The sequence below is a fragment of the Homalodisca vitripennis genome, chromosome 3, assembly GCF_021130785.1.
Source record: "Homalodisca vitripennis isolate AUS2020 chromosome 3, UT_GWSS_2.1, whole genome shotgun sequence".
Classification (NCBI taxonomy): domain Eukaryota; kingdom Metazoa; phylum Arthropoda; class Insecta; order Hemiptera; family Cicadellidae; genus Homalodisca; species Homalodisca vitripennis.
In genome coordinates, this window is record NC_060209.1 from 22,856,601 (window position 1) to 23,000,779 (window position 144,179).

The window sequence follows — 144,179 nt, forward strand, 5'->3', positions numbered from 1 at the left end:
TCCTACTTTGTACGAGTATGTTTGAACAGATTCAAATTTTATTTCATTTTATAAGATATATTTAGCGGTTTAACAATTTATAATTGTTCTTAGCAAAAAATTTTTTAAGCAGAAGGATAGTAAAAACTGTGTCAAAACATACAATTTTAAAATATCAGAAAAAAATTGAAATCGGAAAGAAAACATTGCCTTCTACGGTATCTGTCTACCTTAAATACTTAAAAATTTCAACATATAAAAAACAATTATATAATGAACAAACGAATATTTAATTACTAACAAATATAGACTACTATGCCACAGTAAAGTATTATTTTCAATGTTAGTAAAAATCACTAACCACATTGATAAAACAAATTAAATTTAAAAACCAACATTACAAGAAACGATAAAACAGATGATATAATTAACCAAATTTAACATATCAAATATGCTGTTTACAATAAATTTACTATGCAAGTTGTTATTTTTTTTAAATCAGGATCCTTAATAAGGAAAAGCTAAACAGCAATGTTTCTACAAAATACATTTACCTTATTAGTTATCTTTATATCCGCAGGTAATTGATTAAAATACATGGGTCCCAGATAAAAAAAAAGGAGCGGCGGAAAGGTGATCTATTTACTTTTGGCAGACGACATTGTTCATTGGTATTAATACGAGTATTATAGTTCTAATCGCTTCTGATATTTCCACTCCTTACTTTTTTTTTAATTGATGATGGAGTTGTAATATTTCCATCTGTATAAATAGATGGAAATAACTCTTACGCTTTAAAAAAATATTTTACGTAAAAAATAATTGTGTAATTCTGTGTTTTTTCAAGAATTTAGTACAAGCATGCGTAAAGTCTTGCAAAGAACGTTTCAAGATATAGATTTAACATCAAAATTGCCAAACAGATTTATAAACTTACGTACAGAATACAGTAGCTTTAAATTAAGTTTTAAGTATTTATATTGATTTTGAATAATAAATTGGTTTTATAAATGTTGCTTTAACGTCAACTGGGCTAAGTGGCATCTTTGAAAACAAGGTCGTTTGAGGAAAATAAACAAGATAAAGTGAGGACGGAGTGGTATCGAACGTCTGGATATATGGCAGTCTGGGTCTCTCTGACAGTAGTAATGGGATTGGAATAACCGCCATATGTATCTTATGTGACCAAAACTAAATATTTCATCTTGCTATACCGTCAGATATTGAAAAGTTTCACATATTCTTCAGCTAAAACAACATGTTTAAACTACATAATTGTAACTAACATATTGGCTTAATAACAAATGAAAAGGGTTATTTAAGATATATAAGATATCGCTATAAGATATAACTGCGTCTAGTCCAACTAGAGAAGCATTAAGGAATCTCAGCCGAATCTCATTGAGTGAATACACCATCAATTAACTCAGTGTTTCTTATATAAAAATTAAACATCATACACAATTTGTAGTTTATAGGTAAGTTCATTTTCAAAGCAGACAGAGATAAAAAAAATCCAGCCATTGTATATTTGTGTATAAGATTAAATTTCCTTGCTATACTTTTCTATCCTTTTTCTCCTCCACTGGTCAAAATACTCTCTGTGTATAAGAGAGTTACACTTTCCTCCCTTATTTAGGAAATAATTAACTTTCATATTTTGGACTCTCCTATTGTAACTCAAAACTTAACATTCCTATGGAATTAACAGGTACTTAATGACATACTTAATAATGCTCTCATATAAAGAAAATAGTTCTTAATATAAATCTAAATATACATAACACAAAATATACCATACCTAAAATGTACAACGTTAATGTATGTATAGTACAAACAGCACAAAGCGATAACATAAAATAGATGTTTCATTCATGAGATGAATTTCAAACATGAATGCACTTAAACCATATGTGGATAATTATAACGCATTTTACAGTTAGACTGAGAAAATACTTCTAAAAGCTTGCGGTTTGGTGGATGATAATATAAAATAAAAAAATAGCAGTGGTTCACAATTAATTATGCTCTGAGTATTAATTCTCCCTTCGGTAACCAATAAGTATTTATATTGGGAACTAGCTGACCCGACAGACTTCGTCCTGTGAAAAAGATTTGTAATGTGGCAGTTTTTTGTTCCTACCTATTTTATAGTCGGGGCAAAAATTTCTCCTGAACAGAACCGTCACACTGGTGATAGAGCATTGTGCATAAAAAATAATTAAATAAAACATACATAAGCATTTAAAAGTAAGTAATCGCTTTATTGTTAATCATGAGAATCATAATATTATTAACAAAAATCAGTTTTATTTTCTTTGTAGTGCTGTGTGATACACGATGTTTTTTGTTTGATTACCTGGCGCATAGACAAACAAATCTGATGGTTTTCCAACACGGGAACAGGCAACGTACAATTGACCATGTGAGAAACATGGGTTTTCTAGATTAATACCACAAATAATTAATTATTGCCCCTGGGACTTGTTTATGGTCATAGTAAAAGGAAGCCGCGCTGCAAACTGTAGTCGTTTAAAACTCAAATGGCACATCAGCCGGAATAATTGGGATGCGCGGTATGAGAACCATTTTCTCCTTTATACTTTCCTTTCAGTATAGTTGCTACTATCACGTTGTTTAGTAATTTTTTTTTATCGCTAACCGTGTGCCGTTGCAAAGACACGGTTGGTTGATATTTCGCAACTTTATAACTACCGATCCAACCTTTAATTGAAAATTGTGAGGTTGCAATCCTGGCAAATCCAGCGAATTCAAAAATTCCGGTGGATAGTTGACTACATCATTTTGGTTAGTAGCCGAATAAACTTATTTATATACCCTCGATTCGCCTGTAATTTGTTCTTGAATATTGAAATTTAATTCATTTACATCTCTGTTTTTTTCAGCCAATATAGCTCGTTCGCTCAACCAACCATGGTTTCTGTAATTTTGAAAAACATCTGGAAACACCTGAATAAGTTCATCGTTTGATCTAGTTAACTGACAGAGACTTTGAGGAAAGTTAATGCAGCCAATCAACATGTCTATAGGAAATTGGCCATTACCAATGTCAATAAGTTGTTTAGAGAATATGTTTCCAGATTGGTCATTTTGCAACTCGACACGCATATTCTTGCTTAAATGAAGTACTTTGACATGTTTCAAGTTGGAGGACTTGCATTGAGTTCATCAGCTGGCCTTGATCGTGGAATCACTGGCAATGTTTGACGAAAATCTTCTGCTAATAAAATAATTGCACCACCAAATCGGTTATGATTGCTCCGTAGATCTTTTAAGGTTCTGTCTAAAGCCTCCAAAGATCGTTTATGTGCCATCGTGCATTCATCCCAAACAATCAATTTACATTGTTGCAAAAACCTTTGCCATTGCAGAGTTCTTCGAAATGTTGCAGGTTGGAGTTTCATTGCTTTGCATATTTAATGCAAATTGTAGTGTATGGAAAATGGGCTGTTCGACCACCTCGAAGCAAAGTTGCTGCGATTCCCGACGAAGCGAGTGCAAGTGCAATTGTATTTTGTGAGCGAATTGTTGCTAATATTACTTAAATCCAAAAATGTATTTCCTGTACCACCATGTGCATCTAAGAAGTAAATCCCTCCAGTTTCATCATTTGTTACTTTCATAAGAGCATCAAATACATACTTCTGTTGTTAATTCAACAGTGGAAGGTTTGTTTGAATTAATTCTATCAAAGTGTTGAGATCATACAGTGTTGGTTTTGGCAACTCTTGGTTAAAAGCATCATGCATTGGACGATTGGGCGCGGCCAGGCCTAATTGAATTAATAGTTTGTTTGACATCATCAAGCACATGTCCTCAATTGAAATCAATGCTTCGTTGTAAATTTCTTCACTGATTTGTATATTTGGATTTTCTATTCTAATCCGTATTTTATACAAAATATCATCACACATATAATCTTGATCCACAAATCAATTGGGTTTGATGGGAAGCATGTAGATATGATTATAGAAAACAATGTTCGTATTTGATGAGCGTGTGATAACATAAGTCTTGTTTTTTGGACTGTAGTTCGATTATACAGTTCTTGGAAATCTACTTTGGTCAAAATCATGTACTATGGGCTTCTGTAATATACTTTCTGTCTCAAATATTTCGAGAGACATAGTTAGATTTGCCTTTTTGTCCTGATGAAGAAAATATACACATGAGTAGGACTGAGAAGCCTATTACGGCCTAGGGAGAAGTCCTACCCATTTCCTACGTACTTTCGGTATAAGATAGAAATCCTTATTATGGTTACGCAACATTCCAAAATAAAAGTTTTTTTGTTACGTTGAGGCATGTTAGTATTAATTTCTCTGTTTTCCCATAACCCACTGTTAAAATCACAATGTCAAGGAAGCCCACCAGTTTAAAGTAACGTATGTGAAAACATTCCTAACTTTGTTCATTAAGGTTGGTTTTATAACAGTGTTTAAATAATAATTAAATAAAATGCATTAGATTATTTAAATTCATCAGTAACGCGATCTGGAGTAAAATGTTGATATTAACCTTTTATTTACTATCTGCATTACGCTAATGATTAAGCACTGTTTACGTAATATTTGATCAAATTTAAATGTAAACATATATTTCAGCCAATTTGTCGACATAAACCTGAAGGTGTGAACAGCTGTTTAGCGCCGATTTAATTTGGATTATGAAACGTAAAAACTACATTTTTTCTGAATTTCAAAATATTCCAGGTAACATTTCTTATATTTTGCTTCATAAAAACCTTGCTCGGATTTCAATGGACATTTTACAAAAAGAATTAACCGAACTGGTCCAGCCGTTCTTGAGATTAGCGCTTACCAACACATTTAACGATTCATTTTTATTTATAAGATAAGTAATTATTTACCGATACATTAAAATGTATAATTAATCAAGTATGATGTTTTCAAATCCGTTCCTATTTTTATTACTATAACCAGATGGCCAGGTCATATCTGAATTTTTTTCTTTGAAAGCTCATGGAAAGTTTTCAACAACTCTCCATGGACATATCAAAATCGCGGCTCTTCTTCAGGTCTGTCCTGCGGTTAGACATATACTCGTACGGAAACGATAATTTCACATTCGCTCAATGGCACTCAGCCAAATCGAGTAGACATGTTCCAGCATAAAACTCATTATTCCCCTCATGTTAAAATTCAGTTTCATTCAGAATTAAAGTCTAGGGATGAAATCTTTGTCGAGATAACCATAGTAGGCTACAGGTGATTTAATAAACAGTTTAAAAACTGTACATTAAGCCCTAATTCGCAAAGAACGATGTGAACATTTACTCTAACGCTCAGCCAAATGTATAGTGACATACACCACCATCGAACTGATGTTAGGTCATTGTCAGGTTTAATGTGAATAGACTAACAAACGGAAATTACATTTTTCCAACCCATCGAGTGATAGGCTTCAGTAACGCTCAGCCAGTTACAATACAATAAGTTAGGAATACAACACTAACGATACAGCCTTGAACAAAAACCTTCCAAAGTCTAATATAAATCTTTACGTGAATGTTTGAATTAATCTTAAGATATTAATTAGCACCATTCACCATTTCTCTAACGCTCAGCCAAAAGTATAGAGTGACTTACACCACCATCGAACTTCATGTTGCTTATATTTAAAAAGGAAATTTAGGTCGTTCTCGGAAGTCATGCGGATAGGCTGACAAGCGGAAGTGACATTTTTCCAGCCCCCCGCTGAAACCCCGGTGGTATGCTGCAGTAACGCTCAGCCAGCTACAATACAATAAGTGAGGAATAGAACACTAACGATACAGCCTTGAACAAAATTCTTCCGAAGTCTAATATAAATCTTTACGTGAATGTTTTAATTAATCTTAAAATATTAATGAGCTCCATTCATCAGGTTTGTGAAACGGTTTAAGATGAGTAATTACCTCCTCTCTCCTCTGAGCCTGGGAGCTTTGTTGAGAAGAGAAATTTGCAAAGGTGATTTTTCATAATCCTATATACATAGATTCATTTTTGAACCAATGCTATTGAAATTTAAGTATTTCACTTTATCATTCGTATAAAATAACATACCTTAATCAGTTTTATATACTAACTAAAAAAATCCATATTTTTCTTCAATTAAATATATAAAAAGGGAATCAGTTTTAATAACATCCATAATAAATCAAACACAGTTATAATGGTGTTTCAGAAAGATCCGGTTTAGAAAATGAACAAATTTCTTTGATTTCTATGTATATTATATTTTAAGAATTAAGAACTGTTATTTGTTTGAGACAAATTTTATACCGTTACTTTAATTTTTAGCACAGAACAGATTTGCCTGATACTTTGTCATAGTCAAATATCATAATCAGGAATTAAATCTTAAATAAAACACTTCTAAATTTATTACAGTTAATATAAAACTTTTTCACACTGATTTCAAAATAACTTACTGAGCAGACAGAAGAAAGTGTTATCCTATGAAAATCGGTGTTCATATTTTTCAAATATACAGTATAATTTGGTACTGTTGTAATTAAATTGTAAACAGATATGCTTAACTTCATACAGACTGATTTTGGTATTTTTATAATTATACTGAAAGGAAACATGATGCAACATTATATCGGAACAATGAGTAACAAAAAGCCCCAAAACAGCGACTTAAGTAGGAGCTCATGAGGCATGACAATGTTCGGGCAAGTTTTAGAATACTCTTGGCACGGGTAAAAGGTTACATCCATTTTCTTAAAAGGCTCCTAAGTATGTGATATTATCTTAGGCACGTTCACTCGTTTTCTTGCCAAGCTTGCGTGCTAGATGTCTTCTCTCTTCACTTTATCTTTTAGTTTCGGCTAAATACCTTTTATCAAAGTCCAGTCATAAAAGTATGAAACACTGACGTGATTTAATTGTTTTATAGATGTAAATACTGATAGTTTTTAATAGTATTTAGATTAATGTGTATGTAATTAAATTCATTTAATAACGACAAATCACTAAAAATATCGTTCCAAATATTGATTGTTTTTTGTTCCATAATTATATCATCGCTTGAAAAGGTGGTGTAAAATATTGTTATTTCAGTACCTGAGATGTTGTAATGTTGTATAGTCAACACACACGAGAGTAACTTACAGTCGGCTGGACACGTTATAACATGTTGTTACATGTTGCCGAGAACTGTTTACACCGTCGGCCCCAATTATCGGCGATGTTTAGTGCTCTTTCACACGATCCGGCGCGCGCGAGGCTGATGCGGCGTTGGGCTATGGGAGTAGATGAGTCTTTCCACACGACATCAGGCGCTCGCCGCACGGCGCAGACGCCGCGCGGCGCACAAATTCCCGCCGGACTCCCCTACGTCGGACACGCGGCGTCCACGCCGGACTACTCTGCGAAGGGCTATTGTATCATATTGGGGGTTTCACACGGTCCGGCGCGCGCCGCACGGCTCAACCTCTAGTCTTGGGTTTGCCACTGGAGAGTGAAGACGTACGTATACTTCGGTATTGTTTTTGTTCAAGTGAAATACAAAGAACCGCTATGCTCAGGCTTGACAACTCTGAGGTGTTTTCCGTCCACAGCCCCAACGCAATGGGGAAATTGTGTTTTATTACAAAATCCTTCTGATATTTCCTTCAGATTCTCTGCCGTCAGTTCTGGAAAACACTCCGAACGCAAGACGTCCCATAAACTGCTGCATACGTTTTCTACAATTTTACTTATTGTAGAGATTCCAAGTTTGTAGTAGAAGTGTAGGTCAGTAAACGTGTTGCCAGAAGCCAAGTACCTAGAACAAAGAACAACAGATGTTTATAACTGTCTTTGTTCGAGTTTTCATAGTTAGTTATCATAGTTTGTTAAATATGTGTACCTAAATATGAAAAAACTAACTTGTACAATTAAAGTTTTCACAAGGTTTTTTTACTCTTAAAACCAACTAGGTACTTTCATCTTTAATGTCTTTTCCTTTCCTTTTCAGTAACCTTTTTTTGTCTTCTTTTGCTTTTTTATCTCTCTTGGAGTCGATTCTCTTTAGTCCTAAAATAAAACTGTCCAGGTTGAATGCCTAGCCTATCCAAAACATTTAGCTTTCCTACTGCTCCTTCATTGAAACCAAATTATACTGAACTTTCGTTCTGGGTCTGGATTTTCCCATGAAGGCAGCGTTTGATTTTTCTTTTGGACGAATACAATATAAATATATTACAGCTGTCACCAGTTGCTGAAAATAGACACTGAACAGTAGGGCAGCCAACAAACCTAAAGTAAAACAAACTATATTTCAAGTAACATGGTATTACGTAAAAAAGATTGTTATATTTGTTTATCCCTAAAAGATATCGCCTCCCCTTAAACTGTCAATTTATTTCCAACTGCCATGCTCAATAGATAATCAAATAATTAATGCGGGGTTTTATTTCAGGGGACAACTTGCTGAAGAAATGGTGAAATATAAGGGATAGGTGGATGAAGCACATTCGACAAGATAAGGATTCAAAAAGATCAGGAGCTGGAGCTAGTAAAATAAAAAAATACATATATCACGACCAACTTCAATTTTTGAAGAAAATAGCCTCACCAACATGACACAGAGTCATCCATCAACGTACCCGAAGGCAATAATCCTGTATCACCGACGGAAGATATAATAGACAATACAGGAACTCGTATTCCAGCGCAGCCAAACAAACCAAAAGTAACAAGAAAAAGGAAGAGAAACGAAGACGAGTTCGAACTGAAGATGATGAAAATCTTAGAACAGCCGTATGACGAAGAAGAAACTTACTTTGGCTTCTTCAGAAGTATGGTTCCAACTTTAAAGACCTTTACTACTGACCAGTTTGTTGAATTTCAGCTAGGCGTTCTCGGGGTTTTAAAAAACGTCAAGGCCCAAGGACAGGGTCAAGGAACCAGCCAGGTCCCTACTTCGCAATACCAGCAAGTCCACTACCCATATCCCGGGAGTCAGCCTCAAAACGTGTATTGTCCTCAACAACAACCGCAGTTTGCTCCGCAATTTTCAAACCAGACCTACATCAACCCATACATTCGTCCGATTCACCCACATACCTCAACCAGCAGTGAACAGTACTATCCAATGAACCAACAAACCAGTCAAGAAGCAAGCAACCAGCAGCCAACGCCACCATCACGGACACCAACCCCGCATCGTGCTACAGCTACTCCAGCATCAAGTGTCTTGTCCTTGGATTTCGAAGGAGATTCAAATGATTTTAATATTTGATAAAAGTAAAAATATAAAATTTCTTATGTAGCAGTATTACTCTTTTGTATATTTCTTATACAATAAATGTTATCCACGTACATATTTGTAATGTTTTTGTATAAACTAACCTTAAATGACATATCGACTATATTTACAAATACAAATTACTAACACATTTATAAACTTACCTTATTGTAACGGCAAGCATTTCCATAGGTTGGATGGAGTTTCCTCATGTTTGTATCTTTGTTTTTGCAGCTTAGCTTTCAGTTTGTCATAAAGTTCATCATATGATTTGATTGACATACGAAAGTAAGAAAAGAATCTTTCCTCACTGTTCCGCAATGAATTGAATAAAACTTTGAAGGACCCAGAAGTATGTCGATTTTGAAGCAATGGGTGAATCCAATACCGCCTATTTCTTCTTCTTCGCCGTCTCCACAGTAAGTACATGGCTAGCACTTTAATTCTTCCGCGGTGTTAACATTTCAATAGTTGAGCATGTACTGAACAGTCAAAACATGGGAGCGCCGCACGGCACGCGCCGGACGGAAACCGACCTCGTGTGAAAACATTCAGCTTCCCAGGCGAGCGCCGCGCGGCGGGCGCCGGATCGTGTGAAAGAGCACTTACTCTGCAAACAACACAATTAAGTGTCCCACTGATCAATACACGAGTGGCTGCTCCAGAGTCCGGCATGTGTCGCTAACAATAAATACCGATCGTTTGTACATGACAAGAATATTATTTTATTTGGTACTACCAGCATTAATAATTGTACAAAACGTAACATTAATTTTTAAACTCTATTTTTATCGTAAACAGAATTGAGAACAATAAATTTTACTGTATAATAACGTTCTACAGAGTACAGAAAACATCGTTTATATTACATTTGGACAACCCCATTGAGCGGCACATCGCCAAACTCAAGTGTTCTAATTTACTTCGCTAAACAGTTCAATTTCATATTATAGCATGGGTTTAGAAAGACGATACCCATTAACAATTTCATTAGTAATCTATTCACTTCAACTAAGTAATTTTACTATAAAGAAAACTACTAGTGATACTTATGAAAAATCCAAATAAAATTATTAAACACTATGACTTTATCCTCTGAAACCCTGACACCAATTTATTAACTAGACTAAAAGGGTTTTGTTTATTGTTCTTATTCCATGGACACAAACAATAAATCAAAGTTCAAAATAATTATTGAAAAATGTTAATGATTAATTTAAAATGTAAATTATTACATGTATTATTAAACAATATACGATGGTGCTACACCACGTGTCGAATAACCGGCTTCGCTGAGGTTCCATCCAAAATTTACATACAAAATGCATAATCAAAATGTTTACATCGCTCATGCAGACAAAATAGGAAATATGTTGGCCTCCTGAGTGCAAAATTTGAAATCCTGTAGCTTATTTCATTCTCGAGAATAATCTATAAAATATGAATGAATGAATGAATGTTTATTCCATCAACTGTACATGAAATACACTTAAAATTAATGACAATAGTAAAGCACTAAACAGAATTGTTTTGAAAAACAATAGTTTACTAGTTATCTAGCTAATATATTACTTAAATAATTGATAAGGAATAAAGCCTGCATGGGCATTCAGCCTGTGCGCAGGCTTCAGTTGATCGTCCGCCACGATACCTTAACATGAAGAACTTGATATCTTTAATAGCATTTAATAAATATAATGTGCTAGAATTTTGAACATAAAATTTATAATTTAAAATAAAAAGAAAAAAACATGATTTAATATGAGAAGTGGCTTTTTACTTTTAGTAAAAAAAATAATTCAGTGTTAGTTTATCTATAATAATGCAACGGCATCATATCATTGTGTTTGGCCCAGGGGAGATCAAGTCAGCATGGTTCTATGTAATAATAGTGTAGTAGTGTGGTGTGTACTAATGTAGCGTCTAGTAGGAATGGTAGTGTAGTGTAGTGTAGTAGCAGTAGTAGTATGGTTTAGTAGTAGTATAGTGGTCTAGTGGTCGGGTGTAATATTATAAAGTGCCTGAGGATGGGTGGTGCAGGTCAGGCCGCTCGGTAATCTGCAGATATAATTGACTCTGCTTATGTGATACCTAATTGAAGTAGCCATTGTTTAACTCTATTTTGAAAACAGGCAAGGAGGGTGATTCAAAGAGACTGCATCTATTATGATGAACACGAATATTTCTATATAGAATGTTAGATATATAAAAGGGGTTTTTTGTAGAATACTCTTTACGTAACTGTAAAGTAACAGTCCTAACATTATGCGCATATATATATATATATATATATATATATATATATATATGTTAGTTCGTTTCAAGACATAGTGAGAAAACATATAGACATATATACAGACAGAAATAAAATTCTTCCTGTCCAACGAGATTGAGTGGTTAGCGATAAGAGCTAAGCTAATAAGACATTGGCGTACAAAAATGTTAATTGCTGTTTATTAGTATGCTATATTGTCACGTTTTCCATATAATACATTATATCACTTCATAATAAAGCTTAATCTCGTTCTAGTACTCAAACCCTACTCACATTCGTTCTAAAACAAGAATAAGCATTGTAAGTAGTTTTGCGACATTTCAAAATTATAACTGAACAGTGTTTATTATAAGAGACTACCACTCACTTCTACACTTAACTGTCCTCGCACTAGCCAGACTACCGACCAGTAGAACTTAGGGCTTACTTTAAACAATCACATCACAAGATCAAAGTATTTCTTAGCTTACCAACAAAAAATAGTTTAATCCTACAGGTTCGTTGAAAAATGTTTGAGTTGAAATTTTAGAGGTGATTTCTGCTGACCCTTCAGATTAGTTGCTGTACTTTATAACTTTTCTCCGTTGTTTTCAGGAAAAGGTACGCTCTAAGTCGCGCAACTCCACAATTATAAGTCCTACTACCGAAATATTTGGATCTATAAATAGTTGTTATGATCGTGTCAGTATTCTAGATCAATAAAATACTCGATTAAAATGTTTTTTACCGTAGTACGTCCACAACAGGGCTATTTAAGAAACTTAGATTATTATATATTCAATTTAAATAGTTACATACCTTTTTTTAGCTAAATATTTTATTATTTATACTCCCTCCACTACCTTACACAGTTCAGAGCAGACCTGCAACCCATTCTCATTCGTATTATTCATTTTGTAAATTTTACAATACAAAAGCTTACCTGTTTGGTGTGTGTGTGTGTGTGTGTGTGTTTCAGAACATTTATTCAAGTCATAATACATTTTTTAGATATTTCAATTTTACAGATCGAAATGCAATGACAAAACAAACTCATTTCTAACATTAAAGCCATCATAAATACTTTACATTTAAAATGAAAATATATTTGAATAAAATATATGATAAATTGCAAGATATTATTCCAACTTCAGACGTACTTCCAAAGGAAATATCAGATTCCAAAACTTACAACAGGACTAACTGTCATTTTTCCCACGTCTATTCACAGTTTTCAACTTTGAGACATGTTTGAGAAGAAAGTTAGCTAAAGTTTCCAGGAATAAGTCTGCAATACGACTTGGCTCTCAGATCTACATTATTTTACTCTTTGAATGCATGCTACTGAAATTGTTCTCACCATTCCAAGCACGTAGTAAAAAAGACACTCAGTGCAGTCAGTTGCAAAGTTTATCAATTGTAAGAGCGAAACTTTGAAATGTGTGTTATCCCACAGCTCGTTATTGGTGTCTACACTTGTGAATATTGGGAGAAAATACCACTACACTAAATAAATACTAACATTCGTGTTATTAGTAACTGGACCATTTTCAAGATATGGCAATAGCCAATAACAAATCTCATGATGTTATTCAGAAACAATCGAATACAAGTCAAATTCATCGTGTTTCATGTAGTAAGTTTACTTGGCAACCGGTATAAAGAAAAAAATTCTATCCTCACTGGATCACCCTTTTTGTGTTAATCGGTATAATTATTTGTCGTTTAAAAAATATTATTTTAATTCCACTTGTTTTAAAGAAGATAGAATAATAACGTAAATCAAATATAATGGAACAGATAACATTAGGTTAGTATTAAAATAATTGAGAATTGTAATTACAAGTAAAATAAATGTCTAAGAATAACATAAAAGTAAAGATGTATATTTTCCACTATAATTAAATGTTTTCTCTACAAAATAAAAGTTCTACAATAATATGATATAAATTTAATTTTTATTTTTCAATATAAGAGTGAAACCAATCATTATTTTTTCAATCGAAGGGCTTATTTACATTTTGCTTGAGATCCGTATAGGTCAGAATGAAGTATTGAATAAAATTGACCAATCCCACTAGCTTAGATATAATCATGTAAGTAATATTTAGCATAAAATTTGCTTGTAATTTAATCAGTTCATGAACGTGCATAGCAGCCGTCGTTTTTTCTACCCGAACACTAAATCTTTGCGTTCAATTGCAAAGATTGTCGATCTCAAGCAACACACTCGTACTATTCCACCGTATGAAAACCAACTTATAGAATAGAGCTTATAGAGCTATTACGAATTTGATTCTTAATAGAATCTGTTAAAATGGAATACATGTACATACAATGACCTCTATGTGTCTAAGGTCGGCACATTATGCAGTAACACTAATATTGATGTTGATGTCCTTTTCAGAGTTAGTTCAAGGATTGCAGCCGGCAACAACTTGCTGGAAAAACATACAAAGTTCTGAGTCAAGCCACGTCCTTTATTGAAGGACAACATATTGACTCCACCGGCTGTCCTGTCAAAACAGCTCCGGAATACGAAATCAAACCTTTTTGTACAAAAACTTGCTTTCACAACAACGCAGTAAAACATTACCAACCTGTTATTAAAAACCTATAACTTGTTTATTAACCTTTAACACAAAATAACTAATTGTAGTTCTATGTATTATTTATTTTGAAGGGAAAAACTGTTACTCTGGCCATTATTTTCACCATTGACTAAGACGTATAATCAGATGTCCTTTTAATTATGTGTGAGAAACTTCGTCGGTGTGTGTGTGTGTGTGTGTGTGTGTGTGTGTGTGTGTGTGTGTGCGCGCGCGCGTGTGTAGAAACATGAATGCTTTGTTAGTGCTATATTGCAGCTGCAATAATGTGTATATAACAATATAACAATGCTCTAATGACATCATATCCGGCTTTTATATGCCACTCATACCGTTAACTAGAGTTATTAAAATTGTGCATGCACCGATGTTCACTGTAATGCCATTGTGAAGTACAATGAACAATACTAATGACGGTAGTTTTCAGTAGAGAGTTTCTAATAAATCATTAGTGTAATACGCCGAGACACCAATTACAACAGACTACATGCTAACTATGATAAACAAGGACTGAAGAGGGTGTTGTGTGACTGTTATAATTAGTAATATGTATTGTCAAATTTATAAATTATAATTGTCTGCAGAAATCATATTGACAAATATTTTAAGACAAAACATGTTATAAAACGTGTATATACAGTAAAAAAAACTAAATAACATTTCAAGTACTTGCACCTGACTCCTTCTTTAGGAATCAAAATATAAAATATAATGTTACTAATGCAAAAGAGATTTTCAATGAATATGATATAATTAAATTTGTTAAAAAATAATTTTAACATCAAAAGAAACTAAAACACAACCGAAATATAGAAGCAAGTACAGAATAAACAAGGGAGATACACATCGGAGCAGCGAGACTGTCGGAAGCAGCGAGACTGTGAAGTAGCTAATCTTACGGACAATAGCTTGTGTTTCGGTTAAACATTTGCTTATATAGCGTACAACTTTTTACTGTATCTGTCTGTCTTCCCGCACATATCTAAAGATCAAATTAACCTATAGACATAAAAATTTTGCATGAATCTTCATTTCTGCATAAGCAACTCTGAAATTAATGATCATGCATGTCGCTTCATAAGATGTACGGGATTAAGTTAAGCTTCAGCAAACATTTTTTTACTATGGGTAAACACGATCGCAATGAGAAAACACAATAAATATATTTGTAAAATGTCAAACTGAGTAAAATCGTAAGAGTATTTTAACATACAACAAAATAAGTCATGTTGCCTGAAAGATATTTACTATAGACTAAGTCACTCTATCACAGAAAGTAACCCACGTTTCTGGTTATATTTCTCTTGTAGATCGTATGCGTTGTTTCTATCGCAACTCCATTTTTCTATACAAATCAGCATATAACGTGAAAAAGTCACATCAAGATCACAATATCTTTCGTAAACTTTTACCACTCATCACATCTGGTTTTTCATGCTATGAGTGTGGTGTTTTAGCTGGTCTCATGATGTTTCAACAAAATATTTTCGCCCTGCCGGTAACATTGAACAGAAATAAAACTGTGCACAGGGATAAGTAGGACAGGAACAACAGGATGATAGTACAAACTTCATTGACGGTTAGATTCCGTTGCATGCCCCCAACGCTTAAAACTTTTTTTCAATGAACTTAGAACGTTATAAAGCGATGTAGTTGAGTAACAGAACTAACATTCCATCAATCAACAAGCATTTACAGATATTTATCTTTCTCAAGAATCCCGATTACTGCAGGCCGCGCGGCATTACATGATTATTTAAGTGTTTTACCACTGTACATAATTACCTTTCCATTACAATTCAATTTAATATTTCTGATCAGCTCCTCTAGAATTTGATATTTTACTGATAGGGTACTATCTCGAGGGATGTTTTTCTTTCGCTGACATCAGCGCGGGCTTCGGCCGGAGGCACTCGCATTTTGGCTGGCGGAGTGTGATCAAGAATAAAAACAAGTGTTTGTGTGTGTTTTTTCAATAAAGAGTTTAGTTTTTGTTTGGTAATGTTTGTTATGTTGAATTTTTGTGTTTGGAGAAATGAAGGGGTGTGGTTGATATAATACGTAAGTACCCCCTTTTCTTAGCTATTAACCAATTATAATTCATTATAATCATCCGTATAATGAAAAATTAGCGTTGAGGGCATAATTGTTAGTTCTGATACTCAACTCCATCGTTTTATAACGTTCTAAGTTCATTGAAAAGAGTTTAAGCGTTGGTGCATATAAAGGAATCTGACCTCATTGTACTATGGAGGACTTCTATTGCGATCATAGCAATGGAAAATTAGGCCCAAACTCGGTGAAAATGTGTTCTGAGAGGATAAAAGTACTGTGTTTTTTCTCTGGATATATACTCAGATTGCTATCAATAAAATTATGATATGAATGTTTGTAGTACTTAAGACTTCCTGAATTGAACATATTTACTTACTTTTCATTCGAAACTGTTCTCGCGTATTTAAGACTTTTCAAGAACTATGTAATCTTAATAGACGTTTAGTTTTTATTATTGTATTTTTATGTATATGTCTCCATTTAGCCACATCGTTTTATTGCAATATTCCTTCGGAGTTCTTATGTGAATAAATTTGTTTTTAATTTTTAGGAGTATTAAAGTTATTTGTCTTTAAAGTGTCGTCTTAATATTTAAAATAGCTGTTATAGCACTCAAATTTAGGTTTTAGCTTTGTACATATTTTTATATATCTATCTCGAACAAGGTTTAGTATACAAAAGAGTACATTTTGCAACTAGTTAGCAATACTTAAAATTAGCATTAAATTCTTTATCTTCAATAATTTTACATTTCTAATTAAAAAGATAGTGTGAGTGGACCGAATGGATTATTTCCTTCCGCGTGCAAGGACATTTTAAAATATTAAAACCATTAATATGGGTCAAATAAAGTCAGGAAATATCCTGATCAAGTCTATTTTTTAACTCAGGGTAGAATAATATCTCAATGTATTCTTCTAAAAACATGTTTTGCTATCATTATAATATATTAAGCACATCAGAGGACAAGTTCCCTGTTAACAGGATCTGATGTATTCTCCCTTGGGAGCAAAGCAGGACAACTCGAGAGGAAATGGAAAGTCGTTTAACAGTTTGTCACAGTCACTGTAACTCTTCTTTATTTATCCACTTCGATACTACTAACGGAACTTGGTTTGGATCTACGAGCACACTTCAGAGAGAATAGAGTTTGTTTGTGTTTGTTTCTCAATTAATATACTGTTGTATAGTTATATAACTAGCGATAAATCTCAAGAATTAATGAAGGAGTGTTAAACTTAATTTTCTTGAACCGTAATAATTGTTAAGGACACGACAGGTCCTTCCTCAAATCGCGTCATTGTCTGTCTGTCCGTATGTGCAAATACTGTGTAATAGAAAGATCGTAAATACTTGAAACGTGGTATACAGACTCCCTCTTAATTGAAGGAAGAATTTATTTTGGGATTTAAAGGGTCAAAGTTCATCAGAGTTACCGGCTAGGAGTCACTAAACCGGGAAAAAGTTACAGTCAGTTCGGTAGAGAAAGACCTTCACTACGTTCTATCGCATCCTTGATACTCCTTTTTAACGATTTATAAATGATTCAACAGCCTTACGCCGGTAGATAACTGGTGTTCGCATTAATACTGTATTATTTTCAAAAAATTATCTGTTTCTCTCTTTTAAGAAAATATTTACTTAAAAGTAGAATATCTTCTAATAACATTTATAAATCTTCATCACAAATTTTTTGAGAGAAATATCTTTATTTTTCTAATCTTGACAGATCCCAAAAACCACATTCCACTAAAGTATTTTTGCGGAATGCACTGTAATGAGATATGTGCATTTGACTTTTGTTTTTGTTTACTTATTCCTTCATCCACCGTTATCTTACCCAATCCATAATAAAAGTACAAAAACATGTTCGTGAACAAAGTTCACAAAGTGCTGTTTTTAGGGGTTAAAACAACTGTTATTATAAAATTGCATAATAGTTTATTTTAGTTTGGTTATTTTCCGTATAATAAGGAGTTGAATTTAACCAACTGTTCATTCATTTAAAATAAGTAAAATAATAAAGTGCAATTTAGATATTATATTTTTGTTCCTCCTATTCACAATTATTTAGCATTAACAAGTTGCAATTTACCAGCACTTGTTATCTTGTCATTGTCTGTCTGTCCGTACGTGCAAACACTATGTAAATAGAAAGGTCCTAAATATTTGAAAATTGGTATGCAGTTTCTCTCAGTCTAAAAATGGATTTTGATTTTGGGATTTTAAACGTTAAAGTACAATCAAAGTTACTGATCAAGAAAGTCACTAAACCGAGAATATATAATATTAAATATTAGAAAATGTTAAATTATTGTATTGTCCTTAAGTGCTTGAATCAGTATTATAACGAAGATTTCAAAGACTAAGTTATTATTTAATTCTAAATTTAGATTGCACCAATGATCAAAAGACCATGTTATGTAGTGCATTTGAAATCCTATTTAAACGTTGTTATAAAAACTACCTTATATTAAAAGCTGTGATAAGGTAATCGAATCTAGGTCATTGAACCAGCATAATTTAATTGGGGAAATAAATAAATTAGACCGGAAGTGAATTTAAACGACCGGAACAGACTTCATATTGGCCACAGTAACCTTTTAGTTTGTACGATATACTTTCGTATTTGGGACAAAAAGGCAAACTCTGACTATAACAATTGAAATTTATAAGTGCTGTTAGTTGACAATTTTTTTTTTATTTTTTGATATCTTGAAAAACAACATATGTATATATTGTATAGATACATCAAGCAAATAAATTAGACCGAAAGTTAATTTAATCAGCCACTGACTATTTTTGCCTCCAGTAACTTCTAAGTCATACACAAGTTATATATTCTCTTCATCTCAACAAAGAGGCAAACCATAGCTATGCCACGAAAAATATTAAATCAAAAGTAAATTTTAAAAAGCAGAAATAAGACACTTTATGATTGAAAATGGTTTTCGTTGGTATATATTTCTTTGATCATGGTACAAGCAAACTCTATATTAGTACCTACTTGAAATATCTTAGACAAAAAGTTAATTTAAACAGGCGGAATTTGATTCTTGTTTGTAAACCAAATTAGTTTGTGAAGACTTATCTACATAAAGAAAGACGTGTTCTAAATTATTTATCAACACCTAGCAAAAACCATGAAATCTATATTTGGTACATACCTTCATATTGCGCCCTAGAGGCTCACGAAGGAATGACTTTTCTTCTACGACAACAGGACTGGTAATAAAGTTGTGACAACTTCCATAAGACTAGATCAACTGTTCTATGTAAACATTATAATATTACAACACAGTCATATGTTTAGTTAAATGTATTTAAGTAACCATTTTAAATGTATTGACACTATAGTCTTGAAAGCATAAAAAAAACATGACATCTTATTACAATATTTTCTGTAGTGACTTTTGGAACTAAAAGCTGTGTGTGAACTAAAAACGTGTGTGTGTGTGTGTGTTGTGTGTGTGTGTGTGTGTGTGTGTGTGTGTGTGTGTGTGTGTGTGTGTGTGTGTGTGTAAACGGGAAAACAAGAATAACTCAACAATGGTATTAGAAGTACCTTTGACTGCATTAAATTACAATAGTTATAAGTATACACTTGTTGACATATTTTCTTGATCCTAGCAGCATGGCAAACCCAACTATGGCATAAAAAATACAGTTCTTTCAAATCAGAAGTAGTCATCTACACACTGAGCCTAAAATAAGAGCCATTAGGTATTTAGCTTATAATTTGAAGCTGTTAATAATGGAAAAGAATATGATATATATATAAAATATAACAATATTGGACTGTCTATCGGTATATCATTGTCCTTTAATAATTTCGCGCTTTCGCCTTTTTGAAAAAGGTATACCATATAAAAAAATAACACAGCAAAACAATGTCCACCACAAGTTAAATAAATAAATAGATGTATAATAAATATAAATAAACAAGGAATTTTTTGAACATGTTGATTAACATCCCAGAAGAGAAATATGAACAGAAAAAAGGATTTTAGAAAAAATAATACATAAGTAAAATAAAACACATATTATCATTTCATTCTTTTATTTTTTATTTTTTGTCAGTTAGGCGTCCAGCCACAAAATTATGTAGGCCTACTTTTTGCTGTTAAGTGGCAGATTTTCAAAAATTATCTAGAAAAACATTTGAAATGCGCATTTGTCCAAAGGAAAATATCCTTCAAATAATTTATAAATAATCTCAAAATTAAACACTCTAATGTTCATAAAATCCATTAAATATTGGTGATCGTAAAAATTTTATAAACTTAATATATTTTCCTGGTTTGAGGGGGTAGTGTGCTATATAAAAACAAAATAATATTACTAAGAACGGCAACACATAATAATTCTTGACATCTTCACCGAATTACTAAAGAGCTTAATTGTTACAAAATACCACCCAGGCTAAGTGTTTCAGTAAGAAATACCTAACCTGATAAAAAATCTTTTGGTACGACCCCCAAAATTGCCACCTACTGACATTCAAAAATTTCAAGAAAAGAAGAAATAGTTTTAAGTGTCAACCCTGTTTTAAAAACAAACGATTTGTAACACTTGCAAAATTATAAAATCCGTCCCTGATTATTTGAAATATTTTTGTATTAATCAGAGTGAGAATAACATCTCACATCCTGAAGGTACGAGGGTTGTTCAATAACAGACGGAGACTGTGGCCCTGGGATTTTCTCCCATACTCGCTCTGATAAGACATGATGCCAGGGTTATTTACAATACCGTTTGATGACCCTCAATTGGTTTTAGCCAACAGGACATTGAATTGGCTTTATCTCTATCACAAAGCCATCAGTTGCTCATTTGAACAAGATCAACTTAGGTTAAGTTTGCCTAGTAGCTACTCCAACGTTTTATCATGTCCAATTGATTTGGGCATGTTGAAACAAACGAAATTACCGCGTATGTATAAGTAATTTGTGTTATGACTCAATAATAAACGGGCGGTACCTAACACTTATGAAGACATAAAGCAACCGGCTTTTGGGGATGACGCTCAATTGTCTCGTCGCTTCCTGGATTGTTCGCTGGGTTTCAAAGATTTTAAGGAGGGAAAGAGAGAGGACCCAGAGTTGCAGGGAGGAGATGGTGCCCCAGTTACCTGCTGGCTCACCTTGAGGAAATCATCATATACACGCCAGGCGGTGGTCAATGAATTCAAAAACCGGACCGCGGGAAGTCTGACACCGGTCGTCAGAGCAGATTGCTGAACTCCTTGACCATACTCGGGTAGGTAGTTGGGCTCAGCAACCCACAATATATTTAAAAAAGGACAATCTTAAACATGTTCTAGAGTTTGTGTGCTCGTTGGATTCTCTCGGTTTACTCACACCTGAAACAAATAAACAAAAACCGTGTGTCGAATGGTTTAGCCTTGAGTGGAAAGGCGGTTGGCGTTGAAGAAGATAAGGGATTGGGAGTGGAAGAGTAGTAATCACTACCACGACCACTTGCTGATGAGTCCTGGGTTTTATCAGTTTCATGGACCATCCTGCTAATAGAAAAATCTCAAAGCACTGAGTGGGTAGTAGAAAATACGAACACGTGGTCCCGCAGTGTAGGAGGACTGTTTTAAAAATATTAAAACCATTAATATAGGTAAAATAGAAGTCAGGAAAATATATTCTTAATTCAACGTTTTTTATAACTCAGGAGTAGAATAACATCTCAAATGGTATTCTTCCAGAAAACATGTTTATTTGGCTATCATTATAATTTATTGAGCACATCAGAGGACAAGTTCCCTCTTAACAAAATCTGATGTATTCTCCCTGGGGAGCAAAGCAGGACAACTCGAGAGGAAATGGAAAGTCGTTTAACAGTTTTGTCACAGTCACTGTAAACTCTTCTTTATTTATCCACTTCGATACTACTGCAGATCTTGGTTTGGATCTACGAGCACACTTCAGAGAGAATAGAGTTTGTTTGTGTTTATTTCCCAACTAATTTACTGTTGTATAGTTATATAACTAACGATAAATCTCGAGAATTAATAAAGGACTGTTAAATTTTTACTTTCTTGAAGTGTTATATTTATAAGGACCCTACAGGCCATTGTTAAAATCATATCTTTGTCCTATCCATCTGTCTGTCCGTATGTGCAAATGCTGTGTAATAGAAATATCCTAAATACTTGAACTTGGAACACAGGTTTGGGACAGAGAAAATCAGCTGACATAGCAACAAAGGAAACCGTAAGTCGCATATCTCTGCTGTATTGGAAATTAACCATTATAATACAGAGTGATTAAAAGTTCATTTTTATTGATTTTAAGTGCTCTGCGTATGTAAATTAATAGGTACTAATTTTTTTATTGTATTGGTTCATTTAAACTATTGGCGCAAGAGACATACAAGGAAAATGAAACAAAAACTTCAAAACTATTGGGGTGAATACTTTTAAATGTTATTTCCTTTTTTGTTTCCTTAAATTTTTTATTACAAATTCTTTACAATACTTTGTTTAGTAGAGATCAAATATCAGTATCACCGTTACTATCATTACGGTTGTCACTTCCACCATGCAAAAATATAATTCCATTATCTGCAGTATAAAAATTTTAAGGAAGGAATATCGGTAACTTTGTTTAGGAATATCTACTATAAACTATTGATATTTGCCAAAGTCGTAAACTCTAAACCTAGACCTACTCAGAGTAGTCCACAGTACAGTAAGTAGTGACCTTTCAGCTCTTAGTTCCGAACTGTGAGACCGTTAAATTCCTTGCTGTTTCCTTGTGTCTCTTGCCCCCAAACTAATCTAACTTTGTGTAGATAAACGTCTCTGGTTTACCCCAATTTTGGAAATATATGGAGACCACTGTGAATTTATAGTCTTACATATATCGCTAACTTGCTGGCAGAAAGACGCAACTAAAGATATTTAAACTTAAGTGGAGTATGAAACAATGAGTTTAAAGTAGTCTACTACCTGCTGAGATAAGTGTGGCATTATTTTATTTTCACAGGTATTGTACTGAAAGTTCCGGATCAGTATTAGACAGATATCCAAACTTGATCCTAAATCCATAAATCAATAGCCCACCTACAGGAGTAGTCCATCCTAATATTATTATAAATGGGAATGTGAGTAGGATGGATTTTTTTTCTTTCTTGCGTAAACTATTCAATGATTGGCATGCATTTTTATAACTTTACGGACTCGGAGATATAGCTCTATTCTGTTTTTTTGTTCCTCTTGGCTACGCCCCTGTTTACTCAACCAGTGAAGAATCCCATCTTTTTCTCTAAAGTTGTAAAATATTAATTGAGAGCCTGTCAGATGTAATCTAGTGTTCTGTGTAAACATTGATTTATTACAGCACAACCATATGTGTAATTAATTAAACAACTATTTTAGATTATAGATATAAAAGTATTAGTTCGGTCTATTAGATATAAAAGGAAAAGTTACTATACAACTTTTACTATATTTTTAAAGACTATTATATAACCCCTCTTGAATGTCTTTTACAAGAAGTAGGCTTTTCTGAACTGTGATGTATATATTATATATATATTTTATATAGATATATATATACATATATTATATATATATTAACATATATATATATATATATATATTTTTATGGTGGGAAGCAAGGAAAATCAACTATTGGTAAAAATACTAAGAGCAAAGTAAATTACAATGGGCATAGATACACAATTTTTGACTATTTTCTTGATAGTTTCAACAAGGCAAACTCAACATTAAAATCAGAAATATAATTTATTCGAACCAAGTAGTCATATATGTGCAACGCCTAATAAATTGCGTGCAAAGAATCTGGTAACTACTGGTAGTGCAGATATTAACAGACAAAGTAGTCTACTTTTACTATACATTTAAATAGTATGAAACCTTTTAGTCGTCGTTTTTAGGCTTCTGATAGCTGTGTATGATTTTTTATCAGGGAAAGGGCCAAATCAACTACGGAAAAAATACTAAAATCTGAGTTAAGTAGTTACCGTGTGTTACAATGTTTAGTAAAAAAATCACTAACCAACCATTCGATAAAACAAATTAAATTTTAAAAAAACAAAACCAACATTACAAGAAACGATAAAAACAGATTGATATAAATAACCAAAATTGTAACATATCAACTATGCTGTTTAGCAATAAATTTACTATGCAAGTTGTTTATTTTTTTTAATCATGGATCCCTTAATAGGGAAAAAGCTAAACAGCATAATGTTTCTACAAAATACCATTTACTCTTAATTTGAGTTATCTTTATATCCGCAGGTAATTGATTAAGGAACACTTGAGTCCTAGATAAAAAAAAGGAACGGCCAGGAAAAATTGATCTATTTAATTTTGGCAGACGACATTTTTCATTGGTATTAATACGAGTACTATAGTTCTAATCGCTTCTGATATTTCCACTCCTTACTTTTTTTTAATTGATGATTGGAATTGTAATATTTCCATCTGTATAAATAGATGAAAATAACTCTTACGCTTTAAAAAAATGTTTTACGTAAAAAATAATTGTGTAATTCTGTGTTTTTCAAGAATTTAGTACAAGCATGCGTACAGTCTCGCAAAGAACGTTTCAAGATATAGATTTAACATCAAAATTGCCAAACAGATTTATAAACTTACGTACAGAATACAGTAGCTTTAAATTCAGTTTTAAGTATTTATATTGATTTTGAATAATAAATTGGTTTTATAAATGTTGCTTTAACGTCAACTGAGCTAAGTGGCATCTTTGAAAACAAGGTCGTTTGAGGAAAATAAACAAGATAAAGTGAGGACGGAGTGGTATCGAACGTCTGGATATATGGCAGTCAGGGTCTCTCTGACAGTAGTAATGGGATTGGAATAACCGCCATATGTATCTTATGTGACCGAAAATAAATATTTCATCTTACAATACCCGTCAGATATTGAAAAGTTTCACATATTCTTCAGCTAAAATAACATGTTTAAACTACATCATAGTAACTAACATATTGGCTTAATAACAAAATGAAAAGGGTTATTTAAGATATATAAGATATTCGAGCTATCAGATATAACTGCGTCTAGTCCAACTAGAGAAGCATTAAGGAATCTCAGCCGAATCTCATTCACTGACTACACCATCAATTAACTCAGTGTTCCTTATATAAAAATTAAACATCATACACAATTTGTAGTTTTGTTGTTTGTAAGTTCATTTTCAAAGCAGAACGAGATAAAAAAAATCCAGCCACTGTATATTTGTGTATAAGATTAAATTCCCTTGCTATACTTTTCTACCCTTTTTCTCCTCCACTGGTCAAAATACTCTCTGTGAGTAAGAGAGTTAAACTTTCCTCCCTTAATTAGGAAATAACTAACTTTCATATCTTGGACTTTCCGATGGTAACTCAAAACTTAACATTCCTATGGAATTAACAGGTACTTAATGACATACTTAATAATGCTCTCATTTTGATATAAAGAAAATAGTTCTTAATATAAATCTAAATATAACATAACACAAAATATACCATACCTAAAATGTAACAACGTTCATTTATAGCACAAACAGCACAAACCGATAACATAAAACAAATGTTTCATTCATGAGATGAATTTCAAACATGAATGCACTTAAACCATATGTGGTTAATTATAACGCATTTTACAGTTAGACTGAGAAAATACTTCTAAAAGCTTGCGGTTTGGTGGATAATAATACAAAATGTAACATTAGCAGTGGTTCACAATTAATTATGGTCTGACTATTAATTCTCTCTTTGATAACCACTAAGTAATTATATTGGTTATTTTTAGTGTAATTGAGTAACACATTAAAATGTTTAAGAAACCAATAAAAGTTAAAATGTTTTCCCAATCCGTTCGCTATTTTCCTTGCTATAAACCAAACTGCCCAGGACACATCTTGTGATTTTTTTTCTGTTAAAAGCTCATTGAGTCCGAACACGTGAACTTGATCTTCGGATATGTCCGGCTGACATAGACAGACGATTGTACGGAAACTACAATTTTACATTCTTCCGGAAACAAAACAGAAATTCTACCAACCCCTACTGGCTTCAATTGGCGCTCAGTCAAGATCTCATGGATAGACATGCACCCGATCATAAAAACTCATTCTTCTCTTGGCCCATGTATAAATTTCAGTTTTCATGCACAATTTGAAGTCTGGGATGAAATACGTTGTCCGAGATATATTAGAGGACACGAGCGAGGATCTAGATGTGATGATAATAAGCAAATAATTAAAACGAAGAAATAGCCACTAGGCTCTAATTCACATATTGTTTTCTATACGCTCCCACCCCAAGCCAAATGGTATAAGAGTGTCCATACGAACCACCATCTAATTTTGGAATGTTGCTTATTAATGAAATGAAGGTTAGACGAAGCTATTCTCAGGGTATCATGCAACTAGGCTAACAAACGGAATTTAAATGTATTTTTACAACCCCTTCTGAGTGATTAGGCTTCAAGTAACGGCTTCAGCCAGTCTACAATACAATAAGTTATGGAATAAAACACTACGCGTACTCCTCGATCCCTAAGTTTTTTTCAGTAATTCTATTAAAACACGATTAAATTTCTGAAAACAATGGCTATCTGACATAAATGTTGATTTTACTTTAAACAGTTCATAGAAGGGGCAGCTTGACCTACCTTTATAAATGTGTAGATACTAATTTATAATATCCTTGGTTTCTTTTCAATAAAACGGGGTAAAGAGAGAAATCACACCAGTTTAATTTCCATAAGAAAAAATATACACCAGTTATACATGGTTCTTCCATAAAGATATGTTTTAGAAAAAAAACACAATTGTTTTTATTTTTATAACCTGATTTTTTATCCTAGATTTCAGTATATTATATTTTTAAAAGAAATTAACTAAAATTGAATTTGTTTGAAACAAACCTATTATCAACGTTATCTTTTCAATGTATCACAAAATAAAAAAGATTGCCTTAAAACTTCATATCGAAATTAATCATAAATGAAGAATGAAAATCTTGAAGAGATACGTTTTCTAAATGTATTACAGTTCATGGTATATAACTCCTGTTCACGTTTGATCTTCAAAATAAAATACTAATATCATGAAATGGGTTTTCATATCAATTTAAATAACATAATTATAAATTTGGTACTTCGTTGGTTTAACCTTTTAAACACATAATACTTTTAAACTTCATAGAGCAGAATGATTAACGATATTGGAATAATTAATAACTTGAAAGGGCAAACATAGTGATACAGACATTATATCGGAACAAATTGAGTAACACAACCCCCACCCCCCCCCCCCCCCACCCCCCCCCCCCCCCACCCCCCCCCCCCCCCACCCCCCCCCCCCCCCACCCCCCCCCCCCCCCACCCCCCCCCCCCCCAAAATATTTTAAATAAAAATATGAATGATGCAGTTCTTTATTTGTATAATTTTAAATGTAATTGTACAAATTATATGAATAAAGTTGTTATGAATTTGAATATGAGTATTTTTATGGAAACAAAAGTTCTCTGTTATCCGATCCATATTTTGTATGTAAATTGGATCACACTATCAACAAGAATTTCTACGAAACTCTTATTATATATAAATTATATATACTTATATATATATATATATATATATATAATATAACATAAATTACCTTTATTAACAAATGGTGGATCTGAAATCCAGTGGCATATTTATGATTTGAGTTAAGAAGGATCCAGCAGCTGTCCGTCCGTAAGAGATGTTTTGTTTTATGAATCTGCAGACGTTGAATGTGGCAGACCACCTTAGGAGTGTTGTTACTCATTACAGTCTCAAGATCATTCAGTGTAAACCAGCAGTGAAATGTTACTAAGATTTGTTAAGATCATGAAGCAATGTTAATGTTTTAATGTTCATTTCAGTTTAGAAGTATAAACTGTGAATCTGCTTTGTTTACAGTGAGCACCACTCCAAGCGGAACATAGTGTGGAACGACAACAGCACCATCACATTCTTGAATCGCAACGAGTGGCATTTCATGCCAAATATGTCGTCTGGCTCTCTTTCTGACATTGTTACCAACCTCAACACTGTTGCCATGGTATGTCAGAGTAAGTCCGTAGACCGTACATCTATGTGAAAAACTTACAACATGCATACTGAGAATGCCAATACTTGGAAGATAAGATTGAATTTTATTCAATCTCGTTAAATGTTTAGTTGAAACACATTGAGGTTTCACGGAAGGCTTTAAGGTAGAAATAACAGGTATAAGTATTGTGACAATGTTAAGAATTTGAGAAAGTTATACCCAACAAAATTGGCAGCTATCAGTAAATTTATTTGTCCAAATCATTTAGCACATTTTAAAATTGATGAATGAAAAATTTTTTTGAATGTGATTAGTTAACATATTTACAACGGATTTACAAAGGTGTTGGTAAGACACATCAAGTTAAAATAATTTTTGTGTTTTATAATTTACAATTCAAAGTTTTTTAATTAAGCACAAACAACTTGTAGAATAGGTAAGGATTTGCTGCTTTCAATTTATTTTATTTTTTTGCACGCTTTTTTAAATAGTGTTCTTCACTTTATATCAAACATTAAGTACTTTTTTATGGCAAGATTTTTGTGTGTGTTTTTTAGAATGCTCCAGATATCATTTGTCTTATATAAAATTTCTTGCCCTTAAAATTAAGTCATACTTCATTTTGATTATGTGTCATATTTAATGATTTTGAGTTGGTCTCACATCTCCCTTGATACCTCATGACCTAAAATGGTAAAAAGTGATAAAAAGCAAAGCCCTGTAATAGATACATTAAGTTTAATTTCCTCTAATTATGATAATGTTGAAAATGGAGGAACACTCTATACATTCTTCAATATTAAGTCAACCTTTGGTCAATTCCGACTCAAACATAGCCATTTGCAGATTCTTGGCTCAAGATGTCACAATCTGGGAAACCTTACAGAATCTGTGGACGAAATATTCAAGAAGGAAGGGAGTCTTATTGTCTCCAAGAGTGTGGAAGATCTCATCTTTAATGGTTACAGCGATGCTCTCTTGCAGAACGCTGACTTGCGAAAGTATCTCCCAGACTTCCCTGACTATGACAGATTTGGATGGTACTATCAGGTACTGGCATTGTAGTTTTATTGTATCCAAGAGCGAGAAAGATCTCATCTTTAATGGCTACAGCGATGCTCTCTTGCAGAATACTGACTTGCGCAAAGTATCTCCCAGACTTCACTTCCCTGACTATGACAGATTCGGATGGTACTATTAGGTACTGGAATTGTAGTTTTATTGTGTCCAAGAGTGAGAAAGATCTCATCTTTAATGGCTACAGCTATGCTCTCTTGCAGAACGCTGACTTATTGTACACAAAAGTATCGGACAGATTTCCCTGACTATGATAGTTTTGGATGATACTAATAGGTGCTGGCATTGTAGTTTAAAAAAAGGAATTTTAGGAGTAAAATGTGGTAGAATTAAGTGTTCTAATTAAGTAAATAATAATATGTATTTCAGATATGTATGTACTCTACAAAAATTATTAAGAGGCTAAAAATTGCCTTCCTGAAAAATTGTTTGGAAGTTAAAACTAAGTTAACTTATTTATATGTAAGAATATTAAAGTGTTATTAAACTTTTATCTGAGTGTCTTAAAATATTTAACATGCAATTTATTTTACAACTGTCATCCTAAGTGATGTTTTTCATGAATTTATGGCTTCATTTTAATAAAAATTGTTTTTAGAAAGCACATTTTTCTGAAAGATTGAACAATCTTGTGCTTTGTTACAAGTAACATGTACTTGTGTAGCGCGCACGCACACTACTATTTTAATATAGTAATTTTTAGATGGTATTTTAGTAATTACACAGTGTGTAAATTAACTGGACTAACCCAAGTCCCTTTAACCGCGTGATGTGAGGTGACTGGCCGTGCTGAGGAAATGCAAGGGGTCAGCACTCGTCAGCACGGGTCGGCAGTCGAGTTGAGGGCTCGGAGGTAGGCGGAGGGATTGGCAATGTAGAGTGTGTGAAGTAAGTCTATTTTGGTGGAGTGAGATGCGAACACACCGGTACACATATAGTAGTTTGGGTGCGCCTACGAGTGTTTTAGTGCATTTTGAATATAGATTGGACTCAAACAAAGGAGAAACGTGAGTAATCATTTCAAGACCCTTCTCAACCACTATTCTAAATTTCCCTACGAGCTAGGGTGGTGGCAGCAAAACGCTATCCCTTTTATTAACCATGAGCCTCTCTGGCTAATATCGGAGGGCTTACAGTGGTGACCAGCGGTGGGATACGATAATTAAACCAGCAAATTATTTCAAAATGATTTCAAAACTTTAAAAGAACTCTAAAAGAAATAAAGAAGTGTACCACGTGGTTGAGAAAATTATTAGAACATTTCAGTTTACACTCCATTATCCAAATAACTACTATTCTAAATTCATTTACAAATCAATTGCAATGTTATATTTCTAAATTTCGAGTAAATTCAACTTATATGAACGAAGATGGACTTGGATTAGTTCTGTGTGCTTATTACACCATGTGCAACGCCATTACACTATGAAGCGGAAGTTGGACGCCATCATCATACGTCATCATAGAACATAGAAAGGAACAAGGAGGGCATACGTCACCGGACATCCAGTGATCCAGACCGGAACTACCAACTGCCGACCACTGTCTACGCAGATGTTGTCATCTCCGTCAACGCAGTCACGATCATCCACAGCCTTCGAGATGGCAGCCCTGTCACTATTTGGTTGAGCAGTGGGAACTTTGTTAAATTAAAATTAAATTAAATCATTGGCGAAACCTAAGATTAGACTACGTATTATTAGTAAATAGTTGGTTAAATAATATGGTTCAAAATGCTTTGGAAATAAATGGTGAATGCAGCATTGAGGCCAGGCTTTAAGCAATTAAACTTCTTTATTGACAAACAGATTCAGAATTATTTGAATAAGAGAAATTAAAAGGATAACATCCTAGTATTTTATTTTGCCAAAGCCTCCATGTCAGGTCGTCACCTCCAGGGCATTCAGTCCATCATGTTTTCAGCGTAAATATAAGCAGAATAACGTGTTGATTAAAATCATTTGCTTGGAAATAGGGATATGCCAATGATTCTATATTAGCTTACTGTTCAATTTGATTGATAATTCATTAATATCAGTATACAAAAAGAGACCCGTAGAAATTTTAATATAAGTGTAAAAGAGTTATAATAGCAATAATTGTTGGAAGTAACTTGTTGCTGACTTATAAAAAAGGGTAAATTTCGAATTATACTGAAAAACAAAGTGATATACAGTTAATGTGATTAAACTATTAGAGTATATAAGTAATAGCACATAGTATATCATATAACAAATACGATTATTTAATATTATTGCAGCTGTATTGAGTCACATTACAGTATTGATATACTTGTATATCGAGGCATTGTTAGACTATTGATCCATTGATAACTCAATACTACCGATTAGTGATTGGTATTATTTGGAAATCGAAAAAACTTTATTGTTTGATTGATCCATTATCGAAAATTGAAAAAAAAAGGGGAAAAGTTATTTTACTGAAAAATAGGGAAACTAGTTATTCAACATTGTTGCTGTCAACGTCTTTTAGGGATTTCATTTAGAGCGTTTAAGTTTAACTATTGAATATCACTGATAACCTAGAGAATTGTATAGCTACTGTATTCCAAAGAGGAAAACCAAATTTTTTTAAATTATTAACGATGGGCACTGTACACCTAGAAGGGAAGACCGTTGAGGTCCAAGACGCCTTTGATGCCATATCGAATAAAGTGAGGTCGCTTCAAGTAACACTAGATGAAACGTTAGCCAACGCTTCTACCTCCGCGGTGAACAAAACTGAAACATCTCCGTACCCGATGGACATGACCCTTGCAGACAGCAAGCCGTCATTTGAGCTTGTCTCAAGTATAGCCCATTACGATGGAGAGAAAGCAGATCTAGTCGCCCCCTTCTTTGACAACATCGAAGGAATTGGAGAGCTCAGCAATTGGAGTGAAGCTCAAAAACTTCAAGTTTTAAAACTTAAACTAACAGGCAGTGCTCTACAGTTTGCAAAGTCAGACGAAAAATGTAAAAACTCAACAACTTTAGAAGAAATAAAAGCTGCTTTTATGGAAAGATTCGGCGATAGCCTACCAGATCATTACTACTTCGAGCAATTGGCTAGCATACGACAAAACAGAGGAGAAACTATTGAGCAGTTCTCTGACCGAGTAAAAAGGGTCAGTGATAAAACTCTAAGAGTTACAAACAACGCTGAAGCAAACCAAATTCTGAGAGAAGAGGCCGATAGAAGAGCCATGGATGCCTTTGTAAGAGGATTAAATGGTGAAATAGGACGACAGACCAGGATCAAGTTCCCTAAAACATTCAGAGAAGCTGTAACCACGGCGATAGCTCTAAACAACTTAGAGAAAAGACCATCCGAATTTGAGGAGAAGACAAGGCGAGTTTTTGGAACGATCACCGATACTACGTGTTACACTTGTGGGAAACCAGGCCATAAAGCCAGAGAATGCCAATCCAGGCGAGTAGATATTGTATGTTATACATGTAAGAAGAAAGGTCACAAAGAGAGGGATTGTAGAAGTAAAAGTGAAACAACTACCTATTATTGTGAAAATTGCCGAAAACCTGGACACACAGCAAACAATTGTTGGGGTATGAGAAATACAGCATTAGGAAGAGGCGCAGCTAGAGGAGGAACCTTCAGGAGCAGAGGGTATCAGCATGGAGGACGTGGATCAGCTTCGAACACGTTAAACCACAACGAGGGACCCAGGCACGCCGCTGGGAACCTCAGAAATCATTAAATCTGAACCACACGGGACTCAGACAGGCGAAGTTGAATTTCAAAGCTGTTGCCACCTTGACACAAGAAAATGTGAGTGAATTAATTGTACAAGGGTGCATAGGAGGAGTGAACGGTCTCATTGTAATCGATACAGGAGCACAAGTATCACTGATCGATAGGACAATGGCTCAGAACAAGCTAACTCCAACTGAAATCCAAATACGAGGTATCACTGGTGCTGTTATGAACGTTTACGGCACTGTAACAGAGACCTTGCAACTGGAGTTACTTGATTTAAAATGTGACTTCGTAGCAACAGATCTCCCTGAAGATTATATTGCTATCCTAGGATACGATGTTTTGAAACGAAAAAAGGCTGTGATTGACCTTGAGAATAAGTCTCTGAGTATTGGAAACAAGATAGCATGCAGTTTCCATGAAAGAGAATCCCCTGTAACTCGAAGCAGGAGAAGTGGCATTGGCATTGTTCAATGTTCCCACGAAACAAGTTCAACAAACCTTAATCCACCAAAACAAATCCTGAAGGAAGAAATACCTGACATTTTAGCGTATAGTCGCACAAACATCAACGTGCCTGCCCGTTCAGAAATGCTTATTCAAGTAAAATTAAGCAAAAACAAAAAGGATCAAATGGAACAAATGGAAGGAAAACAGTAATTACAGAACCAGCGTTAGTAAAAGTTCATGGCATCAATGTCGCTAGAAGCCTTTCAAAAGTGAATAAAGGAATGTGTTGGACCAAAATCATAAATATCACCTCTGAAAATTTAGTGATATACAAGAATACGCTGCTCTGCAAAATAGAAGAGCCACACAGTGAAGCAAATAAAGGAGCATGGAAACGAGTAAATCTAACACAAAATAGGACAGAGGAATTCAATGGAAAACTTGAAGAAAAATTAAAGCACCTCCCAACTGAAGACCAAAATAAATTAAAAAATGTTCTCCAACGCTACAAGCGTCTATTTAGCTTAGGAGGAATAGAGAATTTGGGGTGTACTTCTTTAGTTACTCACAAAATCAACACGAGCCAACATCCTCCGATCAATAAGAAACCTTACAGAGTGCCACAATCACAGAGAGGTACTCTACAAAATTTGATACAAGAAACAATTAGATAAAGGTGTAATTGTACCCAGTACTTCCCCATGGTCAGCACCGGTAATCATTGTCCCCAAGAAAGCAGGCTCTGATGGTACCATCAGTTATCGTCTATGTGTAGACTATCGGGAAACTCAATAAAATTACAGTTCCGGAAATATATCCCCTTCCAGATATACATGAAACTTTAGACATGTTAGGAGGCAGTCAGTACTTCTCGGCACTGGATCTGAATTCAGGTTTCTATCAGGTAAAAATGCACCCTGAAAGTCAAGAGAAGACGGCCTTCAGTACTCCTGATGGTCATTATGAATATACACGCATGCCAATGGGATTGATCAATTCTCCTTCTGTATTTCAACGATTGGTTGATACTACTCTCACAGGTCTGAAAGGAAAAGCATGTTTGCCCTACATGGATGATATCCTAATCTTCAGTTCGAGTATTGATCAGCACGCTAAAGATCTTAGTGAAGTTCTAGAGAGATTTCAAGAGGTAAATTTGAGTATCCAGTTGAAGAAATGCCAAATAGCAAAGTCTGAAAATTAACTTCCTAGGCCATGTTGTATCGAGAGATGGAATCAAACCATGTCAGAATAAGATTGAAGCTGTCAAAAATTTTCCAAGACCCAAGAATGAAAAGGAACTTCGTGGATTTATAGGACTATGTAGTTACTATAGGAGGCATGTACCGAAATTTGCCGACATCGCTAAACCTCTGACAAAATTAACCAAAAAAGACCAAAAGTTTGAGTGGAACGAAGAAGCGGAAACATCATTTGAAAAATTGAAGACCATCCTTGTAACTGAACCTTTATTAGTGTATCCAAATTTCTCCAAGGAATTCGTCTTAAGCACTGATGCAAGTAATGTTGCACTTGGCGCAGTATTAGGACAAGTGATTAATGGAATAGAACACCCTATCGCCTATGCGTCAAGACAGTTAAACTCTGCTGAGCAGAATTATACAGTAACAGAAAAAAGAACTTTTTAGCAGTTGTATGGGCAGTAAAGTATTTCCGATGCTACCTGTACGGACGATCATTCTCCTTGTATACTGATCACAGCGCAATCAGATGGCTGCTGTCGCTAAAAGATCCTTCGAGTAGACTCACTAGATGGGCACTGAAATTGGCTGAATATGACTACAAGGTATTCCATAAACCAGGGATAAAAAATCAAAACGCTGATTGTCTGAGCAGAATTGTGTGCAAGAATACTGTGGAAAGTCTACCTATATTGGATGTGGACAGCATTAAAGAAAATCAATGTAAGGATGAAGAGTGCCAGAGATTGAAAAAATACCCTCAGTTCAAAAACAAGTCCACAAGGAGTCATCTATATAAAGAGGCAGGACAGACAACTGATAGTCGTTCCAAGACGGTTAAGAGAGAAGGTTATTCGTTTACACCATGATATCCCGACAGCAGGTCATGGAGGTATCAAGAAGACGATGTTAAGAATCCAAGAAAAGTTTTTATTGGCCGAAAATGAAATTAGATGTTGTCTCCTTTATCAGAGCATGTGATCCATGCAATAAAAGAATGGATTACGGAAAAACTAAAGCACCTTTAGGTAAATTTCAAGAAAGTACAGAATTTGGATACCGGATTTCGTGTGACATTGTTGGCCCATTACCCCTAACAAGCTCCAAAAACAAATACATACTGACAAGTTATAGATCATTTTACAAGGTACGGAGAGTTTATTGCATTGCCAGACCAAACTGCAGAAACAATAGCCCGAGCACTTGTGCAGAGAGTCATTACGAAGATGGGAGTACCCTGTGAATTAATTACTGATCAAGGCTCAAATTTCACATCCGAAATAATGAAAAGCATGTGTGCTCTACTAAGAATAAAGAAACTTCAAACCACCGCATATCATCCCATGAGCAATGGTAGAACAGAAAGAGTTCATAGATCCATACCCAAGATGCTAAGTCATTATGTCAACCGAAATCAAACAGACTGGGACGAGCTCCTACCGATGGTAAATATGGCTTATAACTCTCAAGTGCATGATTCAACAGGATTTTTCTCCTTTTGAGCTAGTCTTTGGAAGAGAGATGAAGACTCCCTTAGAAGATGATCTATTGATCACAGAAGAAGATGATGGGTTACCCTGATTATGTCGAAGATCTTAAGATGAAGTTGAATGCCGTAAGGAATTTGTCTCAACAATGCCAAGACCATGCAAGAACCCAGCAAAAGAGAGACAATACGACAAGAATTCTAAGCTAAATAAATTTGAAGAGGGCCAACGAGTATACCTTCACGTGCCCCAAGTGAAAAAAGGAAGAGTGAGGAAGTTGTCTAGACCATGGAAAGGTCCATACACAATTGTCAAGGTTATATCAGATTTGAATGTCGTACTCCGAATTAAAAGGAAGAATGTAACTGTACATGTGAATCGAGTAAAACCTGTCACCGAGTTTAAGTTGCAAGAACAAGGAAGTAGCCAAAATGATCCAAAAGCTGCTCAGGTAGCAGAAGAAGAAGAACAGGAAGAAATCATTGAAGAGACCGAAGACCATGAAGAGGCATTCAATAGAGTAGCCGGACAAAATGAAGAACAAGACAGGAGAGAACCAAGCCCAGGAACCGCAGAAGAGCGACCAGGCCCTTTTAGATCCATAAGAGATAGAAGAAAAACCGTGTAGATTCAAAGACTATGAAGTTTATTAAATAATAGGAATGTATATACATATTGTTATGACAGTGAACGCGTATTGCATCGTTTATTTAGTAGTTAAAAGTAAACGCAATGTATTGAATAATTATGTATTGTTTGTTATTTGAGGATGTTATATGATACACTAAAAATATTCCTCGTTAGTATGTTATGCTTCTTGTCTGATGTGTAAGTAAAAGATGTTTTAGAGTACCACGTACAAAGTAGAATGCAATAGTTACTCCGAATTGAATGGGTTGTATGCGTGAGTATGAATGTTGTATGACTGTGAAACGAATGTTGATGAATGGGTATGCAAGGTGTGTGAATAAAAGCCAAATTAAAGGATCCAAACAATTCAAATGTGTGATTGAGTACACTATAAGGAAAGAAGTTTATATCTACGCAGGGTTAAGATAAGAAACATAAGATCAAGCTGTACGTAATAAAATAAATTCGAATAAGTCAGGATATTCATGAAGTAAACAATTATTAGGATCTAAATGATGATTTCAGGAATACTTGTACTCTTTGTCGAGACAGGAATGGCAGAGAATGAAATGACACAGGGAATCGTTTTCAAGAAACTTCATGACACAATTATTTCCGAGGATGAATGGAAGATTGTATTAGATTTTAATATGATAGAAATAAGAGACGAACTTGAGTCACTTAAGACATTGTGCACAGACTTAGTTTATTATACGAACACTAGTGTAAATGTGTGGGATGAGGACTTTGCTTTCGAATATAGTAGAATTAAGACCGGGATAGACCAGTATGAATCCGATGTGAGTGACTTATTTAGGCTTCTACCTACAGAACGCTCCAAGCGAGGACTAGTTTGATGCAGGAGGATATGCATTGAAATGGTTGTTTGGTGTGCCCACTAGCGAAGATATGGAACAAGTTAATAGTAAAGTTGAAGAGATAAAAAAGATTAGCGGATCACTGTTGAGTTCTAGAGAAAACCAAATCACCTTAATGAAAGACATGAATGAAAAGATGGTAACAAATACTAAAGCCATATCAGAGATAATGACTAAACTTACTCATTCAAATAGCATGTTAATCACTTCACTCCAAGGATTCGAACAAGAAAACATTATGCTACATCGTTCATTAACAAAACATTTAAAATCCGTCAGTCTAGCACGTCATTTAGGTCAAACCATAGATGAAGCAAAGTTAAGAATTGTTGAGTTTAGGCAAGCTTTAGAATTAGTAAACACAGGTAGAATAAGCAGCAAATTACTACCACCCCATGAGTTTGTAAACATATTGCTTGACATAGGAAAAGTCATACCTCGTCATTTGAAACTAATTATACCAGTTTAATGAAGAGGACGTATTTATGTATTACACCTTTTGCACTGCTCATGCTTTAGCCACCAAGACAGGAATTAGATTGATCGTAACTGTACCTTTAAGTTCGCAAGACAGACGTCTTGAACTTTATAAAGTAGAAGTTATTCCATTGTACCAAACAAACCTTCAACATTGGTTTAAAATGGAATGTACAAGTTGATTATTTGTTGATCTCCAAAGAGAGGACAGTATTATGCACCTATCGATTTTAACACACTAAGTCAGTGTAGACTAAGTCATTTTTATTTGTGTCCTAACTCTATAAATGTATTGCATCATAGCGTTAATGATTGTATATTCGCTCTATTCATGGGATCTAACCTAGTCACAGAAAAATGTTCACGAACCTTAACCATAAATGTAACTTCACCTGTATGGATCCAAAACGGCAATGATTGGATCTATAGCCTAAAGGAACCATATAAAGTCATACTTAACTGTATGAGGAGTTCTGATGGAGAAAACTCAGTTATCTCTCCACCACATCTAGGTTATTTAGAATTAACTTTAAACAAGTCTGGAATATTAAAACAGGCTTCAAGTTGCGCTATCTTTGGTAAATATAATAAGTTATTCTCGAGGACTCAAGGAAATATAAAATATAAATTTGACATTAACCATTTGCACATCCCAAAGATTAATCTGTTGCTATCTCACGAAGAAAATCTAATCTTTAAAAACAGTAGCTTGTTATTTGAAACAATGCAAAAAGTCAAGGACAATCTTAAAGATAATCACATAGAACTAGACCTTAACAAGCTTTTAAATGATACACATGTTTTGTACCCTAGTATCAAAAGAAAGTATAGAAACCCCACTGAACTATTTCTACATTATCATAGTTTCAATGTTTATTTTGTTCATTTTGAATAGTGTACTTTGCGTAGTTTTTGTTTTGTCACAGGAAAATGCCAACCTGTGCGAGGATGTCCTCAGTTGCTGAGCGGCAAGCCCCAACCATTCGAGTAGAACATGGAACTCCGCTCGCAGAAATTATTCAGGAGTCTTCCTTTGTTCAATTCAATACACCAAGCCCGCCTTGAAGTACGGTATTGTGAAATTCATTGTAGTGCTGAACCAGTCAGGTCAGTGTTGCAAAGACTATATTTGTTATAAATATGTGGGGACTTGCCAAGCTCAAGAAATGTAATGTATTTAGGAGGACATATATCTTAAGTGATTGTCAATGTCAAGTAGAATTAAATTGTAGATTATAAGAACTTACGCAGCCTAAAATACTATTTTGTCCTTTTAAGTTGTGAGAAAATGATGTAATGTAAAATGTTATCCTATACATTTTTTTTTTTTGAAGTATTGTAAATGTTTGTTATATTCTGAGAATCTAAGATGTATCACCATGAAAATTCTGTATGATCCATCTTTCCTGAAAGGGAGAGTGATGTAGCGCGCACGCACACTACTATTTTAATATAGTAATTTTTAGATGGTATTTTAGTAATTACACAGTGTGTAAATTAACTGGACTAACCCAAGTCCCTTTAACCGCGTGATGTGAGGTGACTGGCCGTGCTGAGGAAATGCAAGGGTCAGCACTCGTCAGCACGGGTCGGCAGTCGAGTTGAGGGCTCGGAGGTAGGCGGAGGGATTGGCAATGTAGAGTGTGTGAAGTAAGTCTATTTTGGTGGAGTGAGATGCGAACACACCGGTACACATATAGTAGTTTGGGTGCGCCTACGAGTGTTTTAGTGCATTTTGAATATAGATTGGACTCAAACAAAGGAGAAACGTGAGTAATCATTTCAAAGACCCTTCTCAACCACTATTCTAAATTTCCCTACGAGCTAGGGTGGTGGCAGCAAAACGCTATCCCTTTTATTAACCATGAGCCTCTCTGGCTAATATCGGAGGGCTTACACTTGTACTGCACTGTTCAAACATTTTTAGACAGTAGTGTCAGATTTTTCAATAAAAAGCAATGTTTAATATTTCATCAATAAAGAAAACATACCACCATTTGCAAGTAATATATTTCTACTATGAATTCAAATTTCACTTGTGTGTACTAAACTTGTTTTTCTTAAATATTCAAGATTCAATCATTATTCATTCATAGAAATACACAACTTTATAAGGAATAACAACTATTACTGCTTACTGTATTCTGTTGTAATCATGAATCCAACCTAACTATGTGTGTTTGTGGAACAAGTAACTTTTTGTATTGTTTCATGGTGACCGTATTCTAATACTAACTTAGTATTCTGTAGCATATAGTGTTCTTGCCTGCCAGATGCTGAGATGTGCTGTGAAACAGATAACAAATTAATCGTAATAGTGTCACACACATTTCTCTACTGTGTGGAGCTCACAAGTGGAGCATTGGGAAGAATGCACCCTTCGCCAGTCAATCACTTTTCATGCTTTTCTAAAAACATTGGGTGTGCTACAAAATGAATAATTTTACTTAAGTTTCAGAATAAAATAACATTATGTATTTAATTTGTAATTACAATAAATAATTTGACTATATTTTTTCTTTAATTAGAAAAATTTTGTTTAGATAATATTATTAATCATACTGTTTTGATTGTTGTTATTGTTGTATTTTTGTCTATTATTGAAAAAAAATCATTGGTTAGTAATTCTAATTTTTGTTATTATTTAAATATGATCTTAACATTATTTAGTATTAATAATTATATTGATACTTTTGTAGTTATCAATTTATTATTTAAACCACACGCATTAAAAAAGCATTGATAAACACAAATACAAAAGAGTCGGCCGCCTTGTAATAGTTACCACAAATTTGGAAATTTTAATAATAAGTATATTCTTAAATAGGCACAATACATGTTAAACATACAAGAACTATCAATAAATTTCGTTGTTTCCTAAATTACGAGTACGGTACTATTAAATAATGCACTATGTTAACTATACTATAAATGACTAAAATGACAGTCTTAAGTTGAATAAGGCACATGTACACAATTCGCATAATGAGGTGACATTGGAGTGGGCAGACACTATGGTAGAGGGGTGGGGAAAATATAATGGTATATTTTTGGAATTCGCTAGAATCTCCCGTATCTCTCGCTACACCACATGTGAGCTCTCTACATTACAAGTAACTCATAGAAAAATGTAACAATCAGAAAATGTGAGATCTACACTGCTTTTAAATTAAAACAATAAAAAAAGACCAACAAGTTCAGTGTTTCTTTCTATTTCTCAATCACCTAATTGTCCCTCTACCTATTTTATTAGTCAATATTATTCACTATCCATTATGAGTACATACTGTAAATTTCACCTCACCAAATTTCACCTTATCAAATTTTATCTCACCAAATTTCACCACACCAAATTTTACCTTGCCATAGAATATGTGGAATGTACAATCCTTACAATTGTTTATTTTTAAATCTATTACTTGATTTGTTCATGTAACTTCAATAAAGTACACGTATCTTTATTCGGCCAAAGTGTAGAGTGAATAAATTTATAAGTAAAATTGAATTACCCTGATTTCATAGCCTGTGAGCTATTCTTATATCCATCCTTTGCGTATACAAAAGAATATTGTATAGTGATTTCTCCAGTCCAGGTATTCTACCTATTGTTAGTTCGCTCACTACATTTGATATTATCTCTGTTTTTAAAATTTCCTGTAAGTGATTAAATCCATTACTAGTACATTTAAACAGAAAACTTTCTTAAACGGTCACTTATCATAACTACATAACATATAATAGTCATTCTCTACCTGCAAACACAGAACAACCCATTTTAACATCTTTCTCTAACAACAGTTAGCATTTTTTAATAATTTGCTACTACCTTTAGCATGGAGGGAGATTCCTACATTAAAGGATTAAAAAAAAATATATTATAGAATAAATGCCTCAAACTGGAATTTATACTTTTTTATGATTTTTCTCCAAATTTACCAGAAAATAAGATCTGAAAATCATACTTCACCTAGCTTTTAGCTTATTGAAATTAAAACTTACTAGTTCTTTGTTTGAAGGTTATTTTTGTTTTTGACGATGGAAGGATTGTGAAGGAAACAGGATTTTTCCGGACATTTGCCATCGTTAAGTGAAACAAGAAAACAGTAACACTACGTTTCGAGATCTGCAATCTGATCTCTTCTTCAGGTAAAGAACTAACCTAATACATAATTACAAACTAGGTTAAAATAAACAAATCTTACTAAAGCGTTGTGGCACGCCTGAGTCAGGAATCACAACCTACATGTTGTATGTCAACTTCACTAACACTAAAGACATGCACTTAATGAAAAAACTATACAAAACACCAATCATTAAACTAAACTACGGAATACAGGTCACAATATGTCTTCACTCGTCTACTAACCATTTACGACTGACCAGAGGGGGTAGCCAATGGTAATCGTGACGGCCGGCTAAAACAAGATGGCGGAAATACAAGGGAAGGGGAACAGGAATGGGCCCTTTCGTTATTATTGGTTCATGCGAGATGAACTTCTTAAAACCATATTGTGACTCCGCATTGGTTTATTGCAAATATCCGATCCGTTTGATACTTTTGGTATTCTCTTTAGTTCATTTTTTAGAATTGGCAACCAAAGCGGCCTAATCTCGACTGATGGTTGACTGATTGGTTGGTCTGCCAATTTAATGTATGTTGCCTCAATTAATTTCCTTTTGAAGAAATGTGGTTTCCCGATGTATTATGTGGGCTTCATCCCAATTCATATGATGGTCTTCGGACCAACAATGGTGTGCAATTTTTGACTTTTCTGTGAAAACCCTTTCTCGTGTTTTCTTTGTGTTCTTTTATCCTTATGTTTAGTGGTCTTTTTGTCTCGCCTATGTATTCCCTATTGCAGCTACATTTTATACTGTAAACACAGTTTTTTGGAATCCTGTGTGCCATTTTTTGGTTTTGTTTTTACGAGACTTTGTCTAAGAGTGTTGTATGTTTTAAACGCGGTTCTAATGTTGTACTTTCTACCTACTCTTCTAATTTTCTCCGATAATCCCGGCACATAAGGGATTGACATAAACGCAAATTTATCACAATTCTGTTTTTCTGACTCAGGAATGATTCTTCTGGTTCGTTTGCACTTATTAATTACTAATTGAGGGTATCCATTGCTTCTGAGATCCGATTCAATTTTTCTTAAATTCTTCTTTTAGTCCATCTTTATCTGAGCACAAGCTCTTTGCTGCTCTATCAAACAACGAGAGTAGGCTACTCCTTCTTTGACAGATTTTTGATGGTTGGATTGATAATTTAAATATTTTCCTGTGTGTGTTATCTTTCGAAAAACAGTTGTCTTAAGGACATCCCTATCTCTTAATACACACACATCCAAAAAGGGAAGCTTGTTTTGGACTTCCACTTCCATTGTGAGGCGGATGGAAGGAGAAATACTATTAATGTGATTCAAAAAATTATTTAATTCAATGTCTCCATGAGAAAAAATAACAAAGGTATCATCCACATACCTCCACCAAATCTTCGGTTTGAACTGAGCTGAAGCCAAAGCTTTTCGCTCGAATTCCTCCATAAAGATATTGGCGAAAATAGGAGACAGTGGAGAACCCATTGCCATCCCTCATCTTGACGGTAAATTTTACCCTCTAACTCAAAATAATTGCATTGAGTGCATAGTTCTAACAGTTCCATAATTACTGGCACGGGAAGTTTAGTTCTATCCTTTAATGTTTGGTCTTCTTTGAGACGTGATTTAATAATTCCGAGAGTTTCTGGAACTGGTACATTTGTAAATAGACTTTCGACATCAAAACTTACCAGTTTGTCAGTTTCAGTCAACTTTAGGGATTTTGACTTCTCTACGAAATCCCTGGAATTTTTGATGAAAGAGTCAGTTTTTCCTACCAATGGTGTTAAGATGTCCAAGAGGACTTTAGACAATTCCCTGCAAGGTGAATCACGAGAACTAATGATGGGCCGGGAGAGAGGGATGGTAGGTTTGTGGATTTTGGGAAGGCCATACATATGGGGGATTTTGGAGTGGTGAGGAGTTAATTTAGATCTAAATTTATCTGAAAAAAATTCTTTATGTTTTCTTAAGGTGTTTGCTACTTTGCGTTCAAATGAATCAGTCGGGGTCTTTATTTAAAACTGTATATTTGCCAGTATTTAAAGTTTCCGCAATCTTTTCTTTATACGCTACTGAGTCAAGTACCACAGTAGCGTTGCCTTTGTCGGCAGGTAAAATTTTGACCGTGTCATCTTTCCCAAGGATCGACCTGGCCTTTTTCTCCTCTATTGTTAAATTGGGTTTTGTGGGAGGAATTTTTCTGAGTAAAAGACTGGCCTCGCAGCGGAAGCGGTCACCCTGTTCCTCAGGTAACTGTGAAACAGCCGACTCAATTCCAGTTACGAAATCCAGTGCCTTTACCGATTTTTGTGCCACAGAAAAGTTTAAACCCTTGGATAATACTGATATTTCCGCTTCATTCAGGATTTTCGAAGAGACTTTAGTGTTAGTGAAGTTGACATACAACATGTAGGTTGTGATTCCTGACTCAGGCGTGCCACAACGCTTTAGTAAGATTTGTTTATTTTAACCTAGTTTGTAATTATGTATTAGGTTAGTTCTTTACCTGAAGAAGAGATCAGATTGCAGATCTCGAAACGTAGTGTTACTGTTTTCTTGTTTCACTTAACGATGGCAAATGTCCGGAAAAATCCTGTTTCCTTCAACTTACTAGTGTTTTAATTTTAACAAACATTGAATCACAAAAAGTACTTGCTCCGCCAGGACTCAAACCCGGATCTCTCACTTGTTGGGTGAGTGTGCTACCACTACACCACAGAGCCCTTACAATTTACGATTCAATTATATTGTACTTGGCCATTTCTGTCACATATGCGTTTTTAAATAACCAAACTAACATATGGTCGGAAGATCAAGTACCTGTCAAACGACTTTTATTTACATTCATTAAATTTATATAAATGGCAATAGCCGAATTTAATTTCAATAGTGTTTAAGTTAGTTTTTGAATTGTTATTTAGTATTTATTGTTTTTATAACTTGACAAGCACTATGACAGTCTAATGTTTTATTGGTATAATACATCATTTAATTTAGAGAATTTTCCTAGTTGTTGGAAAAATATTATAAAATCCTCTGACAAGTGTGTAATTATCATTGGCTGTAAGCAGATCAAATCCTTACTCACCTATACATTTTCTAACTTTAACATTATTAGTTATTGATACAGCAGTTTTAAATTTGTTCTATTTTGAACTTCACACACCTGAGTAAATTTGCACAACTGTCCACAGAGTACAGTTCGAGGACTTTACCTGCGCATGTGGCCTTGAGTGTGTGATGATTGGTGGGGGGTTGCTTCCCGAAAACATTTCCTATAACTGAACGACGACAGCCTGCTTTCTCTGAATCGTACTGAAAAACTAAACTCATCTCACTCGCTAAAAATCAGTCTGTTTTGTGATGGTGCTGAGTGTGGTGGTTACTGGAAATTTGTGTTTACTGATAATGGCTGAGTTAAAGTCAAAATTTAAAGGGAGAGTAATGCTTATAAATTTATAAAGGAAACAGACCATCAAACCGTTAATATTCTGTTGTCGAAGGCTTGTCAAAGAACTGCTCCAGCAGCGAGTTGTGACTGAAATAAACGGTGAGCTTAAAAACTGATGGTTAGTAATGAGTGCAAGGCAAGTTTTGCTACACAAAAATGCCGACAATGTAAAACAGTTACTTAATTAGATGACTCGATAAGTGTGTAATAGGATTAAAGAACTCCAATAAAAAAACGTTGTAGGTTACATTTGTTGTTATAAAATTATACTTATTCCAGTATTTTAATTAACTAAATATTATTGAATTCATTAAAAATTAAATAATATTATAGAAATTCAAATAATAGCAATAATAAGGACATATACTTTTTTTGACTAAATTGTTATAGTCTTGTTATCGTGTTTTTAAAAATAACTTATTTGTTGATGCTAATCGACAAATTGAAAACGTGAGTTTAAACTGATGTTAAAAAATATTATTGCGCCTTCATCTCAGCGGCTAGCACGTAAACGCAACCCGTCACACAGATAGCGCTTGTTTGTTGAAAGGGTAGTATTTGGGTTCCGCGCGTAGCTAAATTCCTCCATCTGTAGATATATGGTAGGCTCAGCAGTGTTTTAAGTTTTGTATATGTAGAACATATTTTAAGTTAGGTCATCAACACTGAAATAAAAATATATCATTAAGTACAATAATTTAGTATAAAAACTGTTGTAAACAATAACATTTAAATTATATTTCAGCGTAATATGTCGGCTACATTTGATGGAGTGATCACCATGTACACTGGGCAGAAAGACATCGAGAGCCTTGGTCTACTTACTAGTTGGAACTATGAAACAAGGTATTGTTTAATATGCTAGCAATATAGATGTTTATATGTTAAGATTAGGTGTTAAAACCTTAACTGGTTTAAAAAACGCGTGAAGGATTGGTTACTATCGTTAGATGGCGAAGAAGTAGATAGACTTATTGTCCCTTGTTATCGCTGAACTTCTAACCCTCCCTCACTTATAATTAATTAATAATTGATACGACAGTGCAACAAAACTAGATTTACACTCGGTTGTATGTATGTATATCATTATCAATGTGACTCATCAATTGCCTGTGTGCTCACCGTTGTCATTGCCACCCAGTCAGGTTAAAAATAAATTCTATAACCCTTTAATAATCTCAAAAATTATAAAACTACTGTTTTTTTTCTTTTACTTATAATAACATCTGGCCTATTATAAATTTAGAGTTCCAATACTCACGACCAGAGCATATGCACAGGCCCTCGGCCCATGCAGGCTCTTCCCAATTATATTACTGTCATCCCTGTTTTTATCAGAAAATTGTAATGGAATTATATGTAATTACTACAAGGTTAATATAATAAAAAATAACTATGTATTATTACCGTATTGTTTCGCTCTGATACATGATTTCAGACATTGTATGTATGTGTACGAGTATACGTTTGTTGCAATACGTGTTTAGGTATATAGTAAAGTGAAGCTGATAGCATTTGATGTAGAACATTCATCGAGCAACTCATTAAAAGCCTAATTAAGATTTACTGTTAAACAAACTGTATGAATATACTGTATGATGTTATATGAATATATATAACATCAATTAATACTGTTTGTAAGTTATAATTTGCTCTGGGTGTATAGACAACCACTATTACTTACATCACTAATCAGTGTACCACAAAATTATGTTTCTAGTACAGGCTGTTACCCGGGAGATTGTGGACAGGTCAAGTCAACGATTGGTAATGTGTTGCCTCTCTCCACATTCAAACAGCCCCAGTTCACACTCTTCAACACTGACATTTGTGGGTTAGTATGGACTTAGTTTGGTACGTTAGATTTACAAATTGTAATTTGTTGTCCCTATTCAATCTAGCTGTTCAAATAGATGTAGTTCACACTCTTCAATATCAACATGAGTGGGTTAGTATAGGCTTAGATATTTTAGATTTACAAATGGTCATTGGTTGCACCTATCCCCATTCGAACAGATCTAGTTCACACTCTTCAATACTGACATTTGTGAATTAGTTTGGACATAGTTTTATAAGTTAGATTTACAAAATATGGTAAGTGGTTGCACCTATCTACTTTCAACAGATCCAGTTAAAACTCTTCAATACCTACATTTATGGGTTAGTATGGACTTAGTTTGATAAGTTAGATTTACAAATGGTAATTGGTTGCATCTATCCACATTAAATGGATCTAGTTCACACTCTTCAATGCCGCATTTGTAGGTTAGTATGGACTTAGCTTAATAAGTTAGATTTGCAAACTACATACACTACATTGCATTAAGTTATTCTGTTCCAGAGTATACACCCTTGATTACGAAAAACTTGTGGAACTAAACAACATACCTGGGGTCCAGTACCGAGCCACCGAGTCCATGTTCAGCAACAATGAGACTTGTTATTGTCCTCGCCAAACATGTCCTGCTTCTGGTAAATGACTGATTTCCTTACATTAATCTCTAACTCTATCTCTTTATTTATAATGCTTTAAGTCCGGATTTGAATTATGAAATTTTGCTGTTTAAGATGATGGACCTTATCAAGTTATAAAACTCTGATTGATACTCATATCTTCATTGTTACCATTGTTACCACTTGAGAGCATACGACTTATCCTCTCCAATGTACAAAAATATGAACATGTGATAAAGCAGATATGTCACCCTTGCTGTAAGTTACTCTGTGGTTGAAATCACTTTTACATTTTCTCAGTGAACTTTTGTTCCGTTTATTAATTCATTATTCAAGTATATCTTAAAATAAGTGCTATTATATGTATTATTGTCATGTTTGAATCTAGAAGTTATAGGGGTTCTTAATTTAGCTGCTAGATATAGGCCTACTGTGTTTTGTTATTTCTCTTAGGACAAGAAGTTTATAAATTGCACTTAGTCCTGTAAGACCTTTGCACTGCTTCCGTAGTGACAGGATATTCAGGATGGGTAAGGTTAAGAGTAGGGGTCGCTTCCTTTGGAGTTCCATGAGGAAGAATTAAGGAACTAAATCTCAAAGTCATGTCTCCCCAGAAGAAGGGAATGCCAGCTTTGAACCAGCCTCTCCAGTCAAAGTAGGCAGGGGGTGGCACACTCTTTTTGAGGCTATCAAAAACCTCTGAGGTTAGGGAACAAAACCCACCAACTCCAACAGTCATCTCCCACAGTAGACTAGACCTATCGAATTGACCATGAACCCCAGAATCTCGACATTTGTGGTTAGTGATGTGCTGCTCCTGGACATCCATAAGGTTGTCCAGATTTAAGTGACACGTCGGTTTTGGCTGTGCCCAGTGGTGGTCTCATCTGGTAAGTATAAACCAGCCAGAAGTGATCCCTGCTGGGTATACTGTGTATATTAGTGTTAGTGTTATAAAATATAAAAGTATGATTGTAGATAATAAAGCAGTCCACAAATATCCAACCAGTGAGAAGTGGTGTTGCTGTGTCTATAGGTGTGCGGGATATATCGGCCTGTAAACGAGCCCCCTTGTTTATCTCCCTGCCCCACTTCCTCCATGCAGATCCCAGTTACTTGGAAGCAATCAGTGGACTGGAACCTAACGCTAGTAAACACTCGTTCTTCATGTCACTTGCTAATGTGAGTACAAATAGCCCAGTGAGTACAAACAATATAAATAAAAACTTTTAAAATCTGTAATAATCAAATAAAAGAATACCAAGCATATCTAAACATTTTTTAAAAGTATAATTCTAGCACTTGGATCTTAAAATGTACTAATTCACATCAAATGAACATTGAAAGTTGCTAAATAATAACATACAGAATAGTTTTATTGGATGGCCATAAGAAATGCCTATTTGTAGATCATTCCATTTCAAATCTACAATCTGTGATTCCATTAACTGCCTAAAGCAATATATGCATTGTATTTTTATGAAAAAATGCATTCCCAATGTTGATAATTGAATATTATAAATCAATAATAATATGCCAAAATATATTAAATCAAAGAGTTTATATTATGCCCATGTTCATAGCCATAGTTCTTACTGCACTATTGTATGGGGGCACCACTCGTGAAATCTCACACGTATTTTTGCTGCAGAAAAGAGCTTTACGAATCATGTCTGGAGCCAGGAATTATGAACACTGTTCACCACTATTTTTAAAGCATAGAATTCCAACAGTTTTTCTACTTATATCTTGCAGTGTTTGACATTGTGAACAGGAATAGACAGGGAATTAAGGATTATTCAAAAGTACACAGCTATGAAACCAGAAATCGCTTCAAACTAATTAGTCTTAATCACGTTTTTATGGTAGCAGTATTATATTTTTTTAACTTTTTGCATACAAAAATAAAAGAACTCCCTCTTCATTCGTTTAAAAGATACGTTAAAAATAATTACAGAATACTGTTCATACTCCATAGAAGACTTTTTTACATTAAGTTTTAATTGTTATTGGTTATTTTTTTTTAATTATTTTGCTTTTACCAATGTTAGTGCAATATATATATATTTATTTATTTATTTATATTTTTTCTGTATATATATATATATATATATATATATATATATATATATATATATATATATATATATATAGTTTTTTCCATATTACAGAAAATGATTCATTTGTAAAAACTTTAGTATTATTATTGATTAGTATTTAGTGTAAAATGATAGTTTTGGTACAATAACTGTAACTATTAAAAAAAATAACATGATGGATGCCTGCACTGAAAAGTTGTTTGGCAATACATGATTTGATTTGATTCATTATAACATCCCATGCCATTATATTCATTAGATGTTACAATAATGATTTGTTTTATATTAACTTAAAAAACCTAACGTAAGTGCAATTTTGCAGCTTACGTCTGTACCACTGGTTGTACGAGTTAGGTTACAAACAAACTTGCTCATGGAACCGATACCAAACATGACGTAAGTGTTAATAAGATACGTTTTTTATGAATATTTCAGAAGTAATTAAATGAGAATAGAAAATGTTCTTTATTCTCATTTCTCTATAAGGAATATGCTTCTTAACTGCATTTCGTTAATTATTTTCTATATTGTGTATTGTTTATAGTCACTTAATTTGTAACAGTAACTTAATAATATCGAGTTCATTTTCACACCTTCAGTGTTTTTTTAGAGCAGTTCTCTTTTTTTATTACAGAGACCGTAAGTTCCACATGTTTTTGACCAACTAGTTTTACTTGTATTAGTAATGTATAATATGGAGGTAATTTATAGTTATGCCCGTAACATAACTATGGTGGGAATGGTTGGCTTATGTATACATGTTGAGTTTAGCTCCATTTAATCTTCCACTTAGTACAATGTTTGAAATCTGACGCTGTCAGAGACTTCACATCTAGAATCTCCTCTAAAGAGATACAATAAGGTTAGTGATGAAGAAGTTCAAAACAAACTCTTTGCATCGTTTTGACATGAGAGACACCTAAACTACAAAAGAGCTCTGTCTGGTTTACCCATCAGCTATCCAGTGTAATCTAGATGAAGATCGAGGTATTCTCATTTTATCACCAGCTGTACAATTGAGTGCACTACAATATTTTAGATATGCTTTAATCCCAAAGCATGACAGAGCAACCGAATTTTCTACAAATAACGTAGCTACGGTGGGAAGGGTTGATTAAATGCAAATGTTGAGTGTAGCTCCATTTCACCTCCCGCTTCTGGAATCTGACGTAGGTATAGGTATAGATACGATTTGCTTCAAGTCAAATATACAAGCCTCATTTACAAGTATTTTGCTATTTGAAGACCAAATTCATCAATATACATAATTACTTCTACTTATAGCGAAGAGTAATGGTAGGAAGAGTTGATTCAATGCAAATGTTGAGTTTAACTCCATTTCACCTTCCACTTGGTTCGTTTTGAGCTTCGTCACCAACTGTTTTTGGTCTCTTCAGATGGATGTTGACTCCAGATTCCAGGAGTCAAGTCTGTCATAGTGTTAAGACTTCAGAGGCTGCACTAAGTGGAAGGTTAAATAGAGCTGAACTTAACATCCGTACTTCTACTTATATAAGTATATAGAATGTAGAATGGAGATTGAAGACACAATAATAACATCTTCTTTCCACCTTTGTACACAGTTAAACACTATTACACACACACACACACACACACACACACACACACACACACACACACACACAAAATGCTGTATTTACAGAGTACGTCAGCCATTTCACCCATTTGTTAATATCATATTAGCTCTGCTTTTGTAAAAAATTGTTATATTAAATTTACAAGAATAAGCTTTTACATCGATTCATAACATTGGCACAATATGAGTGTTGAGTTTAACTCCAGTTCACCTTCCTCTTAGTGCAGCATCTGGAATCTGGCGCTGTCACAGAACTGATGAGATACTATATCTCATGATCTATACTGAAGCTAACCTAAACATTCAAACTGGATCAATCAACCCTTCCCACTATATCTACGTTATGTGCACAGTGTTGTACTTAATAACCAACAAACAATGTAGAGTAATTACTGCAAGCAGCACCAGTACAGTTGTAGTTGAAGTGTGACAGGGGAAAGAACATGCCACGGCCTTTCTACACATTTTAAAATTATATTTTACAGTTATAATGTAATTTTAACAATCATTTATAGTATTTTGAACTTTTAGTGTATTCCTTGTCAGTGGCCTACCAAGACTACAAGAGATACGAAAATTGTGCTGAATACTTTACTATAACTGTTTATAACGCTAGAGAATAATCGTAAGTGTGATAGGGATTAGTGAGCATCAGTGGTGTATTGGCTTTGGAAGATGAATGTGATTGAAGAGCACACCACACTGGGGCTATGGAATGAATCTGAATAAATATAAATTTAAATTAATTAGATAGGCCTAATTCATAAGCAGTAAAACATTTAACTGATGTATATCAAGCAAGTTGGATTGGTGTTATAAATATGCTTTTTTAATATTTATGACTATTGAGGGGATTCTATCACTATCATCCTCCCTTAGTTACACAACTGGTGAGCATAAATGAAATGAACACGTATTAACATGTAAACATGAACGTGTCACCAGAATATCAACAGCATATCGTGTTTGTAATGTTCTTCAAACTTTATCATGGTCTGCCAAAGATCGATTGTCACCTTCTTGACAATATCTTCATAATACATATCAATAACACTGTTATTTACGTATTATTAACTTAACATAAAAAGATTGTCTTAGTTGTTGTAGCACTAGATTTGATAACAAACTTAAGTTGAATAAAGGACTGATTCTACTCTTGTCATGGTCAGTTTTTTCAGTAACTTAAGCAGAATCTATATGCCGATGTACTGGTTGGATCAGTATGCTATCCTGACTCCTGACTTGGCAGCTCTGATGCATCCTCTCTACCCCTTCTCAAAGTGGGGAGGCTGGGGCATCCTCTTGCTTAGCGGAGGCTTGGGAGCTATCCTGCTTCTCCTGGGGATAGTTCTACGCTGTCAAGACACTTCAGAATCTGTTTCCTTGCTTGAATGAGGACTGTAGAATATGTATTTCTTGTAAACCTTATATAATTAAATTTTTAAATTAATATAGGTATCAATCTTTTCCTGGAATAAACCTTTCTACAAAGTTCATCCCTATTGTGTATATTCTTCAATATAAAATAATAACTGGATACTCTGTGTGATGCAAATGGTCCAATTTTGCTGATGCTGGTTGGACAGTTTTATTTTAAGGTGTATGGTATGAGCGATTTTCCAGCAATCCAATTGATCCTCAACTTTTTCTACATTTGGGTTGACAATTATCCAAAGCATAGGCTGCCTGGCAATCACTGGAGCTTTTTAAGTGGTATGTCTGGTTGCAGTCAGGGACAGAGGTAGGAGGTGGACAAGTAGGGTCAGCTTGCGGCAAGTGGCACTATAGATTTGAATTTGGCGCGTAATATATTAGTAGCCGCGAACACGATAGCCAGCTGGATAGCCTTTAGGTCATAGATTTAACAATGGAAGCCTCCTACTATCTGGAATTCTCGTGGATATTTCTGGTAGGAGGATTCCTGCCTAGGATAGTAAGCGGAGAGCGGAGGTTGTGTCGGAGTCGTTGTGCGGCTGTCGTGTAGAGTAGGCCGGATAGAAGTGTGTAGCTCGTTTATGCGTAGGTGTTATAGTTACGGAACTTTTGGAACTGTATCTAAATTATTAGTTACCAAGACCTAGCTGTAAAAATAAGAAAAATATGTCCTGGCTGGGGAGCTATTGAACTCCACATTAAGTGTCAGAGAGGGTTTCTAGAGAGGCTAATTTCACCCAATGAAATAAGACATTCTGTACCTAGCTGTATCAAAGTTTAAAAATACTCTTTTATAATATATAATATTGAGGAAAAAGTAATACTAAGATAAATCCATTTTATAACCATATGCTACGACTGTAACTATTGATTAATATTGCAAGCGTTTGGTGAAACAACCAATCTTAATACTTACTGAAATGTGTACTTATGTTGTGGACGATGTGACGGGTCAAATCACCATCTGTGATATGCCACTGCTGAATAAAAATAGCAGGAAGCGTGAGAAGGAGAGAGATTATACATAGTATACATAAAATTTGTTTGTAGCTTTAAAAGTGCATTTTGAGGTACATAGAAATCGATTCAGAATTTTCTTAAATAATTTCTGGCAGTGTTTGCCACACTAGCCAAGAGGTATTATTGTTGAAACTTGTGTTTTGCTCAAATATTAATTATTTTCTTTGTTACAGTTAACGATTGCAAAAACTGTACCGGTATTGTAAAAGTAAATATTTGAACATAATTAAATTTAGCTTTTGTGCTTTCTATTTAGCCTGTGTAAAATTATTCAAACATACAGTTTTATATATATATAATTTATTTCAATAAGCATTGAATCGCAAAAAGTACTTGCTCCGCCGGGACTCGAACCCGATCTCTCACTTGCCGGGTGAATGTGCTACCATTACACCACAGAGCCCTCACTTTTTACGATTCAATTATTTTGTATTTGGCCGTTTCTTTCACATATGTGTTTAAATAACCAAACTAACATATGATCGGAAGACCAAATACCTGTCAAATGACTTCTATTTACATTCATTAAATTTGTATAAATGGCAATAGCCGAATTTAATTTATTTCAATAAACATTGAATCGCAAAAATTACTTGCTCTGCCGGGACTCGAACCCGGATCTCTCACTTGCCGGTGAATGTGCTACCATTACACCACAGAGCCCTCACTTTTTACGATTCAATTATTTTGTATTTGGCCGTTTCTTTCACATATGTGTTTAAATAACCAAACTAACATATGATCGCAAAGACCAAATACTGTACCTGTCAAATGACTTCTATTTACATTCATTAAATTTGTATAAATGGCAATAGCCGAATTTAATTTATTTCAATAAACATTGAATCGCAAAAAAGTACTTGCTCCGCCGGGACTCGAACCCGGATCTCTCACTTGCCGGGTGAATGTGCTACCATTACACCACAGAGCCCTCACTTTTTTACGATTCAATTATTTTGTATTTGGCCGTTTCTTTCACATATGTGTTTTAAATAACCAAACTAAACATATGATCGGAAGACCAAATACCTGTCAAATGACTTCTATTTACATTCATTAAATTTGTATAAATGGCAATAGCCGAATTTAATTTATTTCAATAAACAATGTTATACAAACCATTTATACAAATTTAATGAATGTAAATAGAAGTCATTTGACAGGTATTTGGTCTTCCGATCATATGTTAGTTTTGGTTATTTAAACACATATGTGAAAGAAACGGCCAAATACAAAATAATTGAATCGTAAAAAGTGAGGGCTCTGTGGTGTAATGGTAGCACATTCACCCGGCAAGTGAGAGATCCGGGTTCGAGTCCCGGCGGAGCAAGTACTTTTTGCGATTCAATGTTATTGAAATAAATTAAATTCGGCCATTGCCATTTATACAAATTTAATGAATGTAAATAGAAGTCATTTGACAGGTATTTGGTCTTCCGATCATATGTTAGTTTGGTTATTTAAAACACATATGTGAAAGAAACGGCCAAATACAAAATAATTGAATCGTAAAAAGTGAGGGCTCTGTGGTGTAATGGTAGCACATTCACCCGGCAAGTGAGAGATCCGGGTTCGAGTCCCGGCGGAGCAAGTACTTTTTGCGATTTCAATGTTTATTGAAATAAATTAAATTCGGCTATTGCCATTTATACAAATTTAATGAATGTAAATAGAAGTCATTTGACAGGTATTTGGTCTTCCGATCATATGTTAGTTTGGTTATTTAAACACATAATGTGAAAGAAACGGCCAAATACAAAAAATAATTGAATCGTAAAAAGTGAGGGCTCTGTGGTGTAATGGTAGCACATTCACCCGGCAAGTGAGAGATCCGGGTTCGAGTCCCGGCGGAGCAAGTACTTTTTTGCGATTCAATGTTTTATTGAAATAAATTAAATTCGGCTATTGCCATTGATACAAATTTAATGAATGTAAATAGAAGTCATTTGACAGGTATTTGGTCTTCCGATCATATGTTAGTTTGGTTATTTAAACACATATGTGAAAGAAACGGCCAATACAAAATAAATTGAATCGTAAAAAGGTGAGGGCTCTGTGGTGTAATGGTAGCACATTCACCCGGCAAGTGAGAGATTCCGGGTTCGAGTCCCGGCGGAAGCAAGTACTTTTTGCGATTCAATGTTTATTGAAATAAATTAAATTCGGCTATTGCCATTTATACAAATTTAATGAATATATATATATATATATATATATATATATATATATATATATATATATATATATATATATATATATATATATATATATATATATCCCGCTGTCTGGCTGCCGCCCTGTAATGTACCAAGAACCCCCAAACGCTGTAAAACGCTTGAGAAACTTAAAACAATTTTAAGCGGAACTTAAATGAGAAGGGCACTTGAGCACTTGTAAAATATATCGGAAGAGAATTTATTTATAATCGGAAGCCTGCCTAAAAAGGCAAATTTGAGTATACTTCTGACCTTTGTTAACCAATACGATAGTTATCCCTGCCTCTGGTTTTGTGGTCCATGTCTCAACCTCGAATAAGGATGAATTTAGTCATTCAGTAGATCATTGTTTCCACAATGCAAAGGCAATGTCGTGCAACTTACAAGAGATAAACATAGTAAATATATAGCAACTACAAATAACCTTTATCCCAATAAACTTGTTCTAGCCTCAGGTGAATCCTCAGTGACTTAATACTCTACAACAGTATTAAAAACATTGGCATTGCATGCCAAAGAAACTGAACTAAATATCCTACTCATACAAAAAGTGTCTGGCTTCGGTGAAACCACCTTTATACTGAATATGTGTCAAACTGAAGATTTTATTCTATTCCTAATATGGGAGTCCTCCCATGATTTTAGGCTAACACTCAAAAATCTCAACCCAGAGCAGGACAAGAACACACTCAAGGACACTTTCAGAACAGTCCACTTCTTTCTCATAAATTCATCTAACCATATTCATAGGATGCTTCCTATATTGTTTAATTATTTATAGGAATATTTATATTTTATTAAGAGAATTGTAAATTTATATAATAAGTGAATTGTAAGATTGTGATCCTTCCAGCAGTACTGAATTTCTTGTTGATTCGGGTTCGAGGAATGCCTAGAAGCTTCCTTTTGTCTCTAGGTATTGAGCATAAGTTACAGGTCTGGGTTGGATAGATACCATCCAGTTCAGACATTGTCTTTGCTCAATTTTGATTGGCCAATGTTTGGTTGATTAGATGGTGGAAGGCACTTCTAGATCCTTCCGGTGGATTCAAGCAGGTTTTCAGGGGAGTCGTTGCTGTGTGCTCAGAGAGAGAAGTTCGTGTGGAAGTGATTAGCCTACTCTGGCCGTATAGATTTTTCGGTAGGAAGGTTGAGTATTAAGATTAAAATTCTTTTCAAAATTTAAAGTTTGTGTTTTCAATTAATTAATCTATAACAGTTATTTTTGTTAGTTGATGGAGTCTTCTGGAAATTGTAAGGTACTGAGAAAAGTTAGAATTTAACATTTAAATAGACAATTGCTTGACGATATTTTCCTGTTCAAGTTGGTTAAATCAGGAATAGCCTCCTGATAAAGAAAATTTATTTTATACTTTGAGATTCTATATATATTTTACAAGTTCCTAAATTTAATATTCAAAGCCAAGCAGATTATTCTGGATAGTTCAACAATCTTGTAAATTGGAAAATTACAGGAAATAAGTACTTTGTAATTGATACAACTTTGAGTTTAACTGGTTGGACATTGTCTTTGTTCATATATTAATTATTAATATTACCTTAATTTGTTTGATTTTTATTTTGAGAAGAAGTCTTATTTAATTATGTGTTTCATTTTATATTTGAAGAAGATTATTTTAGTTTGAAATTTAATGAAGATTTTTATTTTGAGTTTGTGTTGAAAATATTAGCACTGAGAACTTGAAGGACACAATTATTGAATGATTTGATTCATTGTTAATTTTAAGGCTGGACATGTGAACATTTGATGGCTTATAAATACTAAATAGTGAGAATAAATTAAATGTAAAAAAGATAGCTTGGCGTTGATCTATTATTGGTGTTGATTTTTATTAAAATTTCTATTAATTGATACTGAGTTTAATTATTGGATTCCATTGGAACTTGTGCATTTTTAAAATAAACGGTTATTAGTTTACCACCCAATTGATCGCTCTTATACTAAAACAAAAATAGTTGTAATTGGTTTATAGAAATTAACCTTGCTATAGACACGTTACAATATTAAACAAGGACACTGCTACAAACGTTTATAATTGACGAAGCACTAATAACGCAAGCAGGACAAATTCTATTCACATCAAATATCTCCAAGACTAAAGATATCTTGCTTATTGGTGACAGAAACCAGATACCGCACATAAACAGAATCGAGGACCTGGCGTGAGCTTCCAAAAAATTACAGAATTTGCTGAAACAAAGCAAGTATTGAGCACCTCTTACATATATACAAAAATCACCTTAGCCATTATATTTACATATTACTCATAAGGAATGTAGAGAAAAAACAAAACGGAAAACGACCCTAAGACCTCTACTTGACGCCCTAAACAATCTTAATAAAATCATTGATAAAAGTAGACACCCTTGCTTGTATTCAACCAAGAAGCCCTATGGTATGTGACATGAACAATCCAAGAATTTCAAGGTCGGCAAGCAGTAGACGCTGTTGTGTAGACGAACTACCACCAAACCTCAACACATCTACAGATGCACTCCCTACTGTCTTGTGGGTATCTCAAGGCATAAAAATTCCTTTGTGTACATCACCAATACTTTAGAAGACACTATTATCAAGTGGATCCAATAAGTGTTCAACATGTCTGTCTTGGGTCTGATGAATTTGCTAGATAATATGTAAATACAAATCCAAAATATAAACCTCCCTTTAACAACTCTACTGTGGATAATGGGGAAACAACCCAGAAGAATACCCTAAAATAACTATAGGGACAAACTTTTAGTCAAAAACCGGCTTCCCAAGTAAATACACAAGCAGAAATCAACAAATTTAAGGAACTCACTCCTCAAGAAATACAGAAAAAACAGAATAAAGTCAATGCTAGCAGAGCAGAGGGCCCAAGAATACAAACTCAATATTGCTTATCAAAGTATAAAGTGGCAGGCAAAACAGACTGACAAGCTAGCACACTTTTTTAGTAAGACGCAACCAGACTAAATCATAAACTCTGAGCACGGCTTAGCACAAGGAACGCTGGAAAACACAAGAATAGAAGGCTATTCGCTGGAAGGCGGTTTTGTGCTAAAGAACCACGTAAAATAAAATGTTGTAGAGTGCGCAAAAAGATTTCTTGGAGAGACAAATACATTTTTAAACAAGTGGAGATGAAAATGAACCGATATGCAAAACTGCTCCATTTGAAATAAACATAAAGACTATGACCTAAGTAATGGTGCAAACCTAGAACAAGCAATAGGCGTCTTACATAACTAACTAGACGATACTCTAGGTAGTATGAATCCAACTATCATAATGTAAGACATAAACGTGAACAATCTTGAAGTCGATAATGACAATAGATAGAGATTTTAAAGTCTTCGAGTGAGCATCAGCAGTCTTAAGGTTATCCTTGAGAAATTGCATAGAACTTCCAAAGAATCGCACTGGCTTTTAAACATAACTTTCAGTGGCCAGTTCTTGGTTGAATTTACTTTTCCAAGACGAGCTGTTATGAATTTGTAAGAGGTAAGTCCGTGAGAGATTAGTTTAATAATTATTTTCACTCATCATATAACGGAAACATTGATGCTTCATAATATTGTTCGTAGAAGTAATTGAAAACAATTTTTGTTAGGATTTGTTGACGATAAATGCAATACCGCCAAAAATCACACAGCATGGCACTATGGAATTATAACTTCTTATTGGTATAGAACATCTATACCAGTTCGCTTATAGATAAGGAAACTCTTTGCATACCAGAAGTGTACTACTTGCTGCTTCTGCGTTATTTCTTTTTTGTTAAGTCTTCTTCTCCTCTCCTAACGAAACGTCTCATTCTCTCTCATAACGTTTGTCTGCCGTGTTAAAGTTGGATTTGTTGTGCAGCGTTTTTATGTTGTATTGTAAATCAAATTAAAATTTGATACACTGTATTATCGAGTGGTGTTTTTTACTGAGTGGTGTGATACGTATCTTAAGAGCTAATTTATAAATTAAGTTATCGATAATTGTTTATTGTATCTGTCAGTCCAATCCTAGCCTACAATGGGCTCACATAAAAAGCACAAGAAAGATTCGAAGAAACGTAAACATCGCGAGCGTGATCGTAGTAGATCGGGTTCAGTTGAAGAAGTAGAAAAGGAAAAGCGTCGTCATAAGAAACATCACAAGGAGAGGAAGAAAGAAAAACGTCCTAAACCTAGAAGTGATGAATCATATGAAAGTGAAGGTAGGTTTCATTTTCAACTTTATGTATGTAACTTAGGCAATTAAGTAGGCTAGCCTATAAAAAATAGGTTTCGATGTTGTTTCTACATCTATATCTTTATTGTACACAATGGCAATCCAGAATGAGCATATACAGGATAGCCTAGAAGCCTAAGGTAGTGCCTAAATTGTCAGATTATTTTACCTGTATTGCTGGTAGGCTATGCCATAGTGTTTTTATGTCCAGTAAACTCCAGAAGATAGTTTAGACTGTGTAGTATGCCAAATGGAATGGGTTATAAAGTTCAGCAAGTGATATAGGCCTAAGTGAAGGTATTGGTTTGGCGTTGCCAATTATAATTTCAATGCTATTAATGTTGGCTATTCTACTCCTCCTGAACAAATATATTTCAATGGTTTTAGAAGGAGCTGATAAAAATTAATAGAATGTTTTTTAATATTGAAAATGGAAATGTCATATTTTGTTGTTCTATTTATGAGGCTTCTCGGTATTCGCTTTTCAGCATTAGCCTATCTGCACACCAGATTACCTGAGCACTCCGTGGAAATTTCATCAATTCAAAATGTTCAAACCAAATAGTCCAATGTATCTAAGGAGCCTTGTCATGTTTTGTAGTCCATGACTATAATTTAACAAACATGTTGTGGTTTAAATTTAGACTTTTTGTGTGTTTATTGTACTGTCGTGATCGGGTGATTCTACTATTGCATTTTTTAAAGGTAAACATAACAACTTTAAGGCCTAGTAGCCTAACTGATAATGTTAATTGTGCTCGTATTCTGGAGGCAATTAGGGAAGTTTTGTTTGATACTAGTCTACTTATTCTACAGATTGTGTATGTATTAACTGCATTTCGGTAACTTCCGTAGCAGATAACTTTATGATGCATTCTTCTTATATTGGCCAACAGTGGGATATATTTGGAGTCACGATGCATTCACCGGGCTGGATTATGTATTTATTTCAGGCTTCGGGAAAACATGCGTGGGTTATGCGTGAATTTTCATAATGTCACTGGAATTTTTACTAGGAATGTATCGATTCTGATAGCAGCAGAAGTGCTGAAGGTATGCTTGAAAAATCTTGATTGTACAATATTACATAAAGTGACGTGTGGAAGCTGAATCTTGAATCCTTCTAAGTCTACTTGGGAATGTTGGCTGACTGGCAGTACGCTAATTACCGATTGGTAGAATGTGTTTTTGTAGTTCTTTGTGTATAAAAACTATTTAGAAAAGTAAAGTAACAAAATAATATGACTGTTAAGTTGGTGAATATTTTAATTGTAATTTGTATTTATACGTGAATGTCTGTGTGTCCGCTGGTCCTATACGTGGCCGTTAGTTGCTTGGTGGCAAACCTACGATCGCTAATTTTTATTTTATCCATATGTCGTACTTAGTTTATTTGTACATAAATAGATTCTCTATAAATATAAGTCCATAAATTGTTATGTTAATGAAATATATTCCAGGTAAGCTCATTTTGTAAGCTACTATTTCTATTATTTAAAAGCAGAAGATATAATGATTTGGTAGGTTTTAAAATATATTCATTTCCCTGAATCTCTACACATTCTTTTCAAGTAGCTTGGTATTCTTAGGCTCGGTTTTCCCAAAAAAGGTTAAACAAAGTTGTACCGAACCGACCTTGAATACCAGCAAAATCTTGGTCTTGTACCTAAAGTTTATGAATCACAGACCTCTCACCTGCAATTTTAGACTGTAGTACTGCCCTGTGTTGCTAATTATTTGTTCTCTTTATTTTTACAAATTATAAATAAATAAATGTATTTATTTTCTCTTTCTGCCACAAAACATACATAAAATATATGAAGAACTTACATGATTAAAAATCATAAACAATATAGTTATACTTGCCAAGACTGACTATATGTACTAAATGAACATGTCTTAGATTAAAAAAAAAAAAAAATAACATAACGTAACTTAAAAAATAACTTAACATAATTTTTTTCAGTCTCCTTACATATAATATTGTTATAAAAAAACTTGTAAATATACTAGATTATATAAATATCAGAAGAGAAAATTTAGGGCCTCCAAGGCACGTGGCCTGTTCGGAGGTTCCAAATATTAAACATTAAACTTGTTTTACAGCGTCCAGATTGTGAAAGAATGAATATTTTATTTAAACTTTTTCGGCCAATTTTCTTCTTACTATCAGTGCTTCTTTTCTTTGTTGCATGATAAATTATTGAAACAAAAATAATAGAAAATATGTCATATAGAAAATATATAAATATATATATATATATATATATATATATATATATATATATATATATATATACATTTAGTTTACTGTATGTAACAGAGCATCTAAGCGAAAAAGATGGAAAATATTTATGGTATACAAACATAAATGTTATTGCTGAATTTGAATCAGAAAGTCAATGTGTTCCAAAGTTAGCAGCCACTCTCTAAGTCTTTTCAAAAATGTGTCAATATTCAATAATTCTTTAATATTGCTTGGTAATTTGTTAAAAATTCTTGGTGCTATAAAATTTAATGTTCTTGTAAAAAATGTAGAATTTGGTTTAGGAACTGTAAATTGATTCCCGGATCTTAATTTTTGCTTATATTCTATATTTTTTTGTGGCATATTACCACTCTTGCAAAAGAAAATTTTCAGAACTTTATAAACAAAAATATATTTCAATGGTAAAATTTTTAAATCCAAAAAAAGCGGACGCGAATGGACTGTCTTTCCTTTATTTAATATTAACCTTACTGCATGTTTTTGTTGAACATATATTGCATTCAGATAAGTATCGTATGTACTGCCCCAAAAGATAATTCCATAATCAATTCTGCTCTGTATCAATGAAAAATATAGCATACGCATAACTCTTTCATTACATAACTTCCTAAGAAAATAAAAATACCTTAAAATATTATTTATTTTGTTTTTTAAATGATTTATGTGAATTTTCCAATTAACCTCGCTATCAACAAAAATTCCTAAATACTTTATATGCGTTACTCTATCAACTACAGCACAACTATTCCCAATACATACAGTTTGAACACCTAGACACTTAGCACATTTGTAATAAACTTGATTTTCGAAGTTAATATCTTTTTTGAGGCTGAAATTTATATATTTAGTTTTTTCTACACTCAGCAGCATGTGATTCATAGTAAACCACCACTGAAGTGCTTCCAAATCATTTTCCATACTGGACCTTATACTGTTCCAACTAGATTCTGAATAGCAGAGAGCTGTGTCGTCAGCAAAAGAAGTTATTTTTCCTCGTAAACTACCATTGCATAAGTCATTTATGTAGACAATGAATAATATTGCTCCCAGGACAGATCCTTGGGGTACACCTTGCTTTATTATTCCAGAGTCACTTAATACAGAATTAACTCTTACACATTGCTTCCTATCTTCCAAGTAACTCTGAAACCATTTGTATGCAATTCCACGCACTCCACATTGATGTAATTTATCCAATAAAATTTTATGATTCACAGTGTCAAAAGCTTTTGTTATATCGAGGAAAAGACCACTAATACATTTACCCTCATTCAAACCATCATTCACATCTGTCATGAAATGCAACAGTGCATTCTCTGTATTCATACCAGATCTAAATCCAAATTGATTATTACTAAAAAAATCAGTCATTTCAAAAAATTTTAACAATTTTTGTTTCATTAGTTTTTCAAAAATCTTTGAGAAGCATGAAAGCAAAGATATAGGACGATAATTACTGCTGTTCAAATCAGAACCTTTTTTAAATATTGGTATTACTACTGCATTTTTTAACTGCGTTGGAAAGACTCCACTGTTGAAACTCAAATTAATTATGTACAACAAGACATCCATGATTTTGGGATAGATATTCTTAATCGTGAAGGAACTAATTCCATCCAGACCCGGTGAAGTATTATTTTTAAGTGATTTAATAACGCTCACCAGCTCATGTGGTAGAACTGAATCAATAAAAATTGAATTTACTTGGTATACTTTTGTAAAGGAATTTTTATAATGCAGTAGAGGAAAATTTTTTAATTGAGGATCGTAAGTTTAGTTTACTCACTATATTTAAAAAGTAATCATTAAAATAGTTTGCAACAGAAAATGGATCAGAAATCAATGTGTGATTTATGTCTAGTGTTATAGTCTGTTTGATTTGTTTAGCTTGACCAGTCACTTCTTTCAAAACTTTCCAAGTGCCCTTGGAATTTCTATTGCAATTTTCAAACTTTCGTTTATAAAAATTATTTTTTTGTTCTTTTATGTATGTATGAAGTCTATTTCTAAATTTTAAGTAATATAGTTTCAATTTGGTATTGTTTGGGTGATTCTTAACCAGTTTAAAAATATGGTTCCTTCTCTTAATTTTTGAACAAATAAAATTAGTAATCCACGGTTTCTTTAATTTATATTGATTTATCTGTCGTAATTCCACTCTACTTTGTATTAAGAAACTTTGTAAAGTTCCCACAAACTCATCAAACGCCAAAGACGCATTTGCCTGATTATAGACAAGAGACCAGTCTGCGCTATCCAACAGCTGATCGAGCCGAGCGTAATCAGTGCGGTAGCGGGGCGAGGACAGCAAAGGCTTGCCACCCTCTCCCCGCGCACCGCACACCTGCACGCTCACACAGACCATGGAGTGGTCTGTGATGTCCGCGTGCATCACAGACGCGTCTACAATAATCCTGTTTTTACTGGATACTCTCATATAAGCATGATCGATGCAACTTTCAGACTGTTCTGTAATTCGTGTTGGCTCCCGTATTAAACTCTCAAACCCGTTTACAGCCATCAGAGTTTTATAACTATCTACAGACGCACAGACATTGTCCAATAAATTTATATTAATGTCTCCAATAAGTAAAAAGTTTGCCATATTTTTAAAATTACAATTTGACTTATTAAATTGGTTCCTCAACTCATCGATGAAAATATCAGCTGCATTAAACACAAACCTATATACAGCAAGTAAATAAAATGTTTCTTTACAAAAAACAAAAGATATCAATAACGCATCTGCCGATTGTAACTCAAATTGGATACAATTTACATTGTTGATTAAATCGTTAATATAAACCGCCACACCTCCAGCTCTATAATTATCATTACATTGAGTTATTAAATTATAATTTGGTATTTTATAAAATTCAACTTCGTTTGTACTTATCCATGTTTCTGATAAGATGATAATATCAGGAAAGATACAATTTGCCTGCAATTCAGAAATGAAAATATCAAAATTCTGTCTCATACTTCTAACATTTTGATGAACAACTAAAATTTTATCGTTCATTAACTGAAGAAACAATAAAAAAAATACATTTTTATCTATACATTTTAAGAAAAATTAAATTAAAACAAAACTCATGGTTATAATTGTTACATAAAATCTATAAAGTAATAATTAAGTATTTCACAAACACTTATCTATAACTGTATCAAAATATACATGTCATAAATCCTGGCACATTATCATACTGTTAAATTAAGCAGTTAAATGAAAATTTTATTATTTATTTACAAAAATCTACACAATCTTTTAATATGATTGCATTATACTTTATTATAAGATAAAAATAATTCATATTTCTATATAAAATATTTGTTAAGTGTTATGCAAATACATATGAATAAATATATAGCCAAAATAAATATTTGTTCCACATATAGTAATGTAAAAATATATATAAACAAAGAATTATATACAAAGAATAAATAAAAATTATAAATATACTTCTTTCGTTTTTAGGCAAATAAAAATTACAGTTTACTTAAGTCAGCTTGGCAAGTCACCTGAATTACATTGGTTCCATCGTCTTTCCTTAAGAAGATTTTGCCGCCCCTCACCCAGAGGTGCTTGAAGTTCTTTTCCTTCTTGATCTGCCGCGCCGCCCCCAGTAGCCGCCTCCTCGCCGGTGTCAGGGACTCATTGACGTACACCATTTGGTCCATGGGCATGTTCATGTGTCTGGTAGATAGGTTTCGCTTGACACGACGCTTCCTCATGAACTCCTCCTTGTCCATGCGCCTAACAAACTTGACAATGATGCCAGGCGGGGGGCCGCTGTGACCGACTTTGCTACCAAGACGATGACAGGCGTCAATCATGGAGTCCGTAACGGTTAAGTCCAGAGCTTTTCCCACTTCCTTCACAACGCTGACGACGTCTTCGTTTGGCTGCACCGGAATTCCCTGTATTTCTATGGTATTTGCCCTGGAGTATTGTTCCATATCATCAATCCTCTGTTCAAGATCAGCGACCTTCTTATTTAAACTTTTGTTTTCTTGCATCAATTCATCAATTATTTTTAAGCATTTTTCCATAGACAAATTTTGCTGCTTCATAGTTTTTGTATTTTCTTCAATTTTTTCAGTTAAGAATTCATAGGATTTGTTAAAATTTTTTTCTTGGGTTTTTTGGCCTTCAGCTATTTCCTCGATTTTTTTCATTATATCTTCGAGTGAAAGTTTCCCTTCCTGAGCTGCGGAGTCAAACCTCAAGCTCTTTCTTCGTGTTTCACTACACGGCTGACACCTCCAAGTTAGTCCATCGGCGGTGATGCAGTCGAGATCAGCCTTGTTCATCCGCATGCAGGTTCCATGAAACTCTTTGGAACAATCATTACATACAAGCTTGAGTTGTTTCGAAGTGATAGACTTTGTACAAACATCACAATTGGCCATTTTTAATATATAGAAAAGGTATTTTAAATTTGAAATAAGTAAAATTTAGATTGACCAAACTGCCAAGATAAAAACCCACAAAACACAAAACAGAAGCACAAATTTATAATGAAAAACACACGAGCTCAACGCGAACTTAAAACGCTGTATAGATTAGGCCGGAGCACTATCGCTTGTCGATCCGTCTTATCTGAGCGCTGACTCATTACTGAAATTGTGTACAATGTATTTTCCAAACATCACAGGAAGGAAAGTGTTGTTAGGTAGGCCTATATATATAATGTTTGTGACATTGAAAGGCACAGATATATAAAATGGAGCTTAAAAGAGGTGGTAGCGGTGATTTCTAACCGAATTTCTTGCGTATCATTAGTGATGAAATTCGCTAGACAACCACAGCTTCATTGCATTTCCCGCGAATAGCCTACATGTAAATCGCCATTGGAAATTTTGGACCGGGAAACCCGAGAAAAAACCGGGAAATTGAAAAGATGGGGTTTGAGTGGCCACTCTGATTGAGTATTATAATTATATTTTAAAATAATTAATTTCACTACCCTGGACTAGAAGAACTTAATATTAAGTTAAGGCCTAGATCGTTGTAAAATATAAATATTTTTAAATATGGCTTTTCCCGCTTGTCACAAACTTGTTCAGAACTCCTAGTAAGAGTTTGTTGATTTATTCAAATATTTGACATAAACCATGATAATGATTAGCTGATTACCGTTGATATTGAAAGTTTGTATACAAATGTACAGTTTCTACACATTTTTATTAAATCTTGTTTAAAATCTATCAATTTAGAGTAAAGAACGGTACTAAACTTCCTAGACCAGAAAATTAATATAACGCAATTTTATCTAAAAGATCGAACTTACCATTAAGATGGAGGAATGGCAAAATGGTTTATTGTGAAAGTATTCTTTTAATGGCGCTTTCATGGAATAATTTAAGCACAAATTTATACGAATTAAATTTATTATTAATATCTGCCTACCTTTTGCCTGTACCTTTTGCAATAAACTGTACTTCTGTGAACAAACTTAAGAAAGAGGATCTCTGGATCAGCTACAAGTCGGGAAATCCAGCTAAGGCTAATGAAGAAGTCACACAGTTTATTGGAGAACCCCAGCAGAAGAATGTCGTCTTCAAAAAAAAAAAGAAGCTAGTTTTGAGATTATGGTAATCAAAGATAGTGCCTCAGTTTAATCTTAGCAAGATAGGTTTAAATGCTGTAGATGGAGCTTATATTGGTCACTGTTAAATTACATTAAAAACATAAAACCAATATTTAATACATTTTATTGTTTTGTGATGCCTTTCGATATCCAAGATATCGAAAGGCCTCACAAAACAATAAAATGTATTAAATATTGGTTTTATGTTTTTAATGTAATTTAAGATAGGTTTACTTCAAAGATCACAAAAGTAATGGACAGTAATGATGGAAAACTGACCTGTTCCTTTTCCTGGGAAAGGACCCACCTAAAGGAACCATTGCTCTCTGTCCAAATGAAAAAGGGTGAAACAGCTCGCAAGCTAAGTAAGAAGGGTGACAAAAGCATGGGTGCAGAATATGACAGATTGAGTTCTTCGAAAATTTGAAAGAATGGAAAAACTTAGCTAAAACAAAAATTATGACACTAAATACAACAAAAAATGTAAAATATAAGTAAGTCTGAATTTCACCAAATAACCTAGAGCTTTGTAATGTAATATACAGTTTTTTTATAAAAAAATCTTTATTTATAAAACAATATAGTATAATAAGGAAATATGTTTATTTAACCCAGGTACTGGTGAAGATTGCTGCAGTGACGGTCAAACACAGTAGCGAAAAAGCCATTTTATAAAGTAACTACAATGCTTTTCGACGAAGTAATGGTAGCATTCGATAGTGGATAAATCAATGTATCAATTAATATGAAGTTCAGTACTTTTCGATCTTTGATACAAGTCGGAGAGAAGAAGAATATAATTTTTAATTTTCATTCTTGTCATTTCTTTTGCTGTTGTTTACGTATTGTTAGTTTGTTTGTTTATTCCTTTTGTTACAAGTATGTAATATTATTTGAAGTTATTATTTAGTCAAGTGGTATTAACATGTTTTGAAAAGTATTCCTCTTTCACAGGAGTGATGTAGTGAAACAAATAATTAGTGCTTTGTTTCTAAATATCCTAAGTTTTGTAATCTATGTAGGCCTAGGTTGAGTGTCAGGTTTTTTATTTTAGCCAGTTTGATTTATTTGATATGTTTAATTTTACCATCATTATATGCATTTGAAATGGATGGGAACCATTTAGATCAATCTAGTGATATAAGAGAGTTGTTAGAAAGTGAACCAATAGACCATGACAGCGGTGGTGAATCTGATTAGGCCTAATGTAAGATCTCAGTGCTGCAACTGAAACTTGGTTTTTAATTGTACATGTTTGTAAATACATTTTTTTTTAATTAGGGATTTTTGTCACAATACAGAATGTGTTAGTAGATAAATTACCATTTTATTTTTTTAAATGAGAAGAAATTTGAGCATTGATTCTAAATTTGAAGATATAAAGATTGACATGTAAGAAAGTGTATGCTTTGCTGATTAATAAATGTGATGAGTTATGTTATATAATTTTTTACTTGTACTTGTTATTGATAAATTATATGTTATTGCCATCTCCTGATATAATATACTGTTTCATCTTCAAACTATTATTTTTGTAATGTAGTATGTTACCAGGGTAATGTAAATTTTCATAAAAAAAATGCTCTGTTGCAAGTTTTACCAATATAAAAATATAAATTTATGAAATAAGTCCACTAAACTATATATTTTATAACTACTATATATTTTCTGAAACTTGAGAAATATGTAAATGATTTTTATATTTTGGAATTTTGATTTAGTACAAATATACACTTCTGTAGGTATAAAAGTTTTTAAAAACTGTATTTTCTAAAGTATGCATCGTAAAAAATACAGATTTTATTGAAAAATGGTATATGACAATGCATAATAAAATAACTTAGTATACCTTAGTTTTTTTATTGTGTGTGTGTGTGTGTGTGTGTGTGTGCGCGTGTGCGTGTACGCGTGCGCTTTTTGTGATTCAATGTTTATTGAAATTATTTTTATATAATATATATATATATACATATATATATATACACGTATATCAGCAGGATACATAATCCACAGGTTTGTTTGTGAAGGAATAGAAGGAACATACTTGAATAGTCAAGAGGACAGCTGAGAACAAATTGCAAATTTTATATTCTTTGGATGTATACAACTCTTTTTTTCTTCAAGATTTATGTAAACATAATGTAACTTGTGAGTTTTGAGATGGGTGATGAAGATATTGAAAATTATGCTTAAGTATAAGTAATTGACTCTGGAGAGAGAGATTTTCCTCTCACAGATAGTTGTCAGATGTTGACACGTTTGTCTGTAATTGTTATACAACAGATTTTATAGACATTGGACAATTTTTGAGTGGTAAATACCGATTGGAGATTTGCATTTTGAACATATGGTGTACACAATCAATTGAAGCTGGTGGATACTGTAGTTTTAGTAGTACACGTACACTGCTTCATACTTTTGGACATCAAATTAATCAACTACATCATAATCAGTATTGCATTGTTGTGTAATGCGGACTACTCAAAGCTAAGCTAAAAAATATATTTTTATTTGCTATTGAATGTTTTTTTAAATGTAATAATGTATTGAAATTGTGTTCTTCGGTCTGAAGGGATAATATTGTGAAACGTAAATAATTTCATATGGTGGGATTTTAAAATTGATTAGTTTCTGTTTTACTTATTGTTTGAAAAATCTTTCAGCATTTCATTTACACTCTAATAAGCTTTTTCTATGACGAGGTTATTAATACTATTTTGAAAATTATTATTTTTAAGCTTTTAGTGATAAAGGTAAATAATTATATAAGCAAATTCCCATATATAGTGGACTATTTTCAAAAAGAAATTCTCAATTCAAGAAGTTTTATGAATCAGAAAGGGAAGAAGTTTTTTGTGTTTAGTATTATGTTATGCTGATTTTTGTATTGGTTTAAATGTGTTCAGATTGTATGGACTAAATTCAACAATTCAAAAATATATAAACCTGGTAGTGTGAGTATTTTAGATTTTTTAAATAGCGGTCAGCAGCTCTCTCTAAAGTTTGCACCAACCATTGCTCTCAGAACAGCTTTTTGGGCTATGAAAACTTTTTCAAAATCAGGAGATACAATACCGTATTTCAGAATCGATGTACATAGGCATTGTATACAAGTAGAAATAGATACTGAATCTGGTAATATTTTCATTGGAAAGCAAAAAGAGCTTAGTTTGTTTACTAGATAATTAACATGAAATATCTAGTTTAAATTTTTATCAATGTTCAGTCCTAAAAACTTATGTGAATCAACTAGGTTTAATCTGCCACATTTCAAGACATTGTTACTAAAATATTTTGGGTTAATTTGATTATATGTGGTAAAAATCTCTTGGTAGTTTATTTGTATTTAGTGATGAAAGTGGTTGTTAATGTATTTAACAAAATGTTTGTCCACACTAACAAAATATGAAGTAACATTTAATAATTTCATGATGATTACAAACATTTTTTGAAATGACCCAATACATCTACTACCTAATTCAAAAGTGCATTAAATACAAGCATATATTTCTTTGTTTAATAGTAACCAACCATTCAATTGGTTATTCCTAACAGCAAAATATTTTTTTACTTTTTTTAATGTGTATCGGAGACTATGAGACTTAGTTAATTTTCTTTCAGCGCACTAATACCCTGGATATTTTAAATCTATAATTAACTGAAATGAGGTAATGGTGTTATATGAGTAGTTATTGTCTGTAAGTCTTGAAAACAGTAATATTGGCTGCGGTTTGTCCGTTTTTCAGAGTGATCGTAAGAGGCGACGGCTGCCTAGCCATGGGTCCAAACAGGTACAGTAACCAGTGTTCAGTAATAATGTCATTCTTCTGTATAGTAGCTGTAAGAAAGGAAGACAAGTTGATTGTGAAATATCTTGTTTGTGATACTGATACAGAGAGAATGTTTAGTACAATTAAACCATAAATAATGTTATCCTGGCATTTTATTTATTTCTTTAAAGTTTTTTTAAGAAAAAGGCAAAAATTGGACCTAAAATATTAAAAAGACTTAATATACAGGGTGTCTCAGAACTGTCTACCAACCTTTTCAGGTATTATTCCTGTACCAAAAACAAACTAAAATATCATATTCAAACTTTAAGAAACTCAATGATTACCCTAACAGCCACCATTTTGTATTTTCAACCTACCTATTTTTATTGTGACAACTAGTTGTCAAAATTTGTTATACAACTTTATAACCTTCTTAAGGTCTAATTAGAGAAAACATTAAAAAAAATGTTTTAGCTTTATTTTAAAAAAAATTGCAGCTTCTTAAAAACAGAATACAAAATAATTAATTTTAAATGAAACGAATTTCTACTTCTGAATAATTTTTGTCCTGCATTAAGTAAGCTGCATTTAATATTCCCACTGCCAGCCAGCCAGCTTGATTGCACATTTTGAACTGTGTTACCATAGTTAGCAAAAAATTTCCAAATTCGATGTTGTACACTTTTTTTCATTAAGAAAATTTAAGTTAAATTTATTAGCACTGCTATCTAAATAAAGTTGTTATTTTTTTCTAGATTATACACATTTTTATCTTAATATTTTCTGATAAAAAAAACTTAAATTATACAAAAAGTACAATTATTATGGTTACCATCCAACAATGTAATGTTGTTATAGTCAGCTGATTAGAGCAGCTAAGATTAAAACAGCGGATTGTTGTGGCTCACTAGCAGTTGTTACATAGTAAAACTTGTAACAGCACAACAACAACAACACTCAATATTGTTTAGCACGTGGCTGTTTAAAAGCATATTATCACCCTAATTATTGGTCAACTGATTTTTGTAAACTTGTTATCACTGGATTTGTAATTAAATTGTCAAAATAAAATGTAATAACATTTTTATCAATCCTGGTTTTTAAGATATTTACGTTCTAAGTTTTTTAAAGCCACCATTTTGAAAATGAAGTTTGTAACAAATCTTTATTTTTTTTTGTAATTAGGCCTAAGTTCTATAGTTGTACACCAAATTTCAAAACAAGCCGTTCTCATTTTTGAGTTTTCAAAAGTTTGAATATGATATTTTGGTTTGTTTTAGGTTCCTGAAAAGTTTGATAGAGTTTTGTAACATTATACTAATTATTGGTTAAATTAAAGTCAGCTGTTGAAAATAGAACTATCGCTATTTGTTTTTTGTAATTGTACATTTTCAAAAAATAAACATTTAGAGAAGTCAACTTTAAATAGCTTTAATTTTGAGCTATTACAATTGTATTATTGAGTGTTTCAATGGTAATATTGTCTAAGCTCTAAAAATTCGCATTAATGTATGTATATATATATATATATATATATATATATATATATATATATATATATATATATATATATATAAACTCGTTATTGGTGACATTTGTGGCTGAATTGATTTGATAAGTTTAAAATTTTATTTAATAGTCCACTAGTGATCTGATTTATAAAATAGTTTAATATTAATTTCTTAATCATTTGAATATTTGTTTCTAATAATCCTGTCTGATATGATTTAATTTTGAAATAATGTGTAAATTGAAAGATGTTCTCAATATTTTTGTAATAGGGGAAAAATTAAAGTTGTTGGATTATTTTATTTTTATTGCATTAGCGTACCTCTCACTGCTAATCACATCTTATTAATAACAAAAATGTATATATATATACATGTATTGTTGTGTCAGGAAGTTTTACATTTTTATATAATTCGCCTTCTTTTTCATGACACTTAACTTGTGATAATATATTCACGTTTGTCATGAATATATTTGTAACTTTGAGCCTATACACTGAGCTCGAGATAAACGCCAAAAGAGTTATTTGTGTGGTACCGGTACTCTGTATGAGTAAACTCTTAATAAAGTAGTAAACTCCAAGGCAGGTTGTGTTTGGCAACCTGCAACTAGAAAGGGAACTGTTAAAAAAACTAGTTTTTATGACACTGTCATCTGAGGATTTGTAGCTAGATTGAGTGGGGATCTTGGTTAACTCTTTGACACGGTTGGACGTTATAGGTGACTTACAACCTCAATATGTTGTTAACTAAATTATACTACTATGAGTACGTTGTTTACAAAGTGAGGGACACATGTTTGTAAACTATTGTTTTTCATTCTGGTGGTTTTATGTTTCTGTTTGTTAGTTATTTACATTAGTAAAATTGATTTTTATCTAGACAGTGTTTGATATTGTGTAATGTTATCTCAAAGCTATGATAAGTTGCCAAAGTGGCAGCTCTCAAAAGCAATCACTGATTAGACAATGTCTTTTTTGTTGTCTGAAAGTAATAATTTAATTTTTAGCATTCAAAAATAGTTAAATGATGCGATTATTTTGTTGGATTTGTTGTGTCATTAAAAATATTTTACTGAAAAAAATTATTAACATAGTACCAAAATTATCTAGGATATTGAGGCTTTTCTAAATCTTAGTGTATTTATGATAGCTTTGTTTAATAAAGTCCTGCCATAGCGGACGTTGCCTACTCTGAAACAACGTGTTAAAGGGTTAATCATGAAGTTTGTAGGTATTGTTGATAGCACGGAGAGACTTGTTAGTATCTTTACTGTTGTATCAGGTTGGAACAGGAGAAAGTAACGACATCCTTAGGATTATGGCGAGGGGTTTTCACATTCTGAAGGAGTAACTCATTGACAAATACAGCTTTTACTATAATGTAACGTCTCTAGATCGTGTATCTAAAGAATGGGACATGCACAAAGGCAATACATATGAAACTGTTTGTTGAAGATGGAGCTTGTATTAGCTACTATTACACAAATAAAAGTTTTAAGTAATGGTTTATGTATTTTGAATGCAGTTAAAAAAATCTATTTATTTGTATTAGGTAAGAAGATATGTCTGACAGAGAGAGTTAGACTAAAAATATATTAAAGAAGATTTACTATTGTTATTAAACTCACTAACACTTAAATTATTATTAATAACATGATGTTATCAAATAATGAGCTAGTTGTTATAAAATCTATGTTCTTATGGTAGTAGAAATTTATTTTTACAAGTTGGTTTAATAATTTGATGTTGGAAAATGAATTGTATGAGGGCCGTACTGAAAGTAATCTCTGTTCTTTTAGTAATAAAACACAAAATTTGATAAAAGCATTTTATTATATTTATATTGAAACCACAATCTTCCTTTGCTTATTGTTTTATATTGAAACATATTAGTTTCGATTCAGAACTTATCATATCTACTCGCTAATTTAGAAATTCCTTCTGAAAAAACCCATACCTTAAGCCATCAGTTACATCTTTGAGCTCAAATTGCTGGAAACCGAGCGAGTTCTTCATGTTGATGACAAGGTGGAAGTCTTTGGAAGTCACATGTGGGCTTTAAAGGTGGTGTCTAAAACCATCCAAAGTTCCCTAGAGGGCTTTGTTTTTCTTAGCAGCATTGAGATGAGTTTTGGTGCACATAAAAATGATAATAGATATAAGCAGACAATGTTTATTTTGAATGTGCTGTCATAGGTTTTTTATTGTTGCAGTGCATTTTATACATTGATAGTTATCCCACATTCTTTGAATTCCCAGCAACAGTACCACTTTTCAATCCCAAAAACTATTTCTATACACTTTTTGCCAGAACAATCTTGCTGGGCTTTAGTTTCTTTGTGTAGCTATGCTATGTTCTTTAGTAAGGATGTTTCTTACGTAATTCACTCGTTAAAAATAATTTTTCCTGTTGATAACTCATAAGACACCTAGAGCCGAAGTTATTTGTTGTGTAATCTAATCACTACCTCATATTATTAGAATAGAATTACTATCTTCTATTATTAGAGTATAATTATTACATTTTATCAACCAAAAACTTTGAGATGGTGAAGGATTGTGAATTTTCAAGTTAATTTTCTCAACAAATTCATCAATGACCACAGACTTGTCTGTTACTTCTCTCTTCATCATGGTGATTTGTTCAGCCACTTTAAAATTAGCGAACCCATTCCCTAACAATTCCTTCCCTTGTTACCTGTGGTCTACACAAAGCAACAAACTTTTCTGTGTGTTTCTGTCGCTGAAAAAGGAATTGAATGACAGCACGCACTTCACACAACAGGTTTTTCTACTGCAAAAAACTTTGTTGCAAGTGATGGAAGAAATTAGTGCTTGAACGATCTTCACTGTACCATTGCTGAATGTCCACTTCCCTAACATGCACATTGATGTGAGAATTACAATGCTATCTCCTCCACTTCCCATACAATGTGCAAACGGACGTTACTTTCCAAACGGTCATCATAATTTATTTCGCCACACCTGAGATAGATTGGAGGTCTATAGGATATATTAGATGTACGTACTTGATCTTACAGGGAATTTCAATATATATATATATATATATATAATTATATAAATGGCAATAGGCTTATTTAATTTCAATAAACATTGAATCACAAAAAGTACTTGCTCCGCCGGGAGTCGAACCCGGATCTCTCACTTGCCGGGTGAATGTGCTACCATTACACCACAGAGCGCTTTTTTTTTTCGATTCAATTATTTTGTATTTGGCCGTATTTGTCACATATGTGTTTAAATAAGTAAGCTAACATATGATCGGAAGACCAAATACCTGTCAAACGACTTTTATTTACATTAAATTGTATAAATGGCAATAGCCTTATTTAATTTCAATAAACATTTAGTTACAAAAAGTACTTGCTCTGCCGGGAGTCGAACCCGGATCTCTCACTTGCCGGGTGAATGTGCTACCATTACACCACAGAGCGCTTACTTTTTCCGATTCAATTATTTTGTATTTGGCCGTATCTGTCACATATGCGTTTAAATAAGTAAACTAACAACATATGATCGGAAGATGTTGACTTATACAATTATCGAGTTGGGTAAAGAATATCCTACAAGATTCAACAAATGATATCTCTATCTATGTTACTTTATACTAACTTGATTACTGGCTATGACTATAAATCTTTGACCTGATATTTTAGTATAAAGTAAAATAACTAATGTGTATATTTAATTTTAATTAAAAAATTCAGTGGCGAAGTACTTGAAATTCATAAGATTTCAATGAAATTTCGAACATAGACAAGTTGCAAGAAGATATTGCTTTAGATGTAAATCATTGTTACCATTGAGGCAGTGCTGTGGAAATGGATAGTATAACATGGTCTTAGTGAACACTTATTAGGTAATATGAATATCTAAGCCAACATTCTCAGACATCACCATTAAAAGGCTTGTCATGGGTTTCATTAGATCCGTTGATAGTATTTTATAATTATATTTTATAATACTATGGCATTTTATGGATTTTATTGTGCAATAGTTCTAACTCTAGATGTGTGTTTTGTTTAAGGTTCAACTTGGTCATGCTCCTTTCTCACTGAATGAGCTTTTTTCTTAAAAAAAAATAACTAAAAATATTTTATTGCTTAAAAAGTAAGTAAGTTTTTCTTGTAAAGAAATTTAAATTCTACTAATACAAAACAAATCTAACACAACCAAGTTTTCAATTAAAACATACCTTTTGTGTATTTTTTAATGAAAAAATTCTCACTTCCATTCCCTGTTAAAAACACAGCATTTTAAACATATCCTAGATATACAACTAAACAATCAAAATGTAAAGGGCTACTCTATTCAGGATTATATACTTCAATTTCTGGAATGTGTGTGGAACCTTTTGCTTTGGAACTGATTATTTTTTGGAAAAACCAACAAACTTCAAAAATTACAAAAGTAAGGTAAAAATAATGTTTTGCTGAGATATTATTTGTAAGCTATAACACCAAAAATGTGCTATACGATAGTAGATTCTATTATTATTCAGACTGTTGGTTTTTACATGATGAATAAAACCTATAATTTCAATGGAAAACAAAATTTATTATATCACAAAATTTGAAATCAAACCTAAAAATCAATAAATGTTACTTTTTCTAGTTGAATGAGGGTTTATCAAAAGTCCTTAGAAAATCGTAGAAAAATCATTTGTTGGACAGAGTTTTTTTTTATTTTTCAACCTCAACCTAATCTCCTTCTAGCTCTATACATTGACCTAAGCTTTCTTTCCAATTTTTTTAGCCATCTAAAAGGTAGGATTTGAAAGCTCCTCGAAATAGGCATTTTTTTTTGGGCAATTACATCCTCGTTAGACGTAAACCTATGTTTCCTAAACCATTTCTTCACATCTGGAAATAAGAAATAGTCACTGGGGACCATGTCTGGTGAATACGGTGACATCGCTGATGTGCGGCTGTATATTGTCTTGATGAAACAAAATCTTGACATCGAATGAGGAAGCTTTTCCTTGATTTCTTTGTTGCTCAGCTGTTCCTAATAATGATGCATAATACTCTCCTGTTATCATTGTTCCCTTTTTATATAGTCAATGTAGATTATTCTGTGAGCATCCCAAAAGGCCGTGGCCAAAACTTCACCGGCCGACTTCACTGTCTTCACCATCTTCGGAGCCATTTCATTTTTAAAAATCCACTGTTTTTACTGCTCTTTTGTCTCTGAAAGGTACAGGACATATCCATGTTTCGTCAAAAGCTGTATATTGACACAGGTATTCATCAGGCTTGAGATAGAAAAGCACCAAAACAGCCCCAGAGTGGTCCGCATGATTACATTTATTTTCCACTGTAAGTAAACGTGGCACCCATTTTGCCCAGATATTTTTTCACACCACCCCCAATTTTTCGTGCAGAATTGAAGTCAGTGTACCTTGCGATAAGCCTGTAGCCTCAACTATTTCGCGTACTTTTGATTCATCGATCGTTTTAAATCATATCGTGAATTTTGTCGATCATTTTGGAGGTAGACACTTCCACAAGGTGTCATTCATCTTTTGTGGATGTACGACCACTTTTAAACTCATTCAAGCGATTGTAAACAGTTGCAAACACAGGGGCAGATGCGGCATGAACTTTGTCCAACCCAGCTTTGATTTCTTTCGGTGTTAACCCTTTCAAATACAAGTTATTGACGAATTAAAGTAGTTTACTTCAATCGACAACAAAGTAAACTATGAAACTACAGGATACAGCTGACTAGTTAAGAGTGCTACTTAGTGGCAAAAACTTATTTTTCAAACTACTATTGCCATCTCTTGGATTTTCTAAGGACTTATTGAACAACCCTCATATATCATTGCTATGTTATATGAGCTGTCTGTCAGATTTACCAAAATATTAAAAAAAGTAGAAATTGTATTTGTGAGTGTAAATTTAACAAATTTTCTTATTTTAAATGTTAAACTTTAACAACATTTTTGGCCATTTTTTCTTATAAATTTTTAGTAAAGTTCACAAAGAAAAAGTATGTGTAAATATATGGTTAAATTGGGCAGGAAATAGTAAAATGGAAACAAAGAGTTAAAAGTCATATGTATAATTAATTTTGGTCATTACAAATCAATAATACAAGCATTAAAGTAATGTTTTTTTATAATATCTATAGAGGTTACCATTTATTAGAGCATTTCATTACGAAACAAATTTTACTTACTCCAGTACCATTTCTGTGAAAACCTCATTTGCCAATTCAAGAAACAAAATAACTATTTGAATTACATCAAAATTTTCAGTGTATCTTTGGCAAAATAGTGATTTTTCCAAGCTGATTGATCAATAAATAACTTTTAAGCTAAATAATACATAAATCATGTTATGACCAATGAATTTTGTGAATATTTGAGATATTCTTCAAATGATATAATGTGAACGTGAATATTATTTGTTTGTAAACTTTTAATAATGACAGTCATTTGAAGGCATTCATGCATACAAAACTCCTCTTTCGATTCATACTAAAAACTTAATTAATTAATCTTTTAATGCTTTTTAACTGCTGTTTTAGTGATTGTGTATTATTGACTATATGTACTTGTACCAGATCTAGAATTAAGAAAATGATTTTTCAAAGTAACCAAAATAATATTAAGAGTATATTAACGTTTAAGTGGCAAAGTAAAAAGTGGGGATACAGTTTTTGGCAAAAAGTAACCACTTTTTCAAAGATTTATAAAAATATTTGTTACTGAAATGTAGACTTATAATCCTATGGTTAGTTGACTGAAAAGACAAAATATGAGAGCTAATTTGTATTTTGTATTTAATGTTTTTCATATATTAAGAAAACTACCATTGAAATAACTTGAGTATTATAGTAAATTAAATTTTGAAATAGTCAGATTATTGACCCAGAGCGTCTGTCTTTGACTCAGAGAACTGAATGAGTAGTGTGTGAGACTAGTAGCTAGGCATTCTGAATAAATTTTGCTGCTGACATAATCTGTTTTTACAATAAGAACTATTTTCTGCAGTATAATTTTTATTTCACTTTTTGTTACTCTTTAAGCAATATTCTTTTTTTTTACAGTTTTAAGTTTATGTCATTTTTGGTTTAAGGCCGTTTCACACCGCGGTCACACTATGTCACGTTACGGAACGTGACAGATTTTTCAAAAGATCTGTTTCCATAGTTTTAAATGGTGTAATTCACACTGACCTCGCAGAACCTCTGCGGAATCGCTCCGAGAGCGATCTTTTCAAAACATCTGTCAACGTCTGTGGCCTTGCGCATGCGCACTGGCTCGCTACCTGTCGCGCAGTTTTGTGCCGTAACTCTTTACAAGAAGCTGGATTGCTATTTTTGTTATTTATTATGGAACAGTTAACTGAAGCCATCAGAACGTGTCCACTGCTGTGGAATACAGATTTGGAGGAGTATAGAGACAGCAATTTAAAGGACACAGCATGGGGTAAAATACCAGAGCAACTGGAACAAAATAGTAAGTAGTTCTAGTGGTTGAAGGGGTGCACCCAGTGCGTTCGGTTTGTAACCGAATACAACAGCATGAGTTCCTCTTCACTACTCGAACTACTATCACCATCATCCAACCGAGGCACATTTTTAGTAAAAGCCCTATCGCACTACGAACCACTTGCCATGTTACCTGCTTCAACTAAGCCGACTGACAGAGCAGAAACACTGTCCCAGTATCTGACAGACGTCGGTGGCGGTGTGAACTGTACGTCTGTCACGCGACATCTGTCACTTTAAGTAACGTGACATAGTGTGACCGCGGTTTGAAACGGCCTTTAAACCTCATAATTTTTCTCATGTTTACTGGGAATACAATATTATTATGAAATTGATAGAATTAAATTGTGTCATTAGTTTATGCATTTTGGCACACTTTGGGCATTTTCACTTTTTCTAAACACCTCAATATTTTAGTTTTCTTTTGAACTATGGGCGACCCATACATTAGCAAGGATAAGAGGAAATATGCAAATAAATCCAATAGCTGACACAATATGTCAGTTGTAAAGGAGATGAAAAATAACATAAAATTTTACAGCACAAACAGATTGACTGTCTTCAAACATGTGCATCAGTGGATGGTTCAACAAAGTCTTTTCACATTTCAGGGAAGTACACTATCACAGTCGTGAAAAACCCCCATTGTGGTTTTATTCCATTTGTCTGTAGAATATGTGGAAACTTGGTAACAAAATATTTTGTCACGTGCAGTATTTGAATAGTTATGACTTTTTAGGTTTATAATTGTTATTTCAGTTTGTCGTATTTATTTGTTATTGTTTCTATTGGGTGTAGATGTTAACGTTAATTGTAGGATATTAAGTTTTAAGCTTCAGTCACACAATTGCACAAGTTTTGTGTCCAACATTAGAAATTGCTTGTCAAAACCAGTACAAGAGCTCTCGCGTGTAGTGTCTCACTGTTGTACATGGAATTGAAGAGCATTGTCGGACATTACAAATGTCCAGTAAAAGATATATACCGTGAGCGGTGTCACGAGGTTTTATTATATATTCAATTTACTATTCAACTCTATTTTAGCTATTTGTAGTATTTCAAACTATGCCACTTGCTCTTATTTGTTTGTTATATGTCTTAATATTATTATCATATCTCCTATAATATATTTATATTTTGTTAATTATATAATTAGTATCTTTTATTATAAAGATTGTAATCACAATCATATTCGTTCAAAACACCATAACCTAGGGCATATTGTAGGTATAATTGCACAAAATCTTGTAATTATAATATAAGTTGAGTGTTGTAGTAAAATGTTTTATGGGTTGTAAAACTTTAGGACGAAGTCAAGCAATAATCTGTTTAAAGTACTTTCAAACTAGACATAAGATAAGACAAGAAACTGTTAATGCATTGATCTAAATAGTGCAATTGATGTGTTGCAGATGATGATGTTATCTTGGTACCACCCCCACCTCCACCGAAGATATCGCGGCCAGACACACCTCCTGTACCTCCACCACCTGTCATCTCAGCCTTGTCATCACCACCGCAAGCTCCGTCACCTCCTCGCATCTCGTCCTCCTCTGACCAGAGTCTCAGCATCGAGGAGACAAACCGTCTGCGAGCCAAACTGGGGCTCAAACCACTGGAGGTGGCTCAACCGACGGCTATTAAGGGGGAGGAGAAATCTGAGAAAACACTTGAGGGTGGGATGGACATGGGCGAGTTTGTACATAAACCCGCTGGTTAGTTACGACTTTGTTTTTGGAAAAACTTATTTAGTATATTTAATAAAATTTTGATTTATTTGAAGTCTTTTTCGTTAAAAAAATTCATGTTTACTTTTGTAATGTAATATTTGATTTCTCTCTAGTTTAATTTATTTTGTATTATTGATTCAATTAAATTTTTTTATTTTATTCGTATCAACTCTTTGTTGAAAAATATTATTTCTTACTTTAAAATTTGATATGCCATGAACATTTAATCTTAGTGCATATTTAGACTATGAAATTTACTTGAACATAATATTAACATAATGTTTAAATATTTTTATTTTCACTAACTGAAAGCCAACACCAGACCTATCCATGTTTTTTTTAATCAGTGAACTTAGAAACTGTCTGTGAGTGTTCTTAAAAATTTTATTGAGATTATATACATTGAATTAAATTGAAAATCTCTTTATTAATTAAATATACATTTTGTTTACATTGAATACCGTCATAAAAATTACTTAACTATTATAGTTATAAACTAAGAGGTTGTAATGTGATAAAATACTCTAATCTTTTAGTCAATCTAATCGCAGATGCCCTAATAATGCAGCTTTAGCCATAACACAGATTAATTTTTTAAAATACAGAAAAAGTTCACAATATTATAAATAATTAAAAAGAAAAATTTTTAAACTACGGAACTAAAACAATAACAATAATAATATATTTCAGTAATCAACAATAAGTTAGGAACAATAATTATAATAAATACACAAAACCATCCAAATAAATACAAAAACACAAACTGATACGTTGCAGTTGTAAAAAAAACTCAGCTCGTAAAATACGTATAAAGATAAAGAAACTTAAATTTTTCTTTAATGTTGCATTATTTTTCTTTGCCGTTATTGTTAATGGTGTTTTAGTTCAAAAAGTTTTCCCAATGTAATTAGTGTTTTTTCTCATAAGACTGCAGTAATAATTCATTTAATATTTATTTATTCAGCTACTAAATTACAATGCATATTTTATATATATATATATATATATATATATATATATATATATACATATATTTCAAGAAATCTTTGTATATTTTTCTAAAGTGCTGATTTAATGATTAAATTCGTTTTTAATGTTATCTGAAATACACTATCTTCTACTAAAAATTTATTCTAATTTTGCATTAATTTTTAATTAACACTCAAACAAAAAATTTTTTATTGAAAACATTACATATTAAATAAACGTATACCTCTGTTTAAACAATCAAAACATATTAAATATGCTTGTTAAAGTCAATTACCATACTTTAAAAGTAGCAACACCTCTTGTCTCTGATTTTAATCTAGTTAACTCATATTACTTCTTTTCTTGTATATGTTTCGAAGAGGATTAATTAATTATATTGTTTTAACTACTGATACTTATTCTTTTTTAACATAGATAACATTGCTGCCAAGTTGAAGTCTGAGAAACTGAAAGCAAAATTGGCTGAGCGCAAGGAAAAACGGGCTCTTGAAGCGAAGTTGGCAAAAGTGAAGCGACTAGCTGATGACAGTGATGACGAGAGTGCGTCTGCTTGGGTAGTGAAAAACCGGAAAATAACAGAAGAACGACTTAAAGCAGAAAAGAAAGTAAGTTTTAAATATTTTTTTTTAAGGTGCAGCTACAATTTTTTAAAAGAATTAATGATTTTGAAGTAATATTCTGTCAAACTGAAATGTATTTATTAATTGACTAACAGTTATTTGTGGCTTTGTATGTGACTTCCAATTGAATAGGTACGTCACAGGCATTTAAATGTCGTAATTAAAACTCCTGAAAACAGGTTATGGTCACTGTAATAAATTCTGATCTCTTGATCCATTTCAAAACAATTGGTGTTAAGTTTAAAGAGCAATGTTTTGAAGTCCATAGTAATCTTAGTAAAAGCACTAATGATGTAATATGATAGAGCCCTATGATAATTTTAAATCAAAATTAGACATGTTTAAGGTAATTATTATTTCAGTGTTCATTTTTAAAAAGTTCAAATATTGCATTGTTGTATTTAGATTTAATGCTTGAAGAAGAATTTCTGGTTTAAATCAGTTATATTTCACACACTGCTATTGTTTGCCTTGTTGCCTAGATAACAAAAAATGTGTATTTAAACTTGGTCTGAGAAGCCTACTGTAAACAAAAAGTTTCTACTTTCAGATCTTATAATCTTCTTCCTCTAAATCATTTCCCATGCTCTATACAAGGAACCACCAGAGAGTGCAGTTGGCGGCGACCAATAGAATGGACTGGCCTGCACGACATTGCCACACAACTTCCGCTGCCGGCCGGCACGGCTGGCGCATTGTGGCTGATAAACCGCTGCGCTGTCACAACTAACACTGATACTGAACATTTAAAACTTATCAGTATAATTGAAAAACAATATTTAAAATGTGTTGACAGCTATATTATATTTAAATTACTTGTATAGTTTATTAATGTTATTACAAACTAACTATTGATTAAAACAAACAAATCGTCCCGTCAGTTAGTCAGAGTAAAGTACTTGCTTATTTCCATACGATACAACAATCTTTTCAGTGATTTTAAACGATTACTAAACACACACAAAATTAATATACATGTTGCTTATATTGGACACTGCATTACGTGTTGCTTGATTAAAAATAATTAAAAAAATATAACAATATAATCAATTTTAAAATTAATGGAACAATTATATTTTTAAAATTTGAAATAATCCAATTTTCCACTAAATAGCTTTTAGGGCCTACTATTTTAAAATGAAATACGTAAAAAGCATGATTGACTTAATAATATTCTTACCTTTGCACTTGTATATTATTTATTCGCTCTCAGGCGGCAATATCGTAGCCAAAACCTCGGAGTCTTCTTCATTTTCACGGAATATTAACGGGAAATTAACGTTTTTTGTGGTATTTTTATGTTTTCTTTTTAATTTATATTTCGGCTAAAGATTTTAATCCTACGATCTTCGTATATGAGTAATATAATACAATAATTTATTTCAATCCATTTAACTCAACATGGAAATAAGCTACAGAGATGTACTTTTTTTAAATGACCGTAAAATTACATTTTGTAATACGTAGTTAATTAATTCAAGACAGCTCTAATATTTCTTTCGAGCGTAACGGTTAAGTATTTTAAGAACGCTGGACTCGCGCGGCTTGTGGTTACAGCGGGGAAACAAGTTTGGCAACGTCGCTCAGTTCTCGTTGGCCGCGCTCCAAGGTCACGGGCAAAATAGGCTCCTCCCTCAATTGCACTCTCTTGTGGTTTTTTGTATAGTAGTGTTTTTATTATTGCCCTCCATCAAGTAAAAGTATACAGGGTGATTCATGAAGTTTTCCCCCCACTTCTACAGCACATTTTACTAGTAAAAAATAATGAAAAAATGTTATATAAACATAGGTCCGAAAACGCTTTGTTAGCAAGTTACAGCTAGCGAAAGATTTCGCCTGAATTCCTGGGTAAAGAGTAAAATAAAGCCATACTGAACTTTTGGACAAGGTTAATTAAGTAAGAAAATATCGTGGATTCTTATGTATTTTACCTGATAAAGCTAATAAAATAGGTTTCAGAAGTGTACCTGTAGTAGTTTTTTTGAGGGATTCAGGGTTAAATGCAAAAAATTGGGGCACGAAACAATGTTTTTTTAAGTTTGATGTAAAATAACTGTGTTAAATTTGGTAATAAATACATAAAATCAACAAACATTAATTGTAGAGAATTTAATTCTGAGAAAATTGATTTAATCAAAGTCTAAAATAAAACAGAAATAAGTACCAAAAAATCGATTTTATTCAGTATAATACATTACTAGCTGTAAAGAAATACCGTACGTATTTAGTTAAAATAAAACAAAATTTTTGTTCCTTAATGATGAGATAAATTGAGAAAACAAGATTAACTGTTAAATAAATTTGTTTGTAAATAAAAATATCATGTTTTATTACGTTGTATTTTTTTTATAAAAATTTACATCAAATGTTCGAAAATAAATGAAGCAAACATTTTCCCATTAATTGTTATACTAATCATTGAAATGCAGTTTTTTGTTTTATTTAATTTCTAAGTTGGTAACCGCACGAATAACAGCTGATCAACAATGGTATTCTGTACTGTTACGTTAGAACTGTGTATTAGTGGTGTTTTGCAAGCTACAGCAGGAGATCGGGTTCTGTGAATCGTGTTATTAAATGCAATTTTTCTGTGAGTTATAATTCGATTGTTTATTCAGCGAAAAAAAATGCCTTACTTATTTACATCAGAGGAATACGCTGATATGGTTTTTATTTTGGGTTACTGTAATGGTAATGCTAGAGCTGCTGTAGAAGAATATGAACTACATTACCCTAATAGGAGGATTCCAGATACCAAAACAATTTCAGGAACTTTTCGTACTCTTCGGGAAACAGGATCACTACCAAGTACTAGAACCAATTATGAACGAGCTGTCCAACTTGATGATGATATTGTTATTAATGCTGTTCATCGCAGTCCAGGTGTAAGTACACGACGTATTTCTAGGCGGATAGGAGTTTCGCAGTCAACGGTGTGGAGGTCACTTAATCGAAACAAATTTTATCCGTTTTCATAAACAAAAAGGTTCAACATCTACAGCTAGGGGATGGTCCCGCTTCGCTTGGAGTTTTGTAACTTTTTGAATATTAATAATCAACTCTACAAGCGTATCAATGGGGATGGTGTCAATAACTTGCACAATGAACACTCATGGGCAGAAGAAAATCCACATGAGGTAGTGGAACAGAACTTTCAACACCGATTTAGCGTCAATGTCTGGTGTGGCCTTTTGAACAATCGGCTGATTGGACCTTTCATATTACCTGGACGCCTAAATGCTGAGTTCTATTTGCATTTCCTTCAAGAAGAGTTGCCGCAGCTGTTAGAGAATGTTCCTTTACATCTCAGACAAAAATTTGTACTTCCAGCATGACGGAGCACCTCCCCCACTTTTCACGTGCCGTTTCTGCTTACTTAAATCATCAATTTCCTGGACACTGGATTGGTCGTGGAGGGCCTCACCCTTGGCCACCAAGATCACCAGATCTATCTCCATTTGATTATTGCATCTGGGGATGGATGAAAGACATTGTATACAAGACAAAAGTGAATTCTCGTGATGAATTAATTGCCCGTATTATGGATTCGGCTGTGCAGATACAGGGAAGTCCTGAAAAATTAAGAAACGCAACAAAAGCAATACACAAACGTGCCGCAAAATGGATTGATAATGATGGCCTCATTTTCGAACATCTATTATAAAAAGGTGCGTACGGTTGGCCCAACCTGATTAAATTTTGCTTAAAAACTAGTAATGTATTATACTGAATAAAATCGATTTTTTGGTACTTATTTCTGTTTTATTTTTAGACTTTGATTAAATCAATTTTCTCAGAATTAAATTCTCTACAATTAATGTTTGTTGATTTTATGTATTTATTACCAACTTAACAAAGTTATTATACATCAAACTTAAAAAAACATTGTTTCGTGCCCCAATTTTTTGCATTTAATTAACCCTGAATCCCTCAAAAACTACTACAGGTACAGTTCTGAAACCTATTTTATTAGCTTTATCAGGTTAAAAATACACAAGAATCCACGATATTTCTTACTTAATTAACCTTTCCAAAAGTTCAGTATGGCTTTATTTTACTCTTTACCCAGGAATTCAGGCGAAATATCTTTTTGCTAGCTGTAACTCGCTAACGAAGCGTTTTCGGACCTATGTTTATATAACATTTTTTCATTATTTTTACTAGTACAATGTGCTGTAGAAGTGGGGGGAGAACTTCATGAATCACCCTGTATATACACAGGTCTGGAAAGTCTTCTTTGTTAAAAAAGAGGAAAAAGCGTCTCTTTCCAGCTATTCAAGAACGCACTGATTGAACACAGTCAGTATACCAAACTGAATAAAGAGTGGTGGGCAGTGTTACTGTGGTTCCTTGTAAACAGTAATACATAAGGCCTTTTTTAAGTAAAATGTTAAAGTTAAACCCAGAGCATGCATGTCCCCACAAAAGTGTATATGCTCTGGATTGTAAAATCATTTCACTTTTACAAAAAAAAAGACCTTTTGTATTACAGGCTCAGTGTAGACCTCTCTTTATAAAAACAACGATTTTAACTATTCTAAATTTGTATTTATTTAATGTTTTGGCTTTAGTTACGATAAATGTTTGTAAATACTTTTTAATTAAGAAATATGGCACATAGTCATGATACTAAAAATAGTAATAAATTAGAATTACTATGGTATACACTTATGAAAAGTATGGTTTACCATAAAATGTAGGTTAAAGTTGTATCTTTCTGTTTAACGGCAAAATGTGACAGACAAAGAATTTGCTGAAGTTGTTCATAACTAGCTGTCTAGAAAGCTTTTCTTTAAATTGGAAGAATATTATAGAAGCATAAAGGATGTAAAATTATAATTTGTAAACTAAAAATAATTGTATGCGTATCTTTTTGTATATTAAATGTGGTATTGAAAGAATCATTTAAGTGTGTGCGTGTGTACATGCACACCTGACCAAGTAAGCCAAAATTATTTTAAAAAACTGTGTTCATGTTTTAATTTTAAAGTTCCCAGAACCCTTCATCATGACACTGATTTAATAAAACAGAGAAATAGAACCCAAACCAAGAATTATAAACATAACCAAAAAAATAATTTAACAAATAAATACAGTACCGTAAACAACAAGAATCAGCTGTATGTAGAATATTTGTAAATGTTTACATAGAACTAAAAATGTATATAAGAAGGAAAACAGAATCACCTTAGGTTCAACCCATCTGGTTGCCTTCATTTAAAAAATTTATTGATGTGCGATTTAAACATTTCTTAAATTTATTAAATTAATATTTTGATTGGGATTTGGCTTAAATGGTAAATTCATTTTAGGGTGAAGCAATTTTCTAATTTATTTTGATTATGTTGAATTGTTTAAGCAGATAATGGTCTCATAATTTTGACGAACATCAAACTGATAATTGGTTATTCTCACTCTTAATAGAGTGATGGTTTTTTCCAATATAATCTTTGGGACAGAATTTACAGATTAGTTGATACAACATGACAATGTCCATTGCAATGTATGTAACATGCTGAAGGATTAATAAACTGTCTTACTGTAAATTGCCAGCCACTCTACATATTACTTTGGTAAGTAATCATGGTACTCAAAGGGTTGCTATTCAACTTCTGTAGACATTGTAAACTAATTACAGATTTTGTTTTACACTCTTGGTTGTTTCCTCCAGTATCATTGATTCAATGTTTTGATGTGATTCTTTATTGTCAGGCTAAAGAACTGGATGATATGGATGCGGTGTTTGGTGTGGGCGAACTGGTGGAGGAAGAGTTGAGATCATCACGCAAAGAAGCCTACACTGCCCGAGACCTGAGGGGCTTGCGGGTCGAACATGATGTTGTAAGTCTCATTATTATACATAAGGTCCATAGGGATTATATTAACACTTTCACTGCTGACAACGCCATTTGACGTCGCGTATGGAATTCTTTAGACTGCCGACAACATATTTAATTATATTGTATAATATTCATAACATCTTTTGACGGCGCAGACTTTTACAGTAATGAAAATGCATTTAAATGTATGTAGACTTCGGCATTGATAGTCATTCGCTATTTCCATGTTTTTATTTCTTACTCTATGGATTATGATCTATGAAATGTTGTTGACAGTCACCAGGAATATCGGAAAAAAGTGGTTTGTTATGAACTCCTCGATGTGTCAAGGTTGCGGCGGCCAGGCGGTGGGGGGGAGGGGCAATGCAAACTAATTCATCGTTTGCATTGTTATTGATTTGCTTGCTATTACTTTAGTTTCCACAATAGTTTGGGAGTAAATACAGTGAATCGAGACAGTATTGAAGACAATCAAGTGCTAGATGAGTTACCTACTCATCAGAGAAATCTTGCCATTTCTCCGATATTAGTTATCTGAATGACTTCCCCGTAGAATTAGAACTGTTCAAACCAAATTGTCCAACGAATCGTTTATGTAAGGAGCCTTACATCGTGTTGTTTCATACTCTATTATTACAATTTAACAAACAACCTTGTGACTTGAACCACAGCCTTCTTTGCATTTATTTATTGTGTAGAAGTCGTGTTTTCATGATGGTGTGATTCTATTCTTGTATTGTATTAAGACAGACACAAAATAATTAATAGCCAGTAATTGGTTACATTAGTTATGTTCTTATTCTGGGACCAAATATGGAAGGTACTGTTCGGTACTGGATATTGTTCTACAGATAAGTGAATTAATGGCACTTGGGTAAATTTCCAATTTTTACTAAGGATGGATCGATTCTGATACTCGATACCATGGCTCTTTTAACTCAATTCCGATACCAACAGATATTCCTAAAATGACACTTGGACGGTAATGGTGAATCGTCACCGAATTTCTCGCATATACCGCTAGTGACAAAATTTGATAAGAAACCGTCCCTTTGCTTTTGGTGTAAGGGTTAGCCACAGTATTACAGTTGTTTATACTGTATTTGGTTTTTAAAATGGACTAGAGAATCAAAAATCTTTCGTAATCGGAAAAAACCCTGGAATATAAAAAAGGTTTTGAGCAGTCACCCTGAATAATGATTGATTTTTTAATTTGTTATATTTAACTTGAGTATTTATGTTATGTGTGATCTTAATAGTTTTATTTGTATTCTAGTGAAGTAAATATGTTATTATTTTTTAGTATATACAGTAATAATGTGTAGTTTCATTATAAGTCTTAATTATGTTATTTATTTTGGATTGTGTTTATACATTGAGCTTGTTTATACAAACAATTGCATCAGTTATCAACTCTAGATTTTTGTTGTAAGACATTTGTGTGGGAATTTAAATATAACTGAGGTAATCAAATGTTGGCAGGTTTTTTTTAAGATAAATTGTTAATTAACAGCCAATAGTTTGTAAACAAAATGCTTTCTTCAAATTACATATTTAATTAAAATGTTTCACTTTGATTTTATAGGATGGATTCACTGAAGGGAAAGAAATTATCTTGACACTGAAGGACAAAGGTGTATTAGATGAAGAAGACGATGCTTTGGTCAATGTCAATTTGATGGATGATGAACGCTACAAGAAGGTAACAAAAACATCACAATTTGGTATTTGAATATTTTAAAGTGGCTCCTAGAAGTTCTGAATGAATTATAACTTAGGTGTTTAGCTTTTGTCTTATAAGTTGGTAGATAGTATTTTATGTATAGTATTTGTGATCGAAGAAATGCTGATCAGCTTTTAACTCTGCAACTGGCTTTAAGCAATTATCGATGCATTGACTTCATTTTCAAATGGCACTGAGCTATTTTTGACGCAATATGATCTCTCACAGCAAGTCTATTTTTACTTTGTTTGAACTAAAACGTACGTAAATTTGAAGATAAAGATCCAAGGTTTTATATTGTACTGTACAAGATTTTATAGTTACGTTATATTTTTCATTAGAAAATTTTAAACGTGTACGTTCACACATCCGATTGCGATTTGTCACGTTATTTCTGAACACGCACAAATTACTGCATTTTTTAACTTAAAAAATGAATTAAAACAATTTATGTTTGTCAAAATTCATGTCTGTTGAGAGTTCTATGTCCTACACCATCGTGAGTGTCGTTACTGAAAAGAGTGTATTCTTGGCTTTAGAAACATCGCTTCAATAGCAAGTAAGCAAATAAATATTTATACAATAGTTGTTTGAAAAGGTTTGATTTTGTGAATCTCAAATTGGCTAATATGTCAAAAATAGCTTCATTAAATTTTATGTTTCTTTTACTTTATTGTTGTCTGGAAGTAGTGAAAATTATATCAAAACAAAGAAGAACTGCTCTTCTTCTTAGCTCTTAGCAACAGTATCATGAATCTAGCGTGTTATTTTTGTACTGTGGCGCAATCACAGACTCAGCTAAGAACTATGCTTTGTCTGTCATATTGATTTCTCAGTTGTTATTAACATTATTGTCAATACTAGTGTGTTATTTGCTATTTATTTGGATCTTTCCTTTTTTATTGGGTACAAATAAATGTTTGTGTAGTGTTTTATAAATTAGTAAAGTGTAAAATGTAGAAGAATTTTTGTGAAACTGTAGGTAGGCGTATGTTTTATATGGGTTCAATATTTTTTATTTGGAGCAAATAATTATTGTACATTTCACAATGAGTGTTAATTTTAACAGTAGTGGCAATCTGAATGAACTGAGTAGTGAACCAGAAGATAATGATAGTTTAGTGATATGGATTAACCGTTGTCTAATAAATGTATTGTGCCTGATCGTACTGGCTTGGAAAAAGTAATAAATATAATAATACGTTGTTTTAGATTTTTTAAACTTCTATAAATGTGCTTTCTATATAAATAATTTTGTTGTTGGAAACAAATTTTACTTACAAGGATTAGGTCTGTTTCCCACTTTTTAATTTTGTAAAAATAATAAAATGTTGCCATAGAAATAATCTCATATAACGTACACTTATATACATTTTTTCTTCTAAATATATTTGCCCTTTAGAAAAAGTTAACTCATCCAATAGAATCCAAATTCATAACTGTCGTAATTGCATGCTAAACATTGCAATATGAGATATTTGTATATGTTTTGGTGTTTATAGATATATTATTCAAAAGTGCTAATAAACTTCTTTTACTGAAATTTTTTTATAATTTGTGAGCAATATATTACAAAACTTTTGTATATTTTAGATTTATTTAAATATATTTAACAGTGTCTGTGAGGGTGATATACATAGGAGAAATATTTTACTAATTTGTTGTGTTAATCAGTTTTTTAAATAGTAAAATTCAAATGATTTAATATTTAATTAATTTTTTAGTAAATTACTTGTATTTCTGAAGATACTGCTGATATGTAAAAAATGTCTTCATCTTGAAAAATAGATAAACAGTGATCAAAAATTTAAAAACAACTTACAAAATCGCAAAAAGTACCTGTTGAATAAATTACTTATAAATTTACTCACCTAATTCCTATTATTATCTTTATCATCGATAGACAGTTAACCCTAGAAAGCTAAGGTTCGTAAAAAACATGTTACAGCTAAACATTCGTCAGGGAGACTACCATTAATAAAAACATTTTTATTTTACATAAAAAGGGTTTTAATGAGAAAAAATTAATATTAAAGCTTACTTACATTAAATATAATAGTTTTTTTTTCAATTGAAAACTTAACAAGTGCAGTCCACACACCACTTCCCTTGGTGTTCGCCACACATTGCCTTTGAGCAGCGCCGGCAGAAATGGGATGTCATTCGTCGTTTTTTTGAAGGACAAAATGCACAAATCTTTCTTCCCTGGACAAGTTGAGGATCTATTTGGGCAGCAGGAATATCAACTTCCAGGATGCTGGCGATAGATTCGCGTAGACGCTTTGGCAAAGTTGTGATGCGATTTCGATGTTGAAGCCAAGGCTTGACGAGTTCACTGTGCAATTCTTTTGCAAAATCACGTCTTGAAACTGGCTTTGAGCCCTGAGCAACCATGTTATGTGCGTAAATTGTGTAGCAATTGACTAACATTATGTTAATCATGCCATAAAAAACGCACAATGGCCATCTTCTAGTTTTTCGGCTGCACGACATGTTATTGCACATCTGGTCAAGACTGTCAACGGCGCCTTTGGTTGCATTGTAACATTCGATAATCTCTGGCTTCTTGCTCCTTGGGTTGATGGATGGTTGCTCATGAGTAGTTGAGAGCAACAACACGACTCTCTTACTCTTTGCTTTGTACGACACCATTGTTTTATGTCCATCAAAACAAAACATTGAAGACCCAACCGGTCGATCTCCAGCTTCTTTCATCTCTGGAGGTATTTCAGGTTTGTTCCGACGTAGAGTCCCAACTAAAGTCATATTTATTGGTGGATTTAGAAGTTGTGTTGCTAATGAGATCGAAGTGAACCAGTTGTCCATGGTGAGGTTCCTATTTGAACCGTAGACGCATTGTGTCAGCTCCTTTACGAAGAACTCGGCTTGTGGTATATTTCTGGGAGTGGTTCCTTTACCCAAATATGGCATCGCATTTATCATGTATTTAGAACCTGTATCACAAACCATCACAATCTTGATTCCATACTTTGATGGTTTGTTAGGGATATACATACGAAATTTACAACGACCTCTGAATGCCAACAGCTGTTCATCAATTGTTAAGTATGATCCTGGTTTGTAATTGTCTCTACAAGACGCCACAAACATCTCCCAGACTTCCCTTATTGGAGCGAAGCGATCTTGCCTACGTCTCTCATTCCTTGTTTCATATCCATCAAATCGAAGGGCCTCCACTAAAAAATCAAATCGCGCACAACTCATTGTAGCCAGATAACGGTTACCGCAAAATTCTACATTGAATAGTTCATTAGAGGGCATGTGATTATCTTTTTGACTTGCCGTCAAAATCAGGACACCTAAAAATGCATCAAACTCCTCTCTAGTAATTTCTGAAATTGTACTTGTAAAGTTGGTGTAATTTACTTGTTTTCTTCTTATTGCAGAGTTAGTGTGACTTATAATACTGTCTTTCATATTATCTGTACAAAATAATGAAAACACATCCAAAGGGTTTGTTTTGTCTCTTGCATTAACAGTTGGACCTGGCCGAATATGTACTATATTTCTTGCAGATGCTCTGGTATTTGTTGGTCGTGATGGAATGTTACTCCACAAGTGTCCGTTCCTCCCCCGCATACGCTGATTAGGACATATAAAGTGATGTGGATCACGAGGAACTGGTGGTGGTCCATGAGCTACAGTTGGTGGTGAAGCAGGACGAGCTACGGCTGCTTGAGGTACAGGCACTAGTGGTGAAGCAGGAAGAGCCACAGCTGCTCGAGGTCTAGGCACTGGTGGTGAAGCAGGACGAGCTAAAGCTTCCTGAGGTCTAGACATTGGTGGTGAAGCCGGACGAGCTAAAGGTGCATTTCCTACCTGAGGAATGTCTGTCGGTGGAGGATGACCATGGCAATAAGCTGCAATAACAGCATTGATAGTTTCATCTATAGTATCCATAATTATCCCTTGTGTAGCAATTTTAGCTGTAGGTATTTCCAGTAAGTCTTCATTATCACTAGCAGAACTAGTACCTGATGGTGAATAGTCCGGGTCAGCGTCTGTATCATCACTGTCGTCTATACCGGAGTAATATCGTTGATCAGTGGTTTCTTCTTCTTCAGATATAAAGTCATCAGATAAACTTTCATTCAAACATTGTAGAATACGTTGTTCCTGATCCGTATCCATTTTGAGAGTTCACCAATAACTATATTACATAAATATTTACAACTTTATCACATACAAAAACACATAGAAACACTAAACATTCGTACATATGACGAGCACGTAAAACACTAAACTATCGTCGACAAGACGACACAATGCTATTGTAAAAACAACGTACAAGCTAACGTTTCGTCTCCACGACTACGCATTCGATATATTGCACAAACTATACGAGCGAGGTGGCTGCCAAACTACTCACAGACCCGGCGGAGCGTTGACTGACCTTACGTGGAGGGGGGGCGCGTTCAAACAATAACTTAGCGCGGCACACTCGAAAAACTGTATCGCGTCGTCACAGTGACGACGCCTTAGCTTTCTAGGGTTAAATATCAAACTTTGAAATTGGTATTGTTGTATTATATAGTATATTTCCCAATACCTTTCAAACAAATAACTAATAATAAGCTAATTTTCTAATGATTCGCAGCATGACATCCCATTACCATTTTGTGTTGTTTAAATGACTCAGTATTAACCTATTATCAGGTGGTGACTAGTTTATGAATATTACTCCATTGACAAACAATAATTCAAAACTTGTAATTATTCAATGCTGAATCACATTGTCCAATGTCGTCCTTGCTGTTATTACTGGTTATGATCTATAAGTTGTATGTTAATGATAAGGTTCAATGATTGGCCAAATAAGAACATTTGAATGGGGAGGGAAGGGTTGTATACTTCTGATTTCATATTGATGCAAGAAGAGATCATTACAAAATGACTTGTATTGAAGCTTGTGCAATTTTCTCTTTTTAGAATTTGTTTGCAACAGACAAAATCTAGTGTTTATAACCCCTATTTTAAACAGTAAATATAGTAATGCCTTTTGAACTAATAATGTAATGTCTATGGTATGATGCAGAACATTGACAGAAGGAAACAGAAGCCCCACCAATTCGGCTATGATGCGTACGGGGAAGAAGAAGAAGAGGATGAGCGGTCTGTGCTTGGCAAGTATGATGAGGAGATTGATGGAGAAAAGAAAACCAGTTTTTAACGCTCGGTAAGTTTTTTGTGGCAGAATTTCTTTTCTGTCCCGTCGTTACATTCTTTATTACAGTAGAGTGTTGATAGTTCAGATTTCTGTTGGACTATCAAACTATTTCTACTCTACTCTTAAAATGTTTTATTATGATAACATTTTCTTTGGCATAATAATGTACTTGATAACTGTGTTATTTTATAAAGAGCGATACTTGTAAAAGTAATGCTAACAAATCCATTACACAAATTTAGCTGGTGTGCTCTCACTTTATTTTAAAAGCCTTGACATCAGTGTCTGCTGCGGCAAATGTTTCAGAAATGAACAAGCCCTGCTTCTTGAATGTCATTTTCATTTTGATTTTATCCAATTCAACTGTTTTTTCGTCACTTTTAAATTAAATTTTATACCTAAGGAAAAAAACGGTTGTTTCCATCACACCACTCTACGCAACACACAATTCACACACAACTCGAATCCATAGTGCTTGGCCAGTTTAAGCTAAATTAATACAATACTTAATGTAATGGATTTTTCTGGAAATATGTACAGTTTAGATTTTTTGAAGTCTGAATTCTTGATGCTCTACTGTACAACAAAATAAAAGTGTCATTTTGTATGCGAAATTGGTGGCCTCACAAACTAAACCCAATAGGAGTTTCCTAAAGATCAATCTGATTCCAGATTCAGCATCAGAAGTAATTTATTGCAAATAACATGTGTAGTATTACAGTATTGTAACATGGAACAGTTGGAATTGGTGGCCTCACAAACTAAACCCAATAGGAGTTTCCTAAAGATCAATCTGATTCCAGATTCAACATCAGAAGTAATTTATTGCAAATAACATGTGTAGTATTACAGTATTGTAACATGGAACAGTTGGAATTGTGGCCTTACAAACTAAACCCAATAGGAGTTTCCTAAAGATCAATCTGATTCCAGATTCAACATCAGAAGTAATTTATTGCAAATAACATGTGTAGTATTACAGTATTGTAACATGGAACAGTTGGAATTGGTGGCCTCACAAACTAAACCCAATAGGAGTTTCCTAAAGATCAATCTGATTCCAGATTCAACATCAGAAGTAATTTTATTGCAAATAACATGTGTAGTATTACAGTATTGTAACATGGAACAGTTGGAATTGGTGGCCTCACAAACTAAAACCCAATAGGAGTTTCCTAAAGATCAATCTGATTCCAGATTCAACATCAGAAGTAATTTTATTGCAAATAACATGTGTAGTATTACAGTATTGTAACATGGAACAGTTGGAATTGGTGGCCTCACAAACTAAACCCAATAGGAGTTTCCTAAAGATCAATCTGATTCCAGATTCAACATCAGAAGTAATTTTATTGCAAATAACATGTGTAGTATTACAGTATTTGTAACATGGAACAGTTGGAATTGTGGCCTTACAAACTAAACCCAATAGGAGTTTCCTAAAGATCAATCTGATCTCAGATTCAGCATCAGTTGTCATTTATTGCACATAAAACCTGTTATATTGCAGTTGTTTAACATGGAGCAGTTGTCTTCCATAAAAGATAGTGTTTAATGAATTTAATTGTTTAATACTGCAGAATTCTTTGTTAACGATCTAAAATAATTAATTATTCATAAAATTAAATTTCATTAATATTTTTCATATGTATACTTACAGTAACATGGCACCTGGTTTAAAGCTCATGTAAAAAAGAAACATTTTAGTGAAAATCTTTCTCAGCAATATTTAATCATTTAAAAAATGCAGACTAATGTAACAAAAATAGGGTTAAAAAGGCATTATGCATTTAAAAATAAAGTGATAAAACTAACAAATTCTAAATCTGCAATAAATTGTAATGAATAATTTAAATTTTAAGTTTTAACAAAAGTTTCAGTTAAATTAAAATTGAATTAATCAGTTATTGTTCATATGCAAGTGGTATCTACATTGTGGACTATAATCCCTATAAGTAATTATATAAAGTTTAAAATTATTATGGGTTTGTTCTCCTTTTAAGCCTTTATTTATTAGCCTCCAACAATTTGTAATAATAACAGATTATAAAACGATGAATCATTTAAAATTTGAATCGACATTCCTTGTTCTAAAATTTATGTATTGATGTTTTTTTAAGCAATCTTGTTATTTAATTTGGGTGTTAAGTTAACAGTCTTGATTTTTTGAAGGTGTCGATGAAATGCAGAAGAAGAAGGTGCAGGTTAAATCCAAACTACAGTTGCATAAGAGAGTTGAGAGCCTTGTGACGCCAGCCCTTCAGCTGGCCTCAGACTACTACACACCGAACAAGAGATGGTTAAGTTCAAGAAGCCCAAGAAAAAGGTAAAACATAGATAATATATGGTTGATAAGTTGACACTCACATTATTTAGTCAGTGTGTATAGAGCAGTATGGCTTTAGAAAAAATTCTAGTACACAAGCAGCTCTTTTCTCTTTCGTAAACAGTACCATTGAAGCCTTGGATGAGTCAAGTTACACTGCAGGAGTTTTCTGTGACTTATCTAAGGCTTTTGATTGTGTAAACCACACACTTTTGCTGACAAAGTTAAGAAGAATGGGTGTCAAAGGCACAGCTCTTACACTATTATATTCTTATTTATTTAACCGTAAACAGAGGACAGTTATTACTAATAAATCAGGAAAATATTATTCTAATTGGGCAGATGTAAAACATGATGTACCCCAAGGGTCAATATTAGGCCCATTGTTATTCATTATCTATGTCAATGACCTGCCAAATTACCTTCCTAAAGAAGTTTGTAGCCTCTTTTTATATGCAGATGATACAACTGCTTTAATTAGACGGAAAATGTTAAGTGACTTAGAACTTGACACCAAAGATGTCATTGACAAACTTCACAAAATTTTCCTTACTCACGGTCTGTTGTTAAATCGAGACAAGACTAATACATTACGCTTTAAATTAAGAAATGATAATTTTTGTAAAGGGTTTAGTAATAATACACACGTAGTAAAATTTTTAGGCATAGGCTACATTTAGACACTAAATTAAATTTTTCCAACCATATCAATATGTTAAATAAGAAACTTAATTCAACCAGATATGCTTTGAGTATACTAGTTCGAATAACATCTTTGGAAGTTGGTTTTAAGCTGTATATTATGCCCATGTATACTCGATGTTGAGTTATGGAATTACTTTGTGGGTAACTGCTCAGATGTGCAAAAAACTCTTTATTAGTCAAAAGTCAATTATTAGAACAATAGGTCATTGCAACTCAAGAACAACATGTAAACCGTTATTTAAAAAAATTTAACATCCTTACTTTGCCATGTATATACATTTTTGAAATGCTTAAATTAGTACATAAGAATCCTGATCAATTTGAAAAATACAAATTTAATCATAGATACCACACAAGAAATTGTAATTTGTTTCAATATCCGGCACATAAACTAAAAAAAATTTGAAACTAGTCCTCTTTATCTAGGCTTGAAATTATATAATAATATTCCACAGGCATATAAAAAAACTTCCCTTATCTACATTTACTAAAAAATTAAAAGAAGTACTTTGTCAAAAAAACATATTATAGTATAAATGAATTCTTTGAAGATGGTTTATGATGATAACGAATAGTAAAAATATATCTTCAAAAGATCTACAATAGGTTTAGCCTTAGATTTAATCAATGTTTCTTTTTTATGTTTTATAGATCAATGTGTCAAAAGTTATTTTTTATAAGTATGAAAATAATGTTTTAGAATAAGTTTAGTTATGTAGTTTTTAATCATTGACTATGTACCAGTTTTTATTACATTGTGATACCAGAAAACGTATTGTACAATAAATATTTGTCTATTGTCTATTGTCTATAAGAAGGAATAGCTGTGGATGACAGAAAGACTATTATTTTTAGAGGTAGACATATAACTATACACCATAAACTGATCCTTTTGTTCATTTAAGAATTTAAGATGTAATAAAGTTTGATATAGTATGATAGTTTTAATATCCTGGGTTATTGCAGTAAAAGTCTTGTAGTTATATGATCTATAAATGTTTTCACAAACAATGACATTATATTTGTTCTCATTGTAACCATTGTCTTAAATAATTTTGCATACACCTTTTGTTCAACAAAACTTTAACAGTTGGAGGGGAGTATTAGACACGATAATATAAATATTTATTCTCCGATAGTCATACACGGTTTATAGGATGGCTAACATTAACCCTTTTAGTGCCAGAGATAAAAAAAATCCATGTTGGAAAGTGCTGAGTTAATTTTTGTGTGACTATGCGAAAAGTTCCAGAGGGTTTTGGGCAAAAACACAAGGAAAAGATGTACCTAAAATTGATTTTTCATCATAAAAAGCTCCTTTTTAATTCTTTTTAAGGGTAAATGAATTATATAATTAGAAACTATTTAACATCCAGATTTTTACATAATTTTTTAAATTAAAAAAATCACTTTAGACAGCAACATTTCCACGGAAACAAAATAAAAATCAAGTTTGAGTTAAAATAACTATTATAATAAAAGTATTGAAATTTCAATACTTTCGTGATAAAGAGCATTTAAAAACAACCCAAAATCATGTGTAGTAATCTAATATTGTATAAACAAAATTGTAAAATATATTTAATTGCTTTTATGATAAAAACCATTTAAAAACACTGCAAAATCATGTACTTTACTTACTTACTACTTACTTACTTGTACATTACTTACTAAAACGAAACTCAAAACATAGACATAACCTTACTTGGGCAATTTTCAAACAAACTACAACATTGTCTTCATAGACATTTGGATGTATAACCGGCCCAAACATCTTTTACTTAAAGTTTTACTTTCATCACTTTTTTTTTAATTAATTTTAATATTTAATATATAACATAGAAACATTTTAAATTAATAAAAATGCCCAATTACATAACGTAAAAAATTACTTGTCACGACACCACAGTTACGATCCAACTAAGAAAGTGTTGTATTTTAGTTAGTTGTTTACGTCATCTAACAGCAGTACAAAGTAGTAATGACAGCCCTGTAGCCTGATTCCTCCCCTCTGCAATGAGACGGGTTCGAGTTCATTTATTTTAAAGTATGTTAAGTACATTTCGTGAAAACTATCAATCCAATCTCCCTCTAAGTGCAATATGTATGACACCATCCATTATCTCTTTGGAAGGGAAAACTCTAGTTGAGGTTTATTATAATGAGGTCAAAACTGCATAATTCAAAAAAATGGAACAGGGAAATTTATATCCGTGGAGTTTGTACATCTAAAAACCTCTTGCCTGGTCTCCACTCGATTCAACTGTGTTGGTCTATCAGCTGTTTTGGGACCCACCTCAAAGACAGTTTCCAATATCCGATATTTTCTGTGATGGTTTCGTGTAGCAGACATCTGGAGATTTGTGAAAATATCACAGAAAGTTCAGCCACAGTTAATCTGTGATCTTATGAAGCAAATTTTCAATTTTTTAAAGAATTTCAGTCACAATTGAAGTTCTTTCCGCCCCTCTGATCATCATGGAAGACATATGCCTGTTTTAAAGATCACACTACCACTTAAACACACTCGTATGAATTAATAGCTTTATCACTATATGTAGTTTTTACCCCATGATAAACCTTAATCGAAGTTTTTCTCTTCCAAACAAGATAACGGATGATGGCGCGTATTTTACACTTGGCGGGAGATTAGATTGACATTTTTCACAAAATGTATTATCAAATCGACAATTTTCAACGTACTGATCTTGAACTGGTCTAGTTCGGAGGGAGGAATCAGGCTACACAGCAGTGTAGCCAACTTGTTGGGGAAAAAAATCCCTCCGGCTTGGAGAACCTCAGTACACTTACTTTCTGGATATGCCTCGTATGTTGGCAGCAACTTTTTCATGCTGATAACATCATCATATCTCGTAAATCTCAAGATTCAGGTGCAAGACCGGGATTGCCGGAGAAAGGTATAAGGACAAGGTTACCAAAATAGCTTTCTGGAGTACACCTTTGTACTCAGTAGCTGCTGGTTCAATTACAAGGTATTTTGTATAGTGAGTATGAGCTATTAGCACTGTTTCTGTCATGCCTTTCCTCCCCTTTTATTATTCCTTTTGCTATGTATTCGATAGTTTATGGCAATGTCGATAAAAACCAATTTATAAAATAAAACCTAGAAAAAACTCACAACAATATTGATTAAACAATAAAATTTAAAATATAATAAAAATAAGGGAAGAGGTAAGTTCTGAATATGAACTATTCCTGGTTGAAATTTAAGTTTTAAATAATTCTTGAATTTGTTAAAAACCATGTTATTTGTAGAATTTTGTAAATAAAATTAATTTATGTTGATGCAGGTACGCAAGATTCGGGAGCGCAAATCAAAGATCCTGAAGGCTGATGACCTGCTGGTTGACAATGCGTCTGGTGGCAACACAGAGGACTGGCTGCGGGAGCTTGGCTCACGTCGAACACCACAGGTTAATCTCAAACCTGACCCAGATAACTTCGACATAGACAGCTTTAACACAAATGGTGAAGTTCCACCCGAGGCAGTTAGGGTAAAGGAGGAACCAGGTGATGACCCAATGGATATTGACGATGTCCCAGGTAAGTTTAGAAACACGTTGAATTCCTTCAAAAAAGGATTGCTTAAATGAAGCTAGCTCTGAAAAATGTAATTGCTATCAGTGTTTTGGTGTTTGTTATTTTTAACACTTAAAAGTTAAAAGAGAATTTAATTTACTGTATATACTTGATTTTACAATATTGGGATAAAGATTTGTCTAGCTTGTATTTGTGTGTATTTTAAGTTTGCATAAAACATTCATAAAGGAAATCCCTTTTGCATGTTCACAAAAGTATTATTTGTCTTTATATTCCTCATTTAATTGAGCAGCATTTTTGTATTTTGGATTTCCTTCAAAATATTTATGAATGTGTGAAAATAACATTTGAAATAAATATCTACATATTAAATAAGTATTGAATTTAATGATATACTGCAGTGACAAGTTTGTTTGAATTTGTAATATAGTATATTGATGTTTAAAGATTATTTATGGTTTTATTGGTTGTGTATAAGATGTTAGTTCCGTTTCAAATGAAAATGTAGAATATCTTTCAAAATATTCTGCAAGTCAAAGACCAGTGTTTTTTCAGCACATATAGTAGTTTAATGTTTTTCTTACAACTTGTCTGGCATTGCGATTTTGCTGTTCTATTCGTATGTCAGGGGGCAACTGACATTATAAGGACTTAATTTTTACTTCATTTACAGCCAGTCAGCTATGTTTCTGATTGATGTATTGCACAGCATTCTCAGGAACTAATAACAGCTGGGAAGGTGGACCAATGCTTCTAGGTGTCGAACAGTGACTCATCTCATTTGAATTACATTACTGTGTTCTTATTCCAAAATGTTTTTAATGATTGTCATCTGCTAATTTTTGTTACTTTTGTTGCCGAACCTATTTTCAGGCACGTTCATGTCAGTAACTTAATGTCGTTACTGAATACGTTTTTAAAAATTTGGAAGTTATAGTTGAATTAGACAATGATGATCATTCTAGTATTTACGAAAGTATACAAAGTGATGGTGATTACTTTTTACCAACACTGGAAAACTTCAGTGACAGAGATGATAGCCTAATACTAGACCTAAAAGCAATTGGTGGTTGTGATGATGGATTGGATAACAGTTGGTCTGTATATGAAGGATCAGATTTTCCTTATTTCCCTTACACATTGCCCTAATGCATGTTCCACCTTCTCCAGCTGTTGTTATTAGTTCGTGAGAATGTTGTGCAATCACAGCATCAATCGGAAACATTGCAGACAGGTTGAAAATGAAGTAAAAATGACGTCATTACAATGTCAGATGCCATCCAACATATTAATAGAACGTCGTTATGTCCCACATATGACAATATGAGTTGTAAGGGTCAAAGATTAGTAATTAGTAAATCCATCTCTGTATTACATGTGTACTAAACACCAATCTGGCTTTAGTTGCTATTATTATTTTGATTTACAACTACGTAGTTTCATACTCTGACAGCCAAGAACATCATCCGGACCTGTCATTATTCTAGTAGGGTCACTAAATTATTATATTGAGGTTTTTCCTAATTGTATTTATTTATTCTGTGGAATAATAACAATTACAAATAATTTTATTCATAAATGCAAAAACCTTATTTGAGTTTATCTGCATTTTCACTTAATACTAATTACTAATGCTGTTCTTAAAAATTAATTTGTGGTAAAAGTCCATGCAGTGTTATTACAAGAGCGAACATTTCACCAATAATGCAGTAACAATATAAAAATAATAAATAAAAATTTCAAATTAACATACCAAAGATTCTCAAGAAAAACAATGGCAATAATTAACGTTTCTAAAAAAAAGTAGTCTTAATAAAAATAAATAAATACTCCAGGATAATAACAAGAACAAAATAAATAAGTATAAGTTACTTTAATTGTATTTGGAATATATTTTCAATAACAATTCTATAAACAATCAGCAACATCAAGTAATGTATGTACAATGTCGTCATTTAGTACAATATAGTCCCTGAGGAAAACGTATTAATACAGCTAAAATTAAATAAAACAATACAACAACAACCAGTAATATTTGCGATTATATTCTAACAGCCCCAATACTTTACTGGTCTTTTAGTTGCTAGATATTCATTCTTATTTGCCATCTTTGAATGATAAAAAACTCAAAAATAAACAAAAATATTATGAAAATACTTAAATTGGTGAGGTCAAGAAAAAATCTTGGGTAATCTTCTAAAATATCAAATAAAAAAAAGAATTCATATTTAGCTTTTAAAAATTGTATATATATATATATATATATATAAATGTATATAAATATATTTGTATAAATGGCAATAGCCTTATGTAATTTCAATAAACATTGAATCGCAAAAAGTACTTGCTCCGCCGGGACTCGAACCCGGATCTCTCACTTGCCGGGTGAATATGTGAAAGAAACAGCCAAATACAAAATAATTGAATTGTAAAAAGTGAGGGCTGTGTGGTGTAATGGTAGCACATTCACCCAGCAAGTGAGAGATCCGGGTTCGAGTCCCGGCGGAGCAAGTACTTTTTTGCGATACAATGTTTATTGAAATTATATATAAATATATATATATATATATATATATTTATATTTATATATATATACACACACACACACACATACACATAAATAGTCCTTTTAAACATATACAAAAACTCCCACACTGAGGCTTAATCCTAATCGATCTGAAACCCATCATGTGCTTAAATTTTTCAACCCCACAATGGGTTAAGAGAGCTTACAATTTGACATGATATTAAATCCTTTGTATAAGGTTCTTTTTTTACTGTCTCTTCACCAGTGGGGTAGGTAATGAATTGAAGATGGCCCTGAAAAGAAGCTCATAATCTTAAGCACACACACATACACTTGTATCTTGTCTAATGTTTTTATTTATCTTGCAGACCTGAATGAAGATCTGTCCAATATCAAAGTGGAGCAAGACGATAATGAGCTCGAGATGGCTCTCAGAAAAGCTCGGAAACTAAAGCAGAAAGAAGCAGCTGAAGCTTTAAATAATCCTGACAAGGTTTGCAACCAATGCTATGTTTTTTTATTGTAAGATTTTTTTTTCTTTAGGTTAAAATTTAAAGTTACAAATTAATTGTACAAAAGACATGGTTTATGTTATTTTTTGAAAGGAATGGACTAATTTTGATTCTTAAAAATAGAATTCCATAATAAGACTGCAATAAAATAACTAGATCTTCCATCAAATTTTACTCTTTTAGTCAATGAAGATCTTCTTGAATAATCATGTTATGTTTAAACATTCTGCTGAAAAAAATGAAGGACTGCTAGGGCTTATATGTGATGTGATTCTTTGTTTAACTGCCTTTCACTATTTCAATTTTCAGACAGACTTAACAACTTTACAATAGACATTAATAAATATCCACTGCCTCTGAGGAAGGCTCATTTCATGGGAAGTTCTGTTGGATCAGTTATGCAGATGGAGCCAAACTGAGGAACCTGTTTCTTTGGGTAAAGAGCAGTAAAATTGAAATTGCTTACTGGATTATAAAAATATTTACTCTTCTAATGATCAGTCAATTAATAAAATAAATTTACTTATAGAAAAACGGTTTCATTATTATTGGTATTTATAGAAATAAAGCAGCAAAATGTACATATTTAAAGTAGACTATAATATTGCAACAAAATGGTATGCTTTATAATACATTAAAATAGTAACATTTACAATAGGAAATAGGCTTACATTGGTAAGCCTGTGTATAAGCTTGAGTTGCATAAAACATTAACAAAATAGCTTGAAAAAGTATCTGGAATGTGCTTTTAAGTGAACTATAGGAAAATGATTAGTAATAATAAGATTATCAACTCAGAGAATAAGTATATTGATTGTAGATCATGGGATTTACTCTATTTAATTTAAAATGAGATTAATGTAATAATTAAATGTTTTTTATTATATGTGTTTCACATTCACATAATACCCGCTATTTCAATAGTACTGGAATTCGATCTTTTAGAGTGAATAAATCGATCTCAACTACTAATTGCTACTACATCTCCCAAATTGTATATCAAAATATTTCTTCAAATTTAAACACACTAATATTTTTTTCTGCTCCTTGACTTTGAATTAAAAAAAAAAAAAAAAAAAACGCACAAATAACATAATTTCTAATGTAACTGCTACCTCTCTGCCTCAAACTCCCCCCCCCCCCCCGGACACACTTCATCACATTGACTCAAGAAATACATTGGGATTGGCTGCATATAGTTGGGGTTCATCAATTAAATCAAGCAATAATAGTTCAAACTCATTGTTGCAAAATTATTTTTTTTACTTGACAGCATGCACAGGCCACATTGCCTATGTAGACCCATTTCCTTAGAGCAACCTTTCGCTAGGCAGATAAGATGACAATTTATTATAAGAAACCTGTTTAGTTATTTTTATTTGTTCCTTTTGATTACTAATAATTATTACGTGTATCTTTTCTGTTCTTGTATGTATTGTTTGTAAATCTGATAGAAATCAACTAATCCATTCATTTATTAAACAGTTTTTGGCAACAGTTCCGTCTCTCATTGTATACACCACACATTCCCTAATATGTGAAAATTGTGCAGGTGGCGAGGATGGTGCTGAGTGAGGAGATGGGCTATGGGGAGGCGGGGACCGGGGGGGGGCTCTATAGTTCTCAACTCCACAGCAGAGTTCTGCCGTACCCTGGGCGACATACCTACCTACGGTCTGGCCGGCAACCGAGACGAGGACGCTCAGGAAATGCTGGTAAATCAAGTCGCCAAACTACCAGAGTTGTCACAGAGCTGCAACTAGCACTACAACTGTGTCATTAATGAATGCAGTCAGTCGATCCAAGACCAATATTACATTAGTTATTTGACCATTACTAATAATTCTTTTAGTAGATAGTAAGAAAACTCTACTAGCATAAAGATCTCCATAAAGTAAACAAGTATTCCTAATTCTATTCTTAACTTGCAATACTACAGGTACAGAAATACATAATGATAAATGCAATGTAAAATTCTCCGAATTGTAGTAATAGTTTGGAGGAATGTGAAGTAAAGTAGATCCATCTGTTTTTTTATTTAATTAATTTTGGATCTAACAGCAAATCGCAAAATTAAAATGTGAAAAAGGTGCATTTAAGTACAAGACTGTGCAATTACTTTCAGACGCCAGTGACTTTTTAACAGACATTTGCAATTTCATAATTTGATACCAGATTATAAATAACCATCTGATGTATTGGAAAGTGAGATGCGAATTCTTATAAAAATATTCCTATCTGTTTTGGAAAATTCTCACACACATACATACTTTGCGGGAGTTGATGGCCATGGGGTTTTAATATTTCAATTCCATTAGCTATGCAATTAGGAAATCGCTTTAAAAATATATTTCTCTTAGTTTGCTTAAGTTTATGATTTTGTTGCAGGACTTTGAAAGAGAAATGAAAACAGGAGAGGATGAAAGAGGAGTCGTCTGTTAAAAGGAGTGGTTGGAACGATGTTGAAATGGGTAAGCAAACCACTATGATATCATTCAATTGCATTTAATAGTCAAGGTTTGGCCACTGTTACAATGAGTGTTCTACTTTTGTCATATTCACTATGTTGAGACTATCGGGTGTTTATTGTGTGTGTATTGTGTAGATGAGCGGTTGGTGGATATCGCACAGTATGAAGCTCCAATACTGGACGCTGAACCCGACCTTGCAGCCGGTGTGGCAGGAGCCCTGCGATTGGCAGTCAGCAAGGGTTACCTGGAGAAGGAAACCACCAAGCGGCCATCAGCTTCCCGCCTACAGCATCTACAGGCTCAGAATTACTCCATTGAAGACAAGGCTCACACGTCAGTAAATAATAATATAAAATCAATACGATTTTTTTTTTTTTTTTTTTTTAAGAAGCTTATAAATTGCACTTAGTCCTATAAAAACCTTTGCGCTGCTTCCGGAGTGGCAGGATATTCAGGATGGGTAAAGTTAGGGAGTAGGGGGCCGCCTCATATCGAGATCCATGAGGAAGAATTTGGGCACTACATCTCAAAGTCATGTCTCCCTAGAAGAAGGGGAGGCCAGCTCTGAACCAGCCTCTCCAGTCAAAGTAGGCAGGGGGTGGCACACCCTTATTGAGGCTAGCAAGAACCTCTGAGGTTAGGGAACAAACCCCACCAACTCCCAACAGTCATCTCCCACAGTAGACTAGACCTATTGAATTGCGCTTGAACCCCAGAATCTCAACATTTGCGTTTAGTGATGTGCCGCTCCTGGACATCCATAAGGTTGCTCAGATTTAAGTGACACATCAGTTTTTGCTGTGCCCAGTGGTAGGTTCAACTGGATGGTATAAACCAACCAGAAGTGATTCCTGCTGGGTTAAATACGATTGTTAAGTTCAGCTCCATTTCACCTTCCACTTAGTGCAGGGTCTAAAGTCTAACGCTGGGTGACAGATTCTACTCCTGGAGTCTGGAATCAACATCCATCTGAAGAGATCCAAAACGGTTGGCAACAAAGAAGAAGTTAAATCTGTCACAGCGAAGAATTCAGACGTTGCACTAAGTGGAAGGTGAAATGGAGCTGAACTTAACATTCGTATTGAATCAACCCTTCCCACCATTGCTCTACGTTATGTGTAGGGAACATACATACTCAGTAAGGCATATTTTAATGGATTTGTTTATTTTTAACTGCTGTATTGGCAAATTAAAAAAAAAAATTAAAACATACTGAACAGGCAGAGTTTTTCTCAAGTTATGATTTATAATTTATTTTTTAACTTATTCCATGTTCCTCACCAATCTTGAATATCCTACCACTCTGGAAACAGCAAAGAGGTCTTATTAGACCTATGTGCATTGAATGGTTTATCTAAGCTTCTTGCCCTAATTAAACAACAACAAAAAAAAAACTGTGAGTTAACTTGCCATAGCATTAGATACCTATTTTATAAATCAAGTGTTTTGGATCATGATGCAGTTCAAAACAACACATAAATATATTTCTTGTAGATGATTCAAAGATTAATTTTTGAAGTACTCTTATGCTCATGGCCTTGTGTTATTTGTTATTCATTATTTTTAATGAATCTTTCTAATACAAAGATAAACGTAAATTTAACGTATATATATTAAATACGCGTTATTATACATATCTTGTTAACAAAGGTATGTAAATAGAATGTTATAAAATAGGACTTTGGTTATGTTTTTACTCAGACATGTTTTACATTTTTCACTAAATAAAACTTTTAAAAATACATACCTATGTGTAGTCAAAAATAGTTAGCACACGTCTTCTAGTAAAATGTTCTAAGTTTCTATCACTTCAGTGTATAGGCCCACTATGCGTCATTTGTCTTAATTGCACAGTCAATGTTTAGAGAAGAATTATAGACTAATTTAAAATATACTTCTTTGCTTAAAAATTACTTCAAACTAAAGCTGCTCAGTAGGTTTCAGCACTCACCATTCATTATAAAACAAAAAGAATATTATAAAATAACTGCTATGTTTAGTGGCCAGTGCAGCTGGACATATGAGCTAAGATGACATTATGGCAAAAAGTAATCCGCACTTCCGACAAAATAGTGACAGCCAGTAGAGTTGGTCATACGAGCTCCAAAGACAAATTATAAATACTGGTTTCGAAGTGCATAGGGTTAATACTATAGAAATTCTACTGATTGCAGAGAGGATGACAAGTTTGGCCGTCGGGAGAGATACTGCGGTCCTACCTCTGACTTCAAGGAAAAGGATGGCTACAAGCCCAATGTAAAATTGGATTACATTGATGACAATGGACATGTTCTCTGCGCTAAGGAGGCATTCAGGTAAAACTCGTCACCCTTATCTTATTATCTTACTTGATTCTTAATATTTGCATACTTATTTATATTAATTTTTAGTTTTAGGGTATTGGCCATTTGTACCATTTTAGGATATAACCAAAAAAGAATATTAACTCAGTACCAAAGAAATATGTGAGATTAAAAGAAAATTATTTTATATCGTGTTGCGCCAAATGTTACTAGGTAATATATACAGTGATGGGCAAATCCAAAATTTTGTAGTCTTGAATCCGATTCCGAATCTTAAAACAATTGATTCCTGATCCTTGAATTTTGATTCCTAATAATAGCTTTTTTTAGGTTACATAAGATTTAAATAAAATTATCTCAATCCAATTTCTGCCATTCTTTACCCTGGATCTGGCTGTTGAAATTAAAACCTAAGTAGAATGTTTATTATTGAAGTAAAATATATAATATTATATATTTTCTCTTTTTAGTACATTACGGAGAACATTTATATGCAGTTGATATGTTTTAATATTTCAGTCTAGGACTTTTTTACATTAAAAACAAAAGAAAATAAAACAAATTCCAAAGTAAAGCCTTTTTAAATATAAAAGCAATTTTTTGTACACTGTTCAAAATATATCAAATATTCCCCCATGAGGTTTTTATTAAAAACATAACTTTTTAGAAGATAAAACCCCGCTATTTTGCATTTAGTCGAAGTGCTTGAGAAGAACCAAGGTTTTTTATTGCAACTGTATAATGTATGTACGTACTTATTACATTATCATGTAATAAACAATACATTACTTGTGTGAAACATCTCAATAAATCCGATATACAATTTGTCAAACTTATATCTGATTCTCAGTAGCAAAAGTTTGATTAAATAGATGACTGCAAAAACTACTAGTGACTAGTCGTTTAACATTGGGGAAACATTTTAAAGTCAGAAGTTGTTTTACAGATTCAGGATTAAACCTTTGGAGACTACCCGTAACATAAAATGTAATGTAAGAATACCATTCTATTTTATAGGTATTTGCAGAGGTTTTTTTTTTATACTAAATATATACACATACTGCAAAATTATTACAAAGTTACTTTGTATCACACTATCCCAAATTACTGGACTTTTGTAGAGAAGTGGACTTTGTATGGCATATTTAAGTAGCTGCTAACATAGATACAGACAACCTTAGAAATCTTTTTAATACCATTATAATCAAAGAATAAAACATAATTAATTGTGTAATTATTCAAAGTCTGAAACACATGAAAAGGTCAAACTTTCTCTTATTACATGTTTCACTCTAATACTAAAATAGTAATTTAATTATTTTTACAACATTTCAATTTTAAACCCTTTGAGTGCCGGGGATTTCACTACGAGACAATGTAAAAACATGCTTGAGTTGCTGGTGTCTCAGAACGACACGATTTCTACTTAATTTTTTGTACCTCTATAACTTATCCCATCCTGGCTGATATCATACAAAAGGCCAATACATGAACTAAAATTAACCTTTTCAACTATTATTTCTACTTTGTACTGCTGTTAGGTGACGTAAGCAACTAACTAAAATACAACACTTTCTCAGTTTGGAGCTTGATTGCGATTATGGTGTTGTGACGAGTAGCGGAGCGTTTTTTATGTTATATAATTGTGAGTTTTTTACCAATTTAAAATGTTTCTATGTTATTTTAGATAATAAAATTAATTAAAAAAAAGTTATGACAGTCCACTTAAGAAAACTTACATGTTTGTGACGGTTATACGAGGTCGTCCATAAAGTAACCGCCGTTTGGGCCTGGCGCGATAAGTAGTGGGGGTAGTGCCGCCATTCTCACATCGGTGTGCGCAGCCGTTCAGTACGCTTCTAGCTGTGCAAGGGAGAGCATTGTGCGATCGCGCGTTCTTTTGGTACAACGTAAAAACATGAGCGCCGTGATAGAAAATCCCGCCACGTGTGAAGTGCGTGGTGTAATAAGATTTTCTGTGGTCGAAAAGTTACACAGCAGCTGAAATTCATCGTGAAATTGAGTGCGGTGTATGGCCCAAAACATTATGAGCGAAGGTGTAGTCCGTCAATGCAATGGGGTCATACCGCTTCGCCAAGCAAGCCGAAGAAAGCTCGCCAATCTTTTTCAGCGAGAAAATTGATGGCTACAAGTTTTTTGGGATGCTAAGGGCATCTTACTCGTTGAATTTATGGAGCGTGGTACGACCATTACAGCTGCAGCTTACTGTGAAACCTTAAAACGGCTACGACGAGCGATTCAAAACAAGCGTCGTGGTCTTCTGACATCTGGTGTTGTGTTTGTCCATGACAACGCCCGCCCTCATACAGCTCAAAGAACTACAGAACTTTTGAAAAAGTTCAAATGGGACGTTTTTGACCACCACCCCCCCCCCCCTACAGCCCGGATTTGGCTCCCAGTGATTTCCATCTTTTCCCGTACATGAAGCGGTGGCTTTGCATCTCAGAGGTTTGCGAGTGATGAAGAGCTTCAAAAACGCTGTAACATGTTGGCTACGTTCTCAGGCGGCAGATTTTTTTAAAAGACTGAATTTAAAAAACTGTTAAAAGATATGATAAGTGCTTGAATTTGTAATGGTGAAATATGTAGAAAAAGTAGAGAAAAGCTGCAGTTTTAACATTTATATAATAAAGTTTTTGTATCTCAACTAGTTTATTTTTTTATTTCAAAACGGAGGTTACTTTGTGGACGACCCTCGTACATCCAAGTGTCCATGAAGACAGTGTTGTAGAGTTTGTTTGGAAATTGCCTGAATAAGGTTATATTTATGTTTTTGAGTTTCGTTTTAGTAATTAATGTTATATTACACATGATTTAGCATTGTTTATAAATGATTTTATCATTAAAGTATTGAAGTTTCAAAAAGAATTAAAAAAAACTTTTTATGGTGTAAAATAAATTTTGACTGAATATTTTCTAAAACCCTATGCTTTTTAGCAAAACAAACCTCTAGCGCTTGAATATATTTTTTATAATTGTGTTTATTGTACAATATTAGGTTATTACACATGATTTTAGGGTTTTTTGTAAATGCTCTTTTATCATAAAGGTATTACAATTTAAAAAAAATATTTATCTTAAACTGAGATTTATTCTGTTTCCGTAGAAAAAAGTCACTGTCTAAAGTGATTTTTAGCTTTTTTTAATAAAACATCTTATTGTTATATATTTTTTGATAGATAATTAATTTATCTTTTAAACAAATTAAAAAAGAAGCTTTTAATAATCAAACATAAATTTTAGGTGAATTTTTTTGAAACCTTGCGTTTTAGTAAAAAAATTTCCAGCAATTGACTATACTGTATATAAAAATTTTGTTTACGGTACTTATTAGGTTATTACACATGATTTAGGGTTGTTTTTGAATTCTCTTTAGCATAAAAGTATTGAAATTTCAAAATAATTTTTTTTGATAATAGTTATTTCACCTCAAACTTGATTTTTATTTTGTTTCTGTGGAAATGTTGCTGTTTATAGTGATTTTGTAATTAAAAAAACTAATATAAAAATGTGAATGTTAAATAGTTTCTGATACGTAATTCATTTAATTTAAAAAGAAGTAAAAAGGAGTCTTTTATGATCAAAAATAAATTTTATGTGAATTTTTTCTAAAACCTTGTGTTTTAGTCCAAAACCCTCAGGCACTTTTTGCATAGTAACACACAAAAATAACTCTGCACTTTTCAACATGGATTTGATTGTGTCTGGCACTAAAAGAGTTAACCCTTACAAAGTTTTAATGTTAGGAAATGATTGAGTTAAACATAGTTGCTAACAATCGCCTTAGTTTTTCCTAATGTTTCTCCTGCTTACAGGTACCTGTCTCATAAGTTCCATGGGAAGGGGCCTGGCAAGAACAAGGTGGAGAAGAGAATGAAGAAGGGAGAACAGGAAGTGGTAAGTGTTGAAATTGTGAGTCTAGTATTGGACAAAGAATTTACCTGAAGAAAGTAATTTAAAAAGTGATTAGTAGAGATTTTCTTATTATATTTAATTGTATGACTGAGACAAATTAATTATATATGATGAAAATATTATTGACATGATAATATGATGTAATTGAATCAGTGAAGCAATCCAAGAATGAAATTGGGTGTATTTATTGTTTCTCAATATTGTAAATTTAGTTTAAGTGGTATCTTTTTGTTCCAGTTAAACTACTTTATAGAGAAATACATGCCAATTTTATAACTGCTTTAAATTAAGATTTGTAATCCTTAGTGAAACACCACTTATATACTACACTCGTATTGGTATAGTTATAAAAAGTTATATCATTATCTAATGAAGGATTATCTAAATCCTGTGAAGGAAACAGGATTTTTCCGGACATTCGCCATCATTCAGTGAAACAAAAAATCAGTAACACTACGTTTCGAGATCTGCAATCAGATCTCTTCTTCAGGTAAATAACTAGCCTAACGCATAATTACAAACTAGGTTAAAATAAACTAATCATACCAGAGCGTTGTGACACGCATAAGTCAGGAATCACAAAAAATCTGCATTCGTCGACTAACCACCTACGACTTATCAGATGCCAATAGCAAAGACCTCTGCTAATTGGCACTAACTTTGCTTATTTACTTTACGTATTTTACAGAAGTATTGTTATAATTTTGTTTGGCCATTTTAAAATGGAATTTATAAAAAGACAACAATGTTTTCTGTTACATAAGTACAGACTTTTGTGTAGTCTGCAGGTCTAATGGATACAAACAATTTAGTTTTAAAGCCATTACTCAACAATTATAGACACTAATTGTGTAGTCCAGAGCGAAATTATAGACTAAGAAACCAGTCCACGTGCTCATAGATGTTACGGGCTTAGTAGTCAAAGCGTAATATTGATACATTTCCGTAATGTTACCTGTTTTTATTTAAAATCATCAAATGTCAATGGATTTTGATTTAAATGTTGTCTCACAGCTGATGAAACAAATGAGCAGCACAGACACACCCTTGGGCACTCTGAACATGCTGCAAGCCAAACAGCGGGAGACGCAATCACCGTACGTGGTACTTAGTGGCAGCAAACAACTACACCAAACGTGAGTACATTATATTTATTACACAAAGGGTCTCAATGGCGAATGACTCGACTGGATGATAGATAAAAACTGAAATGTTTTGTGGTGTTTAATACGTGCAGACACTATGGTCAGTGCTGCGAATTTACATGCTCCTAGGTAGTCTGTTAAAGAAATAAACAATTGTAATAACTTATTAAAAAAAAGGAGTTTGTTTGGTCCACAAAACCTCAGTAAATCTCTGAATAATGAAACTATAAGTTTTTTCTGCATGATTTAAAAGTAAAATAAATACAATAAGCATTAATATGTTGCTTTCAGAGCAGGTGAGAATACAAGACCTAAAGTTCACAACACCATTTTTGTAGGTTATGACAAAAGCAGATGCATTATTATTATTATTATTCTGTGAACTTTGTATCTCTCTCCTGATTTTAAGAAATAATCAGTCTGTTTTTTTTTCATGTTTGGTTTCTATTTTTATAACTAATTCTTCAGTAAGATATGTAGATTTCAATTTTCTTCTTGTTTATACTATATCAAAATTACAAGTGCTGTCTAGAAAGTAATAGACATTTTGAAATAACAAAAATAAAAAGTGAAAATAAAAATTTGTACTATTTACATGTTGAAGGTAAACTCTTAGGCTATTTTTCTACGTAAATATTTAAATTAAGACATTGAACATAACATGGTACATGCTTTTCAATACCTCCCTTATTGTTTTAGTTAATAAGTCTTATTTTGCACTATTGAGATTAATTTTGTTTAAGAGGTTTAATGTAAGAAAGGACCATATGGTCCTAATTTCGCTTAAAGAAGTGTTTCTTTTTTCTTCTTTTACCCTCTCTGTGTAAATCTGCCGCTCACGCGAGTTGAAACCACTGGTTTACACCGGCATGCAGTTCAGTGTCAGTGTTAAATTGTTGTGTAGCGAGCCACGTCTTCATCGCTGAGAACACAGGGTAGTCGCTCAGGGCCAAATCTGGGTTGTATGGGGGATGATTGAAAACTTCCAATCCTAGAGCTCTCGGGTACGATTGTGTGGACAAATGTTGTCGTGGAGAAACAAAACTTACTTGCTGAGTTTTCCCTAATGCTTGTTTTGTATCGCTCGTCTTAAGTTTTCTGAGTGTTTGGCAATACCTCTCTGTGTTGACAGTTTGGCCGTGTTAAAGAAAGTCAATGAGTTTAACCAAAACACAGTAGCCAGGATTTTTCTTGCTGACAGTGTTTGCAGACATTTCCTCAGTTTCTTGGGCGAACGTGTGTGTCCCAATTCCATCGACTGCCCATTCCATTTTGTTTTGCAGTTGACATGCCTTACCAAAGTCTTGTCATAAGTTACAATACAATCGTAGACTTGGTTTCCACTTTTTGTCGTAGTCATCCAAAAGTGTCAGTGCTACAGCAAATCTCTGTTTTTTGTGGTATTCTGTTAGGAGTTTCAGAACTCGTCTGGCACAAAATTCATGGTAACCAAGTTTACCAACCACAATATCATGAATTAAACTCCGTGAAATATGGGGAAATGTTCTGAGAGTTCCTTAATCTTAAAATTACGATTTTCATAGATTGTTTCATTGATTTTTGCCACCAATTTATCTCTCACAATACTAGGCCTACCAATAGCGTCGCGCTCATCATGAACATTGGTTCATCCATTTTAAACTACTGCCTCACTCAGTTTTCGCTCATTATTCCTTGTCCGTACACATCACAAATCTGGTGATAAATTTCAGTTTTGTTTGTGATTTTTCACCAACAAAAACTTTATCACAGATCACACTCCACAACTGGTGGAATTTTCAACTGCAGCGCTCATTTCAACACTACATTGCCGTACAAATTACGATAAGCATGATGCACATTCTAACCACAGCTGGTTGCGTACGGAGTGTAGGGACACCTTGACGCCAAGATGGCGGCATTAGTTCCACCCATTACCACGGCATGTCAAAACATCTGTTACTTTCTGGACAGCCCCTGTATTTTATGTATGTGTTTGGATGTACTTTTGATCTAGTTTTTTGGAATATTTTAGCCAAAGTTAAAAATTGCTTTATTCAATAAAAACAAACTATTGGAACTTCTGACTACTAAATAATCATTAGCTACTTGGAATCTCAATATTACTAAATTTTACACCACAAAATGGAGCAAGCAGCACTTATAATACTTGCATTATTTTTATATTTGTTTAAAAAATTACATTTAAACACATTGTGTTTGTTTATACAGTATAGTACAAATGTCTTGTAGTGCTAATACAACTTACAACCATGTGAAAACATAATGACATATATTTGTTGTTTGTTACAGAGCATCTATTTCAAAAACCAAATTGTGAAGAATATGGCGACCAGAAAGAAATTTATCAATTTTGTTATTGAATATTATTGTACAAATATTTGTTAGTATATAGTATAGACCTCTTGGTGTATATATGAAAAACTGTTTGTGTCCTTATTTATTGTTACCATACCCTCCTAACTCTCTGCAGCACAAGTACCACAAGATTCACATTTCTAATCATGTATCCTATTTGCCATGTTTCCACGTTAAGCCTAAAATTTAATGTAAAAATACAATTTTATACAAACAGTTAATTACACAGAGTGTCCCTTAACTCTGGACTAATATCACATTATTGCTCTGGTCAAGACAAACACATTTCACCATATGGACATGGGTCTTCAGTGTTTCGTTTCCCATCTGTCTATCTGTAAGGGCTTTTTTGTAAAAAAATTAATTTCTTAACCCTAGTATTGGCAGTCGACAACTGTTCATTGGTGACAGTCCCACGGAGGTTGGCAATCGACGGTTTGTCGGTGATAGTCATGGCGTCATTATTTCACTTATTGCATGTAAACTCGTTGTATATATATATATATATATATATATATATATATTATTTTTTATTATACCTTTTTGAAAAACGCAAAGCCGAAATATTAAAGGAACTTATATCAAGAAGTCTAATAATTGATATAATAAAGCAATTCTGCTTTTATACACCCGAAGTGAATATATATAATATATATATATATATATATATATAATTTATTGAAATGAAATTATATATATAACAAAAATACACCTATTATAAATTCAAGTTATCTGAACAGAATGTAATTCTCCCACTCTTTTCTGAAAAAAACAAAAAAAAAAAAACAATGTATAATACACCATAATTGCTGTTGTATATATACGTATTTTTTTAATAAAAAGAATTTACCTTACGCAACACACAAAAACGGCCTGCCATTAACAAGTGAAATGACTCCCACTACTAGGATTAAAATGTAGTAAATAAAATCCTACCAAATTTAGGTCAAATTTAGGTAACATTGCTAGTTGATACAATAAAATATTATGATATCTTTATAATCTCAAAATGGTGATGATTAAAACTTTTTAAACTTTGAATATCTTAAAAACCAGCAATTTTACTGGTATATAACTTTTATAATTTTCGTAGAAGAAATAACAACATTGTTGCCAAACATAAAACTTAATACATTTTTTTGGCTGAGCGTCATTGTAGCCTGTCACTGGAGGGTCTGGAAACGTTTCATTTCTGTTTATCTTTCTGTACACATAATGTATCAAATATGAACTGGCCTAAAAACTTAAAATTTTGCCTAAGACTTTTGGGAACACTGATTTAAATGATGGTAAACGTTACTCCATGGAACTTGGCTGAGCGGTAGCAAACATTTTTATTATTCTTGTGGATAACCATGATGGCAAGAATAAAATAGCAAAATAAATAAATTGTATACTAACTGAATATAAGCATATGAGATTTTAACACGTGGACTGTTACATGTTAGATGTAATAATGTCACTGTATACACAAGGGAAATAAAAGGCCACAACCTACCTGTAAACAATGGCGGCAGTGCAGTGTGAAGGGATATGGTGGTAAGTGCTAGACTAGCTGTCAAATCAAAAAGTCTTTATTTAGTGTGTATAATTATACAATAAATGGTGTCAAGTAACATTAAAAACTACAGTTGCAGTCTCTATAATCCGGCCGTGCGCTAATACGGCACGTCCAGTAAATCCGGCACTGTGCGAGCGATGACGGGACGGGGTCAATGCCCTTCGGTTCATGTCACTGCAAGCACGGATGACTCACCGGCCCGCCGCGCCGCTACTAGTCACTCGTCAGTTGCTTGCCTATTTGCGCTCTGGTTACAGTACTACTGTATACAGCTTAGTTCCGTTGACGTGTTTGTGTTTCGTTGACGTGTTTGTGTTTCGTTGACGTGTGTGTTATTACGGTATTTTATAATATTTGAGTTTGATTGCGATGTCGGAAAAACGCAGGGGCCTAGTAACAAGGGCTCTGAGCCATTTCTTTGATCTCAGCGCGGTTGCCGCCACGGCAGGCGGAGTGGTAGGAGGGGGTTGCCGTGACGTCGCTGGCCTGATCAGGCCAGATACCGCCACCGCGCCTGCACCGCGTTGCAGCTTGCAGGGACTGGCCGTGTTGGCGTTGAACATGTGTTACATTGGCGCACTGTCGTTTACACGCTGCCTGCACATGCCGAAGTGATTTAATTGAGGTTGATCCTCAGTGATTTTTGACGTGGATTTAGTTTATTTATGCAGTGTCAAAATGAGTTGTTGTGCTGTGGCTACTTGTCCAAATAACTCTAAAAAGACTAAAGGAAGTGAACAGCGAGTAGTGTACCATAAGTTTTCCAAAAGACAGTGAGACTTGTAAAATTTGGTTATCAAAGTGTAAAAGAGGAGACACGGTAAAATTGTAAGTATGCCTATGTGTGTAGTGATCAATTTGCACCATCTGACTACATTGATGACATGAAAAATCGCTTATTAAGGCTGCCTCAGAAATTGTTATTAAAGCCCTTTGTTGTTCCGTCAATAAAACTTCCCACTATCAGTAATGACGATGACGATGTGCGGAATGAACGGACAGAAAAAACGACGTGTTCTGAATTGAAATTGAAAAATTGAACGATTAGACAATTTAAGTCCAAAAAAACCTCGAATTGAGCCGCTAAATACAGACCGATTAGACGAAAGTAAAAACTCGTACAACCGATTTCTGTTTGCAAAAAATGCGAGAATCTGTTAGAAGAAAACAACAATCTGAAATCTTCCATTGATGTTTTAGAACAAAAACTAACTAATCTGAGAAGAGAGCATGATATATTGCATAAATCCATTGCGGAAAAAATGAAAATGCATTCTAAAACCTTAAAAAGGTGTGCAAAAAACTGTCAAAACCCTCAGGACAAAACTTATGTTTGCAAGCAAGCCATACACGTGTATGCCAGAGTGAGAACTTTTATTAGATTAAGGAACGTTAATAGTAACTTAGAATGCAAGAGGAAACAGCATAAAAAAGCTAAGAAGTGGATTCAATCAAAAAAAGACTGAAGAACAGTGTTGAACTAGATAAATGAGTTCCTGTAACTATTAAGTGGTATCAATCTATTAACATGCATAATTGTAGTTTTAGGTATTGACGTCTTTTAAACAAAACAGTAAACAAATAATGCTGTAAAATGAACGAACTAATCATTGAAGGACTTTGCAATCATTTCGTCACTGGTTATACTAGACATTTACATTGCCTAAGGTAAGTCACAAAATATTTTTAAAACATATCCATAAAATTATTTAAATAGTTAATTAACCAATAAGATGTGTGCAAATAGAAAAAAAAGTAGATTCGACGGATAATATTTCTTTCTACAATTATTCTATTATTCATTTGTATAGAAAAGCCTAAGGGAATATTAATAATATTTTTATTCCAATTCTTCCAAATGAAACTTATAGATAAACTAATTTACTACAACTTTGCCGCTAAAAGTTTGTTTTGAACCAAAAAAATAACGCTTATAAACTTCCAATGTATTGCATTTCGAGTTCAAACACACCTTTTTGTGGTTGTTGTACAATTTTCAAATCGATATAAACTGAAATATATTTATACTGCTAGTTTCAGCAGATCACACAGTTTAAGAATATATAAGGATGTCTTTAATTATATTATTCTACTGATGTAATAGCGTGTAAACCATAACGCTCCCATAGTGGCAAGCGGGTAGACGCGGCAGACGTCAGGTTCGTGGCGTATGCGGTCACGTGACCAGGGGGTCACGGCGGCAGGCAAAATGGTGCAGCCCTTGATACTAGGCCCTGGGAAAAAAGACCCTGGGTGATTTGAGTTCACGCAGGGTGGGGTAAATACCCCTCCGACGCTGTGATGCCGCCCTCTCCCAGTATCCCTCACCACCACTGCTCGGGGTATTCGCTCTATCGGATCATCTGATTAAACCCGGCTCGTCTCGTTCAATGCGGCGAATCGTTCAGTTGAACCGGTCAGTACAGAGTGACTGAGCCTTCCGCCAGAGAGTGTTATACTGGTCATCGTGTTGACTGGATAAAATGAACGACTGAATTCACTGAAATGTATGACCGAGTGAACGAAAGGATCCGTTTGTAAAAAGTGTTTCGCATAGAGGGAGAAACAGCATAGCGTACAGATAGATATATAACAATAAATGTATTGTTTCGGGAATCTAGTAAATGGAAATAGATCTATTAAAAACTGATAAAAATGGAATTTTAAGTCACCAGATACATTACTAAATATTGTAAAATGTTAATACTTATAATCAATGGACTTGGTTGATTGATGTGCCTTTGATTTATTCATAAGTAAGGTTATTCCCCTTGCAGATGTTTAAAAATAAATTAGTATTTAATTTAAATAAAATTAAACACACATTGCTCGTATGAAAATAAATTTATTTTTTATAGATAACGAGATTATTTTATGTCCAACCGGATTAATTTCCACCACTTTTCAAAATACCAAGACTCCGTACTTCCCCCCGTTGAGTTATACGATTGCGGTTTTATTCTTAATCGGTTAGCAGTGAACTAGTGGTAGGGAATAACTGGATGAAAATAACTGGTTAGTTCGGTTATTTTATTTTAACCGATTAGTCGGTTATTTTTGCTGCATCCAGTTAAATTAGTCTATAGAATGAATTTAGTCCGGTGATTTCTGATCGGTTATTTTAAATTGGTCTTTAGATAAGTTTTTTTTTTCTACCGACTAATTTTTCTATAAGTTATACTGGTTGTGAAGACTTAGTCTATATTTGAATTAATCGTTGATTCTGATCGGGTTATTTTAAATTAGTCTTTAGAATTAGTTTTCTACCGACTAATTTTTCTATAAGTTAACTGGTTGTGAGACTTAGTCTATATTTGAATTAATCGTTGATTCTGATCGGTTATTTTAAATTAGTCTTTATATTAGTGTTTCTACCGACTAATTTTTCTATAAGTTTAACTGATTGTGCAGACTTAGTCTGTACTTGAATTAGTCGTTGATTCTGATCGGTTATTTTAAATTAGTCTTTAGATAAGTTTTTCTACCGACTAATTTTTTTTCATAAGTTAAAACTGGTTGTGAACACTTAGTCTATATTTGAATTAATCGTTGATTCTGATCGGTTATTTTAAATTAGTCTTTAGATAAGTTTTTCTACCGACTAATTTTTTCTATAAGTTAACTGGTTGTGAAGACTTAGTCTATATTTGAATTAATCGTTGATTCTGATCGGTTATTTTAAATTAGTCTTTAGATAAGTTTTTTCTAACCGACTAATTTTTCTATAAGTTAACTGGTTGTGAAGACTTAGTCTATATTTGAAATTAATCGTTGATTCTGATCGGTTATTTTAAATTAGTCTTTAGATTAGTTTTTCTACCGAATGATTTTCTGTAAGTTAACTGGTTGTGCAGACAGTCTATACTTGGAATTGCTCGTTTATTATAATAAGTTATTTTTATTACTGAAATATCGTTCTTTAGCGATTAACTTTCGTGATTCGTAATTAAAATAAATTAATAATTTTGCAATTTGAACGGTAATTATCTTGTAGTGTTATAAATGATATATGATAATATAACATTTTAAAATGTTATGACTATAACGTATGCACAGAAAAAAGTAATAATACAATTACAGAATTTCGTTTTCAATTACGGTTTCTGCCAGTGAGGGTTTGCTTGGGATTTTTTGATTGTATATTAAGGTCCGAACTCAGACCGGGTTTTCGTACAATTTCTTCCGGAGCCAGTCACACGGTTCTATATGAAAGGACTGTGTCTGGTGGGGGGACACGACTGGGCCCGACCGAAATATCTTTACCAGGGCTCGCCAAAGCCAAGTTACGGCCGTGAGTAAATTGGCCGCGCCGCGCCGCGTTACCTGTCTCAACAGGAATGGTTTCTTCCCCCACCACCCCATCCCCTAAAATGTGGGATTGAATTTAAAAGGTAATCGGTTATTCCATTCGACTAAAATAACCGATTAACGACAAAAATAACTGACTGGGTTTAGTCGGTTATAAAAATCCATTCGGTTATCCCATCACTACAGTCAGTGAACGAAAGGGACGACTGAATAATTTTGGGGACCTAGTGTACTTGGAAATAAGGTCTAATAGTGAAAGAGGGGGTGGTGGTAGGCGTGGTTCCTTGCTCCTCCCTCCCCCTATGCACAAGAAATATTCGCACAGGTCGCTATGATTGAAAAACGTTTTGGAGTCTGCTTGATTGATTCCAATCCTTGATGCGCCAGAAAGATTTACCCAATTTAACATAGGAAAATAATTTTAATGCTAATGTAAACTAAGCATTTTCCCAAATGGCACTTCGACACTGAAATATGGAAGTGTTACTAAATGTATCACTTCGGTACATTGATAATATTTACATTAAATTAATACGCATAGTATGATGTATAGTTTTTTTTGTGGTACACTTTTGGAACGTTAGGTTTTAGAACGTAAATCTGAACCAGAGGCAGATACGTTTGGTACTTTACGGAAAAGTGATATTGCAATATTATCGCCTACATGGCCTGTGGACAACCCATGGTATGTGGTCGAGTGACGTATTTTTTGTCGATTCAGGTCTTGAGAAATTTACCTGTTTCCATTCCGCATAAGATTCACCAGCCTTTTGTATGAGGTAAAGTTTATTCTCGTATAAAGTTCAAATAATAATATTTTTTATTATGTACTTATTCTCATTTAAATATTACAAACAGTACTCACATTGCTGATATTTTGAAAGTAAATATTTGTAACTGATTATTCCTTTTTGATATATAGTAGCTAGTCTACTCTTCAAATTCTGTAATGATTTACTAGGCATATTTATTAATGTGAATAATATTTTATTAAGTACTATATTATTATTAGTTCTTCAATTTCTGTAATGATTACTAACTAGCATATTTCATGTGAATAAGTTTTTATTAGTACTATATTGTTATTATTTTCTTATCACTCATAACTAACTAATAAACTTAAATAGTTATCTAAGGACCCAAAATTTAACGGCTAACGTGAAAATGGGCCATAGATTCCATCCATAAAAAAAAGAACGTGTACCTGACCCTGGACCCTATAATTCTAATCCTGATCCTAACCTAGTTCATCAACTGAAAACCATACAACATAATATGTATTAATAAAGGCGGCCGCCACACCCAGACATGCGTCATTCTCGTCAAGCACCCGAGCAGCGACTCGCCGAATCGCGAGCAGTGTGGATGTCTGTTTGTCTATTCGGCAAGCAGCAAACATTAGTGCTCGTTGTTTCCCCGTTCAGTGTCGGTCTTTTGCACACATCAAAAAGTGGACGAATATTTTGGGAAAAGGCAAACTTTGCTTCATCCACACATTCGGCTTTGTGGTTGGGAGATAAGAACTGTTTCACGGTTTCCAATTTTGTCATCAGAGCCTCATTGACTATTGGGTAAGACGGAATTTTATTTTTCTTAAATTGAGGTTTAAAGTTAGTCTTATTTGGCTGAAAACTAGTGAATGACCAGGCTACTGAATTAATAAACTGAATTCTTTAAATGTTTTAAAAATTTCCTAACAATAAAAATATTTAATATTTTTGTCATGATTTAAAGTTACAATTTTAAGGGTTTTCATGTCCCTATACAGTTATTGACCGGGGTTCCCCATTAACTCATTAACATTTTATGAACTTAAGAAAAATAACATAAACATATTTTATTCTTATTTTAAGGTATGGAGTGGCCAATGAGTTTGGTGTTGGATTTCTTACAATACTATGAGAATGAACCAGTTATTTGGAACCCTTTCTCATTCCCAATCACAAAAATAGAAATGAAAATATACGATGCATGAAAAAGAATCGAAAGCAAGATGGGTAACAAGTTTTCTGTCACCGAATTGAAAAAGAAAAAAAGACTCTCTGATGGCTTCATTTAGAACGTGTTTGAAAAAAGGTTTAAAGGAAGCTGTAAAAGTGGAGCCGGATCTGATGATATATACAAAACCAAATTGGTTTGCTTATGAAAATCATGGAAAGATTTTCTCAAAGATAAGAACCTGCCAAGAGAGAAACTTAGTTCAGAGGTAAAATATTTATATTTATTTATTAAAATCAATGGTACAGGGTACACATGTATTTAACTGTAGTCATTTTGCCAGGGGATTTTTTCCCATTTGTTCATAAAGTATTTCAGCAAACTCTTCTCTGTATTCCTTTGCTGCGGTACCTGGCTTCCTAGGCACTTTCTGTAGAGGTAACATAGATGTCATATCAGCGGTATCTTCCCTCCACGACGCCCTCCTGTAACCATACATTTATCTTCAGAATCAAAGGTTCCCGCTGGAGTGTACATCGATCGATCGTGATGTTCCTGCTTCTTCTTAAAAAATTATGCAGAATAACACAGGTCATAGTAACTAGTGCCACTTTGTCAAGGTTGTAGTAGCATTGGCTTCCTTAGTACACGGGAAAACACTAGCCATTATTCCGAACGTATTCTCTACTATTCTTCGGGCTCGTGATAGACGGTAATTAAAAATGCGGGGTTTGCTACCTTGTTCATGGCTACCTGGAAATGGCCTTCATGAGTCGTTAACTTAAAGCAAATGCATCATCACCAAGAAATACATACGGCATCAGTTTTTGTCTCCCTGGTAGCGGCTCATCGTTAGGTAAATTCAAAACTCTTACTTTTTATTTTGTTGTAGAGTACAGTGTTTTTAAAAACTGCACCAATCACTCAGTCTTCCTTGACAGCCACAATCAGCGAACATAAAACAATACTCAGCGTCAACCAGCGCCATGAGTACAATACTGAAGTATTTCTTATAATTGAAGAATTCGGATCCACTGTTGATTGGTGGACTGAATTGTTACGTGTTTTCCCATCAATAGTACCAATGCAGTGTGGGAAATTCCACAGTTCCTCGAAATGCCGACTAATTATTCTCCACTCAGTCGCAGTAGCAGGAAGCTGAAAATGTTATTTAAAATTAGTGTCATTGTAATACTTTACATTATACAAAGTTACTACATTTGTGATTTCAGGTGGCTCCACCTCCAAATGAAGAGCAATTTCCAAGCCGAAAGGAAACATAGATTTGCCAAATTTATCAGATAATGTACCATCTGCCAGCAGGGAAGAGCCTGAACAAAGAAACGAAGGTAATGTGTTTTTTTCTATTGACTATCCATCACCGTAATTCGTGTGGGAGTCCCATAATTTGCACCGTTTGTTAGTACTGGAGTTATTAAGATACTTAATGAATTTGTCTTTAATTATTTTTGTAACTTTACAACATGACATACAAAATTGTGCTTTGCATATATATTTTTATTCCATTATATTGTAATGTTTCTTTTTCCAGCTATTGTTTCTACCTGCTTGTGCCACAACTTCGCCTAACTATGCCCCTCTATCTTCCTTTAAACCTCCACCACGGAAAAAAGTCCAGAACAGCTGAAGAAATTGAGATAAAAAAAGGAAAGATGGATTGCTGCGTTTACTACTTTACAATCACTTCAACCAAAAAAAAGAAAAACACTTATGTGACATTTTACGGCGAATTAGTTGCGGCAAAAATTAAAATCGATGGACGAGTCTACAAGGGAAATATGTATGCACCGGATTGATTGACAACGTTCTTTTTGAAATGAGAATGGTGAAAGGACCTGCAACATCGGGCAACACCTACTTCATGCAACCAATCACCTTCCTCGTCAGCTTCTGTAAATTTCATCCCCATGTCCTGATGAAACTTTAACATTGTACACAGTTCCAAGTGATTCCAACGAATTACATGCTCTCTCTGGAACTGTTGTAGTATGTTCTGATGCCTGAAAAATAGTGAAACATCCTCCAAATGTTGGACTTGAAAAACTTACTTTTCTTTTCCAAATTTAAATAATTGGTTACATAATATGTTACTAAATTAATATATACATTATTGTTTTAAAATGCTAAACGCTAATAACAATAATACGTAAATGATGTAAAATGTTCTTGTACAACGTGACGAATAAAATGAGTTTGAAAATTTTATTATGAGCTTACCTTAATAACATCCTTCAGTACTTCAATTATTTGAGCTGCATACTTCTGGAATTATCTCTGATATTATTTGGGGTGATACTTTAAACAAAGTAATGCAGGCTTTTAAAACTATCTCCTGTTGCTAGGAATCGTAAGGTTATGGCTAAACGTTCATTCGGTGGTATTGCTTTCCTCCACTTTGTATCTTTCTTAGCAATCAAAGGTGTTACTGTTTGCTAGTAGTGAACTAAAATCTTCATTAGACATTCTACAGAAGTTTTGGTAACTGTCCAGAAGGCTCTTTTAACAAAATTGCTAATAAGTTTGTACCGCTGTACCTGAAATCAGAAACATGCAATAAAGTGTTAATTATTACTGTAGGTGGCATGGTAAGACTTAAGCCCAAGATCATGATAACTTATATATATATTTAATATATATATATAAGTTATCATAACATGGTGTATATATATTATATATATATATATATAAACCATGTATAAATACTATGTGTGTGTATGTGTGTGTGTCATCGAAAATATTAAATATGCTTAGTACGTAAGTTGCGACGGGGGTATTTTTTTATTTAAACGTATTAGCTGAAAACTGTATACCTAACTAAATATACAAAACATTGGGTAAGCTGTTCTACAATATATATATAGCTTAATCTTAGTGCAATTACTATTTATATTGAGGAAGTGTCCAACATTTCCAGGGATAACAAACAAAATTCAGTTATTATTTACAAGGTACTTACTGGCTTCTATTACGATTTTACGGATACCGCCCACCATCTCCTTCTTCTAGGTTTCCTTTTCATTTTTTAGCAGTAAATATCCCACCCCCCCCCCCACCCCCCCCCCCCCCCACCCCCCCCCCCCCCCACCCCCCCCCCCCCCCACCCCCCCCCCCCCCCACCCCCCCCCCCCCCCACCCCCCCCAATTACAGAAAACTGATAGTTCCTTCAAAAAGTAGATTTTTAGGTGTAGTATTGATGTACCAAATCTTGTTTCTTTATCTGTTATCGTTCAGAAAATATTATAACCGTGCAGGACTTTATGTACACCCTGTATGTCTATCTGTTCTCACTATATCTTGTAAAACGAACTAACCCATATATTTTGTAGATTATTCTTGAGGATTAAACAAGCTATAGATTTTAAATTTTTGCACCTCAGGAGCAAACACAATTTCCTATTTTGCGTGCAAGAAGGGAAGTAAACATTTCTTTTTTCCGTATTATCTATGTAAAGTTTACATGAACCTTAGTAAAGCCTGTTACTCGACATGTGTTCTACCACTTTTGCATCTTGTTTGATAATGCACGTGAACAATTTAAACTTTAAATTATTTATTTAAACATTTTTCAATAATTATTTAAAATTTTACTTTATTTTTGTGATCTTGGAATTAAAACAATGAACAAATCATTTGGTCTGATTAATAAATTGGTGTCAGAGTTCAGAGGATAAAGTTCATGATATTTATTAATTTATTTGGGTTTTTCATGCGTATTACTAGTAGTTTTTCCTCAATATTAAAATTTACTTAGGTTCAATGAATAGATTACTAATAAAGTTTGTTTAAAAAATAACAATGGAAGTATCGTTAATGGGTATTCTCTTTCTAAACCCATGGCAATACAATGAAATCAAATTTTTAGCGAAGGAAATTCGAAACATTTTGAGTTTGAGGACATTTCCCCCACGTTTAGCTGCTAAAGCTATCAAAACTATGGAAACCACTCCAACCATTGACTGCAAAAAAATTAGCTGAAAATAAAGTTCCCCCTGTACCATGACAACTCCACTTTTGCGGTTAGCGATGTGCCGCTCCAATTGGGATGTCCATATGTGACATCAACGGTGTTTACTGTAACTTCTGTGGATCGTTATTTTATAGTAAAATTTATTGCTTTCCAGTCAATCTACGATAGAAATACGAGTAGAATTTAAAACATTATTTTTGACGTTTTGGTAACAATTATTGATGCTGGTTAGTACCAAATAAAATAATTCTTGTCATGTGCAAACGATCAGAATTTATTGTTAGCGACACATGCCGGCTCTGGAGCAGCCACTCGTGTATTGATCAGAGGACACTTAATTGTGTTGTTTTACAGAGTAAACATCGCCGATAATTGGGGCCGACGGTGTAAACAGTTATCGCAAACACGTAACAAACATGTTATATAAACGTGTCCAGCCGACTGTAAGTTACTCTGTGTGTGTTGACTGTACAACATTACAACATCTCAGGTAATGAAATAACAATATTTTTCATAACATTTTCAAGCAATGATATGATTATAGAACAAAACAATTAATTTTTGGAACGATATCATCATTTATTTCTCGTTATTTAAAGAATTTAATTACAAACACATTAATTTAAATACTGTTAAAAACTATCAGTATTTATATCTATAAAAAAATTAAATCACGTCAGTGTTTTATATATTTTTACGACTGGGCTTTGATAAAAGGTATATAACCGAAACTAAAAGATAAAGTGAAGAGAAAAGACATCTGGCACGCAAGCTAGGCAAGAAAGCGAGTGAACGTGCCTAAGATAATATCACATACTTAGGAGCCTTTTAAGAAAATGGATGTAACCTTTTACCCGTGCCAAGAGTATTCTAAAACTTGCCCGAACATTGTCATGCCCCATGAGCTTTCTACTTAAGTCGCTGTTTTGGGGCTTTGTGTTACTCATTGTTCCGATATAATGGTGTATCATGTTTGCCTTTTAATATAATTATACCAATATCTAAATCAGTCTTTATAAAGTTAAGCATATGTGTTTTTGCAATTTAATTACATCAGTACCAAATAATACTGTATATTTCAATAATATGAACACCGTCTTTATGTAATAAATTTATAAGTGTTTTATTCGAGATATAATTCCTGTTTATGATATTTGGATATGACAAAGTATCGGGCAAATCTGTTCTTCTGTGCTAAAAATTTAAGTAACTGTATAAAATTTGTCTCAACAAATGACAGTTCTTAATTCTTGAAATATAATATACATAGGAATAAAAGAAATGTGTTCGTTTTCTAAATTGGATCTTTCTGAAACACCATTATAAACTCTGTTTGATTTATTATCGATTACTGTTTATTCCCTTTTATTCATTTTATTGAAGAAAAACATGGATATTTTTAGTTAGAATATAAAACTGATTAAGGTGTGTCATTTTATACGAATGATAAAGTGAAATACTTAAATTTCAATAGCATTGGTTCAAAAAGAATCTATTGTTATAGAATTATGGAAAATCACCTTTGCAAATTTCTCTTCCCAACACAGCTCCCAGGCTCAGAGGAGATAGAGGAGGTAATTACTCATCTTAAACCGTTTCACAAAACCTGATGAATGGAGCTCATTAATTAATATTTTAAGATTAATTAAAACATTCACGTAAAGATTTAGTTTAGACTTTGGAAGATTTTTGTTCAAGGCTGTATCTTTAGTGTTCTATTCCTCACTTATTGTATTGTAACTGGCTGAGCGTTACTGAAGCCTATCATTTGAGGCGCTGGAAATTTTCACTTCCGTTTCTTGTATTTCACTTCCGCATGATATCCGGGAACGAACTAAATTTATTTCAATATAAGCAACATCGATTTTGATGGTAGTGCATGTCACTCTATACATTTGGCCGAGCGGTAAAGCTAATGTTCACATCATTCTTTGTGAATTAGAGCCTAGTGGTCATTTCTTGCGTACAATATTGCTTATTATATCACATCTATCCTTCTGTCCTTATTATATCTCGACAAATATTTCATCCCTAGACTTCAATTCTGCATGAAACTGAATTGATATATGGACAAGAATGAGTTTTATGATGATGTATGTCTATCCATGGGATTTGGCTGAGCGCCATTGAAGCCCGTACGGTAGTATAATTTCTCTTTTGTTTCCGGAAGAATGTAAAATTGTCGTTTCCTTACGAATGTCTGTCTGTCCGCAGGACGTATGCGAAGAAAAGTCACGTGTTTGGACGTTGGAGTTGTGTCCGAACTCTCAATGAGCTTTCAATGAAAAAAATCAAGATTATCCTGGCAATTTGGTTATAGCAAGGAAAAAAGGAACGGATTGGGAAACATTTTAATGTATGAGTAAGTAATTACTTACTGCCAATATAATTACTTATTGGTTACCAAAGGGAGAATTAATAGTCAGAGCATAATTAATTTTGAACCACTGCTGCTATCTTTAAATTTTGTATTGTTATCCACCAAACCGCAAGCTTTTAGAGTATTTTTCTCAGTCTAACTGTAAAATGCGTTTATAATTAAACCACATATGGTTTAAGTGCATTCATGTTTGAAATTTCATCTCATGAATGAAACATCTGTTTTATGTTATCGCTTTGTGCTTGGGTACTTTGTCTCTGCAATAACAGTAACGCTATACATTCCCGTGTGGTTTTTACTCTTAATAAAAATGTTTAGTGGTGTGAATTTTATAATATATATGTGGTATATTTTGTGCTCTATATATTTAAATTTAAACTAAGAAATTTTTTTTATTAAAAATTGAGAGCATTATTAGGTGTAATTTTTAATTCTTTAACAATGTAATGTTTTTGTGTTGCCATCGGGAAATGCTAAAATATGAAAATATTTATTTCCTAGATGAGGGAATAAAGTGTAACTCTCTTACTCACAGAGAGAAATTTAACCAATAGAGAGGGATCCAACTGAAGAGGATAGCAAGAAGGTTTCATTCTATTCTCAAACATACATAAATTCATGCATACTTTCCTTCTAAAACTGCAAATTTATGATTATTGACTGAGCGTCAGCGAAGCCTGGCACTCCAGGGGCTTGAAAAGTGTTTATTTCTGTCTAACTGTGTCTATTTATCTGTCAGATATCTCGAGGGTTAAATGAATTCTAGATTCGAAATTTTTGCCTCAGCGAAGCCGGTTACACGACTTGTGGTGTGGTGTACTCCTACCATGTTTTATATCAGAACACCAACACGCTGTTTATATTAATTATACTTTCTGTCGTAGTTTTATTGAAGCAATAAACGATATCGTAACACATATCTAACTAATATAAAAATTTTAACGATTCAAAGTGATAAATTTGTATTGATTCGGTCAAGTTTCTATTCGGTAAATTCGTTATTAATGGAATAGTTCACCAAAAAGCTTATTAATTGTTTGCTGCACTTTTTTTCCTAACTTTTTAGTCTACTGATGGTCAGTGTGGTAGAGTTGTTGATTTTGGGATAAATTAGAAAACTTACATATACTAATGAGTTTAGTTAATTTTAGGTATTAGCTTTAATTACAAGAAAACAAACATTACATATCCCTTCGGCTATGTGTTTTATCCTAATAAAAAGTTTATGAAGAAGTGGCTGTGAAATACAACTAAAATATTAATTATTAAAATAACTAAATTGCATCCGGAAAGAAACCATTTATACATGGAAAATAATATGTTCCAGTCTGGCTGGGCGTCATTTAAGAATATCACTAAGTAGGACGTGACACAATTTCTCTTTTATCTACCTGGAGATGTAAAAGAATTCTTTTGTGTATGATTGTTAGTCTATATATCTTCTGCAGGACATCTCTATAATGAAAGGAGCTGTAGATTTTGCCTCTCACGCTGGATGTGTGGCGCTTTCCTACCTTGCCAGATACTTAAGCTTCGCTGCAGTCTTTAATAAGTAAAAGTGTATGAGTATAGAGCTATAAAATTTTACAGTAATTTTAAATTTCATTTTTTCCAGGAACATTTTCAATAAAATCTTTACATATAAATCACATGGTTACTACATTTCTTCACCTTATTTATAATGTTCTTTAGAATTGATTAAAAAATTAGTTTGCTTGGTCGTAGTAAAAAAATGAATTGAGTAAAATATTCTTTATATTATAGCCTTCACGTATATATTAACCCACCGTGCAAAATGCACTTTATTGATATACGAATATGGGATCTAAAATTACATCATTTGCACCATCTGTAACTATCTATCTCATTAGATCTCCAGCATTCCATAGACGCATATTAGATGAGTACATTATATATATATTCAAAATACTAATTATATGCTAAAAATCATGTGGAAAATGAAGTTTTGATAACCCCAACAAAAACAGGACGCTAGTCTTCAATGTGAGGGCTGTCGAGCAACAAAACACTGCAAGTTTAAAGAAGTTCGTTGTAGCTGACAGCTGTCAAGTCTGGGAGACAATTTGTGTACAAGAGAGTGTTTTCTTCTTCAATTATTACTACTGACCTCTCGCGCTGTATTTTAATATTTTATGTTGTCTGCTAAGCCTTGTTGATCGAGGCAAATATCGTGAAAAGACAAAGTAGTGTAATATATGATACGTGTAATATTTCCATGACGGTTATATAAGAAGTTTTGAATTTACATAAAAGTACGAACGACTGAACATATACTCAATTATGATTTGAACATTTTTTGAAAAGGGAGATGCAAGAAATTGCATTTATGCACACATGTTGCCAGCCTGTACTGTGAGACTTTCACAAAAGACGTGAACTACCCATTCTATACCTCATCTATACTTCAGGATCCTAACCAGGAAACAACAATGTTTGTATTATTCAGTTTAGGTCTGATTTAAAACTAAGACCTTAGGCTCACGCTGATCTGGCCTTCGAAGAACTAAGGTCTAGACCGCGTGAAGATCTAGATCAGCCTTCTTTGCACGGAGGATTGCTTGGACGAATTGCGGAAAACAGGCACATTGTTCCTGACACTCCAGCATCACTTGTAAGACTGAATCTATAAGCACCAACAGTGCGTGTGTGAAGAACGTCACGTGAAACGCCACGAAAGCGACTCTGAGTGCTGCTAAATGCTGCACTTGTGAGATCCGCATCCGATGTGCTTCGATGTTCAGCGCACCTACCCACACATTATCTCCGTACAGGATAACGGACTGGTTACACTCATCAGAAGTCTTCATCGGCTGGACTTGGGGCCACCAATGTGCCTATCAGCCGACTAAGAGACTGAACACCCTTAGTGCCTTTGTCCGCAGTTCCGAAATCTGGTACCTCCAGGTTAGTTTACAATCTACACCATTACCCCCGAAATACTGGCGGTTTGAGTGTTCTGAAACTTCCCCATCCACGCGGAGCGCTACAACAGTTTATATCTTCTTTTTGGTGAGGATCACGATCTCTGTCTTGGCTAGAGCTAGACACAGGCCGTGATATGTCATCCAGTTTTTTAATGTCGCACATTCAGCTGAGCCACCTCAACGTTTTCGTGCGGAAATCACAACCACGGCGTCATCACCCGACTAAAACCTACTCATCCGGAATCACGTACCTCAATAGACTGTCGTATATAACATTCCAGTGATCCGGACCCAGGATAGAGGCCTGCGCAGGGTTGGAGGTTACAGCCATCTTTCGCGGGCCCTCAGTTGTGTTATAGATAAGGAGACGGAACTTGAGGTAAACTTCGTTTAATTGGCGCACGCTGTTTAAAACCAATGCTAATGAACATAGTACTCGAAACCGGTTGGGTTTCTTGATATTAACATTTTTTACTGTGTTTTTAAAAAACAGGGGGATGGATACCAACACGTCTCAACGAGACATTTCACGCTAACTACAGGCGGAAAAAACAAGATACTTCTCTTCTCTCTCGAAACGTAGTGTTACTGATTTTTTGTTTCACTGAACAATGGCAAATATCCGAAAAAATTATGTTTCCTTCAAGATACTTCTATCGTGCAAAACTATAAACAATTATTTTAAAATTTTTAACTTATTTTCAAGGATTTTCCTCTTATATCGAAGCATATTAGTGTCCTTAATAGGGGTAAAAAAAAAGGAAAACTTATATGATAGATCAGAATTAAAAGTTTTGCAAACTTGGTGGGAAAGTTGGTTTTAAAAACTTAACATGTAGGCTATATTTAAACTTATTTATTTAATAGGTGTTTAATCGGCACAACAACATAAATTCAACTGTGGAACTGTAATGAAACTGACAGTATTTTATCATAGTAGCGACAAGAAGGCAAACTCTAACTTTGACAGTGGAAATGCCTTTAGAACAAAAGTGAATCCAAACGGACTGAATTTAATAGTTTTTACCCCAATTAGGTTTAGTTTCAAACACAATTTAAATTAAGATAGATGGTTTAATTCTAGATAGTAACTTTTCACATTTGGTACTCTGTATTACACTTGAGATCAAGCACTTCATGTTTATTATTTCCTAAATTAAAATCTATAATCTAAAACAGGTTTCAGCCACTTGCGTCAGTTAGATTGCACTGTCGTAAATATTAAATTTTAAAATATTCTGGACAATTTTACTAATTTTCCGCTCCATATAACCTTCTTTAGACTTCAGTTGAATTACTGAATAAAAAAATTAATAGCTGAATTAGGCCTGCCGTTCCAGATTTTAGCGCGCTTAGCAACACTTTGGTGAAGAATTTTTATCTATAGCAAAAAAGTGTAACAAAATTAAAAGATTTACTAGATTGTTTAAAACACTAAGCAAACTATTTAGCATATTCCAGGTATCTACAAATTTATGAATGATCGCATAAGGTTTCTGCCACACACTCCTCATATAAAACGAGATCTATTCCCTCGCAAACAGTAAAATGCCGCACCAAGTAAATTAGTATTATTAGAATCGATCATCGGATACGAGTCCTAAAGCGTTTCAGTGAAGCTTCTTAATTGGTATTCTGTACTTATTTATGTCATAGATGTTCAGATTCGGAGGAAAAACCTAGTCCACAAGAATAAAATACCAATGTTAAAGGTTTGCTCGTAGTATTAGTTTCTTGATTTCGTCTCGTCTCATGGATATTTCTACCGAAATCATTAATTTTTGATGAAAAAAAACATTTATTTATAGTAACACAATTGTGTAGAGTAATTTAAAATTATAATATAGAGTATTGCGAGTACTGTTCATATCGGATATTTTTAGAATGAACGAGACTGTAGTTAGTTTAGTTTATAAACATCTGAGATTAAATTCTAAATTTACTAAGTGATGACTTTTTTTTGTAATTACAAAAATTAAATCATCACAGGAAATAATTAAAATCATACACAAGTTTGTTCTGGGGTCGTTACAAATGACGTTGTAAGAAAAATATACCGTAATACGTGATAATATTTATTTATAATGAGAGAGTTGTTACCTCTAGACAAATGATATGTTTGAAATTGAATTTCATGGGTTGTTATTAATACTATCAATATAAAATGTAATGTGTGGCAATTTTTACTCAGGAGCAACAAATGTTGTGTCAAGGCACAAACTTGTGTCTGAACCAGAAATACGCATTGGGCTGTAATTGATCTGCCAGTAACACAACACTGACAATGCTGTTATCTGACGCTGAGAGCTATAAATATTAGACAGTCGCCTCTTGTGAATTCTACATTCTGTGCTATGAATTATCAGAAATACATGTTCTTATTTGGAACATATTTAGCATCTAGCTCTAAAACTCCTTATATTTGTAATTATTTGGTAGAAGTAAAATCTCAAAATTTTTGTAAGAAATAAAATACAAAATTACTTGTTTTCACTTAACGAGTAACATATTAAGGACTGATCGCATGTTAAATGCTCTAGACTACACAGTTCTAACTTCGCTGCATTAAAAGTCTTTAAATGCAATAACCAATAGATGTGTGTTTTTCAATGCCATTAAACACGTGTCCATTTTTGTACATCCCATTCCTATATATAGCTGAATCTTAGAATGCAATAAGACCGGTCAATTGCAACATGGAAAAAGAAGGTTTTTTAACAACATTTTCAAAGAATTAATTTCTGCTGTATATGCTAGCAATCAATCGCAATTGATTGAAATTAAATATTCATAATAAATTTTATTTTGAGTGAGGAAAACCCGTTTTATTTAGCTTTGAGGCGTTATGACAGCGAACATTCAGTAGTTTTTTGCAAACTACTATATTTTTTTATGAATTATTTATCGCAAAAACCAAAACATTATTGGTTGAGAGCTTGACAATATTGTTTAGTTTGTTTGTTAAGCGTTGTTTATAGAAAAAGTTGTCATTTTTGACCAGTTGGTCAAGCACCACCTCACGTAATCACCACGCACATCTGATCATCCAATACACAGTTACTATAAACACCACGGTCATATCTTGTCTGAAACGATATCACGCCATGTACAATAAAAGCTAGACTGTTGTTCTCTTACATGGTTTGAAGCTATATAAATGGTTGATAGTTCTGACAGTTCGTTTAGTACTCAACACACGTAATCACGAGGCACATCTGATGAATAAAGCCAGATCATCCAGTACCATGTACAATAAAGGGCTAGACTGTTGTTATCTTACATGATTTGAAACTACATAAATGGTTGTCATTTTTTACTAGTTCGTTTTGCTCTTACCAAACGCAATCAGCAGATACATCTGATGATAAAACCAGATCACATAATAAACAGTTTCTGCCGTCAGCACGGTCGTTTCTTGTCAATCCTTTTTAAATTGAATCCTTAAATTGAATTTTATTAGACATTGGCGTCTGTTTCTACTCACGCTACCTCAAAAAAATGAAAAAATGAGACCAAAATTCATTGTTCTATCAATACCATACTAGTAGTTCCTATTTCAAACTCAAACCGTACGGGAACAATCTTAAATTCTCATAACATACTAATGATGCTTTAGATCAAACTTGTATTTTTTTCAATTACACTTTTAAACCTTACTTTTTCTGTCCTCTTGGACCATTGACCTGTGCAAGGGGAGTCGATACAGTACAAGTGCAATGGTTCAAATTAAAAGTGCCAAGATTTTAACCTGTCCTATCTCTAACTCACATCCAAAGTCCGACGACGTCTTAGACCGCTCGGCTTTAGCTCTTCTTTAAAAATTCTCAAAATATTAAATTCATATATTCCTGAAAACTATAGTAACGAATAATAAAATAACCATGGCACTTTCTCTTGTTCACTGCCATTATGTTCATGTTATGCACACACATTAAACAATTAATTACTCCGGTTTTAATTGATACGGGAATAGAGAGATAATTTCTTTTAATTTAATTATATCTAAATTATGAACGAATAGATCCTGCCAGTTGTGTAATGACTGTACAAAGTGCTTGTAACTTTAAGTATATTTCCGGATAATTGGTAATACTGAATCTTGTAAACGAAACCATTTATTTTACCGAGTTCGTAGTACGATTATACATTTGAAACATTGCACACAAACATGTAATGTACATAACATTTTAAAGTCGTTATAGGGTACATTTTCTCATTTTTATATCATTAAAAAAATTATATGGATTTTTGTATTGATTTTTTATTTCCATAAAATGTATCCTGATTTAAAGGTACAATTTATAAATAAACAATGATCAAGAACCTACAAATCTTTATTTACTTCAACGTGTAAATATGTCCTGGTCTGTTTGAGTGGTATAAATTCTAAAGAAACAATGATTAAGAACCAACAAATCATAATTTACTTTAATATATATAAGTGTATCCTGGTTTTTTAGAATGGTATAAATTCTAAAGAAACAATGACAAAGAATCTAAAAATCCTAAGTTACTTTTAATTTATAACTATATCCTGGTCTGATCGAATGGTACGAAATTTAAAGAAACAATAACCAAGAACCTACATATCTTAATTTATTTCAATTTATAAATACAAACTGGTCTGATTGAAAGGTATAATTTCTGAAGAAGCAATGACTAAGAACCTACAAAACTATAATGTATGAATATATCTTGGTTTGAATCGAATAATATAATTTATAAAGAAAGAATAACTAAGAACCTACACATTTTTAAAATGATAAAACAGTGTTTTTATGTTGTAATAATTGGTCTTATATGTATGTTAAAATAATTCCCTTGATAGTTGAATCGGATGCAAAGGAACAAATATACATAATTTAATGTGTGCTACAAATTGTAAGTCGCTTAATTCCTTGACGAAGTTTGTGTAGTCAATCGACTTTTAATAGTGATGGAAACTTTTGCAAACATTATAAAATAAATTTGAAGTAAAGACTGAGTGATTCAAACTTTGTGACACGGCTTGGAACAGATGCTTCAGCCTGACAAACTAGCGACAACTTTGTTGAAGTCGTAAAGAAAACGCGCAATTCCGTTACTGTCGGATAAAAAAATGTCATTTAAAATACTTTAAGATTCTTCCATCTCTGTGACATTACTGGTTCAGGGTTACAACTTAAAGTGATGGTGTAACAATTTCTATATATTAAAATTGACATCTTCCTTAGTTTCTTCTAGTGCGTTTCTTTATAAAGATGTATTCTGGAGTAGACTAAAACTACATAAAACTTTTAAAGAATGCACTTAACTTCTATTGAACAAGTATTAATGAGCTATGTAATAAATTATCTGTAACATTATTAATTATTATTTTACTACCCTATCTGTAGAGAATCATAATTATTTATTACATCAATATCGATGTTCCCTATGTCTAATTGGCATTTTCTGTAGTTAAAATCTTTGGCATTAAGAAAACGTAAGTTAACTATTAGGCAAAAATTAATAAGAAATAAATTTACAACATATTATTTACTGTAAATATTTTAAATTTAAAATAAATTTACAACATATTATTTACTGTAACTTTGTATTCAAATATGTTTCCAGATTGGTTATAATATCGTTCATCAACAAATACTTTTCTTAAAAGAGTAGCTCACAAGTTATTATTATTATTGTTCTGTATGTTACTCGTATAGCCTCACACGTTGTACGATAATGTTATAATCTCTAGAGTTAGATTGTTCAATAAAGTGATATAATATATTCTATACAATATTTTGTACAGAACCTATTAAAAATAAAAATTTATTCGCTGAATTCTATCTTTGTATACAGTAGAAAAGGGATGTCCAGAAATTTAGAAACATATAAATTCTCCAGAGTAGATTATCAAACTCAAGGTAACAGACGTCACGTCGTATCGAACTGAATAAATAAGGAAAGTTATAGCGACGATGACAAACTGTTAAGCTCTGAAGTTTTCCTTTATTGTTCCCCATGGTGAATATATCAACTACTGCTGACACTGACCGAACTTGTTTGTACACATGTGACTTATTCTTTGGCAGATCAGATTGGCTGTTGGAACTCAATATAAGGCACGTCTAATTATTGCACTCGGCAATGGTTTATCATATTTTATCGCAATTGTTAACATATCCGTATTCAAATAGCAAATAAACTACACATTCAGTCTCAATCAGAGTTGCATTTCATGGGCTACTACTTTTCTTTGTGTTTGGATTCAGCTTTTACTTTTAGAAGTCCTAGCGGTCATAGTGAACCCCTTTACGAATAGAATACATTAAACGCAAAATAATTTAAGCAAGTTGTTAAATTCGTTTTTATTGTTTATATTTAGTGAGTTTATTGATTAGATCAACATACGCCTAGCACAATTTTAGACTCAAAAATTGTTTTTGCCTCTTTGTCCCACATTGAAAAGGTCCCTGCACCAAACAAGGCACACTTTGCATGAGAATGAAGAACATCGTAAAAATAAAGAGACGGACAAGGTCAGTAATCCAATCTCCCTAAAAGAATCTCTACACTATCTATGATTCAACTTTGCAGTAATTCTGATCGCTCTTTTTGAAGCCTCGAACTTTCAATTTTGTGTTGGGCTCGGCCCCTACAGTTTTAACCCATACACGAAATTCTGATAGATGAGGCCAAAATATGATATATTTAAGACCTAGATTTGGCAGAACTTTGCCAGACTCCGCAGGGCATATACACAATAAGTAACTCTGGCATATAGATCGTCAACACGATCCTCTCAGATTACATCTTGATCAATTCAGACGAACTTAAAGCAGTTCATTCAAATAAAATAAAATAATCTTTATTGCCGTTAATTAATATTTTTTGACATGTTTTACTACAACTAATAACTACTTTGAAGACATATAATTTATATATTTGTCCAATTATTAATTTTATAACTTCACAAGTGGCACCAATAAAAATAAAACTACCTATATATATATAGTAGGAATAAAATTAATACAAGCTTCTTTAGAATTTGTTACACTTTAGAATTCTTTTTTACTAATTTCTTAATTAATAATTTTAGATCACTTTTGTTTAGTTATAGGTTAGACGTGCGTTGTTCTTAAGCTCAGTTTCACTAATAAAAGCTTGAAATAAAGAGGAGTTTTTATTTATTTATTATCTGTGTGATAGGTTCGGTTTAAACTGAGATGGATTGGAACTATAAAATTGTGGACGTATTCATAACCCACAACAATTATTAAGCTCCTTTGTACCAAATCAAAGGAGTTAGGGCCAGAAATAAATTTTGTAAGAACGAGAATTTATTAACATTATAAATAATAAAAATTTATAAGAACACGTAATTTATTACGTTGCATGAAACAATCGCACAAATTAAGTACACGTTAGAATTTATATAGTTTAAGATTTGGAACCAAAACATAAATAATGGTTTTATTTAGAACTACCGTCTAGACTAACGACATGCACACGACACCTAAAATAGCTATTTACTCATTTTAAAGCTCAAACAATATAATCCAATATCAGAATACTCACTGAGAGAGGTGTCACTATCAGATGTCTATTGTTCAGTTATCTGTAGAGCCGTATATTGTGTGGCTGAGTAGATGTGAGCTTATGATATTGTCGGCTGGATCACACAAATCCTCGTTTCGTTCATATACCAACAGGCCATTGTTATGATCCCTTATCATGAT

The 144,179-nt window shown here is 33.2% G+C and overlaps 2 protein-coding genes across 2 annotated transcripts; both read left to right on the forward strand.

The window, feature by feature from the left end:
• Positions 1–9,608: 9,608 nt before the first annotated feature.
• Positions 9,609–53,302, forward strand: LOC124358112 (protein croquemort-like). Its single transcript, XM_046810406.1, has 9 exons — positions 9,609–9,656; positions 28,096–28,239; positions 29,077–29,280; positions 46,448–46,548; positions 47,423–47,536; positions 48,044–48,174; positions 49,193–49,338; positions 50,578–50,651; positions 53,022–53,302. Exons 1-9 carry the CDS (start codon positions 9,609–9,611, stop codon positions 53,245–53,247), a joined length of 1,188 nt encoding a protein of 395 aa, XP_046666362.1. The 3' UTR covers positions 53,248–53,302.
• Positions 53,303–60,316: 7,014 nt separating this feature from the next.
• Positions 60,317–119,389, forward strand: LOC124358114 (U4/U6.U5 tri-snRNP-associated protein 1-like). Its single transcript, XM_046810407.1, is given in 19 exon segments — positions 60,317–60,736; positions 82,830–83,132; positions 84,552–84,742; positions 90,470–90,598; positions 92,183–92,299; positions 97,377–97,509; positions 99,681–99,790; positions 99,793–99,834; positions 103,851–104,103; positions 106,996–107,120; positions 108,692–108,742; positions 108,744–108,854; positions 109,528–109,544; positions 109,546–109,610; positions 109,745–109,943; positions 111,785–111,925; positions 115,750–115,831; positions 116,864–116,985; positions 119,287–119,389. Coding segments are annotated over 19 exon segments (2,403 nt in total). The 5' UTR covers positions 60,317–60,552; the 3' UTR covers positions 119,315–119,389.
• The last annotated feature ends 24,790 nt before the right edge of the window (positions 119,390–144,179 follow it).

Excerpts from the sequence above, each read along its gene's own strand:
- LOC124358112 (XM_046810406.1), top strand. The coding sequence starts at position 9,609 with ATGGGTGAATCCAATACCGCCTATTTCTTCTTCTTCGCCGTCTCCACA. Across the intron at positions 46,549-47,422 it reads AGTTGGAACTATGAAACAAG|TACAGGCTGTTACCCGGGAG; the intron begins GTATTGTTTAAT and ends TTATGTTTCTAG. Across the intron at positions 49,339-50,577 it reads TCTTCATGTCACTTGCTAAT|CTTACGTCTGTACCACTGGT; the intron begins GTGAGTACAAAT and ends GCAATTTTGCAG.